At 40.7% G+C, this 117488-nt stretch overlaps 10 protein-coding genes across 10 annotated transcripts; 2 read left to right on the top strand and 8 right to left on the bottom strand.

Moving 5' to 3' along the window:
* Positions 1 to 6652: 6652 nt before the first annotated feature.
* Positions 6653 to 7168, bottom strand: LOC142380681 (hepcidin-like). Its single transcript, XM_075466579.1, has 3 exons — positions 7082 to 7168; positions 6914 to 6991; positions 6653 to 6754 (listed from the first exon to the last, which is right to left on the bottom strand). Exons 1-3 carry the CDS (start codon positions 7166 to 7168, stop codon positions 6653 to 6655), a joined length of 267 nt encoding a protein of 88 aa, XP_075322694.1.
* Positions 7169 to 10553: 3385 nt separating this feature from the next.
* Positions 10554 to 11069, bottom strand: LOC142380680 (hepcidin-like). The gene is made up of 3 exons (XM_075466578.1): positions 10983 to 11069; positions 10815 to 10892; positions 10554 to 10655 (listed from the first exon to the last, which is right to left on the bottom strand). The coding sequence occupies exons 1-3, from the start codon at positions 11067 to 11069 to the stop codon at positions 10554 to 10556; spliced, it is 267 nt and encodes an 88-aa protein (XP_075322693.1).
* Positions 11070 to 13933: 2864 nt separating this feature from the next.
* LOC142380679 (hepcidin-like) lies at positions 13934 to 14449 on the bottom strand. The gene is made up of 3 exons (XM_075466577.1): positions 14363 to 14449; positions 14195 to 14272; positions 13934 to 14035 (listed from the first exon to the last, which is right to left on the bottom strand). Exons 1-3 carry the CDS (start codon positions 14447 to 14449, stop codon positions 13934 to 13936), a joined length of 267 nt encoding a protein of 88 aa, XP_075322692.1.
* A 2864-nt stretch (positions 14450 to 17313) lies between these two features.
* Positions 17314 to 17828, bottom strand: LOC142380678 (hepcidin-like). The gene is made up of 3 exons (XM_075466576.1): positions 17742 to 17828; positions 17574 to 17651; positions 17314 to 17415 (listed from the first exon to the last, which is right to left on the bottom strand). The coding sequence occupies exons 1-3, from the start codon at positions 17826 to 17828 to the stop codon at positions 17314 to 17316; spliced, it is 267 nt and encodes an 88-aa protein (XP_075322691.1).
* Positions 17829 to 20692: 2864 nt separating this feature from the next.
* LOC142380677 (hepcidin-like) lies at positions 20693 to 21208 on the bottom strand. The gene is made up of 3 exons (XM_075466574.1): positions 21122 to 21208; positions 20954 to 21031; positions 20693 to 20794 (listed from the first exon to the last, which is right to left on the bottom strand). Exons 1-3 carry the CDS (start codon positions 21206 to 21208, stop codon positions 20693 to 20695), a joined length of 267 nt encoding a protein of 88 aa, XP_075322689.1.
* A 2864-nt stretch (positions 21209 to 24072) lies between these two features.
* On the bottom strand, positions 24073 to 24587 carry LOC142380676 (hepcidin-like). The gene is made up of 3 exons (XM_075466573.1): positions 24501 to 24587; positions 24333 to 24410; positions 24073 to 24174 (listed from the first exon to the last, which is right to left on the bottom strand). Exons 1-3 carry the CDS (start codon positions 24585 to 24587, stop codon positions 24073 to 24075), a joined length of 267 nt encoding a protein of 88 aa, XP_075322688.1.
* Positions 24588 to 27450: 2863 nt separating this feature from the next.
* LOC142380675 (hepcidin-like) lies at positions 27451 to 27965 on the bottom strand. Its single transcript, XM_075466572.1, has 3 exons — positions 27879 to 27965; positions 27711 to 27788; positions 27451 to 27552 (listed from the first exon to the last, which is right to left on the bottom strand). The coding sequence occupies exons 1-3, from the start codon at positions 27963 to 27965 to the stop codon at positions 27451 to 27453; spliced, it is 267 nt and encodes an 88-aa protein (XP_075322687.1).
* A 4227-nt stretch (positions 27966 to 32192) lies between these two features.
* On the top strand, positions 32193 to 32707 carry LOC142380674 (hepcidin-like). Its single transcript, XM_075466571.1, has 3 exons — positions 32193 to 32279; positions 32370 to 32447; positions 32606 to 32707. Exons 1-3 carry the CDS (start codon positions 32193 to 32195, stop codon positions 32705 to 32707), a joined length of 267 nt encoding a protein of 88 aa, XP_075322686.1.
* Positions 32708 to 38719: 6012 nt separating this feature from the next.
* LOC142380673 (hepcidin-like) lies at positions 38720 to 43254 on the top strand. The gene is made up of 4 exons (XM_075466570.1): positions 38720 to 38837; positions 38918 to 38974; positions 42970 to 42990; positions 43153 to 43254. Exons 1-4 carry the CDS (start codon positions 38751 to 38753, stop codon positions 43252 to 43254), a joined length of 267 nt encoding a protein of 88 aa, XP_075322685.1. The 5' UTR covers positions 38720 to 38750.
* Positions 43255 to 50607: 7353 nt separating this feature from the next.
* Positions 50608 to 113283, bottom strand: rspo2 (R-spondin 2). Its single transcript, XM_075466569.1, has 5 exons — positions 112321 to 113283; positions 83723 to 83911; positions 74220 to 74363; positions 73759 to 73947; positions 50608 to 52075 (listed from the first exon to the last, which is right to left on the bottom strand). The coding sequence occupies exons 1-5, from the start codon at positions 112418 to 112420 to the stop codon at positions 51960 to 51962; spliced, it is 738 nt and encodes a 245-aa protein (XP_075322684.1). The 5' UTR covers positions 112421 to 113283; the 3' UTR covers positions 50608 to 51959.
* Between the last annotated feature and the right edge of the window lie 4205 nt (positions 113284 to 117488).

Genomic DNA, 117488 nt, shown 5'->3' with positions numbered 1-117488 from the left:
TTTAAAAAGTGATGTAGGAATTGGGTCTAAAAAGCCGGTTGTTGGTTTTACTTAGGAAAAAACTCTACCAAGCATCTCCGCATCAACCAGGGCAAAACTGTCCAGTGTTTCCTCAGGTAAAAACAAGCTTTCTAATGTATTAAAAACAGTATTTTGAGAAGATAAAATAGAAGATCTTATAAAATCAATTTTACACCCGAAGTGGTCTGCAAAGTCTTCACAGAAGGAGTCTGAAGGAGAGTTTTGACATCTGTTAAAATCAGGGTTGATTAAAATATCAATAGTATTAAAAAGGATTTTTGAGTTGTTTTTATGATCTGTGATTATTTTCGTAAAATAAGTAGTTCTTGCAATCCTGAGAGCCTTATTGTATAGTTTTAGTTGCTCACAGTATATTTGATGATTGACAGTTAATTTAGTTTTCCTCCATTTCCGTTCACTTACCCTGCAATTCCTTTTCAATTTTTTAATCTCTTCATTTCTCCACGGGGCTGTACGCTTAGGCAGTAAATTCTTTGTGGTTAGTGGAGCTACGAGATCAAGTGTTGAATTGGTAAAGGAACTGCATTAGGCTGGTTTAAGTCATAATTATCTGAAAGATTTCAGTTTGTTCTTGTAAATGAAGAATCTTCCTCACAAACCAGAGTAAGTCGTGGAGTTCCTCAGGGTTCTGTGCTTGGACCGATTCTTTTCACTTTATACATGCTTCCATTAGGTTACATTATTAGACAGCATGGCATAAATTTCCATTGCTATGCTGATGATACTCAGCTGTACTTCTCTATAAAACCAGATGAACACAATAGGTTGGTCAGACTACAAGCATGTCTTAAAGACATAAAGACCTGGATGACTCAGAACTGTCTGCTTCTAAATTCAGACAAAACTGAAGTCATTATCTTTGGACCTGAGCGCTCTCGAGAGAAATTGTCTAGCTTTATAGTTACTCTAGATGGTATTTCCTTGGTTTCTAGTACTACAGTGAGAAACCTTGGAGTTATTTTTGACAAGAATTTATCATTTGACTCGCATATAAAACAAGTTTCTAGGACTGCCTCCTTTCGCCTTCGTAATATTGTTAAAATCAGGAACATCTTGTCTCAGAGTGATGCAGAAAAACTAGTCCATGCATTTGTTACTTCAAGATTCAACTACTGTAATTCTTTATTATTGGGCTGTCCCACATATTCTCTGAAAAGCCTTCAGCTGATCCAAAATGCTGCAGCCAGAGTTCTGATGAGAACTAGCAGGAGAGATCATATTTCTCCAGTTTTAGCTTCTCTTCATTGGCTCCCTGTTAAATTCAGAATAGAATTTAAGATTCTTCTCCTCACATATAAAGCTCTTAATGACCGAGCTCCATCATATCTTAAAGATCTCATTGTAAGATATTTTCCTAACAGAGCACTTCGCTCCCAAACTGCAGGTTTACTTGAGGTTCCCAGAGTTTCTAAAAGTAGAATGGACATCCTTTCTACTTTTAAAACTAGGCTTAAAACTTTCCTTTTTGATAAAGTTTATAATTAGGGATGGCTCGGGTTATCCTGAAACATCCCATAGTTATGCTGCTATAGGCCTAGACTGCTGGAGGGCCTCATCTGTCACACCTTTCCTCACTTTACTGTCTTTTTCCCCTGTTTAATTTCTCAAATGATATTATGTACATGGGACATTATTGTGGTCATTAACTCGTGTTTCAGATATCCTTTGAATGGTGTTACAGTGGTCCCCCCCCCCTTTTGTCCTCTCAAACCCCAGCTGGTCGAGGCGGATGGCCACCCTTCCTGAGTCTGGTTCTGCCAGAGGTTTCTTCCTGTTAAAAGGGAGTCGTTTCTCTCCACAGTCGCCTCAGGCACGCTCAGGCCGGGAGATTGGACTGAAGACACGTTTCGGTCCAACCAATCTGTTGGTTTCCTTAGCTAGGAAATTGTTTTTGAATTGGCTCTGTATGAATGAATTGGATCATTTTGAAAATAATTATGATTACAATAAATTTAACTCCAGTTGGGTTGAATTGTGCCTTGAGATGACATTTTGTTGTAATTTCGCGATATATAAATAAACTGAATTGAATATTGTTACTTTTGTAATGATTTTTTAAGATCTATTTTCAGTCATTCATACATATGTGAATATGTGTATATCAATCTGTTTACTCGAAAAAAATCTGTATTTGAGTTAATAATGATGGAAGGATTCCATTGATCTTCTCTTCTATCAGTGATGAATAATAAGTAGTTCTAATTTTACAAAAGGTTTTTATGTTATTAGACTATTTTTCCAGACTAATTGAGACTCTTCTAAACAAGAGGAACCCCATTGTCTCTCCAGCTTTCTTGCAGTCTGCTTTAAAGCATGCGGCTGAGAATTATAGCAAAGAGCCCCATCTCATTCAGCCCAACTCAGAACATGAATTGCAATGTGCATAAATCCACTCACATCCTCAGATATTTACAACCACAAAAACAATTCTAATAAACAAATGACTTCATTAAAACTTCCATCCATTCATTTTCTATACCGCTGAATCCGTCGGTCGGGTCGCGGGGGGGCTGGAGCCTATCCCAGCGGTCAATGGGCGAGAGGCGGGGTACACCCTGAACAGGCCGCCAGTCCATCACAGGGCCACACAGAGACAAACGAGACAAACAACCATACATGCTCACACTCATTCCTAAGGACAATTTTAGAGACACCATTTATTAAAACTTTTTTAACAAATAAAAGTAAGCTCCAGGCTGAAGCAGGACTCCTCAGAAATCGCAGCAGACACCACAAAGAGTCATGCTGCAGCAGTTACAGCAATATTTGCATTTAGCAGCAGCGAGGCGGTTCTGTCTGATTCCATACGGCATCTGTGTGGGACAAGAAGAAGGTTTTCATCACAGTCTGATCAGTCACTCTCCTTTAACTCTTTATGAAACAACAGAGCACCAGGACTCTTCACACTACAACCCATTCATTCATATTATAGTTGATATTTCAGTTCATTCATTGGGTTAACTAAACATACCTTCCAAAATTCCACTGGCATCTCTTGATTTCCAGCAACTGGACTGTCCTCGGCCATCTCCTCCACCCTATCATGCACCTGTTAAAGAACGTGTCAGATTCAGGAATAAAGTCTTGACATGTTGAGAACATTTTCATTGCACTGAAAGGGTTTAAATCGAGCTCTTACTTCAGAGCTCGGAGCAGAAGAGATCTCCTGAATACAGATAAATGTGAGCACGACGACCACTGCAACTGCAACGCTGAATGTCTTCATCTTAGGAGGGTTTAAGATCCTGAAATAAGCAGATTTCTTCTGAACTTGATGACTTTTGGGAGCTCCTTCGACTGATGCTGTCTGATAGTAGAATGTGAGAAATGTGCTGGTATTTATACTAACTTGGACAGCTGTTGCCTCATCACTGTCAGCAAATACTGAATTCACTGGGAAAATCTCTCTGTGTAATGCTGGAAGTGTGAGTGGGGAATTTCAGAAGAATGGAGAATTCAGAGTCCTTGAAAGTGTTTTTTCATCTCAATGCCAGTCAAATCATTAACTTGTTCTTTCCTCGTGGTTTAGAAAGAACATGGTGCAGTGGCAGACCCTGTCAGCTGCTGAATATGCACAGTGTTCTCTCAAAGTGATCATAGATATTTCCCAAATCAAAGCACAGTTTCTGGTCTTTTTAAGCTATATGGATGGTATTTTTGTGAGGTGATGAAGGCCTGGTAATGCTGCATGCAGCTTTAACTGACTTTACATTTTTATTGTAAATGTAGGGATATCAAACACTTTCAAACAATGGTGGTGCTACCATCATGTGATGCAGAGTTGAACATCTCTGTTATTTTCTAGATTTTAGTGAGACCAGGGGCCTCAATGTCTGGCCATCTTCCGCCAACACCAGCCTTATTATAAGAACATGCACACATCCAAAGTCAGAAATACCTGACTATACTCTCCAGGTTTATAAGCAGCATTTTGACACCACTCAGTGCAAAGTCAGGATGCTGGTTGATAAAGATAGAGCTAGTTAACCCAGATAACCTCAGGATACCCTGCATGTGTTGAGCCTGCTTCATACCACAGGTGGCAGCTTCATCGGACATTTTGAAAGGGCATGTTGAAAAATGTCTTACTTTTTTTTGGTTTCAAACAATTAGTTAAAGTTTTAACAAATTACGTTTCAAATGCTACATGAAAATAATTTATTAACCACAGGAAACATATGTACACAACTCTTTTTAGTACTGATGAAATTCATTGTTTATTCACAAAACTATTTTGACCATCAGAAAAAAATACAAGTGATGAGAACAATTCTAAAACATCTTTCTTTTTGAGAAAAAAAAAAGAAAATCATCAAGTCAATATTCTAACATTGTTAAGCTCAGTATGTTCACCTGACTCCACAACAGGGCTCACGCTCCTCATACTGATGAAGTAAAAAAATATGAGGGTGTCCAGGAGTGTGTGGTTCTGGGAAGTTGGCAATAGATCCTTTAAACTGTGTGGGTTGGGACGGCGGGGTCTTTTAGGATTGGGCTTGCTCCCCAAAAATGCTTTCACATCCTCTCACATCCAGTATCGGTGGAGTTTGGAAGCCAGGTGACTGCCTCAGACTCCTTGTGGAGTTCTTTCGATACATAGATAGAACTTTATTGATCCCTTAGAAGGTTCCCTCTGGGAAATTTAAGGAAAAGCTCTCAGACACTGCTGGGATTTGAACCCTTCCTGATCAGTTTTTGCTGCTGGCTGTTGTTCTCTCACTTGAGCAGGTGTTGCCTCATCAATGGCAGACTGCATGTTCTTCCAGCAATGGATTTGGCATCTCTCACTAAGTGACACTGCAAATGTGACTGGGGACTTATCAAAGAATGGAAACCTTTCAACTTTTCAATCTTTCATAATGTGCCTGTTCAATAATGAACTTTTCTGTCCTTCCTGCTTGAACAGAAAACACTTTTGTTCTGTCATTTTAACTACATTTATTTCTTACTCTCATTAACTTTCTTTTAAAAATCCATCATGAAGTACATGATTAACCTGCAAAAGATAAATGGCAGATGGTTTTATAAACATTTTCATTGGTATATAGCACAACTTCAAATAAGCTCAATGGAAATAATGTAATGATGAAGACTAATTGATCATTTGATGTCAGATCATTTCAGCATTTGCTGATTAACAAAGCGGTCGATACATTAAAGCTGTATCTGTGTTATTGTAGTCTTAACTCAAACTGTATGTTTAGCAATACCTGAAATCCTTGACTTCATTATCTCATTTACTGAAAAGCCTGTTGACCTGTGTGACTGCATAATACTACAACCATGCTGTCAATAAAAAGGAGGGTGAATAGTCTCTATGTGTTGAAGGTTATGCTTTCAAACAGGACTCTTCAAATTTCTGTTTAATCTACCACGTCAGAAGTTTCCCAATGAAAGGTATCAACTTAAAGGAGGAATCAGCAGAGCTACTTTAATTCATTCTATATTTGATCATTTTTTACCATGATTTCCCTTTAAATGATAATATGATCTCTTACTTTGGCTTACAGGACAGTATGTATCATACAGCAGTATTTTTTATAAGTTTTGTGCAGTTTTAATCTGTAAAAAATGTTTGGTGGCTGATAATAAACAGCATGGTTAACATAGAAAATCAAATGAACAGCCAGTTCTCTGAGGGTTTTGAAACATTTCTTACAGTGGCATTCTATAATAAGTCAACCAGTGAAACTTATTCAAAGCATTTCAGGACTTTCGTTGTCTCTTTTTTTACTTGTTTAATATAAATATATAAGATAGAGAAATAGCAAATATTTGTGCCAAGATAGAATTATCCATCAGGTTACAGCGTGGTGTGAAAACTGATGGAGATATGAAGAAAACTCAACAAGAAATGCAAAAACAGGAAAGATTTTCCAATTTTTCCTTTTACTAAACAAACACCTTAACACAAACTGATCTTTTCAACGTTGGAAATCTCGTCACACAGTGAGATGATGTGTTTTTCATCACATTTGTAACTGAAATAAGAAATGTATAAAGTGTTTCAGACATCAAGTCCTCCAACTGAAATGATCATATGATTTGTTTGTTCATACCTTTCAATAAGAAATATAACAATGTCCCTTAACGTATCGTCCTTACAAATGGCAAAAGTGTATCCTCATCAGAGAAGATGTTATTATTGTTCAAATGAGCCAATAAAGTCCTCACAAGGGAAAGGAGGAAGGGTGGATGGAGCAGTCGAGCACCGTGCTTTCAAACATGATCTTTTGTGTGATCAAAGACTGAGACCAACATAAGTTCCATTAATAACACAACAAAAGTTTAATGAAGCACTTTTATCACTTGCTGCTTGAGTTTAGGAAATAACATGACTTGGTTACGATGAGGAAACGACTACTTCCACACATTTTTTGTTTGTAAGATTGAACTTTTTTGAGCAAACACTCTGTAGCATCTGCAGATATTTAGCAGAGTTGGGATGATTCACTCAGAACCTGAATTGCAATGTGCATAAATCCACTCACATCCTCAGATATTTACAACCACAACAACAATTCTAATAAAAAAATGACTTTATTAAAACTTTTTCAACAAATAAAAGTCTTGTGATTGTTGAAGGAGCTCCAGGCTGATGCAGGACTCCTCAGAAATCGCAGCAGACACCACAACCACTCATGCCGCAGCAGTTACAGCAAAATTTGCATTTAGCAGGAGCGAGGCGCTTCTGTCTGATTCCATACGGCATCTGTGTGGGACAAGAAGAAGGTTTTCATCACAGTCTGATCAGTCACTCTCCTTCTCCTCTTTATGAAACAACAGAGCACCAGGACTCTTCACAGTAACAACCCATTCATTCACATTATAGTTGATATTTCAATTCATTCATTGGGTTAACTAAACATACCTTCCAAAATTCCACTGGCATCTCTTGATTTCCAGCAACTGGACTGTCCTCGGCCATCTCCTCCACCCTATCATGCACCTGTTAAAGAACGTGTCAGATTCAGGAATAAAGTCTTGACATGTGGAAAACATTTTCATTGCACTGAAAGGGTTTAAATCGAGCTCTTACTTCAGAGCTCGGAGCAGCAGAGCTCTCCTGAATACAGATAAATGTGAGCACGACGACCACTGCAACTGCAACGCTGAATGTCTTCATCTTAGGAGGGTTTAAGATCCTGAAATAAGCAGATTTCTTCTGATCTTGATGACTTTTGGGAGCTCCTTCGACTGATGCTGTCTGATAGTAGAATGTGAGAAATGTGCTGGTATTTATACTAACTTGGACAGCTGTTGCCTCATCACTGTCAGCAAACACTGAATTCACTGGGAAAATCTCTCTGTGTAATGCTGGAAGTGTGAGTGGGAAATTTCAAAAGAATGGAGAATTCAGAGTCCTTGAATGTGTTTTTTCATCTCAATGCCAGTCAAATCATTAACTTGTTCTTTCCTCATGGTTTAGAAAGAACATGGTGCAGTGCCAGACCCTGTCAGCTGCTGAATATGCACAGTGTTCTCTCAAAGTGATCAAAGATATTTCCCAAATCAGAGCACAGTTTCTGGTCTTTTTAAGCTATATGGATGGTATTTTTATGAGGTGATGAAGGCCTGGTAATGCTGCATGCAGCTTTAACTGACTTTACATTTTTACTGTTAATGTAGGGATATCAAACACTTTCAAACAATGGTGGTGCTACCATCATGTGATGCAGAGTTGAACATCTCTGTTATTTTCTAGATTTTAGTGAGACCAGGGGCCTCAATGTCTGGCCATCTTCCGCCAACACTAGCCTTATTATAAGAACATGCACACATCCAAAGTCAGAAATACCTGACTATACTCTCCAGGTTTATAAGCAGCATTTTGACACCACTCAGTGCAAAGTCAGGATGCTGGTTGATGAAGATAGAGCTAGTTAACCCAGATAACCTCAGGATACCCTGCATCTGTTGAGCCTGCTTCATACCACAGGTGGCAGCTTCATCGGACATTTTGAAAGGGCATGTTGAAAAATGTCTTTTTTTATTTTGGTTTCAAACAATTAGTTAAAGTTTTAAAAAATCACGTTTCAAATGCTACATGAAAATAATTTATGTACCACAGGAAACATATGTACACAACTCTTTTTAGTACTGATGAAATTTATTGTTCATTCACAAAACTATTTTGACCATCAGAAAAAAATACAAGTGATGAGAACAATTCTAAAACATCTTTCTTTTTGAGAAACAAACAAAAAAAAAATCATCAGGTCAATATTCTAACATTGTTAAGCTCAGTATGTTCACCTGACTCCACAACAGGGCTCACGCTCCTCATACTGATGAAGTAAAAAAATATGAGGGTGTCCAGGAGTGTGTGGTTCTGGGAAGTTGGCAATAGATCCTTTAAACTGTGTTGGTTGGGACGGCGGGGTCTTTTAGGATTGGGGTTGCTCCCCAAAAATGCTTTCACATCCTCTCACATCCAGTATCGGTGGAGTTTGGAAGCCAGGTGACTGCCTCAGACTCCTTTTGGAGTTCTTTCGATACATAGATAGAACTTTATTGATCCCTTAGAAGGTTCCCTCTGGGAAATTTAAGGAAAAGCTCTCAGACACTGCTGGAAATTGAAACCTTCCTGATCAGTTTTTGCTGCTGGCTGTTGTTCTCTCACTTGAGCAGGTGTTGCCTCATCAATGGCAGACTGCATGTTCTTCCAGCAATGGATTTGGCATCTCTCACTAAGTGACACTGCAAATGTGACTGGGGACTTATCAAAGAATGGAAACCTTTCAACTTTTCAATCTTTCATAATGTGCCTGTTGAATAACGAACTTTTCTGTCCTTCCTGCTTGAACAGAAAACACTTTTGTTCTGTCATTTTAACTACATTTATTTCTTACTCTCATTAACTTTCTTTTAAAAATCCATCATGAAGTACATGATTAACCTGCAAAAGATAAATGGCAGATGGTTTTATAAACATTTTCATTGGTATATAGCACAACTTCAAATAAGCTCAATGGAAATAATGTAATGATGAAGACTAATTGATCATTTGATGTCAGATCATTTCAGCATTTGCTGATTAACAAAGCGGTCGATACATTAAAGCTGTATCTGTTATTGCAGTCTTAACTCAAACTGTATGTTTAGCAATACCTGAAATCCCTGACTTCATTATCTCATTTACTGAAAAGCCTGTTGACCTGTGTGACTGCTTAATACTACAACCATACTGTCAATAAAAAGGAGGGTGAATAGTCTCTATGTGTTGAAGGTTATGCTTTCAAACAGGACTCTTCAAATTTCTGTTTAATCTACCACGTCAGAAGTTTCCCAATGAAAGGTATCAACTTAAAGGAGGAATCAGCAGAGCTACTTTAATTCATTCTATATTTGATCATTTTTTACCATGATTTCCCTTTAAATGATAATATGATCTCTTACTTTGGCTTACAGGACAGTATATATCATACAGCAGTATTTTTTATAAGTTTTGTGCAGTTTTAATCTGTAAAAAATGTTTGGTGGCTGATAATAAACAGCATGGTTAACATAGAAAATCAAATGAACAGCCAGTTCTCTGAGGGTTTTGAAACATTTCTTACAGTGGCATTCTATAATAAGTCAACCAGTGAAACTTATTCAAAGCATTTCAGGACTTTCGTTGTCTCTTTTTTTACTTGTTTAATATATATATATAAGATAGAGAAATAGCAAATATTTGTGCCAAGATAGAATTATCCATCAGGTTACAGCATGGTGTGAATACTGATGGAGATATGAAGAAAACTCAACAAGAAATGCAAAAACAGGAAAGATTTTCCAATTTTTCCTTTTACTAAACAAACACCTTAACACGAACTGATCTTTTCAACGTTGGAAATCTTATCACACAGTAAGATGATGTGTTTTTCCTCACATTTGTAACTGAAATAAGAAATGTATAAAGTGTTTCAGACATCAAGTCCTTCAAATGAAATGATCATATGAGTTGTTTGTTCATACCTTTCAATAAGAAATATAACAATGTCCCTTAACGTATCGTCCTTACAAATGGCAGAAGTGTATCCTCATCAGAGCAGATGTTATTATTGTTCAAATGAGCCAATAAAGTCCTCACAAGGGAAAGGAGGGAGGGTGGATGGAGCAGTCGAGCACCGTGCTTTCAAACATGATCTTTTGTGTGATCAAAGACTGAGACCAACATAAGTTCCATTAATAACACGACAACAGTTTAATGAAGCACTTTTATCACTTGCTGCTTGAGTTTAGGAAATAACATGACTTGGTAACGATGAGGAAACGACTACTTCCACACATTTTTTCTTAGTAAGATTGAACTTTTTTGTGCAAACACTCTGTAGCATCTGCAGATATTTAGCAGAGTTGGGATGATTCACTCAGAACATGAATTGCAATGTGCATAAATCCACTCACATCCTCAGATATTTACAACCACAACAAAAATTCTAACAAAAAAATGACTTTATTTAAAACTTTTCAACACATAAAAGTCTTGTGATTGTTGAAGGAGCTCCAGGCTGATGCAGGACTCCTCAGAAATCGCAGCAGACACCACAACCACTCATGCCGCAGCAGTTACAGCAAAATTTGCATTTAGCAGCAGCGAGGCGCTTCTGTCTGATTCCATACGGCATCTGTGTGGGACAAGAAGAAGGTTTTCATCACAGTATGATCAGTCACTCTCCTTCTCCTCTTTATGAAACAACAGAGCACCAGGACTCTTCACAGTGACAACCCATTCATTCACATTATAGATGATATTTCAATTCATTCATTGGGTTAACTAAACATACCTTCCAAAATTCCACTGGCATCTCCTGATTTCCAGCAACTGGACTGTCCTCGGCCATCTCCTCCACCCTATCATGCACCTGTTAAAGAACGTGTCAGATTCAGGAATAAAGTCCAGACATGTTGAAAACATTTTCATTGCACTGAAAGGGTTTAAATCGAGCTCTTACTTCAGAGCTCGGAGCAGCAGAGCTCTCCTGAATACAGATAAATGTGAGCACGACGGCCACTGCAACTGCAACGCTGAATGTCTTCATCTTAGGAGGGTTTAAGATCCTGAAATAAGCAGATTTCTTCTGATCTTGATGACTTTTGGGAGCTCCTTCGACTGATGCTGTCTGATAGTAGAATGTGAGAAATGTGCTGGTATTTATACTAACTTGGACAGCTGTTGCCTCATCACTGTCAGCAAATACTGAATTCACTGGGAAAATCTCTCTGTGTAATGCTGGAAGTGTGAGTGGGAAATTTCAAAAGAATGGAGAATTCAGAATCCTTGAAAGTGTTTTTTCATCTCAATGCCAGTCAAATCATTAACTTGTTCTTTCCTCATGGTTTAGAAAGAACATGGTGCAGTGGCAGACCCTGTCAGCTGCTGAATATGCACAGTGTTCTCTCAAAGTGATCAAAGATATTTCCCAAATCAGAGCACAGTTTCTGGTCTTTTTAAGCTATATGGATGGTATTTTTGTGAGGTGATGAAGGCCTGGTAATGCTGCATGCAGCTTTAACTGACTTTACATTTTTATTGTTAATGTAGGGATATCAAACACTTTCAAACAATGGTGGTGCTACCATCATGTGATGCAGAGTTGAAGATATCAGTTATTTTCTAGATTTTAGTGAGAACAGGGGCCTCAATGTCTGGCCATCTTCCACCAACACCAGCCTTATTATAAGAACATGCACACATCCAAAGTCAGAAATACCTGACTATACTCTCCAGGTTTATAAGCAGCATTTTGACACCACTCAGTGCAAAGTCAGGATGCTGGTTGATGAAGATAGAGTTAGTTAACCCAGATAACCTCAGGATACCCTGCATGTGTTGAGCCTGCTTCATACCACAGGTGGCAGCTTCATCGGACATTTTGAAAGGGCATGTTGAAAAATGTCTTACTTTTTTTTGGTTTCAAACAATTAGTTAAAGTTTTAACAAATTACGTTTCAAATGCTACATGAAAATAATTTATGTACCACAGGAAACATATGTACACAACTCTTTTTAGTACTGATGAAATTTATTGTTTATTCACAAAACTATTTTGACCATCAGGTTCCATCACTGTTCATACATCTCAGGAACATCCAGAAAAAAATACAAGTGATGAGGACAATTCTAAAATATTTTTTATTTTGAGAAAAAGAAATCATAGAAAATCATCAATTCAATATTCTAACATTGTTAAGCTCAGTATGTTCACCTGACTCCACAACAGGGCTCACGCTCCTCATACTGATGAAGTCAAAAAATATGAGGGTGTCCAGGAGTGTGGGGTTCTGGGTAGTTAGCAATAGATCCTTTAAACTGTGTGAGTTAGGATGGGGGGGTCTTTGGGGATTGGGCTTTCTCCCCGAAAATGCTTTCACATCTTCTTACATTTGGTATCTGCTTGGAGGCCAGCTGACTGCCTCAGACTCCTTGCCGAGTTTTTTAGATAGATAGTTCGAACTTTTTTGATCCCTTAGAAGGTTCCCTCTGTGAAATTAAGGAAAAAGCTCTCAGGTGCTGCTGGCATATGAACCCAGGATCTCCTGTTTACTAGACGGGCATTTTGACCAACTAAACCACAGCACCTTTGAACCCTTCCTGATCAGTTTTTGCTGCTGACTGTTGTTCTCTCACTTGAGCAATTGTTGCCTCATCAAAGGCAGACTGCATGTTCTTCCAGCAATGGATTTGGCATCTCTCACTAAGTGACACTGCAAATGTGACTGGGGACTCATCAAAGAATGGAAACCTTTCAACTTTTCAATCTTTCATAATGTGCCTGTTCAATAATGAACTTTTCTGTCCTTCCTGCTTGAACAGAAAACATTTTTATTCTGTCATTTTAACTACATTTATTTTTCACTCTTATTTGCTTTTTTTTTTTAAATCCATCATGAAGGACATGATTAACCTGCAAAAGATAAATGGAAGATGGTTTTATAAACATTTTCATTTGAATATAGCATAACTTCAAATAAGCTCAATGGAAATAATTAAATGATAAAGACTAATTGATCATTTCATATCAAATCATTTCAGCATTTGCTGATTAACAAAGCGATCGATACATTAAAGCTGTATCTGTGTTATTGTAGTCTTAACTCAAACTGTATGTTTAGTAATACCTGAAATCCCTGACTTCATTATCTCATTTACTGAAAAGCCTGTTGACCTGTGTGACTGCATAATACTACAACCATGCTGTCAATAAAAAGGAGGGTGAATAGTCTCTATGTGTTGAAGGTTCTGCTTTAAAACAGGACTCTTCAAATCTCTGTTTAATCTACCACGTCAGAAGTTTCCCAATGAAAGGTATCAACTTAAAGGAGGAATCAGCAGAACTGCTTTAATTCATTCTATATTTGATCATGTTTTACCATGATTTCCCTTTAAATGATAATGTGATCTCTTACTTTGGCTTACAGGACAGTATATATCATACAGCAGTATTTTTTACAATTTACAGTCCTCACAAGGGAAAGGAGGGAGGGTGGATGGAGCAGTCGAGTACCGTGCTTTCAAATATGATCTTTTGTGTGATCAAAGACTGAGACCAACATAAGTTCCATTAATAACACGACAACAGTTTAATGAAGCGCTTTTATCACTTGCTGCTTGAGTTTAGGATATAACATGACTTGGTAACGATGAGGAAACGACTACTTCCACACATTTTTTGTTAGTAAGATTGAACTTTTTTGTGCAAACACTCTGTAGCATCTGCAGATATTTAGCAGAGTTGGGATGATTCACTCAGAACCTGAATTGCAATGTTCATAAATCCACTCACATCCTCAGATATTTACAACCACAACAACAATTCGAACAAAAAAATGACTTTATTAAAACTTTTTCAACAAATAAAAGTCTTGTGATTGTTGAAGGAGCTCCAGGCTGATGCAGGACTCCTCAGAAATCGCAGCAGACACCACAACCACTCATGCCGCAGCAGTTACAGCAAAATTTGCATTTAGCAGCAGCGAGGCGCTTCTGTCTGATTCCATACGGCATCTGTGTGGGACAAGAAGAAGGTTTTCATCACAGTATGATCAGTCACTCTCCTTCTCCTCTTTATGAAACAACAGAGCACCAGGACTCTTCACAGTGACAACCCATTCATTCACATTATAGATGATATTTCAATTCATTCATTGGGTTAACTAAACATACCTTCCAAAATTCCACTGGCATCTCCTGATTTCCAGCAACTGGACTGTCCTCGGCCATCTCCTCCACCCTATCATGCACCTGTTAAAGAACGTGTCAGATTCAGGAATAAAGTCCAGACATGTTGAAAACATTTTCATTGCACTGAAAGGGTTTAAATCGAGCTCTTACTTCAGAGCTCGGAGCAGCAGAGCTCTCCTGAATACAGATAAATGTGAGCACGACGGCCACTGCAACTGCAACGCTGAATGTCTTCATCTTAGGAGGGTTTAAGATCCTGAAATAAGCAGATTTCTTCTGATCTTGATGACTTTTGGGAGCTCCTTCGACTGATGCTGTCTGATAGTAGAATGTGAGAAATGTGCTGGTATTTATACTAACTTGGACAGCTGTTGCCTCATCACTGTCAGCAAATACTGAATTCACTGGGAAAATCTCTCTGTGTAATGCTGGAAGTGTGAGTGGGAAATTTCAAAAGAATGGAGAATTCAGAATCCTTGAAAGTGTTTTTTCATCTCAATGCCAGTCAAATCATTAACTTGTTCTTTCCTCATGGTTTAGAAAGAACATGGTGCAGTGGCAGACCCTGTCAGCTGCTGAATATGCACAGTGTTCTCTCAAAGTGATCAAAGATATTTCCCAAATCAGAGCACAGTTTCTGGTCTTTTTAAGCTATATGGATGGTATTTTTGTGAGGTGATGAAGGCCTGGTAATGCTGCATGCAGCTTTAACTGACTTTACATTTTTATTGTTAATGTAGGGATATCAAACACTTTCAAACAATGGTGGTGCTACCATCATGTGATGCAGAGTTGAAGATATCAGTTATTTTCTAGATTTTAGTGAGAACAGGGGCCTCAATGTCTGGCCATCTTCCACCAACACCAGCCTTATTATAAGAACATGCACACATCCAAAGTCAGAAATACCTGACTATACTCTCCAGGTTTATAAGCAGCATTTTGACACCACTCAGTGCAAAGTCAGGATGCTGGTTGATGAAGATAGAGTTAGTTAACCCAGATAACCTCAGGATACCCTGCATGTGTTGAGCCTGCTTCATACCACAGGTGGCAGCTTCATCGGACATTTTGAAAGGGCATGTTGAAAAATGTCTTACTTTTTTTTGGTTTCAAACAATTAGTTAAAGTTTTAACAAATTACGTTTCAAATGCTACATGAAAATAATTTATGTACCACAGGAAACATATGTACACAACTCTTTTTAGTACTGATGAAATTTATTGTTTATTCACAAAACTATTTTGACCATCAGGTTCCATCACTGTTCATACATCTCAGGAACATCCAGAAAAAAATACAAGTGATGAGGACAATTCTAAAATATTTTTTATTTTGAGAAAAAGAAATCATAGAAAATCATCAATTCAATATTCTAACATTGTTAAGCTCAGTATGTTCACCTGACTCCACAACAGGGCTCACGCTCCTCATACTGATGAAGTCAAAAAATATGAGGGTGTCCAGGAGTGTGGGGTTCTGGGTAGTTAGCAATAGATCCTTTAAACTGTGTGAGTTAGGATGGGGGGGTCTTTGGGGATTGGGCTTTCTCCCCGAAAATGCTTTCACATCTTCTTACATTTGGTATCTGCTTGGAGGCCAGCTGACTGCCTCAGACTCCTTGCCGAGTTTTTTAGATAGATAGTTCGAACTTTTTTGATCCCTTAGAAGGTTCCCTCTGTGAAATTAAGGAAAAAGCTCTCAGGTGCTGCTGGCATATGAACCCAGGATCTCCTGTTTACTAGACGGGCATTTTGACCAACTAAACCACAGCACCTTTGAACCCTTCCTGATCAGTTTTTGCTGCTGACTGTTGTTCTCTCACTTGAGCAATTGTTGCCTCATCAAAGGCAGACTGCATGTTCTTCCAGCAATGGATTTGGCATCTCTCACTAAGTGACACTGCAAATGTGACTGGGGACTCATCAAAGAATGGAAACCTTTCAACTTTTCAATCTTTCATAATGTGCCTGTTCAATAATGAACTTTTCTGTCCTTCCTGCTTGAACAGAAAACATTTTTATTCTGTCATTTTAACTACATTTATTTTTCACTCTTATTTGCTTTTTTTTTTTAAATCCATCATGAAGGACATGATTAACCTGCAAAAGATAAATGGAAGATGGTTTTATAAACATTTTCATTTGAATATAGCATAACTTCAAATAAGCTCAATGGAAATAATTAAATGATAAAGACTAATTGATCATTTCATATCAAATCATTTCAGCATTTGCTGATTAACAAAGCGATCGATACATTAAAGCTGTATCTGTGTTATTGTAGTCTTAACTCAAACTGTATGTTTAGTAATACCTGAAATCCCTGACTTCATTATCTCATTTACTGAAAAGCCTGTTGACCTGTGTGACTGCATAATACTACAACCATGCTGTCAATAAAAAGGAGGGTGAATAGTCTCTATGTGTTGAAGGTTCTGCTTTAAAACAGGACTCTTCAAATCTCTGTTTAATCTACCACGTCAGAAGTTTCCCAATGAAAGGTATCAACTTAAAGGAGGAATCAGCAGAACTGCTTTAATTCATTCTATATTTGATCATGTTTTACCATGATTTCCCTTTAAATGATAATGTGATCTCTTACTTTGGCTTACAGGACAGTATATATCATACAGCAGTATTTTTTACAATTTACAGTCCTCACAAGGGAAAGGAGGGAGGGTGGATGGAGCAGTCGAGTACCGTGCTTTCAAATATGATCTTTTGTGTGATCAAAGACTGAGACCAACATAAGTTCCATTAATAACACGACAACAGTTTAATGAAGCGCTTTTATCACTTGCTGCTTGAGTTTAGGATATAACATGACTTGGTAACGATGAGGAAACGACTACTTCCACACATTTTTTGTTAGTAAGATTGAACTTTTTTGTGCAAACACTCTGTAGCATCTGCAGATATTTAGCAGAGTTGGGATGATTCACTCAGAACCTGAATTGCAATGTTCATAAATCCACTCACATCCTCAGATATTTACAACCACAACAACAATTCGAACAAAAAAATGACTTTATTAAAACTTTTTCAACAAATAAAAGTCTTGTGATTGTTGAAGGAGCTCCAGGCTGATGCAGGACTCCTCAGAAATCGCAGCAGACACCACAACCACTCATGCCGCAGCAGTTACAGCAAAATTTGCATTTAGCAGCAGCGAGGCGCTTCTGTCTGATTCCATACGGCATCTGTGTGGGACAAGAAGAAGGTTTTCATCACAGTCTGATCAGTCACTCTCCTTTAACTCTTTATGAAACAACAGAGCACCAGGACTCTTCACAGTACAACCCATTCATTCACATTACAGATGATATTTCAATTCATTCATTGGGTTAACTAAACATACCTTCCAAAATTCCACTGGCATCTCCTGATTTCCAGCAACTGGACTGTCCTCGGCCATCTCCTCCACCCTATCATGCACCTGTTAAAGAACGTGTCAGATTCAGGAATAAAGTCCAGACATGTTGAAAACATTTTCATTGCACTGAAAGGGTTTAAATCGAGCTCTTACTTCAGAGCTCGGAGCAGCAGAGCTCTCCTGAATACAGATAAATGTGAGCACGACGGCCACTGCAACTGCAACGCTGAATGTCTTCATCTTAGGAGGGTTTAAGATCCTGAAATAAGCAGATTTCTTCTGATCTTGATGACTTTTGGGAGCTCCTTCGACTGATGCTGTCTGATAGTAGAATGTGAGAAATGTGCTGGTATTTATACTAACTTGGACAGCTGTTGCCTCATCACTGTCAGCAAATACTGAATTCACTGGGAAAATCTCTCTGTGTAATGCTGGAAGTGTGAGTGGGAAATTTCAAAAGAATGGAGAATTCAGAATCCTTGAAAGTGTTTTTTCATCTCAATGCCAGTCAAATCATTAACTTGTTCTTTCCTCATGGTTTAGAAAGAACATGGTGCAGTGGCAGACCCTGTCAGCTGCTGAATATGCACAGTGTTCTCTCAAAGTGATCAAAGATATTTCCCAAATCAGAGCACAGTTTCTGGTCTTTTTAAGCTATATGGATGGTATTTTTGTGAGGTGATGAAGGCCTGGTAATGCTGCATGCAGCTTTAACTGACTTTACATTTTTATTGTTAATGTAGGGATATCAAACACTTTCAAACAATGGTGGTGCTACCATCATGTGATGCAGAGTTGAAGATATCAGTTATTTTCTAGATTTTAGTGAGAACAGGGGCCTCAATGTCTGGCCATCTTCCACCAACACCAGCCTTATTATAAGAACATGCACACATCCAAAGTCAGAAATACCTGACTATACTCTCCAGGTTTATAAGCAGCATTTTGACACCACTCAGTGCAAAGTCAGGATGCTGGTTGATGAAGATAGAGCTAGTTAACCCAGATAACCTCAGGATACCCTGCATGTGTTGAGCCTGCTTCATACCACAGGTGGCAGCTTCATCGGACATTTTGAAAGGGCATGTTGAAAAATGTCTTACTTTTTTTTGGTTTCAAACAATTAGTTAAAGTTTTAACAAATTACGTTTCAAATGCTACATGAAAATAATTTATGTACCACAGGAAACATATGTACACAACTCTTTTTAGTACTGATGAAATTTATTGTTTATTCACAAAACTATTTTGACCATCAGGTTCCATCACTGTTCATACATCTCAGGAACATCCAGAAAAAATTACAAGTGATGAGGACAATTCTAAAATATTTTTTATTTTGAGAAAAAGAAATCATAGAAAATCATCAATTCAATATTCTAACATTGTTAAGCTCAGTATGTTCACCTGACTCCACAACAGGGCTCACGCTCCTCATACTGATGAAGTCAAAAAATATGAGGGTGTCCAGGAGTGTGGGGTTCTGGGTAGTTAGCAATAGATCCTTTAAACTGTGTGAGTTAGGATGGGGGGGTCTTTGGGGATTGGGCTTTCTCCCCGAAAATGCTTTCACATCTTCTTACATTTGGTATCTGCTTGGAGGCCAGCTGACTGCCTCAGACTCCTTGCCGAGTTTTTTAGATAGATAGTTCGAACTTTTTTGATCCCTTAGAAGGTTCCCTCTGTGAAATTAAGGAAAAAGCTCTCAGGTGCTGCTGGCATATGAACCCAGGATCTCCTGTTTACTAGACGGGCATTTTGACCAACTAAACCACAGCACCTTTGAACCCTTCCTGATCAGTTTTTGCTGCTGACTGTTGTTCTCTCACTTGAGCAATTGTTGCCTCATCAAAGGCAGACTGCATGTTCTTCCAGCAATGGATTTGGCATCTCTCACTAAGTGACACTGCAAATGTGACTGGGGACTCATCAAAGAATGGAAACCTTTCAACTTTTCAATCTTTCATAATGTGCCTGTTCAATAATGAACTTTTCTGTCCTTCCTGCTTGAACAGAAAACATTTTTATTCTGTCATTTTAACTACATTTATTTTTCACTCTTATTTGCTTTTTTTTTTTAAATACATCATGAAGGACATGATTAACCTGCAAAAGATAAATGGAAGATGGTTTTATAAACATTTTCATTTGAATATAGCATAACTTCAAATAAGCTCAATGGAAATAATTAAATGATAAAGACTAATTGATCATTTCATATCAAATCATTTCAGCATTTGCTGATTAACAAAGCGATCGATACATTAAAGCTGTATCTGTGTTATTGTAGTCTTAACTCAAACTGTATGTTTAGTAATACCTGAAATCCCTGACTTCATTATCTCATTTACTGAAAAGCCTGTTGACCTGTGTGACTGCATAATACTACAACCATGCTGTCAATAAAAAGGAGGGTGAATAGTCTCTATGTGTTGAAGGTTCTGCTTTAAAACAGGACTCTTCAAATCTCTGTTTAATCTACCACGTCAGAAGTTTCCCAATGAAAGGTATCAACTTAAAGGAGGAATCAGCAGAACTGCTTTAATTCATTCTATATTTGATCATGTTTTACCATGATTTCCCTTTAAATGATAATGTGATCTCTTACTTTGGCTTACAGGACAGTATATATCATACAGCAGTATTTTTTACAATTTACAGTCCTCACAAGGGAAAGGAGGGAGGGTGGATGGAGCAGTCGAGCACCGTGCTTTCAAACATGATCTTTTGTGTGATCAAAGACTGAGACCAACATAAGTTCCATTAACAACACGACAACAGTTTAATGAAGCACTTTTATCACTTGCTGCTTGAGTTTAGGAAATAACATGACTTGGTAACGATGAGGAAACGACTACTTCCACACATTTTTTCTTAGTAAGATTGAACTTTTTTGTGCAAACACTCTGTAGCATCTGCAGATATTTAGCAGAGTTGGGATGATTCACTCAGAACCTGAATTGCAATGTGCATAAATCCACTCACATCCTCAGATATTTACAACCACAACAACAATTCTAATAAACAAAGGGCTTTATTAAAACTTTTTCAACAAATAAAAGTCTTGTGATTGTTGAAGGAGCTCCAGGCTGATGCAGGACTCCTCAGAAATCGCAGCAGACACCACAACCACTCATGCCGCAGCAGTTACAGCAAAATTTGCATTTAGCAGCAGCGAGGCGCTTCTGTCTGATTCCATACGGCATCTGTGTGGGACAAGAAGAAGGTTTTCATCACAGTGTGATCAGTCACTCTCCTTCTCCTCTTTATGAAACAACAGAGCACCAGGACTCTTCACAGTAACAACCCATTCATTCACATTATAGATGATATTTCAATTCATTCATTGGGTTAACTAAACATACCTTCCAAAATTCCACTGGCATCTCCTGATTTCCAGCAACTGGACTGTCCTCGGCCATCTCCTCCACCCTATCATGCACCTGTTAAAGAACGTGTCAGATTCAGGAATAAAGTCCAGACATGTTGAAAACATTTTCATTGCACTGAAAGGGTTTAAATCGAGCTCTTACTTCAGAGCTCGGAGCAGCAGAGCTCTCCTGAATACAGATAAATGTGAGCACGACGGCCACTGCAACTGCAACGCTGAATGTCTTCATCTTAGGAGGGTTTAAGATCCTGAAATAAGCAGATTTCTTCTGATCTTGATGACTTTTGGGAGCTCCTTCGACTGATGCTGTCTGATAGTAGAATGTGAGAAATGTGCTGGTATTTATACTAACTTGGACAGCTGTTGCCTCATCACTGTCAGCAAATACTGAATTCACTGGGAAAATCTCTCTGTGTAATGCTGGAAGTGTGAGTGGGAAATTTCAAAAGAATGGAGAATTCAGAATCCTTGAAAGTGTTTTTTCATCTCAATGCCAGTCAAATCATTAACTTGTTCTTTCCTCATGGTTTAGAAAGAACATGGTGCAGTGGCAGACCCTGTCAGCTGCTGAATATGCACAGTGTTCTCTCAAAGTGATCAAAGATATTTCCCAAATCAGAGCACAGTTTCTGGTCTTTTTAAGCTATATGGATGGTATTTTTGTGAGGTGATGAAGGCCTGGTAATGCTGCATGCAGCTTTAACTGACTTTACATTTTTATTGTTAATGTAGGGATATCAAACACTTTCAAACAATGGTGGTGCTACCATCATGTGATGCAGAGTTGAAGATATCAGTTATTTTCTAGATTTTAGTGAGAACAGGGGCCTCAATGTCTGGCCATCTTCCACCAACACCAGCCTTATTATAAGAACATGCACACATCCAAAGTCAGAAATACCTGACTATACTCTCCAGGTTTATAAGCAGCATTTTGACACCACTCAGTGCAAAGTCAGGATGCTGGTTGATGAAGATAGAGTTAGTTAACCCAGATAACCTCAGGATACCCTGCATGTGTTGAGCCTGCTTCATACCACAGGTGGCAGCTTCATCGGACATTTTGAAAGGGCATGTTGAAAAATGTCTTACTTTTTTTTGGTTTCAAACAATTAGTTAAAGTTTTAACAAATTACGTTTCAAATGCTACATGAAAATAATTTATGTACCACAGGAAACATATGTACACAACTCTTTTTAGTACTGATGAAATTTATTGTTTATTCACAAAACTATTCTGACCATCAGGTTCCATCACTGTTCATACATCTCAGGAACATCCAGAAAAAATTACAAGTGATGAGGACAATTCTAAAATATTTTTTATTTTGAGAAAAAGAAATCATAGAAAATCATCAATTCAATATTCTAACATTGTTAAGCTCAGTATGTTCACCTGACTCCACAACAGGGCTCACGCTCCTCATACTGATGAAGTCAAAAAATATGAGGGTGTCCAGGAGTGTGGGGTTCTGGGTAGTTAGCAATAGATCCTTTAAACTGTGTGAGTTAGGATGGGGGGGTCTTTGGGGATTGGGCTTTCTCCCCTAAAATGCTTTCACATCTTCTTACATTTGGTATCTGCTTGGAGGCCAGCTGACTGCCTCAGACTCCTTGCCGAGTTTTTTAGATAGATAGTTCGAACTTTTTTGATCCCTTAGAAGGTTCCCTCTGTGAAATTAAGGAAAAAGCTCTCAGGTGCTGCTGGCATATGAACCCAGGATCTCCTGTTTACTAGACGGGCATTTTGACCAACTAAACCACAGCACCTTTGAACCCTTCCTGATCAGTTTTTGCTGCTGACTGTTGTTCTCTCACTTGAGCAATTGTTGCCTCATCAAAGGCAGACTGCATGTTCTTCCAGCAATGGATTTGGCATCTCTCACTAAGTGACACTGCAAATGTGACTGGGGACTCATCAAAGAATGGAAACCTTTCAACTTTTCAATCTTTCATAATGTGCCTGTTCAATAATGAACTTTTCTGTCCTTCCTGCTTGAACAGAAAACATTTTTATTCTGTCATTTTAACTACATTTATTTTTCACTCTTATTTGCTTTTTTTTTTTAAATACATCATGAAGGACATGATTAACCTGCAAAAGATAAATGGAAGATGGTTTTATAAACATTTTCATTTGAATATAGCATAACTTCAAATAAGCTCAATGGAAATAATTAAATGACAAAGACTAATTGATCATTTCATATCAAATCATTTCAGCATTTGCTGATTAACAAAGCGATCGATACATTAAAGCTGTATCTGTGTTATTGTAGTCTTAACTCAAACTGTATGTTTAGTAATACCTGAAATCCCTGACTTCATTATCTCATTTACTGAAAAGCCTGTTGACCTGTGTGACTGCATAATACTACAACCATGCTGTCAATAAAAAGGAGGGTGAATAGTCTCTATGTGTTGAAGGTTCTGCTTTAAAACAGGACTCTTCAAATCTCTGTTTAATCTACCACGTCAGAAGTTTCCCAATGAAAGGTATCAACTTAAAGGAGGAATCAGCAGAACTGCTTTAATTCATTCTATATTTGATCATGTTTTACCATGATTTCCCTTTAAATGATAATGTGATCTCTTACTTTGGCTTACAGGACAGTATATATCATACAGCAGTATTTTTTACAATTTACAGTCCTCACAAGGGAAAGGAGGGAGGGTGGATGGAGCAGTCGAGTACCGTGCTTTCAAATATGATCTTTTGTGTGATCAAAGACTGAGACCAACATAAGTTCCATTAATAACACGACAACAGTTTAATGAAGCGCTTTTATCACTTGCTGCTTGAGTTTAGGATATAACATGACTTGGTAACGTTGAGGAAACGACTACTTCCACACATTTTTTGTTAGTAAGATGGAACTTTTTTGTGCAAACACTCTGTAGCATCTGCAGATATTTAGCAGAGTTGGGATGATTCACTCAGAACCTGAATTGCAATGTTCATAAATCCACTCACATCCTCAGATATTTACAACCACAACAACAATTCGAACAAAAAAATGACTTTATTAAAACTTTTTCAACAAATAAAAGTCTTGTGATTGTTGAAGGAGCTCCAGGCTGATGCAGGACTCCTCAGAAATCGCAGCAGACACCACAACCACTCATGCCGCAGCAGTTACAGCAAAATTTGCATTTAGCAGCAGCGAGGCGCTTCTGTCTGATTCCATACGGCATCTGTGTGGGACAAGAAGAAGGTTTTCATCACAGTCTGATCAGTCACTCTCCTTTAACTCTTTATGAAACAACAGAGCACCAGGACTCTTCACAGTACAACCCATTCATTCACATTACAGATGATATTTCAATTCATTCATTGGGTTAACTAAACATACCTTCCAAAATTCCACTGGCATCTCCTGATTTCCAGCAACTGGACTGTCCTCGGCCATCTCCTCCACCCTATCATGCACCTGTTAAAGAACGTGTCAGATTCAGGAATAAAGTCCAGACATGTTGAAAACATTTTCATTGCACTGAAAGGGTTTAAATCGAGCTCTTACTTCAGAGCTCGGAGCAGCAGAGCTCTCCTGAATACAGATAAATGTGAGCACGACGGCCACTGCAACTGCAACGCTGAATGTCTTCATCTTAGGAGGGTTTAAGATCCTGAAATAAGCAGATTTCTTCTGATCTTGATGACTTTTGGGAGCTCCTTCGACTGATGCTGTCTGATAGTAGAATGTGAGAAATGTGCTGGTATTTATACTAACTTGGACAGCTGTTGCCTCATCACTGTCAGCAAATACTGAATTCACTGGGAAAATCTCTCTGTGTAATGCTGGAAGTGTGAGTGGGAAATTTCAAAAGAATGGAGAATTCAGAATCCTTGAAAGTGTTTTTTCATCTCAATGCCAGTCAAATCATTAATTTGTTCTTTCCTCATGGTTTAGAAAGAACATGGTGCAGTGGCAGACCCTGTCAGCTGCTGAATATGCACAGTGTTCTCTCAAAGTGATCAAAGATATTTCCCAAATCAGAGCACAGTTTCTGGTCTTTTTAAGCTATATGGATGGTATTTTTGTGAGGTGATGAAGGCCTGGTAATGCTGCATGCAGCTTTAACTGACTTTACATTTTTATTGTTAATGTAGGGATATCAAACACTTTCAAACAATGGTGGTGCTACCATCATGTGATGCAGAGTTGAAGATATCAGTTATTTTCTAGATTTTAGTGAGAACAGGGGCCTCAATGTCTGGCCATCTTCCACCAACACCAGCCTTATTATAAGAACATGCACACATCCAAAGTCAGAAATACCTGACTATACTCTCCAGGTTTATAAGCAGCATTTTGACACCACTCAGTGCAAAGTCAGGATGCTGGTTGATGAAGATAGAGTTAGTTAACCCAGATAACCTCAGGATACCCTGCATGTGTTGAGCCTGCTTCATACCACAGGTGGCAGCTTCATCGGACATTTTGAAAGGGCATGTTGAAAAATGTCTTACTTTTTTTGGTTTCAAACAATTAGTTAAAGTTTTAACAAATTACGTTTCAAATGCTACATGAAAATAATTTATGTACCACAGGAAACATATGTACACAACTCTTTTTAGTACTGATGAAATTTATTGTTTATTCACAAAACTATTTTGACCATCAGGTTCCATCACTGTTCATACATCTCAGGAACATCCAGAAAAAAATACAAGTGATGAGGACAATTCTAAAATATTTTTTATTTTGAGAAAAAGAAATCATAGAAAATCATCAATTCAATATTCTAACATTGTTAAGCTCAGTATGTTCACCTGACTCCACAACAGGGCTCACGCTCCTCATACTGATGAAGTCAAAAAATATGAGGGTGTCCAGGAGTGTGGGGTTCTGGGTAGTTAGCAATAGATCCTTTAAACTGTGTGAGTTAGGATGGGGGGGTCTTTGGGGATTGGGCTTTCTCCCCGAAAATGCTTTCACATCTTCTTACATTTGGTATCTGCTTGGAGGCCAGCTGACTGCCTCAGACTCCTTGCCGAGTTTTTTAGATAGATAGTTAGAACTTTTTTGATCCCTTAGAAGGTTCCCTCTGTGAAATTAAGGAAAAAGCTCTCAGGTGCTGCTGGCATATGAACCCAGGATCTCCTGTTTACTAGACGGGCATTTTGACCAACTAAACCACAGCACCTTTGAACCCTTCCTGATCAGTTTTTGCTGCTGACTGTTGTTCTCTCACTTGAGCAATTGTTGCCTCATCAAAGGCAGACTGCATGTTCTTCCAGCAATGGATTTGGCATCTCTCACTAAGTGACACTGCAAATGTGACTGGGGACTCATCAAAGAATGGAAACCTTTCAACTTTTCAATCTTTCATAATGTGCCTGTTCAATAATGAACTTTTCTGTCCTTCCTGCTTGAACAGAAAACATTTTTATTCTGTCATTTTAACTACATTTATTTTTCACTCTTATTTGCTTTTTTTTTTTAAATACATCATGAAGGACATGATTAACCTGCAAAAGATAAATGGAAGATGGTTTTATAAACATTTTCATTTGAATATAGCATAACTTCAAATAAGCTCAATGGAAATAATTAAATGATAAAGACTAATTGATCATTTCATATCAAATCATTTCAGCATTTGCTGATTAACAAAGCGATCGATACATTAAAGCTGTATCTGTGTTATTGTAGTCTTAACTCAAACTGTATGTTTAGTAATACCTGAAATCCCTGACTTCATTATCTCATTTACTGAAAAGCCTGTTGACCTGTGTGACTGCATAATACTACAACCATGCTGTCAATAAAAAGGAGGGTGAATAGTCTCTATGTGTTGAAGGTTCTGCTTTAAAACAGGACTCTTCAAATCTCTGTTTAATCTACCACGTCAGAAGTTTCCCAATGAAAGGTATCAACTTAAAGGAGGAATCAGCAGAACTGCTTTAATTCATTCTATATTTGATCATGTTTTACCATGATTTCCCTTTAAATGATAATGTGATCTCTTACTTTGGCTTACAGGACAGTATATATCATACAGCAGTATTTTTTACAATTTACAGTCCTCACAAGGGAAAGGAGGGAGGGTGGATGGAGCAGTCGAGCACCGTGCTTTCAAACATGATCTTTTGTGTGATCAAAGACTGAGACCAACATAAGTTCCATTAACAACACGACAACAGTTTAATGAAGCACTTTTATCACTTGCTGCTTGAGTTTAGGAAATAACATGACTTGGTAACGATGAGGAAACGACTACTTCCACACATTTTTTCTTAGTAAGATTGAACTTTTTTGTGCAAACACTCTGTAGCATCTGCAGATATTTAGCAGAGTTGGGATGATTCACTCAGAACCTGAATTGCAATGTGCATAAATCCACTCACATCCTCAGATATTTACAACCACAACAACAATTCTAATAAAAAAATGACTTTATTAAAACTTTTTCAACAAATAAAAGTCTTGTGATTGTTGAAGGAGCTCCAGGCTGATGCAGGACTCCTCAGAAATCGCAGCAGACACCACAACCACTCATGCCGCAGCAGTTACAGCAAAATTTGCATTTAGCAGCAGCGAGACGCTTCTGTCTGATTCCATACGGCATCTGTGTGGGACAAGAAGAAGGTTTTCATCACAGTCTGATCAGTCACTCTCCTTCTCCTCTTTATGAAACAACAGAGCACCAGGACTCTTCACACTACAACCCATTCATTCACATTATAGATGATATTTCAATTTATTCATTGGGTTAACTAAACGTACCTTCCAAAATTCCACTGGCATCTCCTGATTTCCAGCAACTGGACTGTCCTCGGCCATCTCCTCCACCCTATCATGCACCTGTTAAAGAACGTGTCAGATTCAGGAATAAAGTCCAGACATGTTGAAAACATTTTCATTGCACTGAAAGGGTTTAAATCGAGCTCTTACTTCAGAGCTCGGAGCAGCAGAGCTCTCCTGAATACAGATAAATGTGAGCACGACGGCCACTGCAACTGCAACGCTGAATGTCTTCATCTTAGGAGGGTTTAAGATCCTGAAATAAGCAGATTTCTTCTGAACTTGATGACTTTTGGGAGCTCCTTTGACTGATGCTGTCTGATAGTAGAATGTGAGAAATGTGCTGGTATTTATACTAACTTGGACAGCTGTTGCCTCATCACTGTCAGCAAATACTGAATTCACTGGGAAAATCTCTCTGTGTAATGCTGGAAGTGTGAGTGGGAAATTTCAAAAGAATGGAGAATTCAGAGTCCTTGAATGTGTTTTTTCATCTCAATGCCAGTCAAATCATTAACTTGTTCTTTCCTCATGGTTTAGAAAGAACATGGTGCAGTGGCAGACCCTGTCAGCTGCTGAATATGCACAGTGTTCTCTCAAAGTGATCATTGATATTTCACAAATCAGAGCACAGTTTCTTGCCTTTTTAAGCTATATGGATGGTATTTTTGTGAGGTGATGAAGGCCTGTTAATGCTGCATGCAGCTTTAACTGACTTTACATTTTTATTGTTAATGTAGGGATATCAAACACTTTCAAACAATGGTGGTGCTACCATCATGTGATGCAGAGTTGAAGATTTCAGTTATTTTCTAGATATTAGTGAGACCAGGGGCCTCAATGTCTGGCCATCTTCCACAACACCAGCCTTATTATAAGAACATGCACACATCCAAAGTCAGAAATACCTGACTATACTCTCCAGGTTTATAAGCAGCATTTTGACACCACTCAGTGCAAAGTCAGGATGCTGGTTGATGAAGCTAGAGCTAGTTAACCCAGATAACCTCAGGATACCCTGCATGTGTTGAGCCTGCTTCATACCACAGGTGGCAGCTTCATCGGACATTTTGAAAGGGCATGTTGAAAAATGTCTTTCTTTTTTTTGGTTTCAAACAATTAGTTAAAGTTTTAACAAATCACGTTTCAAATGCTACATGAAAATAATTTATTAACCACAGGAAACATATGTACACAACTCTTTTTAGTACTGATGAAATTTATTGTTTATTCACAAAACTATTCTGACCATCAGAAAAAAATACAAGTGATGAGAACAATTCTAAAACATCTTTTTTTTTGAGAACCAAAAAAAAAAAAATCATCAAGTCAATATTCTAACATTGTTAAGCTCAGTATGTTCACCTGACTCCACAACAGGGCTCACGCTCCTCATACTGATGAAGTCAAAAAATATGAGGGTGTCCAGGAGTGTGTGTTTCTGGGAAGTTGGCAATAGATCCTTTAAACTGTGTGGGTTGGGACGGGGGTCTTTGAGGAGTGGGCTTTCTCCCCAAAAATGCTTTCACATCCTCTCACATCCAGTATCGGTGGAGTTTGGAAGCCAGGTGACTGCCTCAGACTCCTTTTGGAGTTATTTCGATACATAGATAGAACTTTATTGATACCTTAGAAGGTTCCCTCTGGGAAATTTAAGGAAAAGCTCTCAGACACTGCTGGGATTTGAACCCTTCCTGATCAGTTTTTGCTGCTGGCTGTTGTTCTCTCACTTGAGCAGGTGTTGCCTCATCAATGGCAGACTGCATGTTCTTCCAGCAATGGATTTGGCATCTCTCACTAAGTGACACTGCAAATGTGACTGGGGACTTATCAAAGAATGGAAACCTTTCAACTTTTCAATCTTTCATAACGTGCCTGTTAAATAATGAACTTTTCTGTCCTTCCTGCTTGAACAGAAAACACTTTTATTCTTATTTTATCTTTTATTTTTTTCTCATTCTCATTAGCTTTTTCTTTTTTAAATTCCATCATGAAGGACATGATTAACCTCGGTCTGTACGGTTTACACAGCCCGCAGTGATACGAAGTAGAGAGAAATAGCGCCAAGCGATTGTGAGGTCTAACTTTTTCTGGAGAACTTTTTTGTGATGCAAATGTATTACTATTTTGAACGCATATTGTTTTGAGAAACAAAACGCTTTATTTTTGCGACCCCAGCCAACTAGCCGGACTACCTTCGTCAACGCCAAAACTCAGCTGGGACTCGGCTCACAGGACACAGCAGGGGATAAGTCAATGTTAATAAATGATATTGCTAATATGTGATGTCATACAGCTTCATGTCAAAAGAGGCGAACTATCCCTTTAACTGAAGTAGGTCTCTCTGATTTTTCTTGGAAAACTATTGGAAATGGAATTTTAGATTATTTGAAGAAAAACTAAGAATTTAATTTTCAATGACCCCCCCCCCCCCCCCCCCCCTGTATACCCCCCCTTTACATTTATATTACATACAGGGTCTTCGGGGCCAGTGAAAGTGTAGAAATCATAGGTCCTGTGCACCCATATTTTCCCTTACTCCTCTCTGGGCTTCTGTGTGTGTGTGTGTGTGTGTGTGTGTGTGTGTGCGTGTGTGTGTGTGTGTGTGTGTGTGTGTGTGTGTGTGTGTGTGTGCGTGTGTGTGTGTGTAAGAGAGAGAGAGAGAATGGGCCCTTGGTGTGAGCACCCACAGGTGATAGACATCAAGTGCAAAATTACCAATGTTGGTAAGATTGTTGCAAAATTAGAGCACCCAACACTGTCTGAACCCAGATTCCCACACATTTCACTCTTTGTCTTGCGGGAACCAATCTTGGGGACCTGACACTATAAGTAGCTCTGTCAGCGTGGTTCCATACCACAACTGATCAAGATGTCAAAGCGACTCTCTGTTCAGGCTGCCTTACAGTTGATAGTTGAAGAGACAGAGGGTTTTGATGGTGATGCAGAGGAAGCAGAATCTGAGGATCACCCGAAATGATCATGGACCATAATGCCACAAAAGGAGGGGTGGACAACCTCGATAAGCTGGTGACTGCTTACAGCTGCAAACGGAAGACCCTACGATGGCCTCTGGTGATATTCTTTGATATGTTGGATATCTCCTTGTACAACACCTTCGTCATTTGGATGTCACTGAGCCCAGAGTGGAATGGGGGAAAGCTGCTTTCTTGAGGAATTGGGGAAAATGTTGGTGAGACCTCCGATTGAGAGAAGACGACATCTTCCAAGAACCCCAATCTCTGCAGCCATTGTGAGGAGGATTCAGGGGGAAGATGATGGTGCCACATCCTCCCAAATTACAGAACCAGCATCTGCAGAGCCTGAGGTAAGTGTTTGATGCTGTTGCAGTATAATAATTCATATTTCTGAGAGAGAGCAGTGTTAGTAAAGATCCTTATCTTTTCATTATTCTAGATGGCCGGCAACAACAAAAAGAAGCGCTGTGAAGTGTGTGGACCCAAGAAGCACAGAAAAACACAATATACATGCACCCAGTGCAAGAAGTACATATGCAATACACACACAGTGAAACTCTGCCCCTCATGTGGTATAGTCTGGTATGAAAATAGCCGTGTTCAATGGGGCTAATGTGTTGTTCAGACAGATGTTATGTGTAAACTGACCTGACTAGGTTGAATTTCTAATGAAATTTCAAATAAATAATACATGCTTCATTTGTACATTTGTTGATTACTTCCAGTTATGCCTATTATATTATGCATTTCCTTATTTTGTTACATTTTAATAAAAAAAAATAACAAAAACAAGTGGCATTTTTATTCATAAATTGAATTTAACAAAGGTAAAGGGAAAAAATTTAACATATGTGTTGTTTATAATACTTGCTATTGGGATGGAGTAAACATCTGCAGAGTATTTTAACAAAAAAAGGTTTGATTATGTTGAATTAAAAGCCCCAAAAAGCAATGGGTCCACCAGACCCAGCAGGACTCCGTGTGTAACAAAAAGACGAGGACCCTATAAGGGTTAAAGCTGCATGCAGCATTACCAGGCCTTCATCACCTCACAAAAATACCATCCATATAGGTCAAAAAGACCAGAAACTGTGCTCTGATTTGGGAAATATCTATGATCACTTTGAGAGAACACTGTGCATATTCAGCAGCTGACAGGGTCTGCCACTGCACCATGTTCTTTCTAAACCATGAGGGAAGAACAAGTTAATGATTTGACTGGGATTGAGATGAAAAAACACATTCAAGGACTCTGAATTCTCCATTCTTTTGAAATTCCCCACTCACACTTCCAGCATTACACAGAGAGATTTTCCCAGTGAATTCAGTATTTGCTGACAGTGATGAGGCAACAGCTGTCCAAGTTAGTATAAATACCAGCACATTTCTCACATTCTACTATCAGACAGCATCAGTCGAAGGAGCTCCCAAAAGTCATCAAGATCAGAAGAAATCTGCTTATTTCAGGATCTTAAACCCTCCTAAGATGAAGACATTCAGCGTTGCAGTTGCAGTGGCCGTCGTGCTCACATTTATCTGTATTCAGGAGAGCTCTGCTGCTCCGAGCTCTGAAGTAAGAGCTCTATTTAAACCCTTTCAGTGCAATGAAAATGTTCTCAACAAGTCAAGACTTTATTCCTGAATCTGACACGTTCTTTAACAGGTGCATGATAGGGTGGAGGAGATGGCCGAGGACAGTCCAGTTGCTGGAAATCAGGAGATGCCAGTGGAATTTTGGAAGGTACGTTTAGTTAACCCAATGAATGAATTGAAATATCATCTATAATGTGAATGAATGGGTTGTACTGTGAAGAGTCCTGGTGCTCTGTTGTTTCATAAAGAGGAGAAGGAGAGTGACTGATCAGACTGTGATGAAAACCTTCTTCTTGTCCCACACAGATGCCGTATGGAATCAGACAGAAGCGCCTCGCTGCTGCTAAATGCAGATATTGCTGTAACTGCTGTGGCATGACTCTTTGTGGTGTCTGCTGCGATTTCTGAGGAGTCCTGCATCAGCCTGGAGCTCCTTCAACAATCACAAGATTGTTTAGAAAAAAAATTTATTTCTTGACAAAGTTTTATTAAAGTCATTTGTTTATTATAATTGTTTTTGTGGTTGTAAATATCTGAGGATGTGAGTGGATTTATTCATATTGTAACTCTTCTGAGTTGGGCTGAATGAGATGGGGCTCTTTGCTATAATTCTCAGCTGCATGCTTTAAAGCAGGCTGCAAGAAAGCTGGAGAGACAATGGTGTTCCTCTTGTTTAGAAGAGTCTCAATTAGTCTGGAAAAATAGTCTAATAACATATAAGAAAACCCTTTGTAAAACTAGAACTGCTTTTTGTTCATCATTGATAGAAGAGAATAAGAATAATCCCAGGTTTCTTTTCAGCACTGTAGCCAGACTGACGAAGAGTCCGAGCTCCGTTGAGCCACGTATTCCTTTAACTCTCAGTAGGGATGATTTCATAAGCTTCTTTACCGGTAAAATTGTTTCTATCAGAGAGAAGATTCATGGAATCCTTCCATTATTATTAACACAAATACAGATTTGTTTCGAGTAAACTGATTGATATACACATATTCATAAATGTAAGAATGACTAAAAATAGATCATTAAAAAAAGTGACAATAGTGACTCAGTTTTAAGTTTGTTTAAAGAAAAATAGATTTAGTAATTGATAAATTAACTGGTTCGTCAAATTTTTCAAAAGCAACACAGAGTGATACAGTGATCACATATTCATTCAGGTCCTTTCAGTTGCATGCAACCTTTTTTAATTCAGCTTCCTTTCCTGAGATTCACTATCTACTTCAAACGTCTATACCCCAGTGTTAGTCTTGGCCATTGCATAGCAGTAAGAAGGGTGGCAGGGTCACTATTGATCTCCATTCCCTTAAAGCAATACTATGTAACATTTCTACCTTAAAATAACAGCTTGAAAAAAATTGTGCGGCTAGAATGAGTTTTAATATTACGATTGGCCTGTCTCCTATGCCCTTCGGGGGTCTGAGTTGGAATAACTGCGCTATGTAACTTTGCTGGACCGGCCCGGGAGCTGAGCGGAAGTACTTCGACTTGCTTTCTGGCACACCTACCGCAAAAACAAATAGACCCCTCTCACGCTCCCAGGTACATTTGATTACTCTTACCTTCTCGGTCGACATAGCTTGCACCTTCTGACTCCTCGCCGGTTCGTCAACAAACGTGAAACGTGAAAGCGAAAGGGTGTTGTATTTACGACAGTGTAACCGTACATTACCTCTAAGCCTGTAGGGGGAGCTCCATAATGGGCTTTTTGAGAAGTTACATAGTAGTACTTTAATGAGTCAGTTTTTGTTGTTATGGCCAAACTTAAAATTCTAATGATTTAATGATTAAAATACTGAAGTTATGTCTGGCAGCCCATTGAACTTAATGTTCAAATAGAAGTTTAAACATTAATTTGCCCCTAATGACCAGTCGCCACTGCAGGTACATACTGTTGGTGATGAAGCAACAATTGCCCCTGTGAGTACAAATGCCAGCATATTTTGCACATTCAGCCATCAGACAGAACTCACAGTTGCTGTTATCAGTCATCAAGTTCATCCGGATCAAAAACCTCGCATCTCAAATTCTCTTAAGATGAAGGCATTCTGTGCTGCAGTTGCTGTCGCTGTTGTGCTCACGTTTATCTGTATTCAGGGTAGCTGTGCTGTCCCAGTCATCGCAGTAAGAGCTTGACTAAACTTTTAACAGCTAAAAGAATTTCTAAAATAGGAAAATATTGTAAACATGACCAATTCATTCAAAGGTTAGAGGAGCAGAGGAGCCGGTGAGTGCTGACATTCAATCTGCTGCAGTTGAAGATCCATCCGTAGACTTGGTTAAGGTACAGTATGTAAAGATTAATGAATAAATAACTTGTGTAAATATTTTTTCTAACAAACTTTTCCTGTGTGTACGTGAAGGGATGTGAGATGTTGTGTTTTATGTCTCATCTTTCACACAGATGATGATTAACAGTAGACAGAAACGTGGAATACATTGTACACCTTACTGTGAGACAACACCCAACGGATTTCATTGTGGAATTTCCTGCAGTCTCTGAGGCTTCCTGCTGATGGAACGTTGGCTTCAAATGTCTTTTTTCTTGTCATTAAAAAGCATACTTCTTTGAATTCTATTCATGACACATCTAATGTTTTGAGAATGTTGCTAGAAATGTATGAATGGATTTTAAAGGGTTTCTAAATACCTGAACAGTGTGTGAACAATACTGCCCTACAAAGCCAAAGAGCAGTAAGTGCAAAAACCCCAAACTGAGAAAAACAGCTTTTTGTGTTTTTTTTACACCAAGTAAAAGTTTTAAATTATATTTAACAACAAAATGTATTATTAGATAGATTAAAGTGAGGTGAACACCACCCTTTTAGTTTTTTTACATTTTTGCAAAATCTGGTAATTTTATAGGCTATACTGCGTTTTGCCTTTGTATTACTGCTTAAAATTACACAAGCATACATTAAGGTATTGCAGTAAGATGACCATAATCACTCTTTTTATGGAAAAATCAGTAGGCACGCACAATATTTTTGATGTAAAAATGTTCCTTGATGCCTAAGCAATGGAACAAATGTGTATTTTGTAAACATTAGTGTAAAAATGAAGCAAGATTATATTTTTGCATCATAATGTCAGAGATATCGTCTTGCTGCATACCGAAATATGATCTTTGACAGAATTTAACCAAGCAACTCATTTCTGAAAGTATATGCTCATTAACAACAGCCTATTACCCTTATTGGATATTAAAGCTATGGTAGGTAATCCTAGAGAGCTAGCAAGAGAGCTAGCAAGATTCGAAAGTGTCCCCTCCTCTAAGCTCCACCCCCCCCTCCCCATTCCGTCAGTGCTTCATCCAAAGCCGGTAGAACCGCATGCGCACACGGAGCAGGGAGCCGACAGAGGGGGGCGTAGGCAGAAAGCAGAGGCATCTGATTGGTTTTTGTAGGCGCTCCAATCCGAGATCAGCGGGACGCTTTTTCAGCTTTTTCTCAGTCCTGCAGCTGCCACAGAGGTCTGATTATTTTCGTCCCTTTTTCTAAATACATCTTGTATAGATTTCTCTCAGGACAGACGGACCATTTCACCCAGTATTACAAAATGTGTTTCTGAACAGGATTACCAACCATGCCTTTAAATTACACTGTGTGTGTGTGTGTGTGTGTGTGTGTGTGTATAGACACACACGCATGCACGTGTGCGCGCGCACACACACACAGACACACACACACGTGTGTGTCTATACACACACACACAGACACACACACACACACACACACAGGGAATCACTGTAATGAAATGACATACCACTGTGTTATGCAGTGAAAACACACTCTGTATACTTTTCTTGATTTTGTATACCTTCTATCTTCTTTATATACTGTCAGTAAGTCTGTACAGCTCAGTTTTCATCCACCTTGGAATTATAAATATATTTCACAAGAAAAGAGACAAGAATTATTATATTGTTGTATTTTAGTTACGTATATGAAACATGCAAAGATAAAAGTATTGAATTGAAAGTGTGGGCAGGGTCACCTCCAAAACACACACACACAGTCTCTCTCTCTCTCTCTCGCACACAAACATACACACACACACACACACACACACACACACACACACACACACACACACACACACACACACACACAGTCTCTCTCTCTCTCTCTCTCTCTCTCTCTCTCTCTCTCTCTCTCTCTCTCTCTCTCTCTATCTCCTGTTATTTAATTCCCTGGTTAACAGTTAATTTCCAATTACCACCTTTGTATAACTGGAAACTAATGGAGCAATTTGTAATAATACACAAGTTCTCTCTGATTTCTCTGTCTCTCTAGCTACCAAGCATATGAGAAACACTAGTTAGCAAGCTAGCTAGTTGAACCTAGCACAAGACAAAACAAGTGTAATTACAATTTCTCAATTTCTTTAAATGCCATACTTAAGGTGTGTTGCCTGACACTTTCTAGAAAGTGTATACACACTTGTTAGCATTCACATAGCTGTAATATCAAGGCTAACAGAGTCAGTTGTATTTATTTCATTTATTTCATCTATATTAGACAAATGAAACAGACGAAATGGGTTTAAAATATGACTGGAACCAAGGCAAACTGCAGTAAAAGCATGTAGAACCAAGGCAAACTGCAGCAAAGACACATACTGCACTTTGGCTTGGTTTTACTCTACTTTTCTATACACACTGCAAATTAAAATCACAAATATTTACATGAAACTGTTTATTGATCAACATACAATTTTAACAGATTGAAGAGCTGACCCTGCACTTTGAATTTCTGCAAAAAAATTTTTTTTTGAAAAAAATCACATACTGCTCTTTGCCTTTGTAGGGCAGAATAAATCTCATCAGTACTAAAACAAAGTGTGTGGATATTTTGTTTCTACTGTCAAGCTTACTTATTTTCACCTGGTATTCATACAACTTATATGCTAATCTTTGAATATGATGGCTAACAGCTCAGCTAGACATGATGACAACCAGAGAACCCATAAAAGGGAACAACATGCTTCTTTTAATGTCATTGGAAACATCACTGCATTTCCAACTATGACACATTAAATGTCTGTTTTTTTTAAACAACCAGATGCTGCAAAAAGCACAGAAAGAAGAATGTTTTTCCTCAATATCACATGTTTGAAAACACGGATAAGAAGCAAAAAAAAAAAATCATCCCTCAATTTTCCCACAAAAACCTAAAACTGAACAAATCTGCCAGTTAGAAATGTTTGGATCAAGCTAAACACTGTGCCTACACAGTGCTTTTTCATGTTTTGAGTATTACATTTTTACGTATTTATTATCAATATTCAAAGAGCAATAAGCTTTAAACACGAGGAAGAAACAATAAGATTTAATTAATAAAAAAAATGATGAAAAAGATTAAATGACAAATATCTGTGTCGGCTTACATAATGACACAGAGGTTCAAAGGTGAGTTAAGACTCCCCCTTTAATTGATAAATATCCCAAATTTCCTCACATGTGAACACACACTGGACTGTTTATTGACAGTTTGGTTGTCACATGACCTGTACACAGGTCAAAAAGGCTTTTTGGGAAAAAAAGAGCAAGGTTGGGGATTTCAGTCATTGCAAAAGATAGTGTGTCTGACTCTTGTCAGTCTGATTTTCCTTTGAAAACAAGCTGCTATTTTCTTATTTGTATATGAACAACCCAGTCTCGCAGCAAACCCTGAAAACGGAATCTGTTCATTTATGTCTGGGCATCATTGTTGCTGTTTTTCTTTTTTTCATGCTAATGGACATGAAAACAGCTACCTCGAGGACTTTAAAGTCTTCACTGCAGTACATCAAGCACTTAAATGACTGTTGCATCACACTCAGCAGGTGACAGACTCTGTATTTGGAGGTAAAAGGTCTTGGTTGGGTTCAGTTGAAAAACTAAGTATCTCTTACCAACCTTAATTTAAAACAAGTTTGTTTTGCAATGGGTTTTCTCTTTTTCCCCACTGTCTTTTCTGCTCTCCGTCACCGTTTGTCACTGTTTCACATATTGTCACTAAGACAACATCATGACAGACGTTAAAGGCGTAACAGTTTGGTTTTGTGATTATTTCACACACATTATTTTGCCATATGAGACCAAGTAGATGGGAATCATGCTCTCCTTTTCCTTTTTTTTATAGAGAAAATACTGAAGATCAGGCATAAAATTTCAATCAAATTACATAATAGCGCTCATCTGAACTCAGATAAATGCAAAAGTTAATGATTGAACAGAAAAAACATCCAAAAGCTCAGGATTTACCATTCTTTTGAAATTTCCCCACACACATTCCCAGCATCGGATAGGGACAGGGATGAGACAACAGCTGCCAAAGTGAGTTTAAATACCAGCTCAGCTTCCACACTCAGCTATCAGCCAGGAGAAGTCCAAGGAGCCAACAACAGTCATTGGGATCAAGAGAAATCTGGTCCACTAAAATACTTCAGCTTCTCAAATTGACCTAAGATGAAGACTTTCACCGTTGCAGTTGCAGTGGCCATCGCGCTCACATTCATCTGTACCCAGGAGAGCTCTGCTGTACCAGTTACTGAAGTAAGAAATAGTCCCAAAACTTTTAGCAGCAAATGGCTCAAATGTGGTTCCAACTGTAAACATGTCCAACTCATCAACAGGGCCAAGAGATGGAGGAGCCAATGAGTGTCGATGCTCCAGCTGCTGCAGATGAGGAGGTGATTTTCGAAATGCCGAAGGTATGTCAAGTTAGATTAATCAGTGAGCTAATTTAGATATTTCTGTCCCACAAAGTGTATTTGATAATGCAGGAGATGAATATTGTTCTCATGTCTCTTTTCTGTCATACAGATGCTGTTTAAAGGCAGGAAAAGGCGTGGCGCCTATTGTTACAGATGTTGCACTGATGGTGTCTGCACTAAATGCTGCTATGCTTAGCTTGATATTCTTTTTCTTTGTCATTTCCTTGAAACCTTGGAGATGTTACAGAATTTGGTGATGATGTAATCACATGATCGAAAGAGTTCAAGTGTCTGCAGACAGCGTGAAAAATAAAACATTAAAATAAGACTGTGTAAACTTCTTTTTGTTCTGAATTTTCATTGTCATGTATGTTGAAAAAGGAAAAGTGCATTGGTAAAATTCTCAATGAAATGAACTAAATTAATTTCACAAACTGCAATGTATAAATTCCCAAAACTGGTGCACATCCCAATTTCTACCTGTCTAAGGTTAACTTTTTATACCCGGTCATGTTACTGGCCTGTTGCCATTTTACCTTTTTTGTTGCAACGTGCTCCCCCAGCTGCTTCTTTGTAGTAACAGTTTCTTGCCAGCCTTTTTGTTTCTTTGTTCACTCTTGCAGCTTTTTTTGGATCTGTTGCCGCCATCAAATTCGGGACGGGTGTATGATTTTTTATGAAATAATAAAATGTCATATTTTATCTGATATCTTTTCAATATTGTGAATAAAACATTGTATTAGCAAATCATTGCATTCTGTTTTTATTTTTTTCATATTTCACAAAGTGTTCCAAGTTTTAAGAAATGAGAAAATACCCATCATAAATCTACTCTAATACTTGGAACTGTATTTCATTTTGTGAGTTGATAACACTTCCTGATGTCATACTCCAGTTATCGTGTCCACAATAATATTACCGCAACATTATCACTTTTTTGCATTTATTTATTCATTTGCCAGCTCAATGACGTTCAAGAGCCATCTTGTTGGAAGCACACAGCAGGCTGAGTCCCATATTTACAACATTTGAAATAAAACATAAAAATGTTTGAAAAACACATCCATGAAATATGAGATTGGAAAACTCAACTAACAAATGAACTGAAGAGTGTGTTTTGACATGTTGATGTTATAACAGATTTTTTTTTGTGTGAGAAAAAGCTCTTACAAGTCTAGACTGCGTCAACCAATTTTAAAACGAAACACTGAAATCCCAGTTAGTTTTATCTGGCATTCAAGCATTTTTTTTACCCCTTGCAGGCTTGTTCCTGAATGCATGTGGACGTAGTACTGTGAGTTATGAGGCCAGAGTGGGAGAACAGTATATAAACAAATATAAATGCACACATACATGGCAGACCACCATTATTAGTTAGATTTAAAAAAAAAAAAAAAACTTGTGGTGTTATCTGTGGTGAACTGAGCGTGTGTGCTGGTGAGTTAAACAGGAATCATAACCTAATACTCAGTTCTGTCAGAACCACTCTCGTCAAAACGAGACGAGAAACAGAGATGAATTTCAGAAGCTTATTCTGAATGCATACAATTATGTTTGGCGGTATGGCTCTGTTCGGAGGAAGTTCCCGACTTTTCCATTAACTCCATTGAAGCCAGACAGGGAACAGCAGCATCCTCAGGTGGAGTGCCTTCCATTTGCTGTAAAGGCAACAAACCCCCTAGAACAGAGCAAGCAACAATGAACAACAGTATGACATTGTTGGCAATGAGAAGTCGGTGGAGCAGGGGAGGTGGTGGGTGCAAGCAGAGAGCAAAAAAAAGCAGTGACAGCAAACCAAGTTTAAATGAAGTGCCCCAAATGCCAGCATCCAATTGCGAGCGCAGCTGATCATAAGGGTTGGGTCGGCGTCAGCCAAGAGGCAAAGGGCGCGTTGACTACGTGGTCTGCCAGAACTAACGCGATGCTCCATTTATCAGCTGATGGACCATTAGTCATGACAAATTAGCCAACAAAATGGCAATTCTGGATTTGATGACGAAGGCTAAATCAAGAAATAAATGCAAGACAAACAGTTAAATTAGAAAAAACACATACCTTGCACAGTTACTGTACCTTCGTGCTCCTGCACTGTGTGTTAATAATTCTTGTAAATTGGCGTCCTGGCAGTATAAGCCACTGCACGGAGTGAAATGCTATCTGCAATCAATCTCAAACTGTTCTACATCCCATCTGGAAGTCCATAAAATCTATGGGCTCTTTATCCTCCTGTCTAAAAGGAATGCCACACACAGTCACATTTGTGCTTCCAGAAGCATATGTGAAGTCAAATGTCTTTCCCTGCACACAGTGCATCCAAAAAACTTGTGTTTAAGAGAGTGCTGAATGCCGCCTTCTTCCTCTGAATTTGTGCATTTAGATCCAATGAATAACGCAAGATCCACTTTCCTGGTATGATGGACCCATGAGGTTGAATGGGTTGGAAGACCTGGTCCAGCTAAAGTATCTTAAACCACTAAATATTTAATTTCAAACTTAATTGTTATAACCTACAAGGTAGAAAGTCGCATCAGACATGAAAAGCAAAAGAGTAGTTCTGATGTAAAGGAAATGGGTGCTGATTAAATCATCTTTGCTGTGACAGCTGCCCTCTACTAGAATACTTCAGCCAGTTAGAAGTTACCAGTATTTTTTATATAAAGTCGGGGAACATATCCCATAACAGCTTATTGCAATATTTAAAAAGGTGCTGAAGTCAATGCCACCGTTTCACGATAGCAAAAAAAAAAGTATATACACATATATATATATATATGTATATATATATATATATATATATATATATATATGTAAATAATTATATCATGCTATAGTCTAACAGATATGGAGCCATTCATTGTAGTATTTGCTGACTTGATCACTTGAATTGAGTACGAAGGATCAGAAGGGTTATCAGTTCGTGAGACAGAATAGTGTGACACAAGATGTTTGGTATTAAAAATTCAATGGCATCTGACCTGGGTTAACTGCACACAGCTGTTTTAAATAACTCGTACCATCATTGATTTCCGTATTTATTTACAGCTTGAACCTCACATTGACACACAATCTCAAGATGCTCATATTGACATACATATGACGCAGTGCACATGTGATATTGAATCAATTGAAAATGGTATCGTGTGAAAGATCAGCAAGTTTGTCGATTAGGTAACATATTTTTTTGGATGTTAGGTTCTTCATTTTGTTACAGATAGACACATGGTAAATAAGATTTTCAAGACGTGCCGACTTTATTTAAGGTCAGTTTTTGTATTGTAATCTGATGTTTTGATTTTATATTAAACAACAACAAAAAGAAACATTCGTGGAATAGTTTTAAAATCTGCAATTCAGTCAACTGTAAGTCGATGCAGATGTGCACCTCACTATGTGAAGATTCATGTCTTAATGTTAATCTTTTTTATAGTTTCACCTAAAACTATTGATTCTGTAGAAGTATTTGTAACACATGAATGCACAACATATACAAACGTGGGAAGTAACCTGTCCATGCAGAACATTCCTAGTCCACAGGAATTTCCTACAACCATTGCAACATCACAGGAGGTATTTGGCCCCCTCTATGGAGGCAAGTATGTCACTGATGAGGCAACATTATCCCAGGTTGAGTATAAATACAATTACGATTCATACTCTGAATGATCACACACACACGAGCTGACTGCAGAACCAAGAGTCGAATCTTTTGACAAGCTGCTCAGAAAATGAGGACATTGAGAGTTGCAGTTGTTTTTGCACTCACCTTTATCTGCTTTCAGAGGAACTCGTCCTCACCACTTCCCAAAGTAAATATATTCAAATGTTTACTTTGCTCATTTGTTCTGTAGGCGACTGTTCTTTTCTGTTTTAGAATGATATAATGTTGTTCCTAAATGTGCACAACTCATCAACAGGTGTCGGAGCCGGAGGAGGCAACAAGCGCCAACAGTCCAGCTGCCTCACAAGAGGAGACATCAGTGGAAACATGGATGGTATGCTCAGATGATTACATAGGAATATGTCATTCAACATGTTCAATTCAAGTGATAATTTAAATTCAGTGTGTTTATCCCAATGAATAAGCCCTGAAATACTGCATATGAGAATTTGGTAAGAATGAATAACCTGACCCATGTCTCTTGTCTGTCACACAGATGCCATATGACATCAGGGGAAGGAGTTCTGCTGCCCCCATTAGATGCCAGTTCTGCTGTGGCTGCTGCAACATTGGTGTCTGCGGCATGTGCTGTACCTGAGGATTTATCTGCCTGGCTTATATTTATAAGTTTTTTGGTTTTTTTTCCTGTGTCTTAAATTAAAATGTAATTAAAAATTAAAATTGAATGCAGTGATGTTTCATTTTAACATAAATTTTTACTGTGAAAGTACCGCATCAAAAGGAGTTTTGTGCATACAACATGTGTATGTATATATGTGTGTTTGAGGTTCATTTAAACATTCATTCAATAACTCTGATAAACAGAGAGGGAGATTGTTGGGGCATAGTTTACAGCAATCTGACATTTGTGAGATAATATCCTCCATTAACCTCCAACAAACAAACACTTCCAGCCATAATATTATTTTCCAAGGGTGTTTTGCTGTCTGAGTCCAAACCAGGCTTAGCTTTGTGGTGGTTCACTTTATTTCCAGAAGAACACAGGGAGGTATGGCCTCTGGCCAACACCGTCGATACTATTGCGTTACCTTCAGCTTTGCTGGATCGCGCCTCACAGTTACAGTGACCACAAAGGTAATATAAATGGTCTGGTGTTGGATTTTTGCAAAACAAATGATTAGGGAACACACAGACTCACACTGACTATGTGTTGGAGCAATGAATGGTGAAGGAACACACAGGGAGGTCAACACATTGGGACAGGCGGAACAATAGCCAGGTTGCCTCTGTGATTTCAATTTAATTACTGCAGTACACAAAGCTGTGGATATGCCCATATGCACAGACTACCAGTCTGGAGCCTGGCGGACTCCTGCTCTGATCCCACCCTCGTGCAGCCTTGCAGGGGGCTGTGCAATGTGCCAGGCCTGCCTCACGTCCAGACGGATGCCCGTTGTACACCCCCATACCAACAGAGCTGCTGCCAAACCACACAAGGAGATAGTAAATGAGTGCAGAGGGTTCTAGTCAGCCTCCTCACACACACTCACACAACATGTGGTTTATTTTATCTGACTCATACCCGCATACACACGTAGAAGATGCAGAGCAGGCAGGCAGGCAGCAATTAGGGGCCTGTTCATTGGTGCGCTACAGTACAGTAGCTCTATAAAATCTTCAAGCTAGTGTTTTAAAGAACAAACTTAAATTCTCCAGCGGTAAGCTGAGGAATTTACAGGATGTTGGTGCTTTTAATCGTTAGATTAGTAGGCAATCTTGGGTTGAAGTTTTATACAGCCGGATTAATAAAAAAATAAAATGAAAAAAGACCTTCAGATCCTCACTGAGACATTGGAATTTTGCACATACATCGCTGTTGTGATGAAGTAACTTCTAAAGTCAGGAAGGTTGCAACGATGCTGATGTTAGCAGGTATGGGTAACCTGAGTGAGACCATTGCCCTTTTTTACTTTATTTTGCCATGAAATCAGTGGTACAGTGGAGCGAAATGACTTAATAAGTGTTCAGAGAAGATCTAGCGTTAGCCCTCTATAATTTTACAGAAGGAACACCAATCACAGAACTGAAAGCAATACCATTACCATCTCAGCAAGGATGAACTGGATGAAATCAAATAGGACGATTACGTTTATTCTTTAAATTAAAACTTCACATTCCAGCAAATAATTCATGGACCAATTCAATAAGTTTGTTTTCCATTTTGGTAAAAATTAAGAATTTAATATTACATCTGGAAATGTTTAAAAAGTTATTCTTGGAATACATTAAGTCTTAAGGAAGTGGAGGTCCCTGATGGTTTCCTACTGGTGTCAGATAGGAGAGGCAGTGGGCTTTTTGGCAGATAAAGTTTTAGATCATATGTATTGGTGCCTGTAAAGCATTTTTTCTTCGTATTGCTCATCTCTTCATACTAATATAAGAATTAAATCACTTAGTATTTCCTGCTCCTTTCTAAAAATGAGGGCCACACTATGTACACATTTCATTAATAGCCCATTTGTTTGTAATTGTTTCCACCTCTTAACCAAAAGATTAATCATCACTTTCTACACTTAATCACCCAATCCAGCAAGAGCGGAGAGTGGAGTGTGAACTAGAGGCTTCACCGCAGGTCACACTCCACAGCGAAGGCTGTGAACTATTCTCACACAGACAGACACACAAACACACACACTATCAAGGCGGGGAACCACTGCCACGAGGTCAAGACCTCCCCTATAGCTGAGTTGATTAAACACATTTCTGCAACCCCACAGACAGCCCAATAAAATCTGCTGTGCTGAGGATGATGACTGTGTTGCGCTCACTGGGAGCATCACTGGCCCCAGCTTTCCCCGAGAATCCAGCCCCGTGAGCGAGACTTAGGTACAGCAGCCTCCTGCAGCGGCTCCACTTCCACCCACTCACCATGCCCTGAGGGAGCAATCAACCTGGCTTCTTATTATAAGGATAACAACTGTTTGTCCATGTGTATATGTATGAATGAATATTTCTTCCACAGACCCTCCAAGTGGAGGCAAAGGTTGCTTCTGAGGCATGCTGCTGCATAATCCGGCACTGAAGGAAGGCTGGGTGGGGGATAAACATTCCTGGACAATGAAACCCTCCTTTACCCCCTGCTGTACTCATGCCCACTTAAAATCTGCTTACCCACAATGCAACATTTGACTCAAGTGAATATCCCCCCCTGGAACCAACACAGTGCCTCTACAGAACAACATATCGCTGATCGTAGAAGCCACAAGTGTCAGCTATGGCTCACATACAACCCTTCTGGGCCCTTAGTGTGCACATAATATCCAGTTTGACTGGTCTTAATATATTTTAATAAGACCTGTTTTCGATTAATTCTCCCTTGAAACCGGTAGTAGCACAGCTACTAGGTAGCGGGCACATATAAAATTTTGAATGAATGGAGCAGGGCTGCCAGAGAGTCAGGAGGGGGATATGGGAATCCTTGTGGATTTGTCCTCACCAGCTGGCTCTCCAGTCCAATATAATGGCTGTGCCCATGGCTCTCAAAGCAGCAGTGAGAGGAAATGTTTGCCCAGTCTGTAATGTGTTTAAGGTGCGCAGTATGACTCAGTTCAACTCATAAAGCCCTTGAGTGTCACATCCTGAGTGGAAGGACAGAGCTGCTCTGCATATATCCCCCTAAAGTGAACAGGGACAATGGCCTTGTGTTGTGTTTGGATCCCAAAGGAGCAAAAAAAAAAAAAGCCGGATATGCCAGAGAAACATGGGGTTAAATGAGCCCCCCCCAAAAAAGTCTTACTGTGCCCTGAGGAAACATCATTCCAGATTGGTATGGAAATTCTTATAACAGTTCCATGCAATAATTGGTGAAAACTAAACTAAAGAAAAAAAATCCAGCTTCCTGCCACTGCACCTGCTATAATGGAGCACAACTGAAACATACAGAGTCAATCCTGACAATTCACCAATGTGTCATCTGAGATTTTTATCTAAAAACACATAGCAGTATGACCAACTGACTAATATTGACTCCTCATAGTCCTCAGGGTGTGGACAGAGGACATCTGAGGGTGTCCTGGAGTGTCTGGTACTTGAACATTTGTGTCCTTTGGGTCCTGTGGGTTGTGGTATGGGGTGGAATGGATTGGACTTTTTTCATAGGATGTGATCCGATCCCATCAGATTGGTTTCTGGGGAGTTTGGAGGTCAGGGGAAGACCTCAGACTTTTTTTGTGTGTTCTTTGAGCCTTTCCTAAGCAGTTTTGTGGAGTCAACTCCTGTCCTGCTCGGGGAGGTTAACACCGTAAGGGGAGTGGTTTTGCCATATGGTGTGTGTGTTTGTGTGTGTCAAGTGTCAAGTGTCAAAGTAAATCAATGTGAATGCCAGACTGCAGTTAGATCCATCCAACACGATGAGCAGTGTCACTTTCTTTACCTGTCAGGCGTTTTAATGTTGTGGCTGATTGGTCCAATGTCAAAGCTTGGTGGTTTTAATTTGCAAGGTCAGCATGAAGCTACACTTCCTGTCCCCTGCAGGTGTGGAAAATGTTGATGGGGACTACTTAACTGCGATCCCCATCCATGCAGCGTTACCAGTACGGTGCTTGTCCAGCTCTGAATCTTTTTACAATTTCCTTTTTCTAATGTTTCTGCCGCAAAGCAAATGGCTGTCACAGTCAATTAGCTTTTATTGAAGAACATGTTTATTTTAGGTATTAAGTTGTTACCTAGCAACTCCAAAATGATGCCAAATCCTGCCTTGAGAGTTGACTTTGGATAGAATTGTTGCAATTAGGAGTGAGTTTGGTAATAAAAGTCAACCATTAATGCCACAATTTAGCAGGCTTGTACACATTGGGATGTCTAACATATGGCAAACTTGTTTTAAATATTAAAATCTGTTACTCCTTTGACACCACTATGTTCCAACTCACTGCTGCTGTGCCAAACGCCATGGCTAACCCATGTGAAGATTAATGACTCCAGATTTCCCCTCAACTCAAACAGCAAGCGATGGCTCATTATACAGTTATTAAAAACAGCAAATTATTGTAACATTTATTATCCGCCAGCAATCATATTTGCCCCACCAATGTCATAACTTCCACTTCGGCCCTTTGCATTGGAACGTATGTGTCACATATCCCGCAACTGCACTCTACTTGAAGATTTACAGTATGTGAATGTAGAGCAGAGGTCCTACTGTCTTGTGAGTTGCATACAGGGTGTACGATGAATGCAATTATGTGCCAAGCTGCTTTAAAAGCACAGATTGCTATCACTGATCTATACAGTTTCAAGCCCACTGGGTCATTTCCTGTTAGTGGTTTCACTTGTTGTGCCTTTGAAGGAGGCTTTAATAATAGGACCCAACAGAACTAATGAAAATGCTCTCTGTCAGATTAAAAGGGAGCTTCAGTCTCAGCCACCTAACCGCATTCAGCACAAACATTAAAACACACTCAGAGGCAGGCATACACACAGTTTACAGAAGTGGTTTAAACAGGGAGGACCGTTCCTTCTGATGTGTGGATGACTGTTAACTCTCTTAACAACACTGAGAATGCCATCAGTTGCAGAAAGCAAACGACTGGACTGATGTGAAAGGCGAAAGTTGAAAGGAAATATATATTTCCATTAATCTGAATGTGCGATGACATTCATGGTTTTTCCTTCTTTTTTCCGCTGTGGATGCTGCAATGTGTGCTTTAGTGGCGGTTGTGTGCTTAATGAATCTACTTCAGTGCAGTTCCTTTCCCTAAGCCTTTCGGTTTAATCCCCCAGTCTGGAGCAGTGATAGTCTGGCCCAGAGGATGACATCTGTGAATCGTTCATTAACTTGTAACCAGCAGCAGATGTCCTTAAAAAAAAGTTGCTACCTCTATGCCTTATTTCATGCCCCGCAAAAGTAATTTTTGCCTTGTTTCACTCGCTGCTGGACCTAACTGACTGTTTATTGATCTTACTTGTGCTGTATGAATTATTTTCTGAAAGAATTGGGTAGTTCTATGACTACGATAAATTTTGATACGGATCCCTAAGACTGTTCTATTCTTTTTTTTCCCTCCTCAAAACTTACGTGTACATTCAATTAGAAAATTTAAAGTAAAAAAAAAACTTTTTATGCCGCCGTCCTGGCAGCAGCTGCAGTAAAAGGGATTACATTTTCAGTTTGTCAGCTTGTTCCAACAAACACATGTCCAATCCCCCTTAAAAGCAGTGTCTCATGAAAACCTTGACAGAATTTCTTTGGTTTGGCAAAAAACATTCCTTTGAATGAAGTGGTATCTGGAAATGTCTGCTATTTATTGTGGTATAGGTGGCCCGTTTAGTAATGAGGATGTTATTTATGAGAATATCCAACCCTCTGAGGATCTGTGCACTAACGAGGATCGTATTCAGCCTGAACTGTACCTTGGTCAAACATATGACTCACTGGGCTACACTTAACCTGAGGAAACTCTGACAGATGTTTATTTCACCCTCTTCGCTAGTTGATGTGGAATTATTTTATCATTGGGGTTTTGATACACAATTACTGTATATATATTTATGTATATACGTGTGAACCCACTCATACAGCTCGTTTGTCCAATGAAACCTAGAAAGGTTCTGGAATTACCTAAAATGGGTGGTGAAAGAAGAATATGTTATTGGCGGGACCAAAAGAGGATGATATATATTTAATTCACAATGTCTCATCAAGACCAAAGAAGTACTCGTTTTGAACATTCATACGTAACTGAAGACTTACATCTTCACATTGACTTTCAATTGAAGTATAGCCTGATATCGTTCCCTTTTTATGTTTTAATAGGAGAGTTATTTTAGATAGTTTTATCAGTTTATTGATTTTACCCATTAGTTTTTTTTTTGTGGCTTTATGGAATGTATTACTGCTCTTGATTCCTCGAACTTTTGCTGTTCAACAGTTTGGCTCAACTTGTGTTTGTGCAAAATGTGTTTAGAAATGTAGCTGACATTGACACATTGACATTAAATGTAATGCTTTGTCGAGTTTAATGACAGAACTTGGCTTCAGTTGTATGATATATATATATATATAAAGAAATGTTTTCTACTTTTCTTGTAGCCTTTCACCACTCAGTTTTGTGGCTTTGCAGTGAAGTGAAATGTGACTCAGTGGAAGTGTTTAGCTGTGAAAATGAACATGCTGCCACAGGGAACACCTGTGAAAGGTGTTCAGCCACTTCAAACCTCTACAATATTAGCACTCAAGAAAGACTCAGAGCACATAGAGAGTAGGATATTTCCACACTGACATCGGCCCGATGGAATTATCGTGTGCAGTTTTTCTGGGTGGGGGGGGCTAACCAGAGCAGGAAGACTGCGGTCTGTTTCTCCCAGGATGATATGTGACACAATGTTATTCATCTGCTACTGTGCATCTATAAGCTGTCTGGCAGATTTTGATTTTCTTCCTCTTTTGGGTGGGTGATTATACAGTGTGGATCTTGGGCTAAATTAGGCATGACTTGCAGTAAAGCATTTTTCTTCTTGCCCCCATACTAAACATAAATAGTATACAGAGAACTTTTATGTGTTTATTTGATGCTTTGAAGATCATAAAAGTGAACACATGTGCTTATCCTAACCAGGAGGTTGATAGATTAGGTGATGCATGATGAAAGACAATTGCCAAAGCCAAATACAAGTCATTAGGGAATTACAGTATGATGTAGGACATGGATGAGCCACCAACGACACGTGCTGGTTTTGCAACATTCACAGGGATACGTCACTGTGAATTACAAACCGTTACCAGTACCGTCATGCTGTTAAAGCCCAATCGACCATATCCAATCCTTTGGCTGGAGGTTGAAGTTGTGTCATGCAGTGCGACATAATGGATTTCCCAAATGCTTTTGAAATCACTTAATCGTACTCAGAAGTGAGACAAGGATACGGCATTTTCAGAGTTTAGCCACATATATTATAGCCACAGACAATAATGAGAGGCTTTATCATGCAGTCACATGAAATGTAGTTTTAATAAAACACAATGTACACATATGCAGTCCAATGACCATACATTAGCTGGAGCCTAATTAATAAACCTAGAATATGTGAAAGCATAGTTTCATTAGTCGTTTTTTTTTCTTCTTCTTCTTCTTTAAAGCATCAAAATCAGTAGATGAGGTCAAATGAATGTAACAGGCTACAACACTTGTAATACAGATGAAAACCTTTTCTGCATGTTACAGATATGAAATGTTATAAGGAAGTCAAAGAATATCTCAGCATATAGGAGTAACAGTATGAGGCAAAAGTTCTCACTGAACAAAAAAAAAATAAAGTACAAAACTGAATTAATAAATAAATCAAATATATATATATACCATATAAATGAAATAGCTATGAGGTGGCTAAGTTTATTAATTGTTTTTAATCATTTTATTCTGTAGCTTGTATTACAACCTTTTTTTTATATTTCTAAAACATTTAGAACGGTGAACGAGTCAATACTGAAAATACAGTAATAAGCTTTTATAATTAGATCAACTATGTACACAAGTCTGTTGCCATGCTAGTCGAACAACTAAATCTCATCTTTTTTTTTTTTTGTTTGTTTTATTCGACACTATACAGTTACAGCATTAAGCGGTCTGAACGTAAACAGTTTGTGCTGAGAATAAAATATTTTGCAACTACGCATGGTAATTTCTTTAATATTACTCTCAAAAATGTACATAACATAAAGGCCACACATGGGAACACTCTGTCTCCATTCCAGGGGAAGGTGAGGGTAGGTTCTGACATAAATATAGGAACAAAAAACAGTCTCTCTTAGTTCAAGATGCCATTTTCTAGTCCATCAGCATCATTTGCTTCAACTGAACCTCCTCTGCTTCTTCATCCCACAGCACATTCTCATCCTTCCCCAAGCTGTTTAATTTGCCAACCCACTCTCTACCTCACCTATCCGCCACCCTCTGACTAGCTCTCCCACCTCCATGTTACCTCTGGTTGCCCCTCCATCTTTTTGTCACCCTGGACGGTTAATGGCATGGATAATGACAGGAAATGAGTTCAGTTATGTCAGCTATAAAGGTCCAGAAGGCAAGGGGTGGGGCAGGGGGTGGAGAGCATGTGTTTATGGTACTGATATCGCTCATTATACAGCACATATTTATTTTGGAGTGACGGATTTGTGAGGCGTGGCTGCGTCCTGGTGGGCAGAGCGGAGGTGGGGGAGGGCTGGGAGGCTGGTGGGGAGGCTGGTGGGGAGGTGGTGGGGATCATGATAGTTGTCAGTCAGAATATGGGTGCAGCAGCGGCTAGCAGCTTCGCGTTGGTTCTTTGTTCACTGGTTGGTTTCAGTCCTCACTGGCTGGAGCGCACAGAGGCCAAGTGGTCGCTGTGCTGGTTCTGAGCCCGAAACCGCAGCCTCTGCTTGTTCTTCTTCTTTGGCTCTTTGGTTCGGTGCTTCCCTGAACCACCTGGGAAAAAAATAAAGGAAGATGGTTTTAATAATCTCTTACTGTGACTCCTCCTACTGCTTTACAATGACATGCGGTCTGTATTGTTAGCCTCTTGTGTCTTTGCACACTCTTTAAGGAATCTGATTAGATTCTCCGAGGCCTTCACGAGTGGAGCATTTATGGTGTATTTCATTTGGAACGAAAAACAATCTGTGCAGAAAACTATTTTATTTAACCAGGCTTAATTATCAAGAAACTGTTGGCAATTACTTTATGCTGTGCTAAGCTCATTTGCTTTTAGTGCACGGTGAAAATGTATAGTGAGTATAATGATTACATTCACACAGTCAGACTCAGAACCTGGACAGTTTCTCATATCTACCAACCAATATGATGATCCAGCAAACTGTTGGGTGCAATGGACTGCTTTTTAAGCATTTGTCTGATGACCAACAATCTTTTTTTCCCTCTAAAACAGTATGGAAAAACAGAGCCACAGCTTGTACTCTACTTATTTTGGTCGAAGAAGTCACAATATAGGAACTGAGCCTGTGTTTCACTGCACTAACCAGGAGTTTGAGGAAATATAAAAGTGAAATTGTATCGTAACTTCAGGCTTCTTTAAACAATGTTGTACAAAACTTGAATCATTGCAACGGTCTTCTTTGAATAAAAAAAAATAACTTTAAAGGACGGAATATCGCATATCAGGTCTTAGCTCACTTTACCGTTCAGGACCAAACCTCAGTTTTAAACAAATGTCTTCTTAGCCAACACTTTTCACTGTCACAGGAATAGATGGGGGAGATAAGTGTGGGAAGTTGCGTAACTCTCTTTCCAAGTTGGAAAGGTCCCCCTGCCCAAGGTTAATCCATCCCAGGTTTGACTGGGATGGGCAAAGCATGCTGGGAACTGACTTCCTGCTCTCGTGGAACTTTGTGTGGTGGAAGTTCTGCACCCATGACTCTCTGTGACAGAGAAAACTTTGGCTACTGAACCACAAAGCAACAATCCAGCTGCCAAGGCCACAAATGAGATAACGAGGTGTGTGTGTGAGATGCTCGTGTGTGAGGGGGGAATGATTGTGAGGGAATTTAAGGGAAAAGAAAATCTAATGGGGGGAAAAGTGGAGTAAAGCTTGGATGATGAGACACTATCTGGACCCTGATCTAGAACACAGAGAAACAACCCATGCTATGGTTTGCCGAGGGGGGAGGCACAGGAGAAAAATAAAGTCTCAAATGCAGGCTTTTGCCGCCTCATTCTGGGTCTTATTATTGCACTTGTTCAAGCTTTTTCTCTCACAAGAAATAGGTAACTGTGTGTGAAATGTGGCATTATCTCTAATTGCCTTCTCAGATCGGCTAGCATTACGGTGGCCCTTTAACCACCCCTACAAAAGACCTATTTCCCCATTCTCAGGACTCCACTGTGAAGTAAATTTGAAAAAAAAGAAAGAAAAAAAAATCACTCTTTAAGTTGACATGCATGAGAAAGAAAGATATTGCTTTGCTAATAAGGTCTCCCAATGAATAATGCAGATGCATGCAAACCATCATACCATCTTGGAGTCATTTCCTGCAATTAATCTAATCTTGTTTTTTTGCATTGCCAATCTGATCCATTGCAATAAAGTTTCTCGCACACAGCTCCTTGAATCACCCTTTGGGGGAAAAAAAAAACAAGAATTTCACATCTCTTCCATCAAACTCTCACGCTCTTCAGCTGAAAAAGATTGTCAGAGAACTTTGTACACTTGCCTAGCTGATTCGACTTTAGATTTTTTTTTTGCGTGACTTACTGTACAATAATGTTTGTTAAATCAAATTTGAAGCTCAAAGGCATTTGGCCTATAGGTTCATTTTCCTAATTGCTCTTGAAAGAGGTAATTTTCATTCAAAACAGTGTTGCTAGGTGCCTGGTAAACACGGCTTTCAGTGCAATCACCTCAACGTGAATTACATTTGATGGCAATAAAGTACACGGTACAGCATTAAACTCCCTCTGTAACAGGCAAAGCCCTCGTGGGCCATTCCATGGACGCCAGGCTGCATTTAAACAGAAAAGGCCTGCATTTACAGCAATTGCTTGAAACACAAATAAATATGTGGGAGTTAAGTTAAAAAGTAGTTTTTACTGGGCAGGAGATCTTTAATCCAGGACTAACCAAACACACATACGGTACAGAAACAAATACACATGCATGAGGGAAAAACAGGCCGACTTCATAGCAACACTGGTCTGCTTTTTAAAGATGTGTTATTGAACAGGATCAATTATACAGTAACTTAACTCCCTCTGTTCCATAATGTACACCCCTTCTTTCATCGTTTTAACTATAACATGAGGACAAAGCCCCAAATGTTTTTCCTGATCGCCTTCAGTTGAATGTCCGTGGCTCTCAGTGTAAGCTACGGCTCTTGCTTCTTCTTGAAATTTCCGTTGGAACATTCAGAAACTATGAATGTCATGTAATGCTCCTGCAAACTACAACATGTCAGTCTGTATGTGCTTTGGAACATAGGTTGTATAGACTGATGTAACAGACCATTAGAAATAGTTGTGCGCTCTAGTATCAGCTTGACGTAATGCACGCCCTGGTGACCTCTGGTTAAAATAAACTGTTTGCTACATTGCCACAAAGATGAAAGAAGCTAACGAGCAATGCCGCAAGGGAACAAACGCGACATCAAATAAGCTAGGAAGCGGCATTTGGAAGTATTTTAGACTTTATACAAATTTTAGAGAAGTAAAGATAAACAAGGTGGTCTGTCCTGCCTCCCCCTACAATGACAACAAATCTGTGGACTCACCTGCCACCCAAGTGAAGCAATGGAGCCAGCACATAAAAACAAGTTAAAGTTGGGTGTTCAACGTTATCTGAAAGTCTGAAATTTGGCACAATCGGCCTTTGCCAGGTGCTTGTAAAAATCACAGACAAGGTAGTGCGAGTCATGATATAAAATTCCAATTCGTGCTGCAACTCCATCAAGTCTTACAGCTGTATGACCCAACACGGGAAAATACCAAGACAATACAAACTAAAGGATACAACACTTTCTCTAACCACAGACGGATGGACATCGCTGGCCACACACGATTATGTGTCATATTAATTGCTGCATTTCATACTCATGGGTACTAGGCACGTATGTTTTTTACAAAGAAGCTGAATAGGAGCCACATTTCTGTGCATGTTGCAGAAAGCATGGACAACACAGTGGATTGTTAGGTTATATACTATACTGCGATATACTAGCAAAATCGGAGTTCTTAAACGTCTTAAATGTCTCGTCCTGGTCATCAACAGCGTCTAGATTCCTAAGTTCCTGTTCCTATCCCGTATGTTCATCCAAGTCTCCTTTGCTTACATGTTGTCGCTATTCATCAGAGCTATTCACCACAAATTCTTAATTATGCATGACTACATTTTGCAATCAAAACACATTTGCTTCAACTGATCCTTCTTTTATGGAAATGAGTTTTTCAGACATTTTAAATCGGGGCGTGTTATCTGTACGTATAACATAGACGTTCATTCAGATGAAAGAATCCAGTGAGCCACAAAATTTCCTTTTCGGAAAAAAAAACAAACAAACAAACAAAAAAACGCTTGCTTTGTAGGGCAGCTTTGTTTAGGGGGCTTTTTTCGCCTGTGGCTTCAATGAGTCGATGACAGCTGTCAAGACAAAGTACAAGTAAAATCATCACCCCACATGTGGTCTATACTGTGCGACACAGAAAAAGGTATGTGAGCCTTTACAGCAGACACAAAATTCCCTTTGTAAGCTGATGCCTGACATCCAGTCTGTACCAGTATTCTTTTTTTTTTTTCTGTACCAGTATTCTTAAAACGATCTGACTTTTTCCAAAACATAGAAGATTTGTTTTTCTCATTTAGCAGATGTCGACATGTTCTGACTTTTATAAGCCACCGCACTCTCAGGAGAGACTGATTTGTTGCTATTACACTCTTCCACAGCTGCACGATAAATAAATACAAAAGCTTAGGTCGAAAGCCCCCAAAACTAACTGATGGCACTACATAAACTCACCTCAACAGCAATTTAGGACAATATTTCATATTCCAAGTCTCAGTGCTGACAGCTAGAGGGCAACCAATCCCCACATAAGCCCCTTCCCCCTGCATCAGATACAGTTGTGGTGAGATGGTCCATCATATCTACTCCCATTTAGCCTTTCCTCAGGGCACCAAACATTGTGAACACTGAGCTTTCATCATCTCATATTTAAAACCGATGTAATCACTTAAGCTGATTTCCAGGGTTCACACAGGAAACAGTTTAATTTGCTCAATTGCCTCAAAACCAAGAACAAATTCATAAATCTTGAGCATGTAGAGATAATTTTATGTTGAAAGACTTATGGGTTTGACATAATATTCTGTCCTTGTTTTGCGTCGTATCTGGCACTGAATGATTGGAATCAAAGCAGGATGGCTTTTGTATGTAAATTCCAATCCTTCTTCACAGACTTTTTTTCCGTTATGCCTGCATTTACTATCACTGCAGCAAACCACACGTTCACCAATGTTTGGTTTCTCTTCATAGATTTAGGGCGGCTTGACGTTTGTGTTTGACTTGGAAATGAGAAGGTAAGTGAAACAAATATGTCAAGACAAACAAAGATCTCGAGAGCAAATCAAACTGTTTTTGTTTTTCTGAATCAGAGGCTGAGCCTGTGGTGCGATGGCTGTTTACCGCTGTCAGAACTGACCTTTGTAAAAAGTCTTTACAGTATGAATCCGCTTAGACGTGATTGAGATGTATGGCCTTTATACCTGCATGTCCATGACTGTTTCCATGGCTTCCATGTCCATGGCGTCAATATCACCTATGTGAGCTGGAGAAACACTTAGTGTCATTTCCAATCTTTTCAGGGGCCAAAACTAGAGTGCAAAGAAATATAACTCCTCTCTCGCACTGTGGTGGACGTTCCTCAATAACTTCTCAAAGCTAGCTTGACTTTTTTCCTTTTCTTCCCAATCCTTTCCCTCTTTCTTCTTCCCTCCTTGTGTCACAGCAATGCTGGTTGAAGCTCTCTTCAATGATTGAGATGACTGCATGATAAAGACCCAGCTAGGATTTTACCATTATTAGGTGTATCATATTATTAGGCCTGCACTATAGAGTATGTCCTTGTGGAATGGCATTAACACTGCTTGTCCAACTGATGCACTGAAAGATAATCAGTCAAATCCATATCCAGGGGGAAGGAAGCCAAAGCCAAAGCTCCCTCCATCTGTGTCAGAACTAATATCTTTGTTTTGGAAAAAAGGGACCATATTCAAGAATATGCTCAAGTGTTGTATTCCCCTGAAATACAGTGCTATGTTTACTTTGTCACCCTACAGTTTGTGAAATTTCTCCACTCAGTAGAAGGAAAAGTAATTTTTCTTTGCTGCCCGACAGGCTACTGTGCGAGCATCCTCATATTACCATATAATAAGAGAGGCCGCGACCCAGTAAGACAGAGTAAAGCACCGACCGTCAGCACAGTACCTTCATGCACTAACGCTCCGGTGGCAGCGCAGGAGTCGAAGGCCTAATCTTATCTCCACTGCTTTGCGGATTGAGAGAAATCGATGGCTGACCTCGAGAAGGCATTAAGACATACGGTAAATGGGATTCTATGTTGCTGAAAATGCGCCCTCGTTCTCCTGTTACCCCCATCCCTCCAGTGGACACAGACGGTCAATTAATAATTTTCATGTGACATGGAGAAGATGTGTGGGGCTGGCGGAGGAAGAGCAACAACAACAAGAAAAACCATCTTAACATCGTTGAAAAAGATTCTAGTGGGCGTGAGGAAGGTAGAGCTGGAAATTTTGGAGGCTTGTCTTTCATAAACAGGCCAAAGCGGAGGCCATTATTTGTGAGTGAGGGAGAAAACTACTGGCGCCAGTGAGATTTGATTTCAGTGGCAGAAATTGGATTAGCAGCCATTAAGGGCCTCCTCACACATACATTTATAATGCTGTGAAGGGGAAAGGATCTGCAGCCAGCCAGTGCTCCCTTTACTCACACACTGACAACTCCTCTGTCTGGGAAAAGGTTACGAACGCTGACACTGCCCTATATTACCACTGAACTTAGTTTGCAGTTGATTTATAGTTGCGACACAGCAATATGACCTCAAGTGACCCACAGTTCATTAAGACGCAGGCCAGAGGTAAGCCTTAACTTATAATGGAGCTTTGTACTGCTGTCTGTCTGCAAGGAAATACTGGAGAAGGTTGATTTGACTTTTGTGGCCGAGGAGAACTTGATACTTATGAGTATACGTGTAAAACGACAGAAATTTCGAACAAATACGAGACCGAATGGAGAAAAATTGCCAGTATTTAAAAAAGAAAATGAATGTGGCAGAGACACAGACGTCAGAAGTAGGAAAAAAGAAATCAGGCTTTTGACAGAGAGGACAATCATTTACAAGAAGCTCATCTTGCCAACCAACTGACAAGAGGCTCTCTGCACAGCGTCACTTAGCCCTAACAAGGTTATTCTGGATGACACTCTTTCATTCAGTCTTTCTTCCAGTTCCCCCGAGCTCTGCTTACTATCACCGCGCCGCTCGGCGAAAATGATTTAAAACATACACATTCCGATTTAAAGAGCTAATGTTGGGATTAGGTCGCTCATTATTTTCTCATTTAGATCTGCCCGGAGATTTAAAAAAGCAGGTTAGCTTACGGCTCGCTTCTTTGATACCTTGTTTTACTGACAGTAAATTAAAGCGAAAAGCCATCTCTGGGATTACCGTCTCCGAGAGGAGCAGTCCCAGCAAAACATGCATGACTGACACAGTGATTATTACTCTCAATGGCGAGTGCAGACCCCCCCCTCCTCTGGAAATGGTCCATCACACCAGCGAGAAGCAGCCACAACCTGCTCAGGGAGGCTACAGAACAGACGATGACCCTGAGCATTAAACTGCTTCTCCATCAGTCCACACAGAGTTCAAAGTCACGCTCTGCTGCTTTTCACAATATGGTAACTGCTCCCTTGTGCTGTTTGGGTTACCACTACTGGCTCAAGCTCTCATAGGGAGGTTATCGAGAAGAAACCCTCCATGGCAGATGTTAAATTAGACCAATTTCAAAAAGACTCAAAGGGGAGCTTTGGCTTTCCAATGCTATTTCCTCGACTGCACCTACACACAAACACTCATGCTGTGCTTCAGAAATGCTGGAAAGTTAGGAATTTCTTGAATTAAGGCAATTTAACAATTTCTTGGGTCAGATTTCAAAGTTGAAAACTTGGTGTGTGATTTGACACTAGCATGCTTGTATGTCACTGATATCCCTAAGGGTTAGCATAGACTGATATAAACTCCAAATATATATAGTCAATCTCCTGAAAGACACGTAGCGCACAGTGTGCACGATTTACATGGACAGGAAACTGAAAAGAAGGATTAGTATCCCATTAATTCAAATCATTTTAGAGTACTTCATTCAACATAGATGCTTCTTTTGAAGTGCAATAAGTAAATGGCTCAGCCGAAGTGAACAAAACAACAGAAAGGTAGATTTCCCCACCCCTAGTGGTAAAACAATTCAGTCTTTATTCCTAATTGTTTGGTGGGGGTACCAGACACAGAAAAAAAAAAGAAAGAAACTAGGTCAGCATTGTTAGATCACATGACGTAATATGGTTTCTGGTTTATGACATCCTGCCAACTCCTACAATTTTCCCACTTCCACTTGGTGCTGCCAAAAAGGCTTGTAGTTTAGCTTTAGAGCAGAAATGCGTAAACACACTGGCGCCCCCTGCAGCAGTAAGAGGTCACCTGAATGGAGGCCTCCTGTTTATGTGACTCATTCTGTGCAAAACTTGGAAAAATATGCCAGTTGGTGGAGAACCTAACTCACCCTTCATTTGTCAGTTCGATTTAAGGCGTCATGGTTATTGACTTGTTTCCAGAAAACTGAGCCTCGCTGTATACAGAGGCTTTAACATGACTCGTTTTGTCATGAGTTTAATGTCAGCAGCCAGGCAGAGAACAGGCCTCACGACCGGCATGCTGAGTCTGATGCGCCTTGAAACCACAGGACTCAAAGAGAAGCGAGCAGCCCCCTCTGCGGTCTGCTATCTCCCAACTGACTCATCGACACATCTGGCCCTAAGTATATGGGGGCTCTCTTGCCCCTCAGGGCACTTGGGAAAATTAGGGATAATTAGCTTTAGTTGACTTTAATGAATGGCTTAATGTTGTGTTTGATTTCTGATGAGAAAAATATAAAGTTAGGCACTTATCAAAATGAGTCCCCGCGCTGATGTTCCTGAGGGCTTGCTGCTGGCGTGGGTCTGTTTTTCTATTTGTTGTGTGCAAAGGGGCAAGGCACTGCAGGGAGTGGTTTGACATGTGACCGCAGAACCAAAGATCAGGAAGCATGCTGAGATATACAGTAGCAAATTTATCATTCAAGCTGGTAAGTTACTGCAGATGTGAACTCTGTTTGTCTTTACTCAGAGAAGAGCCAAAGAGCTCCACTTTCATTTCCATGTCTTCTATGGTGAGATGAGATCTCCTCCAAGCCTTTGATCCATCCCATAATCCCCACATGCTGTGATATAAAGCAGGAAGTGTCTTGCAGAGTTATGATAGTCATCCATCTCAGTTTCCGATAAGTGCACTGTGTTGAGCTTATGAAATGAATTATTTTCAAACAGACATAAGATTCAGCAAGGATTTATTTGCTCTGTTTAGTCCTTGATAACAAGATACCCTTAAGCTTGTGAGGTATGACTGTCATATACATCTCCATGGCTTCACACTAACATTGTGTACTATCACTCTAAGTCATTCATTATCTTTGCTATGCTATGGATAGAGATAATAAAAAGGGGACTTGGCAGTTCAGTTTGGTATAATTCTACATCATCCATCTACCATTTTACTTTCTACAGAAAATCAGGCTTGGCATCATCTGACTAATAGAACCCATAAGGTATGCTCTCCTTAGAAGACCTCATCAACCTTCTCGTCTGCAAAAAACAGCACCTCACTTGGATTAACTGTGCAATTTTTAAAGCACCCTGTTATGAAGGGAACCCTTCCCACTGGCATTAACCAAATATTTGGAACATTCATTATTTCTCTGTGGAGGGGAATCTGAAATTCCAGGCTCTCTGGTGTATAATGTATTTCAATTAACAGAGAGAAGGGGGGGGGGGGTCACCTCCCCCAGGGGACAGCTTTTAGATTTACCTGGATCACCTCCCATGTGCCTGTAAGTCTTGACCAAGAGCCCCTGTGCATGACAGCGCCTGAGCTCAAGTTTTAAAGGGAATAAAATAGTCATTAAGTAAATCGTGAAGGGGCACGCAAGAAGGAGCCCTGAGAGTACTGTACTTTTAACATGCCTTTGGGGTTATATGGTGAGAGACTGGGTGAAAGTTTCTACAAACTATCTACGGTGTAAACCATGTGCAAGCAGTGTTTCTTTCAAGCATTAATCTGCATGAACATAATCTGCAATCAGTGGCATTACCAGCCAATCAACACACTCAGCATTGAGACTAAGACTAAGAACAGGAGGTTAACCAATATCTCTAAGGTAATTTGTTTCATTGAAAAAAAAAGAAAGAGAGAGAAAAAGCTCTGTTCATGACCCGCATATTAAAAGCACTATTCCTCCACTGTGTGTAAACTGCTCCTAGATGTCGGGTTAGCATGTTGGATGAGTGATCCCCTCCATACCTGTTATCCAAGACAATATTCGTCCACATCCAAAAAGCCTTGTGTGGTGTAACATAAAAAGAAGTATTGGGAAATACCAACAAGTATGTACATATAGCTGCCAAAAACTCATTTTGAAATGCAATAAAGTAGTGATCTGTTCTTCCCTTACGATCCTTAAAACACTGGGGTAACCACCTCTGTGGGACAACACAAAAACAATTTCATATAAGGGGCTGCATCATTACCATGCTTTCTAGATTGATCGTCTTCTCTTGAGCCAGATACATTGTAAAGTAGAGACATGCCACCTAAATAATCTTGAATAAGAATCCAATGGGGGATTATGTAAAAAACACCATTCGCCTCCAGTATCTAGAAACATTTCTGTTGCACTGATTCAGTTTAGGTTCACAATCGTTTCAACAGCATAGTGGCGGGGACTAGAAAGACTTAAAATAAGGATGGAGGAGGAGGAGAAGTTTAGTTGCCTACCTTAGCTGCCTGGAAGCTCTTCCAAAAGGGCAGCTGAGTGGCCAGGAGGAATTTGGTTAAAATAACAGATAACATTGTCTCAGTCAGGCAGCAATCAAGAGTTGCACAACTGACTGACAGCTGTTAGGTGTTGACTACAAACTTTCAGTTTACTTTACCAAAGATGATTTGTAGTCAACACAACACAAAGTTTACTGGAAAGTAAACTTAAAACAAAGTCAACTTTACTCATGAAATGCTATGTCAGTAAATTGTTTCCGACAGTTCTTCTGATCTGTACGCTGGTGGCCCTGAAAATGATTCAACTGACCTCAAAGAAATGCTTTTTTTTTTTTGTCCAATCAGCTTTCAATGATTAGTGTTCAGCTCCACCCTCTCCAGCCTCAAAAAGCTCCAAGGTTTTAAAAAACTGCAGCTTACAAACCAGTGGATGACATCATGGCTGCAAAGTCCACTTACAGTCTTGGTACACAAACAAAAACCATGACCATGTGTGATTGATGCGGTTGGTATCTTCAACATGAATGCTTACAGCTATGTCCTACATCAGTGTGTCTGAGTATGTCTATTCATGTGTGTGTGCACTCTTCATTCTTTAAATCTAAGTCTGAATCCTCTTGGTCTTAGTGAGTCTGTAAGGGAAGGATGGAGGATATAAAATAGGAAATTGTCCAGCTTGATTCCCTCTTTAAATCCTATTTCTGCATGGTTCCTTTCATGCCTCTTTACCTTTACTGCGAAACTCAGGAGGAAATCCCTGAAATGCTTGGACATGGACATGGAGCGCAACTGTCCCAAAGTAAGGCCAGCCTCTAACCAGTGAGAAGCCAAGCTACGTCAGACAGGCTTAGACACGAAAACAGAGACAGGGGCCATCAGGATCATGCTGCAATCCCCATGCAATGGCCAATGATGAAAGAATCAAGCTGGGCAGATGCTGTTTGTTTTCTTTGAGTGTTCAACTAACTCTCAAAGGTAGCTTTTGTTAAGTCTCCGGTGATGATCCATCGTACTGCACATGCTTTTTGATAAAAATAGTTAATTAGTTGACAGCAGAGGAGAAGGGAGTAGATGTGTTTGATGTGTTCGCAGAACGCCTGTTGCACAGGGACAGAGGTAAAGCCAATTCAGGAAGGGCTTGATCCTCTATAAGGCCTGTGCTGCATCAAACACTTGTCATACACCAGGCAGACAGACAGCTGAGAGGCTCTGACAGATATGATCACAGACAGGGGCAATAAGAGTCACCGCCTGCTCAGCTCCTCTATCAAGGCACCAGTCATACTCCTGTCAATAATCCCCTTCTATTCACCAGAACACAAACACAGGGCTTTAAAGCATATGGCACACATTTTCATGTTGTTTTTAGCTGTGTATGATTACAGTGCAATTTCAACGGCCATTTCAGGGTCTCACCTCACCAAGGAGAGGTTTGTGTACTCCAGATGGCAGCTGTATGTCTAAGCGATGCAGCGTAGGAAGGAGAGGGGAATCAAATCAAAGGGAGACTCAAGCTCCCGCTAATTCAAAAGAACTGTCTCAAGGCCTGTCGGGATCGTGGTCCTGAACTATGCCACCCAGCGGGAAGGTGGAATTATGTTTGAAGGGATTTGATACGGTACTTGGAATGGGTTGGGTTTCATGACTCTGACCAGTTAATCATGTCTTGAGATTTCCTTTGGAAAGCCATCATACTCTGAGTTCTCACCAGGGTTTTCTGCCATGATGGAGCATTCGAAATCTTAAAATGCATGTTAAAGATGGCGTATATGAAAACGACTAAATGGGTAATGTTTGCCAATGTAGCAGCCAATGCAACTTCAGTGACATAGCAATGTTCAGGGTTGTGTTTTCCCCCAGTAGGCTTTAAGAAGCCAGTTGTGACAAAACATGTTAGGGCCACTAACATTGCGAACCTATGACATCACTTTGTGTTGGGATTTTTTTGTGTGTGTTGATGAGAGTGCAGTGCTCCCTGGTGAGTTAGCCCTAGTCTCTACTTACCACTGTAATGGCAGTGCTTTTAATCTACACCTCCTGTATTTGTCACTGTTAGTGCACGAAAAACACCCAGGCAGACGAGGGCCAGCAGGCCTATACTTGAATCTTTGTTGTGTCTGTATGTCTACACACTGGGTCCACGCTCATTGCTATGAGTGGGTCAGAAGCCACAGCTTATCTTTGAATTGCTTGCTGTAATCAAAATTCAATTCAGTGCATTTATTGTCAACAGTGTACAAATAAACTACATTTCTCCAGTGGATCATGCAGAAAGAAGATTAAAATAAGTGTAAAACTAAATAAGCAAGTATAGAACTGAATTAATAGGTTTAAAATTACTCAGCGCTATTACTTGAATCGTTTTGAATACTTATGGTTGAGAGTTAAGAGTAAACCTGTGATGTCTCTATAAAGACACAAACCAGAGATGGAGAAGTATAGGGAAGGCTGTTGGAAAGTGGAGTGGAGAGGAGCTCCTGATGTCTGAACCAGTGCAACTGTTCACCAGATGTTTTCAGGCTCCCCTGTTTGACTCAACGCCTTCCTTCTTTTCTCCTCCAGCCAGACCACTGGAGAGGGAAGACTTCAGTGCCGGCAGTGCTGCTTCAAATGATGCGCGCCACGCGTACTCATCCTCCACTGTGGCACGCACATTGTTCTCCCTGCCATGCACAGTGATATGTGATACGCGAGAAAGAACGTGTCATTCGAGTGCGAGGCAGGAAAGGAGAATGGAAATAGGGCTGAGGAAAAGAGTAGATGATGTGGTGACTTCTTCTGCCTGTGAGGTCTGTTTAACTATTTGTCGGTGTCTATTACACGTTTCTCACACTCGGTTTGTGTGGATGTCTGTGTGCGCGTGCATCCTCATCCGTCTGGTGTGTTGTTGATGTGGAGATGAAAGAGTCTGCAGGCCCACAGGAGAGCTGGCAGCAGAAACCGACTGGAGGTCTGGCAGACAGAAAAGGGAGGTGGTGGGATTCGGCACAATCAGACAGATCCCATTTGAACCACCTCGGGTTATCTAAAGATGAGGTGAAAACCTCAGATACAAGGGCCTTCTTAAAACGTGAGGTTAGCCCAATACGGGCAGTTGATAATCTAAAACTGAAAGGAAGTGGAGAACAGTTGATACTGTATGCCTGTATGTGCTGTTGTTAAATTGATCAAATTTTCTGCCCTAAACAAACAATGAAGTACACAGCCTCATGTTTGCTGCAAATTTCAGGGTGAGAAAGCCTTGAAAAACCGCATTCGCATCGTAAATGTACACTCCACATCTGACCGAATGACCTTTTCTTTAAAAAGGTGAGTAGGTTTCATTAGCAGCTTTACAGATTGCCACCCCAGAAGCGGTTCTTTTAAAACCAATCAGCCATTGAATGTAAAGCGATATATACATACATATTTATATATATGTATGTATATATATATGCATGTATAAATGTATAAATAAATAAATAATCAAGAAATATAGTCAGAGGCAAACCTCCATCGTTATCAAAAGTGGGCATCTGGAGCCACATATTTCATAAAAACTAGAGCCCTACTTCAAAGATGTCAAAACAAGCTGCTGCCATCCGTACTTGTAAAGACAGAGTGTGCTGCAACTGCTGTAAAGAAATCACAGGGAGTAACCGCTTCATCTACCCGTGGAGGCTGCATTCACTGAAGGTTCGCTTTAGGCCCCGACCGTGTCATAGGCAGTATCAGCCCACATACTGCACAGTGGGGGGAAATAACTCCCGTTTGTGGGCATGGACACAAGAAAACATTCCACTTCAGTGTAGTGTCTTGTTTGCCTTCTTCTTTTCTACTTTTTGTGCACTTTGTTTGTTTGCGTACTGTCCGTCTATTTATGATGGAGCTGTCATGTCTCATAAGATTGCAGCCTCGCAAGACTCGGAACACTGTCAGCATGTATTTCCAGGACTTTAAACTTTGCGACGATTGCTTTAAGTAATCATTGCTTAGTAGTCGTCGCAGATGACTACAAACATTCACACCGTTTCTGGTTGTCAAACAACTACTCAGCAACAAAAGATACTCTAGGTGGATTTGAGACCAGCAAAGAATAGCAATAATATCGGCGTCTGTATCTAATTTGCGTACATGAGCCCTACAAACGGCAGTTCAGCAAAACTCCACAGAGTGTGAAAAAAAACCTTTGCTCACACCCCTCCTCTTTCTTCCTGCTTGGAAAAGACCAGATGACAATAACGTGGAGTATGGAGCCCTGGTGAGTGCCGCTGACCCCTCCTCTTCCACCTCCCTCCACCCCATGGTCTTTGAAAGGCCTCCATATGTTTATGGCTCATGCCTGTGGTATGACGATGGATTCTCCATATAAAAGCCAGCAGGATCATGGGGTGTTTCAAATATTGCTCTCTGAAGACAGTTGCTGACAAAATGACAGCAGTCATATTTATTTTGGTCAGAGAGCAGGGGTACTTTGTGGGAAGCTAATCAGAGAACTCCCCCCTTACCCCCTCCGCCCACACTCCACCCCACCTTCCACTGGCTTCCAGCATCCCAAACTCCCCCCTCGCTCCCCCAAATAAGGAATGTTCCCGGGACAGAGAAGTCTCAGAGACTTCTGCTAATGACTTTCTCTTGAAATGGAAGATTGAACACTGGCAGATCACACGCGAGGCAGAAAAGCAAACCCAAAAGTTTTGTTTGAGACCATAAAGGTCAGATATTCAGATAAGAGAGAGGACAGATAGTCAGAGTTATGAATATTTTCAAATACTGGATAGCTGAATCCGAACTTGGGTTCATTTGTGAGTGTGGCAGCGGTGTTGGGCAGGACTGAAATCTGCAGTAAGTTGCTGAAAACTGGCCGAGTCGATGACAGGTTGATGGGTCTTCCTCTAAACAAATATGCTTACACAGTGCAAAGCTTTCAAAATACTCTGTCATCACAGTTTCACAGTCCAGTGTAGAGCACAGGGAGTCTTTTCTTTCACATCTTCACCACCAGATTTGGGCTGGATTTAATCAAATTAATGAATAATGAAAGTTGACATGGTGGGTGGTGGTAGCAGGTGGGCGTCGCCCTGTCAGACACCTACCCAGACCTTGTGCCCGGAGCCAAGCCATCAATGCGGTCCAAAGGAAGCAGAGTGCTTCTGAGTCCTTCTTACCAGCTACTGTGTCTGCCCCTATGGAGCAGCCTTATTAAATGAAGATTAAGCCGTGGCTCCATCAGTCACAATAGGCTGGAGTGAGGGGCGCAAATAATCACTATGACAGGATGACTGCCAATTAGTGCTCTCCTTCTGTCCTGGGAAAGCGCTTCTTGCTCCACTCCCGCTGGCGGGAAGAACTGATCCGGATTGTCTGTGATATTAGCCAGGCCAGAGATCACCGTTAATCACCACCTGCCATTCCACTGTGGCAGAAATCAGAGCAGGACTTGTTGTCTGCACACCAGCCCTTACGTAATAATCAAAGGAGAACAGAACAGGAAACTCTGTTCGCAAAGACATTGAGTAGAGTTCAGAGTGGTGGCTTGAGCAGAGCACTCTGAAGACGATTTCTGACAAAATAACAGCAGCCATATTCATTTTGGTCAGAGAGTTAGGGCTCTCCCTCGGTCACATCTGACACATGAACAAACCGCTTCGTGAGACGAGAGGAACACGCTCCATCCATTAGGCTCAGATTGGAAGCTTGCATCTGTTTAAAGAAGAAAGAAAAAAAAGCAGACCCGACAGTAAGAGGCTACATCTGACACATGAAGCATCCAGAAATGTGTTTGAATGCAGACTTTCCAACCCATACACAGGCCAGACTCTGACGTGGACAGGCTGAGTGCATAACTAAAATGTTCAGAAGCGAGTGGCATCTTTCGCCAGAGCTTAAAACCTCCTGGCTCAGTTGTAATAAACAGCTAAATTGTGTGCCACACGGTCAAACACATGCATGAGCATAAACCGCATGCTCATATGCAAGGACTGCCAGAGACCGGAATTGTTTGGGGTTGCAAATTGTGTGCACCACAGACAAAGCAGTTGAGCCTCCTCCAGAGCGGATTCAGAGGCAATCACTGTTGCTCTGTGCATCACTTTACAGGAGCAGGGACTTCAGAGCAGATGGTTTGCAGACGGTGAGGACTTGGAGGTCCACAGCACTGTGGATTCACCGCAAAAGCAGACTGGCTTCAAACAGAACCTGGCAAAAACCCCAGCAGTCTACCAAATCCTCCTGGGATTTGATCTGGGTATTATTTTGGTCCCCTGCACTCCACAGTGGGTGTTTGTGCAGTGATAGAAACAAACTGCCTACTTCTCTGTGATGCCAAGCAGAGTTGAATGCATACAAATTAGTTGCAGGTCTTGAGATGTCAGAGAGCAGAGGAGTGATGAGGTGGCGCACTGAGTCTAGGTTGGTGTTTTTTTTCGTCTGTTACAGCCCTGCTGCAGAGCAACAGCTTTCAAGGTTTCAAATAGAAAACTTTGCTGCAGTGGGAATGGAACAGAGGCAAGAATCACAGTTACAGTACAAACTGCTCAGACAAGTTATGGCAAAGAGGATCAGTGGTGGCTGGATACTTGCAGTCGGATGACTGATGGGATGGAGGGCTTGGCCCCAGAGAAAGGGCTTCTCTGGTTACACACATGAGATCAATACTTCCTCAAAGGCCTGCAAGCTCAGGTACATACAGTGATCCAACGGCCACGATAACCACTAGATGTTTCTTCTCTTTTATTCTTCATGTCTTCGCTTCTTTCTGCTTTCCCTCTCTCTTTCCATGAGGTCAGCACATTGTCTCTGAGTCTTTCTGCGTTCAGCCAAAAAGTCTTTGAGGCAATTTGAGCATAAATTGCACCGCACCGCTCTGGAAAGCCTGATCTCCTTTGAGTTTTGATTATTTTTGCTGTTTCATAACTTCGTATTGTAAAACTTCTGCTGATGTTTGGTCTAACTGTGGGCTTGAACTCCTGCTGCACCACAAACACCTCCGAAACAAATCCACTTTTACCTACAAATCTCACAAGCAGAGCTATACACAAATGTCACTCCTGCCTGCTGCCATTAAGACCGTCTTAGAATCTGAAAGCCGATTTGTAGAAACAGTTGGAAATGAGACCGTGTTGTAATGCTGCACTTGTATTGGACTTTACACCCTCTTAAATGCCAAATCAGGGATCACATTGAGGGTGGGAGTTTCCAGCACTTTAACGCTTCATGTTGTTTACACCACACCGAATGTGACTGACATGGCGAAAGCAGCCTTTGCTCATAGAATATTGGTGGCAAGAGAGAAAATGAGGAAAACACGCAGATAGAGAGGCAGCGCGAAACAGAACCACAAAGGAGCATCGCACTTGTCACACACACCGTTTTGCAAACCAGTGAATACGATGACGGGGGTTGCTGGGAAATCTCTGTAGGACGTTCCTTGAAAACATTAGCGCTGAGTAGCTGGTTGCTGCAGTGTTAATGCTTTCCCCTCCTCTCCTCTCCTCCCTTCAGCTCGTGAGACAGAAGGGTGGAACCCATCTCTATCAATGCTGATAGTGCCGGAGCAGCTATTAATAAAGTCTCTTTATTGTTTCTAGCCTCTTCAGACAAGCACTTCAGGGATCCAGAAGATAGAAGTGTGTTTAAATATCTCAGGGGTATAATGCGTACGGCTAGCACACAAACAAGTCGTACAGCAACAAAGTTAGAATGATTTTTAATGGTTTTCATCTAGTACTGCTGCCTATTCTGTGATAATTAAATGCTGGATTGTTTTCCAGTCATTTTATGTGATAAATAGCATATTTTTATTGTAAAAGATTTAGCAGATAGCCAAAAATCTGAGATGCTGATTTATATAAGGTACAGTTCATGCAACCATCATATTTGCTAAGAAAAAGCCTCCCTTTTTGACATAATCTAGGCTTTACTTTCAAATTTTTTTTATTTTTTATAGCCGGACTAAATTGTTGTAGACAGAGATGGCCAGGAAGAAGATAACGCGTACCTCTTTGTGCCTTTTTGATGAAGCTGGGAGACCGAGTTCTATCAATGACGTTCAATGTAATCTCAATTTGTTAATGTATAGAATTGAATCAAATAAGCATTGCCGTGAATAGTCCATAAATGCTTTCAGCTTTCTCTTATTTCCTGTATCCATTTAATCCACAGCATCTTTACAGACTTTGGTTATGCAATTCAATAATATGCTAATCCTAAACATTTGTGTCTGGTGTCTAGTAAAATAAAAATAAAAGTTAATCTTAAGACCGATTTGCTTTGAAATGATTATTCAAAACATATTGCGTTTTTTCTAGTGGTGGGCCGTTATCGGCGTTAACGTGCTGCGATAATTTGAGAGTCTTATCGGGCGATATAAAAAATATCGCCGTTAATCTATTCTCAAAGTTGGGTTGGGAACTGGGTCAAAATAGGTGGCCTAAGCAAACTGTGATGAGTTTTACCTTGATATTTTAGCTCGGGTGTGGGCTGATGTACTTTGTCTGCCGTTAGGTGTGATTAAAACAGAAGAACGCTACTTTGCAGAAGCCTGTGCTAGGCAGTTTATGGAGATCGCTAATCTGTGGGGGATAGTTGACAAAATCTGCTCTGTTGGAACAGACAGCGCTCCTAATATGGTGGCCGCAGGGAGGATACTGCGCGTGTGGCGCAACAGAGACGCACTGCACACAACGCTATCTCAACAGCAGCACCACCTGGCCCTCCCAACAAGTGCTGAATATGAGAAGTTGGCGAAGCTAGAGAAACTGCTGGAGCCATGCATGTGAATAAGCTGGTCTGCCCTAATGCTGCGTGTTCACCAAGAGCGACCTCGCTGGAGAAGCTTCGCTTGAGAATTTGCTTTGGTAGCTTTGGTAGCTCGTGACGTCACATTTAGAATGTTCAATTCTTAAAGGCCCCGCGGCTGTGCAGCACCCCCGCGGAAAAAAACATGAGGAAAGTGAGGGCAGGGACACGAATAAACGTTTTGTTATTTACAATTTATTATACAAGATATACATCACGTTACAAATGATGTAAAACTACATTAGGTACACCTGAGAAGAGCAGGAATAGCAGAGGCAGCTGTGAAAAAGAAACTAAATTCGAAATAAAATCCGAAATAAATCCGAAATAAAACTTAATTGCAGTGAGAAAGGTATGCGTGGGGTTACTACACTATTGTATTGAAGCACTCGACACGGCAATTGCAACAGTCTCAGGATTAAACGACTATTGTTTGGATAGGAACTAAAGTTTACACGTCTGTTTCCGCGAACCCCGCGGATTGTCGGACCCCTGAATGAGCCATTTTAATCTAGATTAATCTAGATTAATTTCAAGATTTCAGTGAGATTAATCTAGATTTAAAAAATTAATCTATGCCCACCACTAAATAAAAGATAAAAACATTGAAGAAAAATAGTCCATTTTAGACAAAGAAATGGTTTATACCAGCGGTCCCCAACCCACAGCGGACTGGTTGTCATAGTGACGTTACTTTTTTTTGCTGGAGCTGGGGTATAGCATTCTTTAGTGTACTTAGCACACGGATAATTAGTTAATCGATACAAACACATTACTAAAGCTATTTCCAACCGCTGTCGTTTAAATGTCATCATACTAAATTACTAATGTTTGACAATCACTTTCTCTTGTATGTTTAAAACAATTACAACTCACTAATTGCACTGAAAAAGCAGGAGCCGTCAGCTTGTTGCCCTGCTACTAAACATACGGGGTCTTATGGAGGGAGCATGATAGTGTTCCAGGGAGGCTATCGTGCGTTCACTGTCATTACAGCATAAAATGCTGCGTTCAGTGTAATTCAGGAACAAGTTTAGCCTCAGATTAGGGAGAGTGGTGTGTCACCAGCAACCTAATTGTCCAGGGAATGGTGACCCGATGTGGTTAAGGACTGTGCCTCAAAGTACTCGTTCCAATCTCCTCCTTTTCAGAGATTGCCTTTTGCCTCTTTTTTGGAGAACCCTTTGTCATCACTCACGACAAGTGATTATTTTACAACACAAGTCGGTCAGACATCAATGCGACACGCCTGCATCTGCGGAGTGTTCCTTCTCCTGTTTAGCTTCAGTGGCTCACATTTTTCCCTGTATTTATTTGAACTGTAGAGTGTTGCATTTCACTGGCTTGTGCCAAGTGGGGATTTTTCACTAGCAGTGGGGAATTAACAACACATGCCTGAGTCTGAAATTTGCCTTTATTAAACTGGCCACCACAGCACTTCACAAGCCCAGAGAGTCCTACGATGCATATACATTGACACTTTTACACACAGTTTGTAGCCACCAGAGATGTAACTCAGTCACTGGATGAGGAACTGTACTGAGAACTTTACAATGACCACATGACCAGGCAGCAGTAGTTTTAAGTAAGACGGACATGGGGAGTCAGCGGATGGTTTTCTTCAGAACCGAGTATTTTTCTATGTATTTATAAATGATCCTAAACAGCATCTTCCCGTCAGTGACTGACGCCTGGGATAACTGACGACCGTATCCATGTGCAACAATGCCAAGTTTTAATTAAGGAGGGTCATAAAGTTTCTAGGAAAAGGTCAAGCAGACATGTCAAAGTCATGCAGAGGTGGGTGGGGGGATGGGGAGAATTTCCCTGACATCCTGACAGGACTGGGCTTCAAGAACTTAATGTGCCATGGGATCATAGTTTCCAACCAAGACAGCAGCGACTGCCCTGGTAGTGCTGAAATATGAGAAACTATCAGGGTTTATTTCAAGTTTATTTACTCTTTCAACACTTCACTAAGTGACCCTCCCATTCAGCACACCAGGCCAAAAATGGAGAGAAATCCTCGAGGTTAGAATATTTTCCTTTTTCTGTTACACAACGGTTTTTCTTTTTTACAGACAGAATGATATCTGCCACCGTAATCGCTTCCTTATTTGGTGAATTAAATATTTACACTTGGACTATCCTAATCCAAAGTTTATGAGAGATGTAAAAGTACATTAAGGGAGAAGACATTTATTTTAAAAGCACTAAGTGAGGCCCTCACCCCAAATGGTGTGTTTGGACCATCTGAGGGAAATGGTTTACTCTTTGAAAAAAATATTTCCTTTAGCTGTATTTGCGCACGGAGAAATTCCACCGACTTTTCATTTAATGGCCTGACATACATGCTACGTGCACCACAAAAATCTCTCAAGCTGACAGGAGGAAACAGAGACGGCCATTGAGGAAACCTGGAGTTCGTACTTTGAAGAATTCCACTGAGGAGATGAAGGGAGATGGAAGAGAGTGGTGGGAAATATACCTCTGGAAAAGAGCTGTCCAGAAGAAGGCTGCCATGGAAAAATACTGATATTTCATGCAAGGAAATGCCACTGTCAACCTTAACAACACAGACGGTGAAAAAACAATGTGAGGAGCAAGGGTTACACGACACAGGTGAAACTCTGAGAAGAGATCTCTGTTGGGAAAAGTGGGCTGTTTTCCTTCATATCCACTTCAGCATATTGCTAATAAAAAAATTTTAAAAAAGTCCTTACCTCTTCTGCAATGTCTCATGGCCATTCTGCACATCCTGGACTCAGCGATGGTCGGACAGGGTATTGTGTCCTTGGGTGGCTTCTTTACAATGTGCCGCGTCCGGGTCTCCAGACCCCACTTATAGCCGCAGGTTTTGTTTCTCCTGGTGCAGGCTCCCCATTCGCTCCACTGACCCACCTCACAGCCCTCTGCAGGGGGACACAGAAACAGTGAGGTGCAGTGAAACCACAGTGCCATTTTGAGAAAACTCCGGGTCAAGCTTTAATGCAGGTTGAGGGAGCTTTTACTGGGATGTTATCACCCCTTTGTGTGTGGTCCCAGTTGAACTGCTTGTTTTTTAGGTCCAAAATAAGCAGCCCAAATGAGAAGTTATAGAAAAGTGTTTACAGCTAAAGAAGGGTATGAAACAAAAAAGGGGGGTTCACATAATTCTTCTGTATATTTGTTTATATCCACATACCTCCACACTCCATGGTGTCTTCCAGCGGGGCAAAGCCCTCGGGGCACTTATCAAAGCAGCGCCCTTTGTGTAGGTAAAAACCCGACTTGCACTTGGTGCAGAAATCTTTGCTGAAGCAGGACTCGCAATTCTCTATCCTGCACCCTAGAGGAAGAAACAGAAGAGAATCAGAAGGGTCTGAGAAACCCTCTCATCTGGAGCTGATTGAGAGCTACAGAGTTTGGGGAAAGGAGGGTTCTTGGAGGAATTATAGTGTCTCTCCCTCAAATAAGGCCGACAATGGTCTGTGAATCATTTCTCAGCGGGGCTCAAGTGTATTTCAGAAAAATTAGTTTTGCCTGACATCACGGTTTTATCCTTATCTTCCGGTTCTTGTTCAAAGTGAGCAAATCAAAAGGGTCAAAACTCAACCGCAGGTGAGGAACTTAGCAACACTGACCTCGTGCAACAGTTTGATCCAAAAATGTGGATGGACACAAACATCTCACATGTTTTCAACTATAAAGAGCAGTATCAAGACAAATAGTGTCCATCTTATCACTCCACACTGCTGAAGTCTGTCTTTTTCCATAACTGAACGATTGTTGAAAAGTGAGGTTTTCATTAAAATGTGAATGATGGCTAATGATCACACAGCTGGGCATCTGCGTGGATCCTTTCGGTTTTGGCTGGGATTTAACGGAGGGAAGGTGGGTTTGTAACAGGGAGGCAGGAGGGAAACGACAACATCTTGCCAAATAAATACAGAATGGTTTAGTCAGCAAACACAGCAGCACTCTTATCCTCTCACGCCACACCCTGCTGCTGCTGCGCATGACACAGCGCCGCACTTGCAAAGAAAGGCTCCTCAATGTGTCATCAAGCTCTCTGCAAATAGCACGTCAAGCAGGGCCAAATTACAACAACCACACCGACAGGGCGACGCACAGGCCCACATGATTAGAAGGAGCCTCCCAGAGCTATCTAATTTATGTTGCTTCTCAGGAACTCTATGTGGCCCTGTTGCCCAATAACCTCAATCTACAACCTGCAGCCACCATTTCCCCCCTTGCAGGGGGCTTCCCAGGTAGGGTGTCATCTCCTCCTCTGATTGTGCCTTGCATGAGGGAGCAACCATGCATTAGGATTCACACTTCTCTCAATGCTTTGACAGTGATTCTGTGATGTGAGAGCGTCAGAGGCTGAAGGCTGCTCTTTTATCTGTGACCCTTGCAGGGCCCAGAGATGGGAAGGTTCTCACAATCACACCCCTTAATTACGCCATCTCCAACTAACCATCAGGCCTCCTCCTCGACATTCCTGCAAAACGAGGGGTCCCTCCCCGCTTCACTTTGAACCCTAAAGTATGGCCTCTGCCCACTCACTCTGGTCTCACGCTTTTCCCGACTAGTCTAAACAAACCGTGGACACACAATCACACATATGCACAAACATACACATACCAAAAAGATATGGTCAGAGATAGGCCCAATCTACAGTAAAGCTGTGATCTACATTCTGAAAAACCTAAAGTGAGCATAAATCACTGATTTCTTTAGCAGTTTAATGTCTTCTCTCATAATTTTGGTGTTAATTCAGTCATCTGATATCATCATTTCTTCTGCATAATTTCAGGCTCTGTTGCTCCATTCACACTTTAGTGACTGAATGAATTCTTTGCCCCTCGTACATTTCTGTCTGGAAGAAACTGCCTCTATTTCTCATCGTATAAAATCAGTAGCGCTTGGGCTTGATACAAAACAAGTCCAAGGCCGGGAGCGCGCCTGTAAATCACAAAGCAAGTTTAAAAGCACAAAACTGTCTTTTACAAGTCACACTTCCCAGGCCTGTCATCACCTGAGAGACATTAAGCTCACAAACAAAAAAATAAGAGAGCAAGAGGGAGACCAGAAACATCTGGCAGCACTCTCAGCACTGGGCTTGTTGTGAAATTCTTTGTTATTGACAGTAAATATGACCAACACAGATGTACTGAATATTTCAATCTTGCACCAGCCGCAGAAGTAGCACTTGACAAGGTTTTTGATTAAAACATCACTTCTGGTTCAAGATTCAGATGTGGTCTGGAAATCTTATTTGCTAAATAGATGATAAGTTGTAATGTCACTCTGTGAGATGGATGAGGTGGATGACACGAGTGCGGCACCATGGGAAATAGAATGCAGGGAGCGAAAGCTGCAAGGTCAGAGGTCATCAGAGAGTGAGGTGGGTAGTAAGGGATCACCATGACAGACACTGATCCCTCCGTCCAGCTATCAGCCAAAAGACTATCTGGGACACTGGAGGAGCTCCTACGCTAACCACTGGTTTAATCAGCAATGAGGCAGTTTGTCCGGCAGTGCCAGAAACAGATACAGGGGAGCGGGTTCATTCCACCAGTGGGATTAACCTCAGGACCACCTTTAAAGTCTTCATCCAGGTGCCTCAGGGAGACTAATATGAAATAATGAGGACACCAGATCCCATTGAAGGCCCGGTGTTCTTGGACTTAAACGTATTAACATCATTATCTCTCAGCCTGGTTCTGGCCATGAGTTATTGTATTATGAACACAGACAGGGAAGCTTTATGCCTTCTGAGAGGAACAGAGCAAAATATGTCATTAAAGTGGCTGAGGGTGCTCAACTGAAAAAGATGCCATCAGTGCACCAGTTCCACCATTACCCCGTATCGCCATTACACTCTTTTTGTTGGATTGTTTGCGCTCGAGCTTTAATGTGGTTTGCATGTCAAGTGAATGTGAAGTTGAGAGATGAGTCACCAAGTGTCACGTGTGATCTAATAGTGCATGCTTGGCAGAAGCTGGTCCCTCAGCTGTGGTCTGGATGGGGAACCGACTGATTTTATCACGGACACTAAAGCCTCACGACGTCAGCTTCAGTCGACTGCTGCTCCTCCACAGGCTGACAGTGCCATGTGTAATCAGTCCATTCCTTGACATGAATGGTGACTGTGTTAAGAAAGAGTGCTAGATTGCTCTGCAAAGACCGACGAATCTTCAATGTTCCGCACAGAGCTGGAGATGGGTTGTCAGACCGTACCCGGTCCACAGAGAGAGCCTTAGCCTCCTCCACAAAGCTAAAAAGCCTTGATGCGGCACAGCAGGAGAGTCCACCTTGTAAAAAGGCCTGGCAGTGCGAGAGGGGAAAACAAACCCTGTTTTTCCACCCTTTGCCTCCAAGCTAAGTCGAAAAGCCCTGACCTACTCTCTAGACCCCAGATTTGGCTGACACGGAGGCGCTGACTTGCTCGCTGTCACCCAGCCATGTCATGTGGGGCTGAGGAAGGCAGGAGTTCATGGCAAAGGCTAGAGCTGCCATGTTCCTCTCAACTCTCCTTGGTGTTTTTTCCACATGGGTGCTCCTCTGCTCGCTGGCAGAGAGATAGTTGAAGCAGAGGTGGTGTTCCTGTCAGTCAGCAGCTCCAAGAGAAGGATCAGGGATGACAGATGTGTCAGTGGTACTCCTGGCTTCTTCACCCAAGGTGACACAGTCTGGGATAGACCCACTTCTACTTCTGTACATGCTCAGCCAGCCCTGACACTCACACCCACTCACACAGCTCAGGTCTCAGACAGGGGGTCAAGCACAGAAAGCCCTTCTGCTTATAGAATAGCATGAAGAACTACACAGTATTTCAAGAAAGCACCCAGTTTAACTCTGCATGCAGCTGTTACCCCCCATGAGAACGGGCTTGGTTTGATGGATCCATTGCACTGATCTGAAATTTTGGTTCGTAAAGCTGTGATGTTAGATGTCCTTGGGTATATCTTAAAGGCCAAAAGCAACTGGTCCCTTTGTTGGTTAGTGTGTACAATAGAAATACCCACAAGCTCAGAATTAGAGTAAGAAATAAAGAACTTGAATAAGAGAAAAAGAGATGAGAGGGAGAGAGTAGGCAGCACTGCTAGCTGAAGGTTAGCAAAAACCCAAGATACTTCCCTTACACACCCTTAATGGCCATTTGGTCGGGGCCCATGATGCAAAGCTCTTGTCCAATTCCAACCCAACAGATTACCATGTTGTTATCTAAAACGGTCTACAAAGATACCACCAGCCAGCTTCTACTTGGAAGTCTAATTTAATGTGCCAGTAAAGTATAAAAATTGGATTCAATAAAAGGGCACCTCAGTTCAACAAATAAAATGTTCACAAACAAGATTACAATAAAGCAAAGGCATCCAGCAAATTTGTTTTTGCAATATAGGCTTATATTGAAGGGGCTCTGACGTTCAAACCGCACTTGCAGGATATGAGCTATTTTCAGGCTCTGCTCAGACTGGTCCTTGGCTGGTACCAGACCTGGTAAGCTTCTAAAGATGCTACAGTGGGGTAAGGCAACTGGTTGCTGGCTGGAAAATGTGTGAACATAGCTGTGGGGGGTCCAAAATACACCCAGAGGGAGGAAGTCTTGAATGCAGCCTTACACTCATGCTGACCCTCTCGGCGCTTTGTCACACATAGTAGACAGCTCTTATAGCCGTCTTTCGGCTCATAATTCTGTTAGCCAGAGAGCTCGCTCGTGATGCAGAATGACAGAATGTGCTTTGGCTTGGGAATGTGTGCTAAAACTGAAGTATTATGAATTGTGACTTAGGCGAGAGCATGACTGCACCGCATTCATGCGGATTTGGCTGTACATAAAGCAGCACACTGTGTGACCACTGCTACAAATCTTCCCTGCAGTGTGGTGGGGTGACACCCACAGACACCAGCGTGGGGCCTCCTCTGGGCAAATGATAAGAGCCCCCGTGGATAACACTGGAGTTCCAGCATATGGTTTATGACTCTAATCAAGCCATCCATTAGCTGCTGAAAGGAGTTACAGATGAGTCCCAGTAATGAAATATATGCTCAGGAAGAAAGATATCTTGTAACAAAAATACATAGCTAACAAACCAGCTCCAACTCTGTAATGGTAGTTAACACTGTGGCTCCTGAGCCTCGAGCATTTTAAGGAAAACAGCTTAACTGTGGCTGCAAATGGGCCTCAAGTTATGTTATATTGTGGAAAGAATAGTTCCCATTGTTTTTGTCTTTAATTATGGTGTTATTTTCCCAGTACTGACTCAGTGTCTTGAATCTAAAATTCTTTATCAAAGGCGCAATTACTCAAGTTGTTCTGAGAAAGCAGAACGTTTATAATGACCAGTTGATTTAGATTAGTTGATCAGTTAATATGTCAAATTTGGGTAAAATAGAATGGTTATGGGCTTTTATGTCGTTTTACAAAAGCTGTATCATGTGGTTCCCCCTCAAACTAAAGACATTCAAAGCAGCAGTGAATTGGATTTTAACAGGGAAGTGCTGTGAATCAGTGGCAGCATTGCAGCTAACTACTCTATCTGTAGAAGACAGCAGTCAGAGTGCTCTCAGTTAGGAGAATCAGAGACAGAATTAGATTCAGAAAAAAGTGACAATCCAGATGATAGCATTAGCTCAAACCTGTTACATTTGTGAGGTTTGAATTGTTTTAGATGGCAAAAAATTGCTCCTCTCACAGCCCCCTTTTAAGTAGCATCTAGCGTAGCTCGCCTGAAAGGAAACTTTCTGACTCTCCAAAATTGAGAGTGCTCTGAATACTGTAGGTAAGACACTGATAACTCATAACTTCTACACACAACTTCAATTCAGAAAAGGCAGGTATATCCCTTTAGACACGACTCAATCGTATATCCATCTACAGTCCAAAGACATGCCGGTCAGATGAAAGCCCGCTGCAAGTTAAAGCTGGGTAGAACGTGGTGAGAGTGTTCGGATGGTACTTTTGGAAAACTCTCAACAAGGGTAATGACAGAGGAAAAACACTTCATCCTTGAATTTACAATATTTAAATATGCCTTTTGCCAGCCATTGAAAAATGAAAAAGAAAAAAAAATGCCTGTATATTCATCACTGTTGTGATGGTCTTATCCTTATCAGACAAATTTCACTGATCTTTTAGGCGTTCCTTGCCTGATATTGCATCACATTGTAAGCTCAAAAGGTAAATAGTGCATTCATTCTATCTCTCCACCCAATAGCTGTCTGAGTCCTCCGGAGCCCCCTCAGAAAAACTCTAAGCGAGGTTTCAGCCAGCGAGTAGCTGAGTGTATAAGCCTCTCGCTTGTCTAGCTCTTGTTGTTTGCTTTCCTTTACCCAGGCAGTCCACAAAAATATTCTTGAATGAGATAAGATCACACAGACAAACTCTGGTGTAATAATAAGCAGCTGCTCCTTAAGTGATTTCAGAGGCAGTGTTTAAAAAGCTCATGACAACAGAGAAGTAATATCAAGCTCCAGGCACCTTTGGAAAGCAAGAGCACTCGGCAGCTTTGTGAACAGCAGTGGAGAAATCCACAGCGTCGTGTACCCACTGTGTACTTGAGCCCTTTGGGTACCCGTTGCCTGTACCGGCTCAGAAAGCGCTAACTTCTGAACCAATAAAATATCCGTTTATGAAGAGTGGTCATGAAATGCTTTGTCAAAATGACACATGGAGCGCAGCTGACAAAGAGGGTCAAATGGGAAACTGGATTAGAGAGCAAAGACTGAAGCAGCTATCACATCAAAGTAGGTCTCGCTCTGAGATCTGATGCTATGTGACAATACAAGATGTTGTTCTAACAGCAGTGTGTATGGCAAGGGATTCAAATCAACGTGTGGTTAAGATGGCAGAGTCTTTTTTTCAAACCAGAGAACAAGATGTTTTTCTCTGCCAATTATCTCAGTTATGAAAATAGGGTGAAATGACTGTGGATTCTTTAAGGTTTTTCCTCTTATGTGGGGAGATTTGATAAACTTGAATTTGAGGATGAAGATGGGCATGCAGAAAACATGTGTTTTGTGTGGGGGGTATCTGGTCGATACCAGAAGGTTGCTAAAAGAGACTGGTGTAAAAATCAATAAGACATTAATTTTCATTAGTTTGCAGAAATATAGTAGGGTATGCCTGATTGTTAACCCTTGATTGGTCTTGGTAAGTGTTGAAAAGTCTCTCCACTGCAAAAGAATCCAATGAATCAGATTTAGTCTCAGTTTTGTGTTTGTTCTATTAAAAAATCTGGAACAAGGTACTTGTAAAATGCAGCTAATCTTCATAAGCTACTAATAAAAACAAATGTGTGCATTCTGCAGTAAGAGCAAACAATTTGGAGGTATTTAAAAATCCTCAACAACTAGCTTATCATGGGCATAAAGAAGTGCTGCCCCCCACAGAAAAGCTGATGGGTTAAAAAGACCTCAAACTCTGTAACATAATTCAAGGCAGCATATCAGGCATATATTGCTAGACTTTTTTATACTTTGTAAAATTTTAGCATTTCATTTTAAAGCATGATAATGACCTATAAAGTTATAAATAAAAACGTATAATGATAGCACACAATATGACGTGTGGCTTGTTATCTGGAATTCACAATTTCTAGCTAATTTCTGAACAAAACCAGGTGATTCCTGCACATAGGCTTGATGGTGGCTAATTTTCCACCATCAAGCTAATGACACATAGTGTGTTCAGGGAATGAAGCTGCGGAAGATGGTATACGTTAACTGTCACACCTCCGGCTCTAAGTCCAAGCTGACACTTGGCAGTTTTGGCACTGAACACAGAAAAATTAACACAACCGAAGTACCTGACTTCGAAAGAGCATGCGAAACGTCAAATATTCTTTTGTGATCAATTACTTCAATTTCATTTAAGATTTTATAATTGTGAAACCGTACTCTTCTGAAGGAAAAAAATATACACACTTAATCAACATGATGCCAATGAATTCTGCGCTAGACTGATGCAGAATCCAAACTTAAAGGGGAAGTCTTTTGTTTTTTTTTTTTAAACCTGGACCTTATTTCTGGCATAGAATAAGTTCATCTACTGACCGATAACAGTTTGGTGAAAGTCGCCGTCCTTCGGATGCTATTTAGATTACTCGAGATCCGCGTACATCCATATAACGGGAGTGAGGAGGGCATTGACAATACAGCCTCTAAATAAGGCCTTATCTGTCTTTATTTCACCAATACTTTAAGACGAATGAATGAATGAAAGCGCACTATTGCACTGTTTGCTCAGAGCTGCCGTGTTGTTGTTATTGGGGGCTTACCGGGCGGGGGGCCATGTTGCACAAAACTAGCAGTAGCAAACTCCGTGTAAAGATAGCCGACCGCCACAGAGCACGGAGTGAATGAGCATCAACGTATTTTAGGCCAGAAATAAGGTCCAGGTTTAAATAAAACGAACTTCCCCTTTAACTTGGTAAAAAAAGAAGATACCAGACATTGACCTTTTAGATTCTGGGGTACTGAATTCAAAGTCTTCTATGAGAACAGTCCGAAACTGGCAACTGCAGCTTTAACATGTTTTTCATTGTCATAACAAAATGGAGCCAGCAGTATTTGCATTTGCAGAGACTGGTTAAGCAAAATGTATCGTAGTTCTTTTCTCTTCCTGCAGTTGCTACACGTTGATATTATTCGGCCTAAAGGTTCGGACACCCTCCTCTGGGTATTCACTTTTGTGCTTCTGTCAGGAGTTTGGCTCAGGGAACTAAAAAGCTTCAGGTTTCTCTCTGTTTTCATATGAAACACTCAGCCAACACCTCAGGCACTGTGTAAACCTATAAAGTCTCTCTACGTCTCTCAGAGCATTTTCCATGTTCACATCAGGTTATGAGATCAGGCGGCTACATGAGGAGGAGAAAGGTAGACTTCTTTAATTGTATTTGAGTGCTAGTCTTAAACGGGAATTGTTGAAAACATTTTGACTTGTCATTGTTCTTGTTTGGAGTTTTTATTAACAGTAAAACCAAATTCAGATCGTGTCAGACCAAAAGGGCGGTCTCTCAAGAGTCCAAGATCACTGCAGTCCATAAAATGTGTTACAAAGAGGAGAACATTAGCAAAAAATCTGATATGGTTTAATCTGAGAAACAAAGAAGCAAATTAAAGTAAGCCAAATAGATTTGATTAAAAATTGGCCTCCTTCATTTATACACTACCAATTGAAAGCATAAATGCTGCTCTTAATGATTTGTTCAGCTTGGTGCTGCACGATATGGACACTTCAGTTGTGGCTTGCTTTCTTTTCGAATGAAAAACATTGCTTTGAAGACATTAAAAAAAGGGATGATTTATCTATGTTGCATATAATGTAACACTGGCGCATCTTGGTTCCATCACCCGGATTTCATGGCTTCAGACTCAAGCTCATGCACAGGATGTTTAGTAATTCGGGTGGGGGGGGTGTGAAAGGAAAAAAATAAAGAGAAGCAACAGGCTCATCATAGCAAGAGTTCAATATTAATTCCCGAGGGACTAGAGCATTCACCTGTGTGAACAGACAAGATGTTCAAACTGTGAGGTATGTGTGTCTCCACTGGATAACTGCCAATAAATCTTGGGCTGTGGGAAAAAGGGAAGTTGAAGCATTGTGTCTGTGTGGCTGGGATGGCGGGGGGAGAAAGTCTGAGGGATAAAGGTGGAGTGTGATGGAGTGTGGGTGAGTTAACCCAGGGAAGCTCTTACTGGAACACATGTTGACTTCTGGGCTGCGCATGCCATAGTACCCGGCTGGACAGTCGTGAAGACACTCCCCGTACTGCCTCATCCTCTCCCTCCGCAGGAACAGGAAGAGTTTGGGTTGGCAATTTACACAGCCATTATCCCTGGAGCACACAGAGCAGCCTTTACAGATGGGGTATGCTCCATAGCTAGCTGCAAGACAGAGAAAAAAAGGTGATTCATTACATGGAATCAAACTGAAAATGCGCCAAAGTGAGGGTATCCTTCGATGGAAAAATATTCACTGGTGACACTCACAACTTTTAGCTTAATTCATGAAATAATGTCTACATGCAGAGCAATATTCAGACTAGTTACTTTAATGTCATTAAGACATTAATCTTGCAGAGCGGATATTCCATTCATATTCCCAGTTACATGTTACAAAGCATCGTACGATTAATGACTCATGCCCGCATCCCGTTCACCTATATAGTTGCAATGTTTGCTCCCATCCGAAGTCTTAATTTCATCCATAACTCCCAAACCACAGGGCATTGGCCAACACAGTTTTTTCCCTCACCACAAAAGTGTGTGAAAAAGTGTGTTACCGTAGCCTTTTTGTTCTGTACTAAACTCAGCCTGAGCCCGTTATGCCGGATCTTGACACGGTAACAAGCAACCCAGTCCATCAAAACAAGGCCAAAACAAGAGCTGTAAAGCAGCAATGTGTGTTGCAAGATGCCATGAAATCTTTAGCAGGATTAAAGAGCCAAAATTAAGGTGTGTCGATGAGGCAGCTAATATACTTCACATAGCTTTGTTAGATTATTATAAAAAAAAAAACTGTTTTCATGGCAGTGGCTGGGTTTCCATTTGTTATCGAAGCAAATCTAAAATGATCTTTCGAAAACCCGCAAAAAAAAGACACGAGAATCAGGCACATTTCCATCGACTGGTTTCAAGCAAACAAACTAAGCTGTGTAGTGTTGCCAGAAAGTGGCGGTATAGTCTTTGCTGCTAGTGGTTGTAATTCAGTAGAAAAATAGTTGTCCTAAATGGAAACAAACCTCAAAAAAAAAAAAAGAAAAGAAAAGACAACTGCAGTGGACACTCATCAACAGGGAGAAATCTCCTCTTCAGGAGATACTTTCATCTCTGGAAGGTCATCTAATATCTGCGAAAACGCCAGTCAGACACATGAGTTTACTGTTTGAACGCTTAGACCAGAAACATCTGGGTGTCACGTCATTTCAGTCTTTACCAAATCTGGCACAACTGACAAAGTTGTTTCCATCCTGTCCTTCTTTGAAACAAGCAAACAAACAAAAAAAAAAAGAGTAAAAACATTTGTTTTTTTTCATCAGTGGACATTTTCTTACATCTTCTAAATGCAAATCAAAAACGTTCATAGAAACTCAGATATTCTCTTATTCAGAGCACAACCTTAATTGGGTTAATATCAGAATATAACTGCATGTAAGCACAGCCATTATATTCATCACGAGAAAGCAGTCAGACCATGATGAACGTAAAAGAAATCAATGATTCTCAAAAAGGGTGTGAGTATCAATGTCCCTTATTAATCTTTAACTTAAATATCTGAATTGCTGTCAGTGCCCTCTTGTTTTTTAAACACGAGGTCAGTGCTGCTGCAGACACACGGGAGAATGCATCTACTGTACTATGGTTGTTCAGATGAATTCATCACTAAGAGAACGGCAAAGTTCTTTTAGGTTTATGCGCCATTACTCATCTCTGGTTGACCCTAACCTTACCCGATGACAAAGACAGGGAGAACTTGAGGCAACGTTTAACTGTGGGAGGGCTGGCCAGTATAATACAACCCAAATTTAAGAACAAAACCATGATAGATATATCAGTAGGATATTCTTTATCCCATCGTAAATATGTCCAACGGTACAATTTGTCATTCATGCAAACTCTGGTTCCCCTCTCAACATTAAAATGATGATTGGTTATAGATGTGAATATTTCATTAATTCTGGTCAGGGCTGGCCTCTTAAACGATTGTGTTGAGACAGCTGATGAAAGCCCCCACAACCGCAGTGGCTCTGGCCGAGGCTCGAGTTGCCTGCGGAAGACAAAGGAGCCAGTAAAAAGACGGTCCATTCCACAATAAGTGACTTTCACTGTAAACTCCTTAGCATCCCATTTAAAGGAAAATGTCCTTGGGCGAATCCAAACGATCGGCGCTTGAGTTGATCCGAGCCAAGTTTTGAATATCACAAACAGGGAACGAGTAACTGCCCTGCTCATACTAAGGGACCTACCACGATACTAAACCCCTTGCAGCAAGCTACACAAAGCCTAAGAGAGGGAGATGAGCATATCTGCGTTACTGCCCATAGATCCACATATTAGGTTACTCTGAACACATTCCCAAAGGCAAAAGTGAATGCTAAGTGGGCCTAGTGCAAGCATCAGTTAGTAATCAGGTGAAAATCAGTCAGCGGATTTCAGAGCTTCCTCGGCCTCATCTTTATTTTTTTTTCTTTTGTTGGAGTGCCTGGAGACAGTCTTTAGAGAAGTATGCCAGCGTGGCCAAACTGCATTCATCCTACTGAAGCCAGAGTGGATGGAAGGAAGATTAAGGGCTGATCAGAAGGTGTCTCTGACGGTCTTTAGGGATGAGGTCTACAGCGACACTCAATGAATCACAGCAACACCGCGATGTGCACTCCAAGTCGATTCATCACACAGTCGAGTGATGGTTCATCTCCAGTCTGCACTCACTCAGTAAGACGTGAAGGAGGAATGGAAACCCCAAATTATAACTAGTTTTGCCCCTCCAACTCACAAATGGAAAATTGTGTCTCACGATGAACTGTCAATCCAGTGCGTATGACATTATTGTTTCTGATTTCAGTTTTGCTGATACATGTTTTGTCTCAATTAAATGCAGCATCCTTAGAGTCAGCTACTAATGTGCAGGTGCTGTGGTGTCTAGCTCTTGCACTTGCATTAAAAGCTGCCATCAGGTAACTACCACTATCAACATTTGCTACATTTTTCTCATATCTAATTCTTTCAATCCTTGCATCTTGTAAAATTAAGGTGCACCACAAGACTTAACCTCATTCCTCACCATATAACCATATATTTCTGTATGATACGCAGCCTATATGTGTTTACAACAAACTGACAGTCACGTTAACTTGGTCACATCTACTGCAGCTGCGCTCGCCAAACTTGAACACCACACTGACAGAAAGGGAAAGCCAACTTGGCAAAAGCAAACAACTGTGAGGCTGGAAAGCTTCTTTCTCCAGACCATTTTCACTGGGTTTGATTCTGTCACTATTTACAGTGTTCTAACAATACTATCCTAACAAGAACGACAGAAAGTACTTTATGGGCATGTGGTCATTAGATCACTGGCCAGTCAATCAACAGGGAAATTACAGTCATTGAAAAGCCTCTTCATAAGTCTGGCTCAAAGACCCCGCTCATTTTTTGTTGTCAAACATTTGTTTTGGTGGTTGCTAATCTTGCAATCCACGCTGATTGTGGACAACATAACCATACGACGTCTGAGTGAGGCATATTCCACATCCTGGAATTATCGTATCACTGAGGAAAAAAAAAAATGGCAGCTCACGGTAGAGAAAAACTCTTGCTGCTGATCTTGGGAGATTAGCTTTTGTGTGTGTCTGTGGAAAGGTTTGGAGGTTCAGGCCACAGGTATGTCAGGAAAAAGACCACAATTCACAGTGTCTGGAGCTACGCGGTCCAACTCCCATCCCACACTACCGGCATAATGTCTAGCGCACTTTACATCAATCTGTTGACTGCCAGCAGGTTTCAGCCATTCTCAAGGAAAAAAAAGAAAAAAAGAGAAAAAGAAAATCAAACAAAGAGGTGCAGAAGTCTTTTTATCGCTGTTGCATCTAAATCTAATTTGGCGAGAACATGAAGCGGTATGGTCAGTGTGTTGTGGAATGAAGTCAGCGTTGTCGATGAGGCCTTTGTTTTGAATACTCTAGCTCGTCTAATCCAATGCATATGAATTCAAACTGTGTTTTGACCCGGCCCACAATGGCTTTTTTTTTTTTTTTTGTTACAGTAACAGATCATGAAATGTTTTCAGTCAAACGCTTTGAATCCAAAGTGAGTCAGACATGTTGAAGACACAGAAAGTATAGAAAGTAGTCATTTTAAGATTAGGATCCCAGGTTTAACATCAAGACAGAAGAGGAGCACACTGCATTAAAAGTGGCCCTCCTTGCACTCTCTGTGTAGATAAAGTCATGTCGTTTACAGTTTCAACCACAAAGTGCACATTACATGAAAGAAAACAAATCCACAGTTCCCACTTCTGAACGCTCCCTCTGAGCCTCAAGTATTGTATTTACAAAAAGCCAGAGTCCATATGGACATCACTGAGGAAGCCTACACAGAACTTCTTAACACAAAGACTTAATAAGTGCCTCAATGTGTCATGTCTACAAGGCAAATCTGCTGCTGATGTAGAGGAACCACATGAAGGACCCCTCTCACATCCTCTTCCTCAGCCATCAGTAAAACAATGACAGCGGTGATTCCAAATGAAGTGAAATAACACTTTGATAATTTGCATCTACAAAAGGAGGTTTACATTATGTATACGTTTAAAAGAATAATTTAGCATTTTGGAAACATGGATGTGTGAATATGAAGCACCTGCCAGTTAAATTACTTTAACACGGAATGGTAGTTTGTCTACTTTAGCACAAAAGTATAAATACATCAAAGAGTAAATAAAAAGATGTAAAGCTACCAAATTTCTACTGCTTTTATATAGATGTGACTTGTTTACTGGGGAATTTTATAGGCACTCACTGGGATATTTAGCCAAAATTGGGCAGAGCCAGGCTAACTTATGTTAGTGTACGTCAACCCGCAGCTAACTCTATTTCCATATTTATACTACAGATGAAAGACTGCCAGCAAAGTCTTCATTAAACATTTGAAAAGTTGATTTAAAAGAATCCAAGATAAATCATTTTTTCGTCGTCTCTGGAACTTCCGTTTTGAATTGTAAGGGATTAAATATTCAGCTTCATGGGCTCAAAAGCAAGCCTTGTGTCAGCTTGTTTAGTTTCTTAGAGTCACTTGATCTGATGCCGCTGTCCCAACAGATGGCTGCAAAGTAGATGGCACTCTCCACCGCAGGCTCATACAGTACTGGGTCTTGAAAGATGTTCACTTGTTTACTGAGATGCACCAGGAACAGTGTCTCCCTAACTTTTATGATGTGGGTTGTTAGGGCAACTGGTCTGTAGCCATTGAGAGCAGATGGATGAGAAATATTTTAGGTACCAGAACATGATAAAATGTCTTCCACAACATTGGTACTTCCTTCTGAGTAAGGTTCTGCGCAGACCACCAGGACACTGCTGCCGACACCATCTGGATTTACAGCCTTGTTCTGATTCAGTCTCTGCCAATGCTTTACCTGACTGCTGGGGACACAGGCGGGAGAGGGAGGCAGAGGTCTCCGTGTGACCTAATGTTAGTGAGACTGTATTAAATCCCTTACTGAGAAGCAGGATGTAACTGGAGAGGTGTGACAGGGAGGCTGTGGGTCCAGGGAGAGTGTGAGGAAAATGACAGTCATTGTTCTAAACTTAACCTATTGAAAACATGTTCAGTTCATCAGTCTGATTCCCCTTCCTTACTAAGCCAAAGCGATTGTTTTCTTCCCTTACCATACATCCCCCATATTGTTACCTTAAAGTTTGTTTTCCAGCCTTTTTCTGTATACCTCTTTGCTCTCTCTTGTTTTCTTTTTCAACCGTTTCTGTACATTATCTTTGTTCAATGGTAAATGGACTGCACTTATATTGTGTTTTTCTGGTCTAGTTAACTACCTAAAGCACTTTTACACTACAAGCCACATTCACCCATTCACACCCACACTCATACAGCACGTCTTAGTCTATACAGTGGAACAGGCTGCAGAGGGCTTTTTTCCAATATGGGGTTCAGTGTCTGGCCCGAGGACACTTCGACATGTGGTTGACAAGGTGAGAATCAGACCACCAACTGTCTGATTGGCAGACAACTGCTCTCTCTCTTCCAATACCTCTGACTTTTCTTCTACCACTATTTTTGATGTCTCTCAGTGGGGTTACATGGCACTGAAAGGATCAGATTATTGGCTAAATTACAATAAGACTGAGTTGCTCCTTGTTTGTCCAAGGGTAATTATCCTTGGATATATGGCGGTGAATGAATCCAATCATTGGCACAAAGCATGTCATACTCCGATACGATAGGTGGCACTGTAGCCATTTCAACTAATAGTTGAAACTAATTGAGTTGAACTAATGGAGCCACTTCCGGTTGACCGCTTCACCACCACCAACAACAACAACAACAAACTCAGGTATTCCAGAAAATGGCGAACGAAGAGCAAGATGAAGCTACATCCCTCTATATTTTGTTTGTGATGAGCTGCTTATTGCACAAACGCGATGCACAACGGAGCATTCTCCATCACGTTGTTTGTTTCTTTCCGACGGCGTCGACAACAACAGTAATATCGTCTCTTCCGACTTCCGGTTCACGACCCCAAGAAAAAATCTTGAGCATGCGCAGAATGCAAAGTCTAATTCACCACGTGCTTCACCTTCTACAAGCACGTTTAATTTGACTTTCAACCGAGTTATCTCGGGGTCTTAATCCGATCGCGAGTAATCCGATCCGATCCAATTTCTTGTCCGATTAAGATGTCTACATGAATATAATAACTCAGTTTTATTGTAATTTAGCCAATAATCCAATCCCTTTTAGTGCCATGTAACCCCACTGTCTGTCTCCCATATAGTTGATAAAAGACGAGTAAAGAGGTGTTGATGTCTAGAATATGCTCCTGTGGACACGTCTTGACGAAACATTTAATACTGCTTTCTCACTGTTCCTGTCCTCAGGTGTCGTCCGTTGGTTGGGCATTTTATTCGCAATTGATTTCACGTTCCCCATGTAGATCAAGGGAAGAGATGGTTTACACCTTCTCCGCCTCTTTCTCCATCTTGCTCCTGCCCAGCATCCCCAACTTTTCCTCTTTAACTTATTGGGGATTTGTTTAGTTTTTCTTTCGTTCTTTTTTTTTTACATTAGTTGGCTAAATCAGCTGCTGCTGTTTGTAAACAACTCTTGTATTGGCATGATAACTCATCATAACAGGTAATAAAAAGTATGAGGAGAAATCATTGAAGCAGCACAGAAAATCTCTCAAAAATCAATGTTTTGAGGATGGGGGAAAAAGCTCAGTATTTTCTACTGAATTTTAAATAATAATAATAAAAAATACACAAAGCATGATGGAAGCTGCTGCAACTCCCTGCTATTATGGTGTGGGACATTCTAACACTTTAGCATCTAACGAATAAAAACAAAATCTAAAATTAGGCCATAAAATCTCTTCTTAATTGGCCTTCTTCAGACATTCTTTGATAAGAATCTATGCTCCCCTGACAACTTTTTCTTCTTCCATTTGAGCACAAAAGCCAGAGTCTCAGCTTGAGGAATGATGGTATGTTTAGATCACGGCAGCTTTCATTCTACAGCGGTATGTAATGCTTTGAATGAAGCTTGGGAGCATTTAGGGTTGCAGTGAGATCAAGCAGAAACCCAAACTGTCTCAGGTATGATATGGTGATTCTAAAGCATGCGTGACAGATTGCACTCTGAGATTTTGACACGCTTCACAAACATACAGGGTTCCATCCACAACCGGCAAACCTCCTGCCTTTTACTCACTGACCGTTACCCATAAAATCATTCACGGTGACCCATTCCAACTTTCTGCAACCCGAAACCCTAACAAGACAAATTGCACATAATTTTGTGTTTCTTTTAGAGTCCTGAACTTAACATTGAGAACAAGAAGACATTCTTGCATAGGGTGTCACTGATGTGGTTGGTTGGCCGACCTTAACAAAAACCCTTCAGAGACTCCGCTTCTGAAAATCATTTTCAGCCTTTTAAATTCAATTATGGAGCTAAAAAAAAAAAAAAAAAAGATCAAAAGTACTGCTTTCACGTAGAAATGACAATTTACTTTAAATTTAATTTTCACATTTTATTTACGTTATATGCAGATGTATGACTTTCTTGGTCTTTAAAATGCTGGCTACAAACCTTTTTCAGTCGTTTTTTTCTGTACAATCATACCCCAACAGCACTACTACCATTAGTATAAAAAAGAAACACAGTTGGCTTTTTTACCCATAGAAAACAGAAAAAAAAAGAGTCCAATTTGTGACTGAAAATCTGTCAAATTTTAAGCATTAAATGCAAAACATCAACTTATTGTTATTTTTGATGATAGTGGCTAATATAAGACATTGGGCCCAGAGGTATAGAACAGGGACTCATTGGGTAATTGTTTTGATTAGACTCCAGTCTATTTCCTCAGTTGTTATATTAAATCAGTACTAAATAAAAATTATACCAAGGGGTTGCAAAGAGTGTATCCAGATTAATTGCTAAGAGGACTTAATGGGAGCAGCCTTGAACCAATTTCATAATTCACCAGCAATTTTCAAACTCAGCTAATGGAAGAAACAAGCTTATAATAAGAAACAACTGTTCCTATTCTCACAGTTCTCTGCCACTCTCCAATTACCGCTGGTATCCAAATCTAATAACACAGACAATGAATGCAACTATCCAGCAGGCATGCTGTCCATTGTTTTTTTTGTTTTTTTTTAAAGGCAGAAAAAGGCTCTTACAGTATAGCACATTGAAAAAAGTTTTGAATAATCAAGTGACAAAACAAATAACCCTTTCTCCTCATCCACTGCATCTATATTATCCATAATAGTCATATGGTGAGGAGGCAGACATGGAGAGGTTCAGGTTTTGGAGGTCAAGATGACTTGGGCTCTCATGTGGAAAGCCTCACATTCAGCAACAGAATTATATGCTTTCCTTGTGGCACTGAGACATATATTGTTTATTGTCCAGCTCACTTGTTCCTCTTAAGTGATGGTGTAAGCTTACTCCTGCTCCACTTAAATGGAAAAAAGAGAAAGCTTGGGAGAGGGAAAGGGCAGATACAGGACAGCGCAAAGCTGCACCAAAACAGCTGCTTTCTGGGTCTCTTCAAACCACCAAACAATCCAGGCTTGCACTCTGAAGCTGTGACACATTGAGCACTCTCCCCCAGAGTTCACCAGTCCTTCTAAATTCTCAACAATGTTAAAGCTTGTTAAAAGCTGGTACATGGAAAATTACATTTGAGTGCCTACTTTTCAGGCCCATGACTTTATTTGTCATAGATCTGAAAGTCTCACTTAGCTGAAAAAATGTGGAGAAAAAGCAGAAGATGTTGAGGAAAGGGGCACATGTATGTTCAGATACAGTAGAAAATATGATGGACGAGCCTCAGACTATTTTCCAGCTGGAAATAGTCAAATATTGGGATTTTTTTTCCTGCAGTTTATGTTAACGGATCAAACAATAAGCACATGTTTATAATCAAGGGCAGTCCTGCTCCCTATAATGACTTTGCAGCATGAGACTGAGCAAACACATTTACTGTCAGACATATAAGCTCAGCCAAAGGCTCCCTGCGACAGACATCTACCAGTCCAGACTGGAAACACAGGGAATTGAACCATCACTTGAAAGGATGGTGGTTTAGAATGGGTAAAACAGGCCGCCATGGTTCACTCAGGCTACTGGAAAACTGGGAAAGGGGTGGCTTTTTGTTGCACAATAAAACAATAAGTAATTTGGCGTGACTCAAAAAGGTTAAGCAACGGTCACATGCGGGTGAGAAAACTAGATTTGGCTCATTAGTCGGCCACGGAACATTTGTACGAGTTAAATGTCATGGAATCGGTTACTGACATTTTTAGCAGTTTCGCAGATTTTTGTATTTGTTGACAAAGTTAAATTAGAAGTTTGAAAGCATCTCTCACATCTGTAGAGGAAATGTTAGGTGTACTAACATCCACTCCAACTGTTGCCTGGGAATTGCCACCAACCAGCCAAATGATGCCAAAATTATCTCTTTTACATGTTTCTGTATTAATTATATATAACTAAACAAGATATGATATGTTAAATGAGCTATAATGGTGTGAGTTGTTTCTAATCATAATGGAAAGCTAAACCATTTTGCTGCTAGATCTGGCTATATTTTTACCTAACAGAAATGACAGTGGTCTTTTAGACATTTAGATGTTGTTTTTCCATTTAAAAAATACCTTTGTGTTTTAAACTTGCTTCTACACGATTCTACATCTTATTCATCTCATTCAGATGGACTGAAAAAAGTGACTTTTTGGTGAAGTAAACTCTATTAGAGTAACTGTCATAATTTCTACCTTGTATTTTTAAGATTCAGTAAGAACTAGAGCTTCTTAAGTAAAATTAAACATTTTATTAACGTAATACATGAATTATGGGGGAAGAGTAAGTTTTACTTAGGTTTCCTCATACAATTTAAATGTTTAATAGTTGTATGTACATAAACCTAGAAATACTACATAAACTTGACTCTGAAAGTGTATTGTTAAAATCTACTAAGTTACTTCATAACAGCAAATACTACAGATGTATAAAATATACTTAAAATTTTGAGTAAAATGATGTTCCTGCCTATGAAAAACAAGTAGACTTTACTTAATTTGTTAAATAAATATAACTTAAAACTTTGATGTAATTAAGTAAATGTTACTTAATCACTTCAAAACTTTTTTATGGTAAGTAAAATTTACTTGATACTGGCAAGTGAGTGTTACTTGATATTGCAGCATTAAATATTACTTAAATCATTTGAGTGCAAATACTTACAAAGGGTTTTTTAAGTAAATCTTATGAGTTGTTTTTTTCATTGTGTGTCAATTTGCAAATTAGCCCACTGTTCAACTCGACCACGTTAGCAAGCAACTAATAAAATGTCGGTAACGTAATAATCAGAGTAAATGTCTTCTTCGGTAATGGTTAGGGTGACACTTCATGGTAAAAATATGACACTAATGAAAAAGTAATATTCTAACACATAGGCTACTTTCTTTTAGCATTTACATACCGGCTCACCCAAGTTTGAGTAAGCTATTCCAAAGAGTTCTGAAAATCGTCGTTCTGTCCGCTGCTCTGGTCGGATAAAGACATTGACAGTTTACAGAGTTATCTGGAAAAACACTCAGCATCTTTAACCTGTCTGTCCAGCTGAAGTCGACCTGGCACGGCACACTTTCCATGTCTACAAGACCCCTGGTAAGTTCACTTTTATATTAATTCCTTTATGATGGATTATGACTTAAGTCCCATGTCATGGGTCAAATCACACATCTGGAATCCCTGATGTAAAGGAGAGACCATGGAAATCCTGTTTGGAAATTCTTAATAAAAAGTTGACCCAGCTGACCTGATCTCATTTAGAAAGCTGCCGCGTTTTAATCCTTTCTGCCACACTGATGGACACTCATTAAACCCTTGATCCTTAACGGCCAAGTGACTGCAATGGAAAGCTCCATCATCGTGAAAGAAGGAAAAAACAGTGACCTTGATGTGGTGGTCAAGCAAGCCTTTTAATTTTGTAATGAGGCTCCATAAAGTCTTTTATAGCTCAGTCGAGCTTTGAAAACAACGGAATCTGTGTTCGCAGTCATTTAAACAATGTACTCAAAACAATACGAACCTATAATAAGGTTAAACTGTCATAAACCTAAAGATTTATGACGATTTAATAAATATCTGTTGTGGATGTTGTATTTATAGGTCCATTTTATTGTTGGTGGTATATTTTATACATTCATTGCACAGCTTTCATGTGGTTTCAACAGAAAAAACTGTGTCAATTGTAGAAGCATCTCAAATTGAACGGGAACTTCTATTCGTGAGACAGCCATTATATATACTGAAAGGCTTAAAACTAACATGTTTCTCATGTATTTTATGAAAAATCACGCTGGCACTTCCTGCTGCTGAGTGGCGCTGGTCACCACTCGGCATCTGCCTTTTACTCTTGGTCGCAGCACTGGCTTTATGGTTGGTCAGCGCAGGTGCAAAAGGTCTTACGGCACTTAAGTGTGGAATCGCCACAGGAGTTTATCTATGACTCACGAGGATGGACTTTATCGCTCTCTACAGGCACCAGAAGATGAACATGTGGTTCATGTTTCTTGCCAGCTCTTCTTCACATCCATCTTAATTCACTGCTTCAGAGAAGACGCTCAGTGTTCTTGTGAAATCCCCCTGGATTTTCAACCAGTTCTCTGCACTCACACCGAGCTGACGGTGTTACTAAATGCAAGATCTAAGATGTATATCCAACACGAAACTAGCAGACTATTATAAATTATGCAATTTGACTTTGTAGATTTAGCTGATGTGAAAAAAAATGTTCTCAGGTAACAAATGTAATTGGATGGTGGAAAGTGACTTTTGAAAAAAAGACCTGGATAGATAATGGCTCAAATTTGTGGCCAAAGACACTGAACTTTAGCTGCATTACCGCATGGAGTATGATAAATCATGTTATAGCTTTTATTCGTGAGAGTCTAAAGGTGGAGCACACCACATTTGGAAATGATTAGTTCAACTGTCTGAGAAGTGGTTCCAAGATTCCATAGTTTCCGTAACTTTTTTGGTGATAATTAATATTATTGGAGAAATTCAGACTTCTAGTGAATTCTTAATGAAAGCACATGCAAATAATGGAGTTTATTTGAACGAGGAGAAAGAAGTTTTCTACACTGACAAGGAATCGAAATGCAAGATTTACAGTAAATATTATAACAGGGGGGAGAAAAAAAAGTTCTTTTACACAAGAAAAAAGAAACACAAACAATAAGTGAAGTGCACAAAGTAAAGAGTCTGCCGCTAAAGGAAAACAACCGAGCAGAAAGGGGGTATTTCAATATTTACACTCCTTCAAATTCACTCAAGCTGTGGGAGAAATGTGTTTTGCCGTCCGAAGGGAGGGAAGGAATAGCTAAGAGGAAAAAGGTGGAGTGGCTTCTATTAGCCCACATGTTGGTAATTTATCACACATAAACCTCACACCTAATTTTCACACCTGTAGCTCAACGTGCAGTGAGTCTAGTAATTCACTCACCCGCTCAGTCATGCACTTGCACAAACACGTGTGGGTTTTTTTCCTTCGGGGCGGGAGGGGGGCTACGCCCCAGCTGAGGATCAGTCAAATCGGCGGGCATGCCTGGCATATTTGCACCCCATGTAGCATTGCTACATCTTTCCCACCCGATCCCGTGTTAATCCCCGCCTCCCCATTTGTCATCACCTTGACTAAACTCATCTCCACTTCCAGCTCACAAATATGAAAAACAAAGGAGCTAGACGTAGGTTTTTCCATACTTGCCTGGAAGCAAAAACCTATCCGGAGATCCAGATGGGAGATCCAGAACTTTGGAGATTAATTTTTTTCTGAAATTCAAATTCAAATTCAAACTTTAAGAGAACTTATGAGACATCGTTCTGACACTCCTTATTACTATCTATGCTGCCAACAGAAAGAAAAAAGCTGGATCACTGAATTGTGAGCTGATGAAAAAAAAAAAGAAGAAGTTTTCAAAAACAATAAAAATGCCATTTGTAAAAGGAATGAAGAGAGAAATGCAGGGAATGCGGAGTCAGAGACAAACATTTTTTTTTTGCTGCTGTAGTCTGGGATGGTACTCTATCCTCAATAGTTATTAGCAAGGTATTAGCACCCTTGAAATTCTTAGATATTTAAGAAAGTTACTGTAATTACTTATTCAGTCCAGCCGATAATGATGGATAAAGAATTCAGATTAGAGGAGGTGTTGGTTTTGAGACTCTACAGCTCACCTATACACCTCACAATTATCCTCAAGGATTTTCTTTAAAGAATATACATACATCCCATGTCCCGATTGTTCAAAATCCTAAAGATCTTATACTAAATACTTTTGTAAGTCATTACAAACACAAGTTTATGCTTTCTGAGTCACATCAACTGCTAAGTTTTCACTTGGTTCGGCTGAAATTTGTGCTAAATATCCACTGACTCAACATAAAATATTTGGCCAGAAGACAATTCCTGAATGGGTTACAGTAATCAGATTAATAACGATATATAATTTCTGAACTGAACTACAAATCTATCCCTCTGAATTCAATATTTCATTTAGCTTTCACTTTTTTTAAACCAAGTTTACTTCTGTGTAGTACTAATGTAGACGATATAATCCGCACATATCTGTAATTACTCTGGTCCTCATGGGTGTTCCTGTCCTTTCTTACTATTCATTACAAAAAACTTGTACAAGCCTAAATAGTAGCATAACCCCATTATTTATTTCATATTTATTGTTCTCACAGCGTGCTGGACTGTTTAAATGTAGATGTTATAATAATCTGCTTACTTTATAATGATCCATGATAAGAACCGGGGTCACCAATCTAACTTCTCTCTAAATGTCACCAATCAGGAATTCAGGGGGTTGGTGCCTTTGTGATTGCAAACATGTGGGTCCTTGACATTAATCTAAACATCATTATCATCCAACACAACTATCCTGTCATCTTTGAATTGATATGAACAGTGATTGTGTTTTTTTTGTGTTTTACTTAACAAATTAGATGAGTTTGTTCAACTTTTTTGACAATTCACTCAATTTATTAGTGATAACAGGATCTTGTACTATTTACCCGTACATTTATATGTCATTTAAAGATGACTAGTTTGGAATTACCTTGTAATGTTAGTATACTGCTGACTACATAATCCTCAAGCTCTCAAGATTCTTTTCACTGTCTTTTATGGCAATAATTTCATAGAATTAGTGTTTTAAATATGTATTAAGTACACGCTCAAGCAAGGCTTGATTATTGATTTTTGATCCATTTTTATCACCAAGGAACAAAGTCTCTTAAATCCGGATTGGTGCCATTTTTATCTTTTAATCTTTATGTACAAGATAAAATTAAGTAAATTTCAGATAAAGGAAAAAGCTATATCAGTAAAATATACTTTAAGCTTCAAATTACAAATGATGTAATCATGGATTATGATGTTATTACTGGTACATAAATGCATTGGAAGTGAATAGTGTTAGAACTAAATCTAACTGCTGAAGACAATAGAATATACCACATTTCCCAATGAGCTGAAGCGAAGTTGTGGGCAAAAACTGTGTTTCACATTTGAGACGTTTGAGACGGCTAATTGCACCAGTTTTTCATGATTTTGCAGCGGGGAGAAAAATATGCATTGTTCTGATTAAGCATAAGTATTTGGTAGCTGGCAGGAACAAAAGGATGCAACCGAAGCATAGTTAGATTTCTCTGAATGAGATGAAGAGAAGCATGTGGGCTTATAAAGTGAAGACTAAACGTAAAGTAGAAGAAAAACAAGAATTGGATGGCATCCTTTTCTTTTTTTGTTTTTAATTAACTTTTCTCACCTGATATCCATCAACCTGAACATTTGTTGCCAAGTTCTGCCTCATTAACCCTTTAACACACAAAAAAACCTCACACCCCTTACTGACCCACTGAGACCAAAAGGGAGATCTGTGGTGATCACCAGGGTCAAAAGTGGAGCGCACCACAGGGGACGGACCTCTCACTTTCAATTCTGGAGCTTGAAATTGAAAAAAAACACCCTGAAACATCAAAGCCTTACTCTCCAAAAAAATACCCGGCTGGATCCAATATTGACACGAGCTCATTAATGAGGAAATAAAACACCTTTGCTTGTTTCGTTGCCTAACTGAAGTCTGTTTCCCTGGAAATATTTTCTAACACCATCATTTGATCATTCGAACATGATTTTGGAGGCTGCCACCAGCCTTTACATAGCAATGTTGCCTTTAAATGTGCCCATGTTTTGGTTAATAACTTATGTGCAGGAGCACATAAACGAAAACATTTCTTCTGAGGTATTTCCGCAAGCCTATGATAACACTTAGCTGAGACGTAGTGGTATCCAGCTTCCTTTGGCTGTAGCAGGTGCCTGGGTTACATCTGGCATCGTGCTCCCACATCACAGAACTGCACGTGAATGGCTGGCACTGCCCCAGCTTTTTAAGAGTAGAACGGTTGTAAAATATAAAGGGTAAGTATATTTTAGGCTGACATGATGTGGAATTGCAACTACTTTTCCTGTGGTCATGAACCACAGCATGAAAATATAAAGCATTTATGAGTAACTATACGTATAGAAAAGAGGCTTCCGAAGTCCTTCAGATGGGACTACAAGAATGACCAGAACATCATTATTATTTCTTTGATTTTTTCCCTCTTTTTTTTTTTTTTTAAATCTGACAATTTCTGCAGAACCTGCTTCAGTTAAAATAAGTCTACTGACCCGAAATATGACCGATCAATCCATTATACTGAGTCCCATTGATTCGTTTCATGGATCTGGGCAACTCCTTTATTGATAACTTGGGTGGGCTGGTGTTGGATGTCCATGAAAAGTGAGCTACTGATGAAGGTGTTAGATGTTACAATAAAACTTGCAGTTTGCATCCAAAACATCTGGGTGGCATAAGGTCAACAGGAGTATCATTACAATGGAGGCAATAGAGTCAGATGCATGGAGCCATATCTGTCTTGTACATACACGCCGCAGAGTTTGCTGCTACGAATGAGCGTCAAATCGGGTTGCCATGTCTTGGATGCTGTTACAGCAATGATCCAAGGTGCTGGATGTGCCAATAACTCAACAATAGGAGGTGTTTCTTCTTGCGTAGTTAGAAAAAAAGAAGTCTTAAAAGAACAATCTGGCCTTACAACAAAATAACACTGATATTTTGTCAGCTCTTTAAAAAATATACTGCTTTGGCTGCTTACAAGCGTGCATAAACCCATGCTCGTTGCTGATGCTAACCAGCCCCATACTGTCAGTTACACTTCACTAGTGTTCATTACAGCACTAAGGCAGTGCCATCTCTAAAGCCATTAGCTAGTAAACATGTAAACTACATGTGACCTCTGTCTACAGATACCTATTAGTTATGAATCTTGCCGGTGACAGCTGTTTACAGAGCTAAGGCCGCTGTGAGACCTGGCCCCAGTCCAAATAAAATAATATCCAGTTAAGGAGAAGTCAGCCAAGTTGTAACACAAGAGTGTAACCAGAGGAGAAAAAAGAGCAGAGGAATCTGAGAAATGTTAATGGAGTTCTTTGTCTTTATACTTTTCTGCCTTGCATTTGTCTTGGCCACAGTCTTGTTTCATTACCCTAAAAAAGATTAGTGAGAAACGCTAATGGGGGAAAAAAAAAATTGAAGGTAGTCACCGCCGTTGACGCGCTCTTTGACGAAGCACCACATGAAAACGTACTGCGTTTAAATCATAACATAGCTTGCAAGTTTCTCCCACAAATTTACTCTCTCGTTTTCCCAAACGTGTGTGGGGAACTCCGAAGCGTGTGTGACGTGCAGGCAGAAGAAATTAAAAAAAATATACATGGGTTTTTGTAAGCGCAGACAACAACAAGTAAAAAGACCACAACCACAGTACATTAAAACAATCCAATGTCCTAAAGTGAACAGAGCCTGCATCAATGGCGAAAGTTCTTGGTATAAAAGAGAAAACTGTGTTTCACTCAGTGTGCACATTTGATTTGTTTCAAAAGGACGCTTTTAGCGTGCGGTCCTCCACCAAAGTCAATGATCTATCTTGCCGATTTAAATAGAGTGGCCTGTTCCCACACAAAAATGTAAGTGTTTCTTTCTTTGCAAATGCTGCTGATGCCTTTAGGCTGTCATAAAATTCAACTATGTAGTTTTTTGCAAAATCTCGCTAATGGACAAACAAAAAGGCAAGACTTAGAGCCACTTCCACACATGAACACCAGAGATGTTCGGCAGGATGTCCAGGCCATGACGGGCCACTCTTTCTCCCTTAATTGCTGCTCACACAAGCGTTTCACAGCAGGAGATTTTTTTTTTTTTGCAGGAGAAGCGCTCTCACAGCTGGGGATGCCAGGGAGAGGTTGCAGACGATTGTCTGCATAGAGCCCAGATAAGGCAAAATGGCAGGCAGAAAAGTAAACACTGGAAATATTTACAACATGTCGAAAATAGAAAGAGAGGCTCCCTGATGATCATTGATGACCAAAGCAGAAAACTGGTCGGCAGAAGGCAAAATAAAACAAAAAGTCTCACCGGCACACATGCTCACTCATCTTGTCCAATAGGAGCAAATGCTCTGGAAAATTTGCTGCCACGTTCATATATCTCTCACCCGCTGACGTTCTTGAGATTTGTACAAGATTAGGTGGAAAGTCCAGAGCAAATGTTGCGAACAATGGCTCTGTACTGAGGCAGAACCTTTATTCTTACAGTATGATCAATCAGTTGCTAGTCAGCTAGCAAGAAGTTGTTCAAAGACCAACACAGTGACCACCCAGCTCATCAAGATGAGAAAAAATAAAATTGTGTGAAAACTAAAAAACTATTATTTTTGGCTTGATGCAAAATGTTACGCACTTTAACTTTCATTGCGCGATTGATCAACAATCTTATTTTTAGGATACCAGACAGATGCATGGCCCATTTAATCACTCCTTTATTTATCACTGCATTCTCTTTGCTTTCCTCCTCACTATGTTTCCCCCCTCTTCTCTCTCCCATCTCCTCCCTTCACAGAAGGAGTCAGAGGGACAATGAGCTAAGCATCAAGGCCCAGTAATGACTCCCAGCCTTGTTGATGATTAAAAACACACCGGGTGCTTCTGCACTCTGCAGGAAGCCATGAGGCCATTGCCTCCTTATAGGACAACGCCTGAGAGCAGAGTAACCAAAAGGTACCCAGTATAAGCCTTACATAACAGTCATGTGAAAAAGAAAGCACACCATCTTTTAATTCTAAGCTTTTACGTCTCAGGAGACTATAAAAAGGCAGAAGCACTGTGTGAAAACTAAGCAGACCCTTACTGTTTCCGTAGGAATCAAGAGGGGGTAGTAGCAGCCATGTGTTGCTAATCAAATGTACTTAATTCATTAATTATTCATCAGCAAGTGTGTGCACCTCCATGAAAGCAAAAGTTTGGGAAGTTAGCTGGTCTGGAGCATTTAGGGAATGTTTAACACAATGCTAAGGAGGAAAGACATCAGCACTGATCTTAGAGAAGCAGTTGTTTCTGCCCATCAACCTGGGAACAATTATAAGGCCACTTCCAAACCACTTCGAGTCCATCATTCTACATTTGAAAAAAAATATTCACGAGTGGAAAATATTCAAGATAGCTACCAATCTTCCAGGGAGTGGAAGCCCCACCGAGTTCACCTCAAAGTTAGGCTGTGCAATACTCAGAGAAAATGCAAAAACCCCAATAACTAAATCTCAGACTCTTCGGGCCTCAATTAGCATTTTGAGTATCAAAGTTCATGCGAGCATTATTAGAAATAGACTGGAAAATACGGTCTGTTTTGGAGGAGTTAAAAGGAGAAAGGCTTTTCTCTTTTGAAAAGAGCGTGGCAGCGTGGCTTAGTTTAACAAAGTTCCATCTGAACGAACCACAAGACTTCTGGAACAATGTCCTTTGGCGGGACCAAAGTGGGGATGTTTGGTCATATTGCACAGCACCACATTTGGAGAATACCAAACACACCATATCACCACAAACACCTCATACCAACTGTCAAACATAATGATTGAGGGGTGATGATTTGGGCTTATTTTGCACCCTTGCAGTCAGCGGGTCAACCATGAACTCCTCTGCACACCAAAGTATTCTAGAGTCAAATGTGAGGCCATCTGTAAGACTGTTAAAGTTTGGTCGAATGTGGATCACGCTACGGTACAACGATCTCAAGCACACCAGCAAGTCTACAACAGAATGGCTGAAAAAGAAAAGAATCAAGGTGTCGCAATGACCCATTCAAAGTCCAAACCTGGTGCTGTCTAAATGCTGTCTAGGACGTTGTGAGGACCAGAAGATTTCTGATGTCCTGATATGTAAAACCTTAGAACTGAATAAGAATGTACTTTTTTTATTGACGTGATGCAATGGAACATTCAAAGCTCTTTTACCCATCAGTCTGCTAATTTCGTGGGCAAGTCTTCTGTTTGTCAAAGGGTACCGAGTCATCAACATTAACCTTAAATAAATTCAGACAAAACCACACCAAAGTCTGCATAAAGTCCCTGATGGTACATCAAGGGTAGGGCTTAAAGATTCTGCCACAAGTGTGCATGATTTTCTAAACTTGTTTGCTTTATCTTTCTCCTCGTATGATCATACAAAACATTCACTTGCAGCAGGACATCGAAAAGAGCATTTTAATGTGGGTATATGCTGTAACTCCACAGATGGGTGGAGCCCATCACAGTGAGCAGTGGGGGCTGCAGCACCTTTACCTCTCCATGTCCATGCTTGGGCAACCAAATTACAAGGGAGCTCTGCAGAGACTTTTTTTTTTTGCATCTGACCACCTTACTTCCTCGTCATACCAAAGGCATTGTATGCTGAGCTTTATTTTGATGTGGCATGTAAGCATAATTAGGGATCCTATAAAAGCAGGGAGAGGGGGGGAAAAAGGTGTCGCGTCCATCTGTCGAGTGTTAAGAGGCAAGCATGGGGGTAGTGTTCACAGCCCCATGCCTCCCTGTTGTTGGGAGACATTTGAACAGGCACTGATGCAGACAGCCCTTAGCACCAAACCTGAGTCACTGTGTTTGTTTCTGCAAATGTTGGTGTATTTTCTCAAGGGGCCTCCTCGAGTTTCAGATTTCCAGGCTTTGCAGATCAATACGGTGTAGGTACTAGTCAACACGCGCACAGAAGAACACACTGACATGGCAAACAAGAGCAGATACCATGAGTGAGGCCTTTGTGGGAAACACTGAACAGTAAGGGCTGGTCAACTGGCGCATGAATAATCAAGAAAATTCAAATTTTTCCACGTTTTGGCCTTTCATTCACTCACAAAAGCGGTTTTAGATTTTGTTCCCAGGGTGCCGATGTTCAGTAACTATTCAGAATAATATGTTTTTTTGCCTTCAATGTCAGATTGTGTGTAATTATTTCCTGTCTTTACATGAGTGAGTTACTCTGGTGTGGGTTAGTAGCAAAATTTGCCATTTAACACAAAGAAGAAAATGATGAAAGTGCCTGTTGGAGAGCTTGTGTGGTTGGGATTTTGTGTGTGTGTGTGTGTGTGTGTGTGTGTGTGTGTGTGTGTGTGTGTGTGTGTGTGTGTGTGTGTGTGTGTGTGTGTGTGTGTGTGTTTTAAAAATGATTGAGGGTGAATCCTCACAGTAGAACATACCAATGTTTGGATGAACTAGTCCTGAGCATCATTCTGAGGGCTCTGGGATGGTTACAGGGATATTTTGGTGGTTTTGTGAAGTATTTACATGCAGTTGAAAGCGGTGAAGGGTGCTCTCAGTTTGGAATGTGAGCCAAGATAACACCTAATCAAAATGGGCCTACCGGACAGACACATTTTTTTTCATGTAAAACATGAAACAAAAATTGCCATATTGTGCATTTTTATACTCACACATATAATTTTTGAACCAGACAATTATATGGACTTGAACTTGGATCTTGCGTAACACTCAGTGGGCTACAATCAAATGCACAGTTAAAATCGAGCTATGGTGAAAGTTCAACCTGACCATTTAACTGGACCACTGTCTTTGTCACGTATACATACACAGGAAGGGAAGGGAAGGGATCAGGCATATGTACGATGCAGGAACACTGGACTGTGTGAATAAATGTTAAAAACATTTTACCGCTTCTAACTTTCTCCGTAGGAGATCACTGTAGATGTAAACATCACTGTGCGGATGTTGTCTTTAAGTTGACTGAAAGGTGATTTTTATCAGATGACGTTGGTGTTATCATATAAGGATTTTTATTAAAGCAGAGGAACAATCTCAGAGAAAGCTTTGAGAGACACGAGCTGGCACATAGTCCCCGTGGGATGCTCTTCAGACACAGAGTTTTCGCATGATGAATGAAGCAGAGAAATGTGTGAAATTGTCGAGGTTTGAGTTGTGTTAAACAAAAAAAAAAACAAGTGCTCCTCTGAAGGACCCATTCTGACTGGCTGTTAGCTTGTGCTGCCCACCCTGCCTCCTCTCCGAACCGCTATTTACTGCAAGTACACAACCACTGTGACCCGATTTTGGATTATTTCTAAAATTTACATCAATTTACATTTATGAAGAGAAACATGCCTTTTGTCTATGTTCTTTAGTGCGATTCACAAGTGTACAGAACACATCCAGGTATCACCAGAGATATGGGTACAAATGGAGTAATCTGCAAAATGGACAATTATTGTTTTCCACTTCATTTTGACAATTAAGATTGACTACAAACTACAATGTAAAAGAGCAGCGAAGCATTTTGCTTCTTCCTTTCTTATCTTAAGAGTATTAACAGCGATGTAATGTGTATAGAAATATAGGGCTCTCAAGTCTCACGCAATGAGCGTGAGACACACGCATTTCAACAAGTTCACACGCTCACACGCCATACATGCCATTTCTCACGCTGAGAAATGATCAACTTCGTCGCACAGAAATTCTAATGGCCTATACTATAAACGAGTCAATGGCAGGTTACTGTGCGCTCGTACACCTCAGAACTATAGCTCTGGTACAGCTGTCTTGATTTAGCAACCCATCGGAAAATCACAAAATAGAATTTCTCAGCCAATCAGAAAACAGAATTTCTTGTTGCCGGGTGAGGTCTGCTCTGAATGCGTGCAGAAGTTGTAGACGAGCTGGAGGTGGAAGAGAACCGTCAGGATCATCAGCAGGTCATATCTTCATTTATTTGAATATTTTATTAGTTACTATAGTTTTCCTATTCTTTGCAAAAGACCAATACCTGCCGATTAAAGTGTTCGTTGGAGTAGTAGGCCTAAATATTCAGCACACACCCTTTGACATGAGCAACTTAATGAAAAATGAAAAATATGTAGGAGTGTAATTAGGCTTCCGTGGTTAATTTTTTTCAAAGGTGACTGGTATGAGCAGATTCCCAAGGCTATCTACAATTGCCAAACTGGTATTAGTTCTGCCACACTGAAATGCTGATGCAGAGAGGGTTTTTTCCATGGTGGGGCTCAATAAAACCAAGACCAGGAACACTTTGTTTCTGAATGGAACTCTGTCATCCATCATGACTGTGAAAATGGCTGTGCTTTAAATGGGAGCCCCCAATATCAGTCATCAAGCATCAAAATCTGCCACAAACACTTACAACACTCATAAACAAACACACACAGAGAGGAACTGCTCAAGGGGCCCATTTGGGGTTATGTTTGTTTTTCTTAATTTAATTTGTCTGTTTTTTTGTTTGTTAAGACTTTGCATACCTAAAACAATTTATTTTAAAATATAGCAGAATTTAGTGTAAAAGTGAAGATTTGTGATTTTGGTATAAATAAAACAATTTCTTTGTTCTTTAAGTAGCTAGTTTATGGCGATGGGATACTGCAAGGGACCCCCCCCCCAAAAAAAAAAACCCTAAAGAAACCCCCCCACGCACATGGCCCGGCCCCTGCCCCGCCTGAATCTCACTCCAAGCAAACTTGAAAACTTGAGAGCCCTGGGTTAACGTAAACTGAGCTAGCGTGCTGCTAGCTTCAGAAAATTTGCATTTTTCTTCAAACATCCACCATCTTAAAGTTATTTCAGCTGATTTAGTTTGTAATCAAATGCAAAGTGGAAATGGCTCAGTTTAACTGTTCCCATGACTAGATTAATTGAGGACAAAAACACAATGAATGCCTATTGTGTTCACATCATTCCTTCTAATCTGCTCTTCCCTGGATTCTGTTAGAGGTGTATTAGTAATGTGAGAGGTAAGCAGTCTGGAAGTGCATTTCGGTGTGAGCCTGAGGGGCTCCATCTCCGGCTCTGGGCAGCTCTCCTACCTGTGAAGCCCTCCTATGAGTCATTTTTTGGAGGGAAAAAAAAAAAAATGCTCCTTTTGTGTTGTTGTTTTATGTGTGGCACCTCGAAATGATTCCCAACATTAGAATCTTTACAGCCCAATAAACTTGAGAGAATCAGACCAAATTGGCTGGTCATATTTAGTAGCTTTATAAGGAAACATATTAAGGCGTAATTGCTGCGGGGGAGTCCGCAATTGAGGAAACGGGCATAGGTGAGAGTTGCAAAAAACGCGCTCACGCTCTGGAGGGACACTGACGTTTTTGAGTGCCGCGCAGGAGTTTCCAATCATCATGGGGAAATATGGAGCGTGTTATAAGATTTTACACAGTAACTTTATTTTATTTCACATTTCCGAAAAAATGAATTTGTACAGTGTGGTGAAACGTAGCCTGAAATAAAAAACATCTGTTTGGCATTTAGCTTTGCCAGCATAAGGGATCCTCTGATGACAATGATTGAGGGTGGAGGAGAGAATCCCCTTGAGTAATGACGAAGAAATCTGCGCAACAATGAATGTTCTCTCGCTCGTATGTGATAGATGTGCTGAAGTGTTACAAAACAAGCTCTCCCATGTATGTGAAATGGATTTCCTGCAACACCCAAGGAGTTGATATATGAGAACGAATACCTCTCCCACCTCCCCGTCCTTCCAATCTGACATAGAAAAAACAAGGCTCATCCAAATAAATTAGTCAGATTAATTGAGATTTTCCCCCCATCTGTTTTTCCAGAAGGAAAACAAGAAAAAGAGCAAGACAGATCAATTTTCTTCTGCGTCCTTAAAGAATCCGTCTCTGTCTCTCCCACTCAAGAAAAAAAAAAGTTCATGCCACTGCATGTTTTTTTTTCCCTCGCTGGGGTTTCCAGCGGTGTGGCGTGGTACAGGCGCGCTGAGGAGCCTCAGGCTTCATCTGATACCGCTGCTACTCCGGAGCAGGAGCTGCGCTACGGGCCAGGATCGACACGCAGGTCAAACAAGAAGTCTGGAGTCTGGGTCAGACTAACATAGTTTTCAAATACAGAACACAAGCAATTAATTGTCCTAAATGGCAACAATGATCCCAAGCGTATATATTGGATGTGACTGGGCAAGGAGTTGGGGCTGTGTGAAGGAGGAGGAAGTGTATCCATTGTTGTGGACTTGATGTCTCGATCATTAATAACAAGCACCTGTCCCTGCACTTTCTTTCCTCCTCATTCAGTCTTTCTCTGTGACACACACACACACACACACACACACTTATCAGAGCTCAACTGATGGGGCCTGGGAGAGAAAAGACAGAGTTCTGTTCCTTGACGCCAGGCTCAGGTCAAGACTCAGCTCACTGTAATCCCTCTCAGGTGATGCTGTTCACATTCAGACGTTCCCAGCTGATCTGCTTAAATATGCCTTCCTCATCCCTCTAAAAAGCCCCCCCCCCCACACACACACACACACACACACCTCCCCTCAACCAGCACAACACTCCGAGGACAGTGAGAAGGAAGGGAGGGCTGCCGCCATTCCGCCCTGTCAAAATCAGATCAGATTATGCTTCAGCATTTCCGTGAGGTGACCAGTCTTGTACCCCACATGAGTAATTTGCCAGTTTTACAGAAGGAATGAGCAGAAAGGGTCAGGATGCAGAGCTAAAATCACCTGGATTAGACTGGCATCATGTGAGAAGGCCTTGTTAAGAGACGTGCCATCGGCAGGGCTTTTTTTTCACTTTTTCCAAAGGCAAGAATGGCAAAGCTGGTATTAAAACTGCTCCTTGGAGCATTCCTTCTCGTCCCCCCCTTAGGCACTTAATCAACGTATAATATTGCATCGAAGTACCGGGTTCCAACATTAACACTTACACCCACAAACCTGGAACTTGGTGGGAGCTCTCAGCACACAGAGGCCTGATTTCCAGGATTTAGAAGGAGATGGCATTGCGTCTGAGTAACTGCCTCCGAATATTTTATACTCCACATTTTCAGCACCGCAAAACTGCATTTGATTAAAAAAAGAATTTAAAACTGAAACCACAGAAAACCAGCCAAACACCTGAAAGTGTCACATTTCCGCACACTCTTTATGTAATTCCTTTTTTTAAATGAGGGCTTAATCAGACACATATCCTGACTATTTACTGTGGGTTTTTGGCATTAAAAGCACACCACAGACACCCTTGGCGCTGACTATCACCACTGCAAAATGTCGTGGATCTGTGACCTCACTCCCTCCACCCCGCAATGCTGCACTGGCTTCATCTAATCACTTTTGTCCTTCACAAACATCTGGGAACGCAGCTGAGTAACAGATTACACAGCTGAATATGATCTGCAACATGCTGGGGCCTGCTGGGAATTCAGATTTGGGATTTCTGGCGGGATGTGGAAGGGTTAACGGTATCACATGGCAACTTCTCACCACTCTTGACTGCTATTACCTATTCATTACCTGTTTAAACATCTTAGGGCCCCACTGTGCATCTCTGTTCCTTCGGGCAGTGCTGGTACTCAGCCTGATTTTATGTAGTCAGCAGGTGGCATCATTAGCCTGAGAATAAAAATGAAAAGCAATACCCTTGTGTCTCGCTATGATATCATAGCAGGGCTCATTGGCATCATTTTCCTGTTTCTAGTGGGCAGGATACGGAGTAAGGAGGTGTAAATTTAATATGTTTCGGCATCTGTTTTGCATTTTGAAAAACAAATACGTACAATTACCACAGCCAAATGGGTTGTTGGGTCAAGCCATGCAGTATGTGAGCAGAGCAGGACGAGATCAGCCCTGAGACCGCACGATGGCTGTTTCACGCCTTGACATCCCGTCATTACGCTGCCATCCCTTCCACCTCACTCAAGTCTTGTGGCTGCGCGGGCGCAGCAGATCAATGACAAAACATTCTCCTCCATGCAAATGAAAAAGACATTTGTAAAGCAACGAGGGATGTGTTTTGTTACGCTTAAAACAGTCACGCTTAGGGAGCGAAGTGTGGCCAAACTGTGTTTCAAACGTGTCTGGGTCTCAACACTCCTGAGCGGTTTGGATAGCTCCCCGTGCATGCCAGACAGGCTGTATATAAAGCTGTCAAAGGAACCTTGCGGGCTACAAAAAATATTCAAGCGTCTCTGGCCCTGCTGGACAGTGATCTCTTACACATGCTTCTTTCAATATAACCGTGATAAATAAAGGAAGGAAATAAATACCGAGAACTTGGCCGGCTGCCACTGCTTGCTTGAAGGGCACTTTTGGCCCAAAGTGCTGTTCCTCCCCTCGAAACACACACACGCACACACACACAGGTACTTTCTACATTTCTGTAAAGGTAAAACATGCACATATTTACATTGGATTAGTTTGACAAGTGTAACATCCGTTTTGAGAGCTGGCAGCAACAATGTGCGGCTTATATTGCTCAGCCTAAAGCTGTTCTTGAGGTCAAATGTGCAAGTTAACCTCTTGATCTCATCTCCAGCACCACCTCTCCCTCTCCTCCCTCTGTCTCCCTCACGCACAAACAAACACGCGGGGCATAAAGAGCCACCCGAAGACAAATGTGCATTCTGGCTTTGCTGCTTGACCCGCAGACGTGAGCAGGTCGTTTAAATAAGAATGATCAGACCGTGACATCCAGTCTCCTACACGCCATCCAAGATCACACGGTGCACACACACAGAGAGAAACACGCAGAGGAGCTGAAAAACGTGTGTGTGCCAGTACCCCGCAGTGGTTGCCTGATTATTTGCAGATGGGCAGCGGAGGGCTTGCAGAGTGTGGAGGTTCCCCCCCTGGCACACAGGCAGCGCATATGATTAAATCTGGGATTGAGAATTTACAAGACCCCTTCTTCTGCCGTGACTTTTATCGACTTTGTTCTACTGTACTGCCCCGTGCGCAGTTCTGACCGAAACCTCCTCTCACGGTCACCCAGAGGATCTCGGGGCTGTGTTATGTCACAGGTTTGAGGAGGGCTCTGCGGGGGCCACTTTCCTAATCCCACTGTCTCCTCATTCATTCAGAGAAGAGAGGAGTATTTACAAAGGGGCTGATCCCCCATCTCGACTCCTGAGCCTCCGCTGAGCGATTGTCATGCGGGTTTCCGACCAACTGTTCAAAGTGGTTATGAGATCAATTAAAACCAGCTTAGGGGGTTGGAGAGGAGATGTGCAATTCATAAGACTTGGATCGGGGGATACCGTATCTATTCATCATATATCACCCCTCTCCACCTTTATAATCTACCCCGCGCCAGTAGCATTTTTTTTTATTATTAGAAGTTTCACTTGTAAATAATGTTGAAGACATAAATTGTTCAAATACTAATTTGGAACAGACGCGCGCGTCTGACTCTGAGCACATTTTACGCACCGAGCACTGGCTCTGATATGGTTATATGAAGTTGGAAATGTTTCGTTAAAAAAAAGTGCTGATAAGTTAGGCTACATCAGATGCTGACAGACTGGTTTATGGCTGATTTTTGCCTGTGAATTTCTGGAGAGTTCTCCCTGAACGCGCTGGATCCCCATGCTCTCACCTGCGGGTTCGAACACATCTGATGTCATTTTGCAGACTTTTCTGCCTGCGTCTACACTCAGATGGAGGGCGAACTTTCACAGAACGTGTAAGCGACCTCTTTTAGTACTCTTGCCGCTGTTTCACACACACGCGCGCGTGCGGGCGCACACTCCGACACACACAAACTTGAAATGTCAACTCCGCGGATGCTGCTCTATTTAGAAAACTGAGGGTTGTAACCTCCCGTTACCTCTTTTACTTCTCCTCCAGCGATGCGACGGCGCCTGACAGTTGCTGTACTCCATACAGTTCAATACGATCAGGGCAAATGAGAAGAGTCGAAACTGCATCTGGACGGCGGTCTGTTGTTCGGACTCCCGACAGAAAAGAAAAACGCACCAGCTGGGCTTGGGGATGAATTCTCCGACTCGGTAATGTCCTCCTCCAGCTTCTTTTGTGGATCCTCAGATGTGTCAAACATCAGACGAGATGCGACGCGGCATCACGTCGCCGGCTGGAATCATTTTAAGGAGCCCGCTGATCCTCCTGTCAATAAAAAAAAAAAAAAAAAAAGGAGAAAAAGAGAACTGTGTCCGTTTCGGTGCGCTCCTTAACAAAGGAGGTGATAAGGGCGTAACGAAATCAACACCTTCTTAAGTACTTTCGTTGAGATGAAAGAATGAGTTGTTCTGTGTGTTAATGTGCTGGAACAAACTCAGATGCAAAAGCAGTACGTGCCGCTCAAAAGTTTCCCCCGTTTCCCCCCCCCCAGGAAAAAAAAATAATGAGCGCAAGCTGTGCGTAATAGTAGCCAAAAAAAAAAAAGACGCTCCGCGATGTAACTTGATGTTTGACACCTCTCAGACGATTCAGCGTAATTCCGCTCCGGCTCACGTTTAGGTTCCCTCTGAGTGCAAGTGCGGCTCGGGGACGTGCAGCATCCCTAAGTGTGGGAGAAACTTGCGTCTTCAGAGGTCCGAGGAGGAGGAAGAAAGAAAAAGGTGAAGGAGGTGGGTTTTCCCTCTTCCTTCCAGTTGTGTTAAAAGCTCGAGTTACCTGCGTTTCCACCCTCTCACGCGTGTCCCGTTCGCGTCTCGCAGCTCAACAGAAACAAACTCACATGTGCTGCCTGCTTTAAAGCGAGAGACCGAGAGCCGGTGAGTGAGTCTGCGTCCTGCGCGCTGCTGAGGTTTCGGTGCTGACTGACTGACTCCTGACTGGTCCTGATGCTTGCTGCCTTTTTCCTCATATAGCGTGTCGTTGTCACGTGCGGAGATTTCTAGTTTTGTGTTTCCCCTTATTTAAGATGTTGGCATTTCGTAGAGTGCAACCTCCCCCCCCCCCCCTCACCTCACACACGCGCACACACACACACATTTACACACTCATCCACCACGGTCCGGTTCGAGCCTGCCTCTGGGTCCTAGTGAGCGTAAAAAAGTTGGAATATCATTCAAGAAAAAAGTTCATGTTCTTTTTTTTTTCTTTTTTCTTTTTTTTAAACAGATATGAAATGTCAGACAGTCTGCGGTGGGGAACTGTGATTTTAGGTTATATCAACATCCTGAATGTCTTCAAATTAGGATCCAAATCCATCAACTTCTGATTATTTTTTTTTTCCCATCTATGTCTTTACTTAAGTTTCAAATCAAAGTTCTCAGCTAACGACCAAAAGATGAGCTGGGGGGGGGCATCTTTCTCCTGACGTCTCCATCTCCCCCCTTAGAAATGAATGATCATTGTTGCAGAGGTTGTAATTGTGGAGCATGAATAAATCCTTCAGTACATTCTGGGGTTTTCCATCCCGAGGCCTCTCTGGCTGACCCGTGTGACCTCAACAGATCCTTCACTCAGAACCACCTCACCTTGTCGGGGTGGACACGCGGGGACTGGCACTAGTCCCACTCCTCTGTGACATTCAAAGTCTGGCTGCTCGTCAGCGCAGGGGACGATTACAGATCAGAGGTGGAACCTGACGGTGGTGTTGTGGAAGTCAGAGGAACAGAGAAGAGAGTACAAACAATCATCGAGGTGAGGGAGGGGGGGTATATTTGAAAGAATGTTTTCTCACCCTCTCGGTTCCAAGCCTCCACACTGGGAATGCTCTACCCCCTTCAGCCACTAGGTGTGGCACTTAATCTTTTATTTATTTGAGGAAATTATTTTCATGTGAGAGCAACTCTGCCAGGGATCCCACACGTGTGAGGTCAAGACAAAGTGCACGGCTTTTCTGACCGTAAATCGTACAATAAGACTCACACGTGTTAAAAAAAACCTCACAAAGACCTACTATCATTGCAAAATGTCACTTAAATGCTGGTTTTACAGTTTAAACAGCTGAGAAACTGCCTCTGGTTGTAAAACAAAGTCTGAGGTGGGTGGGTGTGGGGGGGGGGTCTAAAAGGTTTGCTAAGTCTGTCATGACCTTTGTCCTGGCTTTGTTTATTTATTTCTCCAGAGAGCAGTGACAGACATTGTGGGCTTTTAGCCGCAGGCAGTGCTGCTGGTTTGGATTCCTCTCTACAACAACATCTGAGAGTGCACAGTTAAGGTGAATGTGATAATTTAGGCCTTTGGCACTTTTATTTTCATGATGTGTCATGGAGAAAGGGGGCCGGTAAACCAATCACTTCACTCTCTCCATCCCTCCCTCCCGCCCGTTTACAGAGCACAGAAGTGGAGGTGACGTCAGCATTCGGATGGTCTGGCTCAGAGCCCTCAATGCCATAACAGCAATGAGGGGAGCTGCTGTGCTCTCCGGTCATCAAAGATCCAGCCTGGATGGTCTTCGCTGTGGGTTTCGTCACATTTGACTTGACTGGAAGAAAGGGAAACAAACAAAAAAGGAAAAGAAAAAAAAAAGCCACTAAACAGTGGACGCTTAAAAGTCAGAACATCTGAAATGTCAAGGATCCAGAAATATCCTCCACAAGTATGGTACCATCTCCCTCTGAGGTCCGTTTAGAGGCAGTTTTTCATCAGCTTCACAGCAGCCATGACACAGACCTTTAGGTCCTGTTAAACTGATGAATCCAAGGTCAGTTTAAAAAAAAAAAAAAAAAAAAAGCACTGACGTATCACCATGAATCTCACTTTCAATCAGGATCCCAGTCTGAAGGCTTGAATGGTGACTGCATTTGTTTCACGTCTTATCTGTTCATTGTTTTCAGAGAACAGGGGCTGCGTGCTGGTGAATGAGTCAGATCCATCAGACTAGTCAACATGAAGGATCTATTTACTACTGTGAAAGTCCAAAAAAACTAATCTTGATTCTTGGTTCTTAAAATAATGGGACGACACACATTTGGTGATGTTTTTGCCGTTTTCCCAAACATATGGGTCCTAAAGAGCCAGTCGTAGGCTTTAAAGTGAACGCATCCCAACGGATAAAGGCTTCAGGAACTCCAGCTCTTTCAAACATTGAAAATGTTGGATGTGGGCCAATTCTGGACCACAGTAAAAGTTAGCTTGTATTTTTGCTTTGGTTTGGTTTGTTGCACTGATCGGATTGGACCAACCGAGTCCATCTGCCTTTAAGTTTGACCTTTACCCATTAAAATGCAGCTCCACTATGCCCAGGTCAGACAACTCAAGCCACTGAAGATTATTCCACTTCTTCACCCTCAGAGACCAACACATTTTGGGTCAGTGCCCGTCAGCACTGTGGATCTCAGTCATAGAAGCCATTGTTGCATATGGATGAGTTGAGGCAGACTCGATATACTCTTGGAAATACCTTCAGAAACCTTCTGCCACATCGTCAGCAGCCATTAGTGATTCAGCACCATCACACTGGTTTTTCACAGATCGTTGTATCCTTTTAACCGCAGGCAGCTCCAAGTCGTCTCCGTGCTCTTCCCTTGCTTCTCGTCATCCTGTCACATGTTGATCTTAGTTTCATCTGTCCAAAGAATGCCGTTCTATTTCTGATGCTTCTGTCTGGTTTGCACCTTGTGGTGAACCCTCTGTATGTGTTCTTGTGAAATCTTCTCTTAATGGCAGACTTGGATAATAATACGTCTACCTGCTGGAGAGTATTCGTCTTTTGGCTGGATGTTATAAAGGATTTTTCTTTTCTCTTTACCATGAAAAGAATCCTGCAATCAGTGCCGTCCTCAATGGACCTCCATTTACATGGATGTGAACCGTGAACATTCCAGTTTGTTTTCAATCGGGCTTCTTTTCAGCAAGATTAAAAAGGTATTTTGGTGAACTATTTTTTTTTTCTGTTACATTATGAATAAATCGGTTCATATTGTTTTTGAATGAAAATATCGACATTTATTAAATGCAGAACCTGTTTTGCAGCTCCTTTGTTCTTCAACACAGCCTCTACTCTTGAGGAATAGTTCTCCGGGCTCCTTGAAGGACACCCCAAAGCTCTTCGTTGGGTGTTAGCTGCCCTTTGTTCTGTTCTCCGCCCCGATGATCCCACACCGCTTCGGTCATGTTGAGCTTTGGGGAGGATTCATCCCTCCATAAGAACTGTTCAGCTGCCACTGATTTTCAGGCCAGTCTTTGTATCGTTTGGCACCACGTCAGCCTTTTTCCCCTCCCTTGATAATGGTTTCTTGACAGCCATCCTTCCATGGAGACCATTTCTGATGAGGCCTCAGTGAGCAGTGGATCAATCAAGCCAAGGGTCAGTTGCATCTTTCAGATCCTGTGTCAGATCTTCGCTTGATCGTTTTTGCTACTTCACTTTCACCATCAGGGACATCACTTTCAGATACTGTTCATCTGCTGTAGGTAGGTTTTTTTGTTAGGCTCTTTCCTAACCTTTTTTAAGGATGCACTGCTGAGATATGCCAAGTTTTTAGCCAATCCTTTGAGAAAAAAAATAAAAAATACTATTTTGCGTCTGTCAAACCGTGTTAGGCTGGATAAAGATGCGGTTTAAAATTGGTTCTTTGTGAAGTCGTCCGTTTCGTGTCGACGGCACATCTCACACCCCTCAAAAGAGTGAGGGGTGGCTCAAGACTTTTGCACATAGCTGCACATGAACTCACCTGCTTGTATGACAGCCACACACTTCTTAGACTTTTACATTCACAGTTTCCTAGTCTCCTTTTCTTTTCTTTTTTTCCCTTCTGGAAACAGTGTCACAATCTCGTGTCACTAGGTTTAAAAAAAACAAAAAAAAAAACACACTGAACAAATACATTGGGACATACTGTTTACCTGGAAAAATGACCCGAAAAAGCATGTTTTCGTATTTCACCTCTATTGTCCACTGCGCACTTCTGTTTATCAACCGAGCAGCTCTGTGACGCATTATGGAAAAGCATAAAAGAAGGAAAGCACCAATTATTGGTCTGTCCTGCTTCTCCTCCGGACAGAACAAAGTCAGACCTTTGTAGAGGAGTCTGTGTGTGGGTAAGGGCACGCAGAGGCGATGCGGCGCTCTGCTCTTCCCAG

This window comes from Odontesthes bonariensis, chromosome 5, assembly GCF_027942865.1.
Source record: "Odontesthes bonariensis isolate fOdoBon6 chromosome 5, fOdoBon6.hap1, whole genome shotgun sequence".
Taxonomy (NCBI): Eukaryota; Metazoa; Chordata; class Actinopteri; order Atheriniformes; family Atherinopsidae; genus Odontesthes; species Odontesthes bonariensis.
Note: the sequence above shows the minus strand (reverse complement) of the source record. Positions and strands in the feature narration are given on the sequence as shown.

Bases quoted from the DNA above. Each gene is read 5' to 3' on its own strand.
- LOC142380675 (XM_075466572.1), bottom strand. From the start codon at position 27,965: ATGAAGACATTCAGCGTTGCAGTTGCAGTGGCCGTCGTGCTCACATTT. The intron at 27,789-27,878 runs GTAAGAGCTCGA...GTTCTTTAACAG, and splicing joins CTGCTGCTCCGAGCTCTGAA to GTGCATGATAGGGTGGAGGA. The intron at 27,553-27,710 runs GTACGTTTAGTT...TGTCCCACACAG, and splicing joins TGCCAGTGGAATTTTGGAAG to ATGCCGTATGGAATCAGACA.
- LOC142380677 (XM_075466574.1), bottom strand. From the start codon at position 21,208: ATGAAGACATTCAGCGTTGCAGTTGCAGTGGCCGTCGTGCTCACATTT. The intron at 21,032-21,121 runs GTAAGAGCTCGA...GTTCTTTAACAG, and splicing joins CTGCTGCTCCGAGCTCTGAA to GTGCATGATAGGGTGGAGGA. The intron at 20,795-20,953 runs GTATGTTTAGTT...TGTCCCACACAG, and splicing joins TGCCAGTGGAATTTTGGAAG to ATGCCGTATGGAATCAGACA.
- LOC142380680 (XM_075466578.1), bottom strand. From the start codon at position 11,069: ATGAAGACATTCAGCGTTGCAGTTGCAGTGGCCGTCGTGCTCACATTT. The intron at 10,893-10,982 runs GTAAGAGCTCGA...GTTCTTTAACAG, and splicing joins CTGCTGCTCCGAGCTCTGAA to GTGCATGATAGGGTGGAGGA. The intron at 10,656-10,814 runs GTATGTTTAGTT...TGTCCCACACAG, and splicing joins TGCCAGTGGAATTTTGGAAG to ATGCCGTATGGAATCAGACA.
- LOC142380674 (XM_075466571.1), top strand. From the start codon at position 32,193: ATGAAGACATTCAGCGTTGCAGTTGCAGTGGCCGTCGTGCTCACATTT. The intron at 32,280-32,369 runs GTAAGAGCTCTA...GTTCTTTAACAG, and splicing joins CTGCTGCTCCGAGCTCTGAA to GTGCATGATAGGGTGGAGGA. The intron at 32,448-32,605 runs GTACGTTTAGTT...TGTCCCACACAG, and splicing joins TGCCAGTGGAATTTTGGAAG to ATGCCGTATGGAATCAGACA.
- LOC142380676 (XM_075466573.1), bottom strand. From the start codon at position 24,587: ATGAAGACATTCAGCGTTGCAGTTGCAGTGGCCGTCGTGCTCACATTT. The intron at 24,411-24,500 runs GTAAGAGCTCGA...GTTCTTTAACAG, and splicing joins CTGCTGCTCCGAGCTCTGAA to GTGCATGATAGGGTGGAGGA. The intron at 24,175-24,332 runs GTATGTTTAGTT...TGTCCCACACAG, and splicing joins TGCCAGTGGAATTTTGGAAG to ATGCCGTATGGAATCAGACA.
- LOC142380681 (XM_075466579.1), bottom strand. From the start codon at position 7,168: ATGAAGACATTCAGCGTTGCAGTTGCAGTGGTCGTCGTGCTCACATTT. The intron at 6,992-7,081 runs GTAAGAGCTCGA...GTTCTTTAACAG, and splicing joins CTGCTGCTCCGAGCTCTGAA to GTGCATGATAGGGTGGAGGA. The intron at 6,755-6,913 runs GTATGTTTAGTT...TGTCCCACACAG, and splicing joins TGCCAGTGGAATTTTGGAAG to ATGCCGTATGGAATCAGACA.
- LOC142380673 (XM_075466570.1), top strand. From the start codon at position 38,751: ATGAAGACTTTCACCGTTGCAGTTGCAGTGGCCATCGCGCTCACATTC. The intron at 38,838-38,917 runs GTAAGAAATAGT...ACTCATCAACAG, and splicing joins CTGCTGTACCAGTTACTGAA to GGCCAAGAGATGGAGGAGCC. The intron at 38,975-42,969 runs GTGATTTTCGAA...TCACAAGAGGAG, and splicing joins CAGCTGCTGCAGATGAGGAG to ACATCAGTGGAAACATGGAT.
- LOC142380679 (XM_075466577.1), bottom strand. From the start codon at position 14,449: ATGAAGACATTCAGCGTTGCAGTTGCAGTGGCCGTCGTGCTCACATTT. The intron at 14,273-14,362 runs GTAAGAGCTCGA...GTTCTTTAACAG, and splicing joins CTGCTGCTCCGAGCTCTGAA to GTGCATGATAGGGTGGAGGA. The intron at 14,036-14,194 runs GTATGTTTAGTT...TGTCCCACACAG, and splicing joins TGCCAGTGGAATTTTGGAAG to ATGCCGTATGGAATCAGACA.
- rspo2 (XM_075466569.1), bottom strand. From the start codon at position 112,420: ATGCAGTTTCGACTCTTCTCATTTGCCCTGATCGTATTGAACTGTATG. The intron at 73,948-74,219 runs GTATGTGGATAT...GTCCCCCTGCAG, and splicing joins AGACACCATGGAGTGTGGAG to AGGGCTGTGAGGTGGGTCAG. The intron at 52,076-73,758 runs GTAAGGACTTTT...TTTTTTTCCCAG, and splicing joins CATGAGACATTGCAGAAGAG to GTGGTTCAGGGAAGCACCGA.
- LOC142380678 (XM_075466576.1), bottom strand. From the start codon at position 17,828: ATGAAGACATTCAGCGTTGCAGTTGCAGTGGCCGTCGTGCTCACATTT. The intron at 17,652-17,741 runs GTAAGAGCTCGA...GTTCTTTAACAG, and splicing joins CTGCTGCTCCGAGCTCTGAA to GTGCATGATAGGGTGGAGGA. The intron at 17,416-17,573 runs GTATGTTTAGTT...TGTCCCACACAG, and splicing joins TGCCAGTGGAATTTTGGAAG to ATGCCGTATGGAATCAGACA.